Source organism: Syngnathus floridae, chromosome 10 (assembly GCF_059516105.1).
Source record: "Syngnathus floridae isolate MCC-2025c chromosome 10, RoL_Sflo_1.0, whole genome shotgun sequence".
Taxonomy (NCBI): Eukaryota; Metazoa; Chordata; class Actinopteri; order Syngnathiformes; family Syngnathidae; genus Syngnathus; species Syngnathus floridae.
Window position 1 is genome coordinate 13,265,463 of NC_142422.1, and position 122,908 is coordinate 13,388,370.

Sequence of the window (122,908 nt, forward strand, 5' to 3'; positions counted from 1 at the left end):
GGAGTGGGTGCTGGTTATGGGTGATTCGGTGTGTGTGGGGGCTGTTGTCTTCCATCCCGTCTTTCGGCCTTGCCGATCATCTTTGGCCGAGTCCCTGGCTGGCTCCCTCTGGCACCTGCTGGTTTTATCTCCACGTGACCTTCCTGTGAACATTCTTCTCCAATCTTGGACATACACTGTCGTACCTCGTTCTTTCAATTTTGTCATTTTGTACGAAATTATGTTAGCTTTTGGCTGTGACATCATTAATCTATTGCTGTTCTTTTGATACATCATGTCTTTGCTTATTCTTAGTTTAATCATGCTTCCAACCGTATCATTTCTTTGTTAGGCAAAATATTTCCCTCTGTGCAGAGAGCGTTCAGTAGTAATCAAAAACTGGCGTCTAGCATTAGTCAAAACATAAGATACAATCAAGTACTGAACGGTCAAGACGACTCTGGCCGTGTCCATGATTTAGAGAAAAAACATCAGGCATGCATTACACAGTTCCTTAAGGGTCATTAAGCTATTTAGGCAATATATCAAAAGTCATTTGTTATTTCAAAGTGCTCAGAAATATATATCAGATCATAAAGTTATAAAAACCTTTCTCATAACCACTTATCAAAAATGTCTAGTTATGTCTTCTTTATTGATTTGGTGTGTAGGTGTAATTATATGCTTAAAATGTTTCTTTTATTTATTGAATATGTGAATATACTTGCCTGCTTATGTGCTTTATTCAATGAGGTTTGAGCATATCTGTTTTTGTAGCTAGGCAGGACTTTTTGTATTTTGACCCCATCCCTTCAATATACGTATATATATATATATATATATATATATATATATATATATATATATATATATATATATATATATATATATAAGTAGCACAAAAGTGATTTTGAATCGTATTTCATTTTGTCACCGTATGTTTTCATCAAGTATAATAAGTATCAAGTATAATAATATAATAACTGCTAATATCCTCATTAAAAAAACTCATTACAAATCATTTTGTATCTCGAGACACCGCAGTATTTGAACATCTCCTGTGGTCAGATACCAGGGTTGCGGCTTGATTCAAATCCACAAACATGTCTTCTATGTACCACTTTGTGAGGAAGGCAACGACAGTTCAAAGGGTGAGTCAGCGGCAAACACACAAACACAACTTTGAAACACATTCTCTCGTGTTCCAGGGGAGGGAAACCAGATTTGTCTAGTGGCACTTCATCAGCGTCCCTCATTGGCACCAATCAAATACGCACACAGCCATCCTAGTTAAAGCGACAGCTGGCACACTGATGTCTGCTACCAGTGACACACTGAGGCCTGATTCTTAACAATTTGCACCTTTCCTTGGCTCCTTCCAGTACCGGTAAACACATCCGTGTTCAATTGCGCCTGTCCCGATTTGAGACTTTCATTTATATAAGAAATGAATTCATCTGACCCCATAAAGGTTCTACCGTTTTAAAGACTAAAGTTCTGTTAGATATTACGACGGCTAAGGGTGGCAGCCACACTGTGGTCGAGCTCCTCCACCGCGCCGAGGTGATGGTTTACATGCTGGAACAAAGCCACGGCTGATGGTGATTATGACACATAACTATGCCACCCACGGCGCCCGTGCCTGTGTGCGAAGGCAGCGCACATCAGACGCGGCGGTGTAACACATGCTCTGTGTCCGCCCGCCCGCCCCGGCCTCCGCTACACTGAATGCGTATGCGTGACGCATAGCTGAGACACCTACAGGCTGGCTGTCTTGAACTGCGATGATGATGGTGAGGAAAGAGGTTGCCGGCAAAGAACAACATTTGGATTATTACGACATTCAAGTGACCAGAAAAGTCTTGTTTATTCATGAAAAATGATTTAGAGGAGGGGTTAGGCTTGGCTTAGATTTGTGGGACTTAAAGTTGGGAGTTAACCGCAGAGTTGGGGTTCAGTATCAGGGCTTTCGATTAGAGGCTTCGGCGTTAGGATTCGCAGTTAGCGTTAGCAAGTAAGTTAAGGACGGGTAGTTTTGAGAGGTCAGGAAAGGAGTGCTCAGGAATTCAATTGAATGGTTCGAGCTGTTATGCTTGGGCCTTAGTGGGTTTGGGAGTTAGGCTCAAGGTTATGGTTGGTTGGTTGGTTGGTTGGTTGGTTGGTTGGTTGGTTGGTTGGTTGGTTGGTTGGTTGGTTGCGTTACATTCAAGGTTATGTGTATTACTGGGTTAAGAGATAGCCTTAACGTGTTTGGGTGTTTGGGTTATGTTGTCCGGTTTCAGGTAACAACGTTAGGGAGCTAAGGTTCGAAACGGGTGGCTTTCTGGTAGCTAGGGAATTGTAGCAACAAGTTCAACAACACCGAATTGTGTTGGGTTGGTTAGCGTTAGCATCGGACCGCTCGGTCGGCGCAAGCACGGCTGCACGCTTGCGGTTCAACGAGTGTACATCTGCTGCGTCCTCGTCATGCATGTGACTTCATGTTGGTCGCCGGTGTCATGCGGCAGCAGGGACATGTGTCACACACTTGGCGTCTGTTCGCATTCTCACACACGCTGTTGCAGCTTCGAGAGGGCTTGGATGTAACTCGCTCATATACTGACGGGTGCCTGTTACTTGATAGGGAGAGTCTGACCGCATACACAGGCTATGTATGTATATACTATATGGGAGTCTAAGCGAGAATTGGCTGTGACACACTGACACATATGGACAAGAAAACACTGCACTTAGCATGCTGCAAGAAAAGACAAGCAGCATTCATGGAACAGTTCTGCTTGTTACCAAGGAATTAGCATTACATAGCAGTCGATTATTGTTGAGGATATGTTACCATTCCATCCTCGATAGGTAAAAGTCCGCAAGATTATAATATATTCTAACATTTTACCCCAAATGATTTGCGTCAAAATGACCTGAAAATGAAAATAGAATTGTCTTCTAATGCTGATATACCACAGAGATGAGCGTGTTAAAAACAATGGCAAATTTGAAGCACATGAGTATAAGAAAAGAGATTATAAAAAAGAGCAATGGTACAAGCAATGGTACAAGTGGCGGGATGTATCGGAATTAGGGCCCGGAGACGATTGGAAGAGGAAGCCGCGCTCGGTGCCAGCAGGCGAGGAAGACTTTGTTCCTGGGTGCGATGCAGCAGATAGTGTCAACACTCACGCTGAGCTCAATATAGCAACTGTCACCCGGCCAGCATTCCGTTCTCCCCCTTTTCCATGCCGACACTTCCTGGTTCACCTTCCCCGACACATTTCCCCCATGAGCCGAGCCGTGTGAGTCTCTACGCCATGGTCCCGTCCATCAATGTCACGTCGCTCAGGGAGGGTTAAGAACTGATCCCCTCCCTGCCCCCCAACTTGTCAGCGGGCCAAGATGTTTAATATAACGTGTCCACCCGCTCTCACGTTACCCGCCACTTACTTTAGCCGCCGTTGCGAACGGCTTTTTTAGCCTCTGTGCCTTCTTGAATAGCTCCCTCATTGCCATGGTGATTGGAAAGAGAGAGAGTGCGGTTTGTCTGTCTGTCTGGAAATAGTAAGTCACGATGGGTTTTCTTTGAGTGGCCTCGAATCCGACAAAAGCAAGCACAGTTAATTTGCACTTGTCATCTCAGAAGCTGTAAAGTTTTGCTTGCTCTCCGTGCCGACCTCGGCGCTCTACTAGGTGGAACTTGTCCTTCAATGTCAACCACCCACGCCATGTGCCTCCATCCTCATGTTTGGGAGGGAGAGTAAAGGTTAGGGTTCGGCTGGTAGTATTACGGGGTCCTGGAGTTAGCGTTGGTCATCGATAGTGAGCTGCAGGTCAGTATCCAAATTTGGGAAGGAGTGGTTAGAGTTCGGTTCTCGAGGTAAGGTGTCAGACTGTGGTTCAGAAATTTAAAATTACAGCAAAACTAGGTTATTAAGATGCGTTAGGGTTAAGTTCTTAGGGTTCTAAATGACGAGATAGGTTCTGGGCTTTGGCAGTTATAGTGAGTTGGAACATTTTTTTGTGCCTCAGAGTTCTTGAACAACTTTCTCATCGCCATGGTGATCCGACAGAGAGAGAGGGAGTGCGGTTCATCTGTCAGACACGACGGCTTTTGAAGGGGACAAAAATCAACTGCCGCTAATTTGCACTGGCGGTGTAAGCAGCCGCAACGTTTAACAACACTTTCCCAACCGACGCCTGACTGCCCTCTACCAGGTGGACCTCCTCCTGCCGCCAACCTCGCTTGTCCTCCAGTGTCAGCCCCTCTGCCACCAGGCTCTCCACATCCACCACGGCCACAATGGCAGTCTCTGTGATAATCCCATTACTCATGTGTGAATACCAGCTGGGGAAGAGCAGGAGGCGGCCTCGGGGAGGAGCGGGGGCAGCAGGGAGAGCGCGGACAGAGGATGACTGTGTGTGTGGAGGCCTTTCGGGCTCAACTAGATGCTTGGACACTGAAATATAAACAAGATGGAAGAAGAACAGCGATGCTAATTACCTCTGCCAAGTAGATTCTTTTTTTGGGAGAGAATTAGGGAAATAACTCAAACTCTTTTTGACAAGGGTACACATTTTTGTGAAACATTTTTGGGGTCGCCGTTATGCCAGTTGGTGATTTTTTGGTACAGTTTCTGACTCTGTTTTGTTCTTCAGCCCATTTATTTTGGGTGCATTTTCACTATTGACCACTAGAGGGTATACTCATTTGTTTGATCTGAATTAAGACTTTAGCTGGGCCTACTGTTTGCTTATTGAATGACAAATCCGCTTTAATCCTGCTTTTTACACCTGAAGAAAGGTTGATTTTATAATGGACAACTTTGGCCATTGTTATTGATGTAGAAGTTAAGATTGTTAGTTTAAATGTGCTCGTATTACTTTAAAGGCGTGCTTAGTGTCGTAATAATATAAAAACATGGCAATTGGGTATTTTTGTATCGTGGCTTTGACTTGTTTGAATGTAAACCCCGCAATGGAGGTTGGATACACAAGTTAATTGGACCTTCTAACATCTAGCGGAACAGCCTATCATTGTTGTGCTTTTCAATATAGGTCACTGATATAGATTGATGCACAAATTACATTATTTGTATGAATAAATCATTTTCACTGCTTCTTGCTATTAGATGTCATACGTACATTTGTTCTTGCTTGTAGGTTTGTGCCATTCTTGTTGAATGTCTTCATCTATTGAATCTGGGGAGGAGTGTGAAAGAGAGAAAGGGAGGGTGAGGGTGAGGATGACATGAGGTCTTCTCTGTCTTCAGGCGATTGGACGTGAGCGAGCTTGAAAATAAACAAGTTCTCCGGTGACAGAGCCACCATTGACTCTCTCCTGCTCCTTCTTGTGCTCCCCCCCCCACTCCAGTCGTGGTTTCACCAAGGCTGAAGGGCGGGGGATCATTAACCGCCAACTCGCCACACTTGTTATCCCCTCAGCTGCTACCCAAACTCTCTGTCCCTCAACACTTTCTTTTCAGTACAAAACGTCTTTACTTGTATAATACATTTGCAAATTGAGGGAATTCTGGGTGTTTTTGTAAAGTTTCTAGGGGACTATTTTTTTTCTCAGTTCATTTTGTTTGGAGAGGCCAGTTTCAAAAGGGAAAGTATCTCAAGGCCCGAGTCGTCAGCATCAGTGCACGTTGCACTTGTGCTGTTTCCTGCCTCGGCTCTGCTAACACAAACACATTGTGATGGTGTGTGTGTGTGTGTGTGTTGCCTGCGGTGCGGCTGCATCGTGGAGTCTACTGCACCCAACGGCCACGCTAATTGCACCTACTCTGAGCCATCTGTGTTGTAAGGATGGTTCTGACCTTCTGTGTTGTTCTCTTGTAGGCAATAGGACGTCCTTCCTTCGGGGAGGGAGGCAAGATCTGAGTCGGACCCCCGTTTACGTGTGTCATCGGATGCCGGGACATGGTTGTGAAGTTTTGTGTAAAAGGCAAAGGTGAAAGTGAGTCAAAAATACAAAATTCTCATAAACTGACAGCTGATATTTTATGCAAGTATGTGAAATGTGCATCTGGTTTGAATCATACAAATGGGATCTTTTTTTAATTTATTTAAATACTTATAATCTTGTTCAAAACATATCTAAGATATGACGCAAATGTAATGAGAAAAACAATCTTGAGGAATGTGTCATTTTTGGTGACACCGATGATAATTCTGTTCCATTTGCACATTGGATTTGAACTTCTTTTTGGATTATTATTATTTTTTGGGCTGGCGGTGCGGGGGTGTCACGAGTCGGACCATTAAATCGCTCTGAGTCGGAGCGCTGAGTGAAGTGGATGACGCGCTTGGCAGGCAGATTGTATCACAAGGCGCACCCTTGTCCCGCCTGTGTCATCCCGTCTCGCTCTTTTCATGCAGTCGCCACCCGTTCCTAATCGGCATGACAGGCAGACGCTGGCTGCAGAAAGACGCAGCTAATGAAAAGGAGCCGAAAATACTTTGTCAGATAATCACACTTGAGGCGGGTGCCGATCAACCCTGAGTATCTTGGGATTCTACACCGCTGTTGCACAAACAGGCTTTTAAAAAAAAACGGATCCCAAGGAAATGACTCAATAAACATCATACGGTAAAGCCCCATTCATTGGAGTCGAGACTATCTTATTTACACGTGTTCAACACAGGTGTGTAACGACTAATATTAGTGACGTATTGTGAAGCCGGGAGAAGAGCTGAAACTCCAGTACAGTATGATCACACTTTTTAAGCACGTATTTTAAGTTAAACAACCTGGGAGTATTAAATGTATAGAATATACATGCATTGTAAAGTCTGTGTACTTTTAAGAAGCGGTGCCCGGTGGGGTGGAGTGGGACATATACCGTATTTTCCTGACTATAAGTCACAGTTTTTTTCATAGTTTGGTCGGGGTTTCGACCTATATTCAGGAGTGACTTATATGTGAAATGATTAACATTACTTGATCATTGACACATTACTTACTTCACACTAAATCACATGAGGGCACCCTAGGCCTAGTGACGATGAGTCTGATTCCATCCACTGACTTCTGGAGTTGTTTATGAGTGAGTGTTTATGAGTAGTTATATAGGCCTGTGGAATAATTGGAACTGCATCTGACGATGAGTCTGACATCAGCACTGCATGTACTTCTGGAATCAGCAGCGGCGTTGTTTATAAGTGACACAGAGGATGAAGATTTCGATGGATTTAATCATTTGGAGTGACACGGATGGTTTGATAAACTTGATATTTATGTTATAGTTATTTGAATAACTGTTAACATGTTACGTCAGGCACGTTCTCAGTTCCTTGTTTGTGTTTATGTAACATTAGCACACCGTATCATTTAGGTTGTTGTTGCCTATTCATATCTGTTCTTGGTGTTGTATTTTGTCAAATAAAGTTCCCCCAAAGATGCGACTCGTACTCTGGTGCGACTCATATGCTTTTTTTCTTCTTTATTATGCATTTTATGGCTGGTGCAACTTGTACTCCGGAGCGACTTATAGTCCGTAAAATACAGTATATACGGTAGCCGGCGCTACTATACCATTAGCTTCAATGTGACTTTTGTTGACTAGAAGAAAAAAAAAATCACCCATCATCACTTAACATCAATCCTAACAGGGTAACACACATCCGTGCGAGCGGGTTGAGAGCAAATGTGAGCGGCTAAAGGAGGATGTGGGGGAGGAGGTGGAAGAGCAGGGAGACAGCTTGTTTATCAGCGTTCAGAATGTTCTGTGCTTGAAATGTTACCTGAAAATGTCATCGACTTCCGCACACACGCACACAAATGCACTTAATAGTTCCATCACCGTGACTTACTTCCTCCTCAATTTTGCAGCATATCCTCGTGTTCTCTTTTTTTGTTTAATTTCCTCTCCCGGGTATAAACTCTTTAGAACATGTGAATACACAATATGGACAAAAGTATTGGGACACATGTCGCCGACCAGTGGTACGTTTGGTGCTCGGGCCTTCAGTGAGAGTCTCTCTGGATGACTCCAACGCTTCAGATGTAGCTGAAACTATCAATACTATATAAAAATGCGCAGTGTGGCGCAGAGCACGTTTCCAGCGCCAGTCAGAGACTAGACAAGCGAGCGGGGAAGAAGAAATCCTATTTGTAAATCTCACTGCAGGGGCGCTAGTTGATTTTACTAGCAGCATCATGCTGTCAACAGGGGCCACAGGGCAAGTGCTGCACTCCATGAGGAGGCCCGCACGCACTTCACCTCTTGCGCAGGATGCCCACCCTTCAGCGTTTAATACGTCATCATCAATACGGAAGATGAATTTCCTTTTTCTTTTTTTTTTTTTTTTTGCAGTGGCAGGATGGACCCAAGTGCTCCATGAAACATTTGCTTGACGTGACTCTCAAAGTGCGTCCTTCAAGGCCTAGGGGATTTACATATTATATATCATGTACTCTTTGGTGGTACACGTACCCTTAGGGGAACACGTGACATGAAAAAAAGAGCAATTAAGGTATTTATTGAATTAAATGCGGACAGTATAGTTAAGTTATATTTTCTTAATTATTTTTGAAAAATCATTATTTTAAAAGCATAATCACACCAGTCATTGTTTTAGATACAAACATATATTACTCATTTAAAAAGTAGCTTCTGAATTGATTAATTGAAATACACGATTTTTACCTTTAAACCTGTGTAAACAAATAATGTATTAAGTATATTGGTAAGTAAGTAATTGGATTATTTTAATTTAGTTATATTCCCAACTAATAATTCAACGCAAACATCCTGGTACGTTAGAGTCCACTCGCGCAGTCACAAACCGGAGGCATGATGACGTCAAGGCGAGGTCCAACATCCATGTGACGTCATTACGTTGGTGCGCTTGGCCTCGTGTCCATGGCAACGGCATCCGCGTGCTTGACGCCCATTGCGCCACCTAGGGAGAGAAAACGAGAGAGAGAGAGAGAGAGAGAGAGTGAGAGAGAGAGAGAGAGAGAGCGAGAGAAAGAGATTAGCCACGTTACGTAGCCCTCAGCCAGGTTACGTAGCCCTCCGCCCTCGGCATCCCCTCCCTCCCCGGCTCCCAGTCAGTGTAGGCGGGCTTCGCGCAGAAGGCGAAACACGACACCCAGAGGACAGAACGAGGCGAGAGGGTAGAAGAAAAAGACAAGAGGGGGCGGGACGGACGAGTAGGAAGAACAAGTAGAGTACCGCGAGTGGTGTGAGCGCCGGAGAAGCGGGCGGGCAACAGACGTGGGGGTGGGGGGGCGAGTCCGACTAGTGAGACGTCCTAGCACGGAGAAGTCACGTTAAAGCTCGGAAGAGACATGTCGAACGGCGACGAAGATGCGGCCGAGGTGGAGTAAGCACTCGCCGGAGAGTTCGCCAAACAGGTTCCTGGAAGAGTGAAAGCGCTTCTCAGCTCGCCCTGACCCCTTTTGTTGGCTTGTCGAGTCTGAGACGAACTTTAAGAAGCAGCGACGAGCACTACCGGACTTTAGGCACTTAGCTCACCGGACACCGAGACCCCTCGGTCGGGCTCGGAGGGAGAGGCCAAGTTCTCCCCCACATAGCGGGGTGAGGAAGTGGCCGAGAAAAGCGCACTCCAGTCGGCGGAGTTTGGTCAACTTTTACGGACAAAATGAAGACCCCCGGAGACAATGGCAAGTGCACTTTTTCCACTCTTACCGTTTGTTTATGTAAGTCGACTTCCCCTCCATGTTATATTGTGACCCTATACAATTCTAAAATGTTACAAAAATACACAAATTCCAGCAGATAAAACTTGTAACAATCTGCCATTTTCCTCTTTCTCGTCTACACTTTGCAACTTATTTTGTCTGTTTTGATCATTAAACATGCGGCATGACAAACAAACAATTTCCCAGCACGTGACAGCTTGCTTTTTGTCTAGAACGTTACTACACTTTTACTACAGTATTTACTGCTGTACCGTTTTGACAAGACGCGGAAGTGGATCGTGTTGTCTCCTGCTGGTGCTTGAATTGCTTCACGTATCGAGGCTAATATTGACCAAGTGAGCGCAATAGGGCTTGCCAATAGTCAGCTGAGCTTTCCAGTATGTTAGCTGTATGTTGGAGTGGACGTGTTGCTCTAATTCCTGAAATTCCCAAACAAATGCGACCTACCCCCTTCGCAAAGTCCACGAGCAGGCGTGAGCATTTGTGCCACTCGTTATTACGAGTTTATTACGCTCATCAATTTGGCCCCATCCCGCTAAATTGACAAAGTCCTTTCAGGTTGAGGCAGATCACTTACGACAAACATTTTCGGGGCGGCAGCGCGTGCATACTTAACACATTTTTCTCTGGAGTAGTGGGACCACCTTCTGCTCCCTTCCCCCCGCCACCATGTCCCCTTATGACTCCCCCTGCACCCATGATTTCCCCCCCCCAACCCTCCACATTCCTACCCACGCACCCACACACGCACGCACACACGCTGGAGCAAGACGAGGCTATCAGGGCATCCTCATGGTGAACTTGTAGACCTTTTATTACAAGGAACTCCTTTAGTGTGGCCTTCTGGGAAGCTATTAAATATTGATTGTGTTTAGAGGTCTGATGTGTACAGCGGACGTGTGTGTATGTGTGTGTTGTACCATACACTTACAGCAAAGAAAAAAAAGTCTTTTTAGATCAGGGAATCATCATGTGCATCAGGAAAACATCAGGAAGGTGTCTTTGCAGAATGATCGGCCTGTGTTTGTTGAGATTTTATGTGTCATAAGTACTAGTGGTATTGATACTTGGTGTATGACTTAAATTCAAAGTTTAAAAAAAAGTTAAACTTAATTCAAGATTCAATTAAAAAACTCTGATACAAAAAGCCTATTTGCAGATCAGAATAAAGATGCATTGCAACCCCGGAAGGCGTTATTCCTTTTTTGTTCCTCAAGAAATTGTTTGCACTGTGATATCTCGTGTCATCTCATGTCAATATTTCATATCTTTAGGTCGCTTAATTCAAGGGTCCCCAACCCCCGGTACCGGTCCGCGGATCAGCCACACAGTAAAAAAAAAAAAATTTTTTTTATTTTTAAATCGATGATCAATTCATTCTGGTCAAGACGCTCGTCTTGGTCACGTGACATGTTTTCCCAGTCGAGTCTGCAAAACTAGCAAAAATGAGTAAGAATTTATTTTGAAAAATATAATAAATTTGGCAATTCTCTCCCAATTACATACGTCGCTGTGTGTCTTGACACGCTCATCTCGGTCACATGACATGTCACCCCAGTCAAGCCCACGAGGCAAGCAAAAATGAGCAAGAAACAGAGAAGTTTGGAAAGCTTCTTCGGAAAGGGACAAAAGCCCAATGAGGAGACTGAAGAAGAAGAGGCTACCACTTCTAAGAAAAGGAACGCTGCATTTAAAAGAACATTTCTGGAGTCCTACTTAAAATATGGATTTATCACCACAGGTGACGCTGACGCGCCAAGCCCACTCTGCATAATATGTGGCGACAGGCTAGCTAACGAGGCAATGAAGCCTTCAAAACTGCTTCGGCACATGGAGACCAAGCATCCTGCATTAAAAGACAAACCTTAACCACTTCGGGTGTCATTGTTCCCGATCACGCCCAGATGGGACCGGCTCGTTTCTGAGAAACAAGCCCGGTGCTCCCAATAATTCAACGTAATGGTGAGTTTTATTTTTATGTGGTTTATATTTGTTTTTATGCCAGTCGTATCATTTTATTTCATCGTATTTATATATTCATTATAAATGTATTATTTATTTCTATAAAGTTATTATTTATTTCTATAAAGGCCGCTCCGCAAAAATATTTCTGACGCGTAACCGGTCCGTGGCGCAAAAGGTTGGGGACCACTGGCTTAATTGATGAATCTCGCGTGGGTGCGTCTTGGAGGCATTGGCAAACAACAAAGCCCTTTGTTGCGGCCTTTATTGAACGATTTCATCCAATCTGCTCCCGCTGATCTTCACCGTTGCCCGCGTTTGAATAAGAAGGCAAGTTTTAACCCATGACCTCGGCCTTCTCTCGTCGAAAATGATGACGGCGCTTCTTGCGTGAAGCATTGCAAATCCGACTTCATGCGTGAACACCTAACATATGAAACGACGGGGTTGCAAACTGCACATCATGAACTCCTCAAGGCAGTGGAAGTAAATAATCCATAAAGCATCCAAGTAATAAACGTGTTGCTTGACCCTGGCCGACAAAACGGACGTGGCTCCTGGTATCAAAGCGGTTCCCCACCTACATGCGTTTAAAAGCCGCCTACTGTATTTGTTGGGCCTCTTGCCTGTTTTCCTCCTCCTCCCCCATCTCTCCCACTCACGGGACCAGTGTTGGTCTTTCGGATGGCATGGTCACCGGACCCCGGCTCCGGAGTAACCATTGTGTGCCCGGGACAATGGCGGGAGCTGGGGTGGCCCCCGAGGCGATTGTGAGAGGACTCGCGGGGGCCGGGGACCTTTCATTGTCCTCGCCTGCATGGCGAGCGGAGTGCGTGGCCAAGAGGGCGCATCCTTGACTGATTCCCGTCGTTCAACGATTAACGGCACCTCAGGTGGAGCGTTAAGGCAAGGCTTGTTGATCATGTGTACGTATTGCTGACCACGACAAAAACAAAGAAACTCGACCAGCCATTATCCAGATATAGTTTTATTGCCCGATTTACGGGACGGGAAGCCCTGCTGCGATCCGACTCGGCAAACGCGGCTAAAATAGATGGAGTCTTGGGAAAAAAAACACTTATCTTGTGTTTGATCAGCAGCCGGCATCACGCAAAACCGCCTCGGGGGTCATCTTGTGTTTTTATCTCCTCTGATTGTACACAAAAGCATGTGTTTTATGGAATTGGAAGACAAACGCCTGCAAGCGCTACTTTCAATAACGGTTTTTCATCAAAGTTTGGTCTTGCGAGTCAGTTACGCTCGCCCAAGTACAAGGGCGCTTTATAAAACAACTTCACCGCTCACCGAAGAAAAGATAAAAAAAAAATCCCTGTTGCCTTCACGAGACATTTAGCAATTCAACGCAAAACCAGATGAACTCGATTGACACTCCAAACGATGGTCAATGGGAAACGTACTCTTGCAAGAATGTGACGAGTAGCGAGGTGACAAAGTCAAACAACGCAAAATGGAAACGCAAAGCAGTTGATCTTTTCATGCTTAGAAGCTTTGGCCGACATATTTTATCTGGAACATTTACGAATGATGACATGATGATGTTTGAAGGTGTCTAAAAATAGTTCACCAGTGAAAAAAAAAGTATGCGTGAGGCCCGAATACTTTTACAACCCCCCCCCCCCCAAAAAAAACAGCAAGGCCGGCAGTTTTTCCTTTTGCGGCGCGTGGGTCAAGTCAGCTGCGAGTCACTGACAGTGTTTTCTTTCCCCATGATTGTCCAGTTCAAGATGCCCATTTTGAAAAGCAACACTTTTCATTGGGCAAAAACGCACTTTACATGTAAAAAACATGTACAAAACCAAGTTTGAAACAAATTCTGTGTGTTCTAGCAATTCGACAAATGACTTCCGAAAGAGAGAATGGGGGCCCGTGGGGGTCAGCGTGGGGGGGTTGGGTGGTTGTGAAAATGTCTGTATTTAGCCAGGAATGTGGCCAAAGGGAACAATGTGCTCAGCCAGTCGACACTAATGGACCTCCCTGCTATTAGTTGCCCTTGACCATCGGGACCACTGTGGGGGGGAGGAGGGGTACACGCCCAATGACCAACAAGGTGGCGTCACCCTTGACAGAAACCACATTAAGATCCCATCTTGCTATTGAAGTCTTATCTTCTCATGCTTCTCGTGCCTCCAAAGCAAAACATTTTGCGCATCACAGCTGAAAGTGTCCTCGGGCCTGCGCCGCCATTGATTGCAAGCGCAGAGCGTCCTCTATATTGGCCGCTAATCGTCCGACAGCATGGGACGCTGCTGTTGACAGATAACTTTTGGCCAACACACACAGTAATAGCGCACACATGGCCACAGTCCCGTTTGCTTTGTTTTTTTGGTTGCAGTTCTCGGGCCTACCACATTCCCGCTTGGAAGGTTAATAGTTGCCGGTCTTGCATCACGCATGAGGGGAAACGCAACGGTCGGAATGTCCGCCGGCCGTTCCAGGACCCACTCGCAGTTGAATCACGGTAGGCGTGCGTTTGTGTTCCAGCTGCCTCCCAGAGACGAGAGCAACTCGCTCGACTGTGTTCTCCGAAACGGGCGACGTCCCTTCCGTGTGGCATCTCCACAATGCCAACGAGAATTGGGAGATGCCGTTGTCCGCAGTATCAACTTTCCACCAGCAGGTCGACGAATTTGACTGTTGTTTGCAAAATAAAAAATGTTGCATGCAGAAAGTTATTCTTCAGTCTGCAACATTTCTGGGCTACGTGCAGCAAGATGAACCCGCAGCCGCCTACCCGTGTGCGTTTGCGCGTTGGCGTGTAACATGACACGGGGGCTTTTACGTTGTCGCGGAGGTGACTTTGTGGCGGCTTGTTTTTGTAAACGTAGATGGGGTGTGGACACAAAGGAGGCCGTGCTTTTCTGGCTGGGCAGCTGGGACATGCACCAGGCAGTGCGTGTGAAAGCTAGCACAACGTGTGTGTGTGTGTGTGTGCGTGCGTGCATGCGTGTGTGTCACAGGTGAGCAAGGGGCCACTGAAAGCGATCTGGGCAATATCACACAGCTAGCACAGCGTAGCCCTGCGATGATGAGCGCTTTTATTGTGTATAGCAACAAGACAATACTCTGGCCCGAAGACTTCTTGACAATCAACAAAGATGGTGTTTGTCACACCATCCCCAATGACATCACAGCCCCCCGGGTGCTCCTAATCCTGCCCCAGTAGCCAGGGCCGCTGCGCCGCCGCTGCGCCGCCCCTGCGCCGCCCCTGCGTCGCCCCTGCGTCGCCGCTGTTGTAATGTATACTCCTAATCCTCTTGGATTAGGCCCAATAATGCCGGTCACGTCGAGGCCGCGGCTCGACGGCGAGGCCCGACGGCGAGGCCCGAACGATCACGTGCAATCCAAGCAGTCTGGCACCCTTGAGAAGATAAAAGAGAAGCTGCTTGCTGGGAAATGAGATTTAAAGGCCTCTATGATGGGACAGTTTGAAAAGCAGCCAAAAATAAAAGCAACAATTTTCTTTGGCTTTGTTTTGTTGACAGGCTTTTTATACGGCAATAATTGGACGGCTAAAAAAACTTTACTTAAGATGACGATCCAACCGAGCCACTGTTGGCCATCACGGTTGCGAGTGGCGCTCCTAACCCGTCTCTCACCCCTCAAGTGCACCCCCTGCAAAAGACAGCGCTGTTGGAATCGTTTCCCTGGCTATTTTTATCTGGGAATCTGCCTCTGTGCTGGCCCGCCAAAAAAGAAGAAAGGGAAAGGGGGGGGCATGTGTGTGCGTGCATGCGTGTAGGACAAATATCTCTCGATGTAATTTTGGCCGATGGGAAGTCACTAAAAGAACGCTCGCATAGTGGCAACACTTTGTGTGTATTTGTGTGCTTGGCTGTCGGGGTAACAAAATGCTGTCCGGCGCCAAGTTCAACTTTCTCTCCTGTCAGCCTCACTTTTCCTTGTCCGCCGACCCCCACCCTCCCCCTCCGCCGCGCGCAAGGAATGCGAGCTCACGTTTGTACTTTTCTCAGCTTTCCGTCTGAACCTCCGTGTTCAGACCCGTCCCCTCCCTCAGTTGGAGCTCGGGGCTCAACGTGCCGCATGTTCTCAAAGGCGCCACCGCTATGTCAAAGGTAACAACAAAAAGATTAAGAGCGAGCCAGCGGGCAGCTTTTGCAAATGAAAGCCGGGCCATTTGTGCGAGTTCAGGTGCAGATGCCATGCGTAAAAATGCCGTTGGGCCGGCCGGACTGCTCCTGTTCTAAAACTGTATTTATAGCCACATTTCCACACGTGTCAGGGTCCGCTGGATTGCACGTTGCCTTGGTATGATTTGGAACGCTAAACTCTGATCTGGCTTGATGAACCTGATCTGAGTTTCCACTGCGGGGAGGCGAAACGGCCACAACTGCGTCATCGGCGGCTCTAACTGAAAGCAGACGGTTCTTTTTCATGCGTCGCTCGATGTGGCCTACTAATTGATTTACGACGGTCGATTCCTCTCAACGAGTTTGCTGTCAGAACAACATCCGCAACCATTCCAGTTCGCAACGGTCAAATAATGGTGTGGAAATAGGAGTTCAGAGCCTTCCTGGTAAATTGGTCAGCCGGAATTTTTTATATTTGCACTATATTTGTTCAACTATTCAGAGCCACACATCTACTCTAAGACAATTTGTTGAATGTCAAAGCAAGTCTTGCTGGGAATGTGCCAACTAAGACTTAATCCGGCGACCCTCCGACTCGTCGTGGCTGACGGAGCCGACAGAGCCGTTGGGGCGCGCGAGCTGCAGTTCTGGAAGCCAGACTGCTGCATTTGTGCGTGCTAATCTTGAAATGGGAGTGAAACCTTTTTAAGCATCGATTGACCTTCCCGTCCCACCATCCTCCATAGCCACCCGCGTGTCACCAATCCGCGCGGGAATCCCCCAGTGGCGGCTCCTCTTGCATCAACCTCCTCCTCTTCCCGGTGCTCTCCCCTCCCTCTGGAGGGGGGAGCGCCCCCTCTTGTTGCATGTCTGGTCTCGTCCACAAGTGCTGATTTACACGCTCGTTGATGTCTGTTAGTGTTGGCCCATCACTCGCAACAAAGGATGCAGCCGTAGACCGACAAGTAGAGTTCCAAAACTCTTGTTTGGCCAGTACAGAGCGCCGCTATTTGATAATGCTGGCACGTCTCGCAATTGTGATCAATGTTTTATGTTTTGGGATAAAATATTGTTCAAAAACACTTTTTGGCCACACATTTGTTCCTTGGTTTTCCCTCAAATACAAAACTTTACAGTAGCAGTTTGTCATTACTGCCAATTAAACATGCAGCTATGTACTTGTTTTGTTCGTCCACTTTGACGTAAATATACAGAGCGCCGCTATTTGATAATGCTGGCACGTCTCGCAATTGTGATCAATGTTTTATGTTTTGGGATAAAATATTGTTCAAAAACACTTTTTGGCCACACGTTTGTTCCTTGGTTTTCCCTCAAATACAAAACTTTACAGTAGCAGTTTGTCATTACTGCCAATTAAACATGCAGCTCTGTACTTGTTTTGTTTGTCCACTTTGACGTAAATATAGCATAGAATGTGAGGTGTGAAATAGGCAGGACAACTGAAGTCCTATGTTATCGTACTATCGCTTAGGCTTAGGTTCGGAGCATTTTTATTTTTAATGGTTTTGAGTCCATAATGTACTGGCACCTATATCGGTATCGCCGCATGCCTAGCACGGCTAGCATGCCCAGCACTGCTAGCATGCCTTTGCCCTTCATATTCCTTGTCAGTGACGTTTATACACAACAGAGATTTGGGTTAAAGAGTTGAAAAAAATAAAATCCAGGCAGCGTCAAGGGGACGTTGGCAGCCTCTCGAACTCAAAGGTAAAGCCTGAGGCCACTCGATGTTGTGGACCTCCAGCTGGTAGCCGCTCCGCATGCCTCTGAATCTTTTTACAAGGCAGCCGTCCTCCTCCAAATGCTGGTTTTGTTTTTGCTCGACGCCTTGCTTTTCAGGTGTGCGTTAATGCGTTAGCATATTTGCGTGCGCGCCGGCCTAAGACAAGCTGAATAATGCATCAGATCATTGCAAAGGTCTTTATAGGAAAGCAGAGTGAATAAAGTTTAACGAGCGTGCTGGCCATCGGCGGCGAGCATCGTGTCGGCAAGCTAGCAGACACACAAATGTACGAGCCTTGTACAAACATCTCTGGGAGTCTGGACATAACTGCTAAGTCACTCGCTGCCACGGCCGTTGCGGAAATGTTGATTACAGCACATGGTTTGATGAGACCAACGATAACTAAGCATACAGAATTCATTCTCCATTTTTTTGCATTCCTTAAGTGTAAAAAAAAACTTGTCTAAAAATAATGAGCTTTCACTTTTGAATGTACACTTTGCTAGACGCATAGGGCAGGCGGGGCCAAACGGTATTCGTTTGCCACGCCACCTCTGTCCAGTAGCACTGACTTGCAACACAATTGTTTTGACCACTTCCAGTTTTAGCATCGAATGGGGCCTGATGAATTACGTAACTGCCCGACAGTCGCAGACGGCGCGCGCACACACAGTGCAGGCTAAGCGAACGCACGCGCAAAGTCACTTAGATGTCAGGTCGTCATTTTATCAAGCAAACAGAGCGAGTGTTTTATGCCCTGATCAGTCGCAAGGGAGGCAGCAGGAGTGCTGGAAAAAGACAAACTTCCACAACAGGTGTCTCACATTTAGCTTGCAACTAATGGAGTAGATGTGCCGTCTTTCATGTTTTTTGAGGCACCTATCATACTTTCATTTTCTCAAAAGCTGAATACAGTGGTTTGTAATGCTCCTTATGGATTTGCCACCCCTGGCATAGAGGAATACAAATTAAGATTAGATTAGATTTTTAGATATAGGAAGAACATTTTTGCGTCAACTTCAACAAATTCTTGTTATAGACCAGCAACACACACACAAAAAAAAGGGGAGAAAAATATTTTGCTGGCAGTGTGAAAGGCGAGAGGCACAGTGTCTAAGGACAAGGCACCAAATTGAGCATGATCAAGCATCATAAGAGACCGTTGACGTGTTGACAAACACTCCATTAGTAAAATCCGTGTCGGGCGCCGCTCATTAATAAAAAGGAGCAATCGCGGCGTAATTGACTAAATGCACAATTCCAAGGAAAAGCTTTCACGCTTTGACTACTCAGTGGGAGCGATAAACGGCACGACGCAGTTTGTGTACACGTCGTCGTGGAAACAAGTCCTAAACGGGGCGCGTTGTGTTCTTTCAGAGAACAAGGAAATGAATGAGCCCTCGCGTACAATTGAGTGAGTCACGCCGGCCGGCATGAAGATGTTTGGGATCTTTGCTTTTCACCATATTAGAAACACTGCCAATCAAGTTTATACTGGAAGCTAAAGCATGCACCACTAACAAAAGCTCCCGACGAAAAAAAAGAAAGAAAGTCTCGTGCCGCTTTTGCCCGAACGATGATGCCAGGAGAAGAAGCCTGCAAACGCTTTGGGACATCGCGTTACGTTGCACCAGCAACCTGTTGCCTGTTTCCGCCGGAGCGCTTGAAGATTAAAATGGCTCTCGCTTGCGTCATCATTTGATGAGCTGTGTTCAGACTACCGACAGGCTGCATCCAATAAAATCGGACACGTGTCGACTGCCGGAGCGACGCCGGTGTCACATTTTTTCCAAAGTCTGCACATTACACATCAAACACCCACAAGCGAGGTCGTGCCACATGTTGGTCGGGTAATTGCTCCGATCTGCTCTGTGTGTACACGCTGGACTATTACATAAGAGCCCCGACAGAGGGGTTGAAAGTTCATTTCTCGCTATCTCCTCTCCCTCCATTTTTGCCAGTCAAGCTTTTATCTCCGTCAACTTCCTTCCTCTCGTTCGCTTCCTGCCGAACCTCTTATCGGCTCACACCTGTTCTCTTTTTTTTTTAGAATACATATTGTAACCATTTTGTAGGGTTCCTCTACCTTGTTGTGATTCATGGCAAATGTTCCAAGGATTTTGCATTTTCTTGTCATCGTCGTCGCTCGCGATATGGCAGTTCGCGTTTTTGCTATTTCTCCCAACGTCACAGATACTACAGTACAAGTGGACAAAAGTATTATGTACCTCATGTGCAGATATGTTCATGTTAAATGCATGGAACCTTCGACTATATACTGTATGGAAGTATTAAACAAAATGTGCGGCCGTTGTTGATCTGGTATAGCAGGTCGATAAGAGCGTCGTGACGGGGCACAGTACCCGAAGGGACAGCCCTCACTTGTCTGCTCCCTCCATTGAGTGTCTTTTGCGCAACGGTTATGTCACGCTCAGCCTTTCTGTCGGGTTCTTTCTCTCGCTCACTTGCTTGCTCCGTTGAGCTCTTGCATAACACCCAGCTTTATTTTCCTCCATTGGACGATTTTAATCTTGCTCATGAGTCAGAGCGGTGCTGACCTGCCGCTGCTTATTGAGCTCGGGGTGGGACAACTGGTTGATAAAGATACTGAAGGTAATCAATGATTGAAAAGAAAGTATTTTCACAGTCAAGAGTCACAATTTGAGTCGTCTCAAGATTAAAATAAACACATTTATCTTGCGTGTTATCTTGCAATAATGTACTGAATTTGATGATCTTACTGAATATGATACAATCAGCTAAATTATGACTAAGATAAATATTTCATATCACATATGATGGTGCGCTAGCTTAAAAATATGATTTGACGAGTTATTAGTTTGGCATAAAATTGACACGGCGGCTTGTCACATGGCAGTCAGTCGAGTTGTGTTTTCCAATCTGTAGTGCACTTAAAACTATTGGGGCAAGTTACGGTGAGCGTGCCTTCTGTCATGTATAGAAAAATTGACATTGTTCTTCCTGGCACGACATGGCTTGAGTGTGGAAAGCTGAACAAAGAAATTATTTGCGGCAAATAAATAATTGAGCCAATTAAAAGTAATTGGGTCATTGGGCCGGCACACCTGATGGATGATTATGGTCTTTTGCGTTCTTTGACACGCTTCCAATTTGAATTCTCGTCTCAAATGGAAATCTCGGCCTGTTTCTGCCTCACCTTTGTGGTTTCAGTGAGGCTCTTCAGTTGGTCCTGGCAGAGAAGATCCGCTCTCAGACCGCATGTGCCGCACGCGACTGGACGAGAGAGTAATTCACCACATTTTGTTGTATTCAAAGGGATCTAAGCTGTGACAGCCATGGCAGTTCTTTGACAAAATCTGTCAGGGCATCCACGGCAATCAAGATCCTGTCGTGGCAGGCTTTTTGTCAACGGTAACTTGAAATGTGATGCCGTGGCGTTCGAGAACGGGATGTTAACCTAGCAATAAACTTGTGGAGTGAATCAACAGTCAGCTAGCGCACGTTCCAAACGCAGTTGCTTGGTGTGTGTGTGTGCGCCAAACACTGACGCCTTCATTCATGCCTCCGATTTCCTCTCAAAGGTTTCACACACAGACACACACACACACACACACACACAAGCGAGTGTTGTGGCTGACACGCTGGAGGGCTGGCAGCGATGTCTGTGCGAGGTGAGTATTGCGTAAGGCCGATCAACACTACTTAAGCTCGTCCCCCTAAAGCTGCTTAACGACGCGGCTGAGCAAGGGAACGCGGTGACAGGCGGTGACACCGAGTGTTTAAGACGGACGCATAAACACGCGGCACTCTGGCCCTTTGTGGCGCTTGGTGTGCACTCGGAAATGCGTCCACTTGAGTATTCTGCTGTATGGTAGCGACAGGTAAGCTGAAGATACTCGGCACTCATCAAGACAACCAATATGGTGCACATTTGTTTTTTAGCCATCATTTTGAGAACGTTTTGATAACAGTGCCCAGAGCTGTGATTGCAGTGTAAAGTCATGCAGATGCAAACCAAGAATAGAGCTCCTAGTGGCTCAGTAAGATGCAGTATTTTCTAAGACTAGACGCTTGCGTCTGTCTACGTGTGTTGCTCCGCAATTTGTGTTCAAATATCCATGGCTCAATTGTAAAGCCAGTCAATACTAACACATCGGTACTAGCACGTTAATGGCGACTTGCATTGTTTTTAGAATTGCCAAACATGATGCTAATTGTTAGCTCATCAATGTTATTTTAAATTTTATGTTTGCATTAAGCTCGCTATGCCCAGCTGGACAAAGTCAAGTCCAAAATTTCACTTTTCACTTGGATGAAACTTTGACAATTATCTGTGACGCAAGTCGACGTGCTGATAAGTTTCTCGCTTTTTCAGCGTGACCTTTTGTCACTTCTCTCCTTTCAGCTTCCACCCCGCACCACATGCTCACATAAAACGCACAGACACACACCTTTCCGAACAGATGTGGCCAGAGCCTTCTCCCTCTTCTAAAATTAGCTGCAATAAAAGAATGGCAGGAAAGTGCACTAACACTGGTGATGGACAGAAGCTTGAGAACTGGAGGAAGGAACAGGTTGATGGGACCGGTGGAAATAGCCCGTGTGTATTTTTGGCGCTGTTGACACATGCTGCTGACGCACAGGAAGCACGGCGGGCACAGACGCGACTCCCCATTTATTGCCTATTGTTTGTCAAAAAAAAAAAAAAACATCTCATTTGAGTGCCACCATGCCTGTGAATCGCTTCATCGGGTTCGATATCATCATTTGAGCCAACATACAAGTCAGAACTAGGCAGTTCGACAGGCGTCACAATCATACGTTCTCGTAGACATTTTTTTTTTAAACAATTTCCAAGCTTGTGGCTTGCTCTGACTTTTATTGGCCAACAGCCACGTGGCCTGTTTTCTTCCTCCACCACGGTGGTGACGTAAAGCTGCTGCCAGAAAGTCATTTTTCTAATTGTGTTTCCATTAGCGCCATTAATGCCGCACGCCCGTCGACGCCTCCTCTTCCCCCAAGCGTTGGGACAACAGTGCTGGTGGATGTCCCAAGGGTCCCGGAGTGCAAAGCCCCCGTTTTAACTTGGCCACATCTGTCCCCCTTGATGATGGCTGGGAGCATCGCGACAAGTCTTAAAGCCACCTTGTTTTCCATCATTGTTGGAAAGGCTCCCCAGGCCCCAACTGTTCTGCTCACAATAGTGCAAGGCTCATAACAAGAAGCACATGCAAAAGCCAAGCGTGTCATGCGTCCTACAGCTGTCCGGAATGTCGTCATCTGATTTTTGCAACGAGACGGAAAAAAGTGGGTGATTAGGCGGAAAGACGTATTCATTAATTTAAGACGGCACAGGTGTTGCTAGCACACCTCACGTGTGGGCAAGGAGAGCCACGCTCGCCGATGCACTTACTGACCGCAACAAACGCACAAATGGAAAACAAGGACACGCTCAAGGTGTCGCTGTCGGCCGCAAAGACGTTCACATTTAAGCCACTGGGCCATGCCCCTTCAAGGTACACATCCAACATAGATGTACGCTCAAGACTGCAGTCTGACATCCATACACTTCAAAGGTAAATGGCCATTTTGTGTCCACTTGCTCTGGTCTGAGAACAGCTCTAACTTGCTGAGAAAGCTTTCCCGTTGGCCCCGCTTCACGCTCCCGTACAAGAGCGCTTCGCTGCGAACTCCAAGGAAAAATGACAATTTTCACAGTCTTGTGGAAACTGACGCATTGGATCCATTAGTGAGTGAAGTTATTTCTGCAAATTTGCACTAATGTCTCGCCACTTAGTGGACGCCACAGGTCATGTGCAAAAGATGTGAAAAGAACACATGCTGCAAATAAATTAGACTTCCCGAGAGGCAATGCACGTGAATCACAGCTGGAGCGCTCAACCAAACGCTACATTTCGTTTATGATGCGGAAGGACCTTGTGGGCTTGATGCCAGAGAAAGCGGCGTGATAAACTTCTCAAGATGCTGCAGAGAAAAGCCCAGATGTCTGTTGGCAACGCTGGAAGTTAACAGCTGATCGGTTGGTAATGAACAAAAAATAAACAAGCGGGCCTTTCCGGGGGCTAGCTTCCCAAAATTAATCATGTAAATTGCTGAGTTGCATAAATGCAAGGGGGTGGGTCGACTTTCTTCCAAATAAGTGGGCAATTTGGCATAGAAATGATTGATGGAGAGCGAGACGCATGCACCTGTTGAAGCAGACGGTGTTTTTTTGGCGTGACAGCAGCAACCAACTTGAGTGTCAATGAGCTGGGGCAGAATGAAAAGAACGAGAACAAGAAAAACGAGTCGCTGGCTGGCAACGCTTACAAACAAAACGCTTTCAAACGTCAATTTGCGTCAGCACTGACTCAGGGCGCCAATGCGTTTGAAATTTCGCTCTTGACGACGCAAACACTCCCCCGTTCGCTCGGCTCGGCGCTCTCGACCGGCGCGGTCTGGTCTCCTAGCAACCGGACACTTAAGGCCTAAAAATAAAGCCCTCTCTTGCCAAAGAAACGCACTGAACAACAATAACAAAATAAACACTAAAGACCATTCGTACCCGTGGGAGCGGCATTTCACAAAGCGGATGGGAAAGGCAACAGGTTGTTGTCAGGAGACAGTTCTGCGCTACATACACGTACATACTACAGTGCGTGCGTTTGTGTGCGTGTATGTTCACTCCTCGATGCTGGCGCTGCTCAAGGCAAACAAGTCTGAGCGAGTGAGCGAGCGAGCGTGCAACAGGCTAGCAACAAGGTTGCTGTCTAGCAGTTTGAACGGAGGCGAGCTCGACAAGGCCTCTTGCTTTCTCTTTCAGCACGCTGGACTCTTTTTTTTTTTTTTTTTTTCTCCTCTGACCGACCCAATTTTTCAAAACGTAACATGATTAAACAAGACAACCGAATCACAGGCGCAGTCTGGCGCCTGAAGACGAGGCGGGTGAAATGCCGCTAGACCTTTGGAGGATGTTAGTGAAGTAACACAAAAAGGAGCAAGAGTGGACAGATCAAATCCTAGGGCCCAATGAATATGGAGGCAAAAATGCAAAAAAACATTGCCAGGATTTGTCTGAATCTAATTCGTTCCGTGGTTACGTTCGCTCAAAACATTCATATTTAAAACTTTTCCCTTAATATTTGAATAGGGAATCCATTAATCTGCTCCACCGCCCCCCCCATATTTGCAAAAAAATTGCATTTAATGAGGAAAAAGTCCATGATATAGTAAAGATAGTCCATAATACTGCACTTCATAAAAGCACACATTTAATACAATTAAAAATAATGAAACTGTCATTCAGTTAACTGATGAGAGCAAGTCATGTCAAGACAAGTACAATAAAATTAGCGACGAGGTCGGTGCTTTCACACAATCAACACAAGAAACACAATCAACGTGTGTTGTCCGGACTTGGTGATTGCGCTCGCTTTGTCATCACACTGATTTGAGCAAATGCGTTACGACTCGGGAAACGGATGTGCCGCTGTACTGCAGTGGCTCGCTTCCCGTCCATCTGGTAGCAGCGGCGCATTCCAGGAAGCCTCGGAGCCTCCCCCAAACTTGGTTTAGCCCGCACGTTAAACTTTGTCGGTACCTAACCTCCAGCATCATCTAATTGACATCTGCTGCTCACGGAAATGATTAAAATCATCTGTTCTGTCACCATACAAGCAATTTTCAGCTATGACTGAAAACTGAACTGCTATGAACGTAAAGATTTGTGTACTACAATTTAATAGTGATGAATCAACATTGAGATGTCACATATCAAATGTACAGCATGGCCACCATTTATAATTCAAATCGGGCAATTTTGATTTGATTTGAATAAGCTGCTGCTGTTATCACTTTTGTCAACGTGATGAGTCCAAATGGATCAAAATGACAGCAGTGCGGAGTGCTCAGCAGCGTCCTTACGTGCTCCTCCGCAGTCGGAGCACGGTGGCAAGTGTAGGCAGTGTGTTGTTGAACCAGAGGTGAAGTGTTAACGGGCAGCTCTCAAGCTGCTGGCTGGAGAAGTGCATTAACACCCGGACGCCAGCTCGGTAGAGCCACTCAAAGCGAGGGAGCCGGGGGGGAATTATGGCGCCTGTGTCTTGTAACGTGCTCCTGTTAGGCCTTAACAGCGTTGCCCTAAAACTGACTTGGAAGGAAATTAGAAGCCCGGCACAAAGAAAGAACTATTTCTTTTAGTAGGCACTCTTGAAATAGCTTCATTTTGCTTGATTCCTTCATTTTTGAAGACTTAGCTATGCATCAAGTCAAGTGGAGTGTTTGTGAAATCGTTTCTCATTTCTGTGGCCGTCAGTCACACTTGACTCAATATGAGAGAAAACCAAATTGTGCTTCCGAGGTTACAAGTCAGCTAAATGGGACGACACTGCAGCCGTTGTAGCTCGAGAGCAAAAAAGGCTCTTGTGCCAATGACACAATATTGTTCTGTTCTTCTTAACACACTCAGGGGAGCGCATTGGCACACAAACACGCACTCCCACCAGGCTTGTTTAGGAGCGTGATTATGGGCCTAAAAAAAGTAGTGGTCCGATGCACCTGAGTGCCGTCTCAGGTGCGATGCCGCGGGGACACAGAGCGTGTTTGCTCGCATATTTTTTTCTTCTGTCCGCTTGTGCTCTTTTTAGCTGTATTGTTCCCGTGAGAAAACACCAGCCCGTGTGTGTGCGTGTGTGCGTGCGGGTGTGTGTACTGTATGCGTGTGTACGTGTCGTGAGTTGTGCCTTTAGTCTTCCCAGGAGGTCGCGGCCACTGCGTCGCCACCCATTTTAATCTCACCGGTGAGATCGTGCATCAAAACAGCTGTTTAAATATTCACTCATTTTGACTGCACTCGTTAAGCGTTCATAATGGTTTTTCCTGGTCAAGTTTTAACATTTCAGACACATGAGAAGGGAAATCTTCACACTGTTCTTTCAGTGTGTGACCAACACAGCAAACGTGAGGAAAATAAATCACAACCCGCTTTAAATGATAGTCACGCAATGCAGGACAATCCAAAGTTTGGGCCTTTGAAAATGCTCAAAGTAGGTTTGACTGATTATCGGTACATGTGTAAAAAAAAAATCGATGTAATCAGCTCCATTGACAGGTAAAAATTCAGATCACCTAATTAATTGGCCACTTCATTAAAAAATATGTAGAATGAATCAAATAACTTATTTTTGGGTCCCTTGACGCTTACAAGATGGGTTACAGACGATATGATTGTCAATACAAGGTCATACAGGTCGAGCAATTGCCTCATTTCATTTCCAGAGGTTGTAAACGTTTGTCATTGTCTTTGTTTTATGTTGTAATGCATTTAAAAAACAGGAAAGTATCTTCCGATTTGTGCTGATTTTGAAATCGTCCAATTTAAAGGGCAGGAACGATTAATTGGTCAAGCTTGATTGTGTGAGAATCGAGCGTTTTCTGACTTTGATCACAAGGGAGAGAAAATGGCCAAATTTGTCCCAATTGTCGATTCCAAAGTGAACTTGGCAGGCTTTGAAACAAGTGTGTCAAACAACGGCTACTCCAAGTGCAGTTCCCAGTCAGACACAAGGGCTGAATATTCGGGAAGAGACGATCCTTTTTAGGCCTTTTTTCTCTGCCTTTTAATTCCCGCCGGCTGGAAGTGTCACTGTCCAGAGAGCGACCACATCTTACAGCGTTGCCGTCCTAAATCTTCCGTCCTTCTCCTCCCTTCCCTCTTTTGCTCGTCCTCCTCAGAACAAAAACGCCACTGTGTGTGCATGAAGCTATTTTTGTCCCTTCCCAGGCCACAAAGACTTGTGTTCTCTATGGGCTGCTGGCTCTTCTGCGGCAGCCAGTAAAAGCCTATAGATGTGGATGACCTCGAGGAACGGCTGAGCGGCTTCCATGTTTTTACTTCCTGATGTGCGTTGAACCGGACCCACTCCCCTTTTTTCTGAATTATTTAAAAATGGACATGCTATACGGTATATCATTCCAAGTTTTGTAGAATTTCAAAAAGTCCGATAGAAACTAGCATTGGTGAAAAAAAAAATCCCTTTGATTGGCTTTTTGGAAAAATGCACCTCTAAAGTTGCATGACAGTTGTGAGTTGTAACCAATGCTAATTCACTCGATGAGACCTCAGCAGATTTCTCCACAGTTGTTGTTACTTTACAGTCACAGCACTGTGTGAAATTGAAAAAGGTAGTTCTCCAAAAAATGACTTGAGTATTGAGTGAAAAGACAACTGCTGAGTAACTTTGGATGATTAATTAAAACCCCAAAAAGTATTGTATGTTGCGTCAAAGCGACTCTTCCAAGTCCAATGACTTGCGTCAATGCAGCGCACCTTTGCTTGGAATGCTCTCGGTGGGGTGGGTGGAGTCGGGGCGGCAAGTGCTGGCGAGCCCACCTTGGCTCGTCGCTGCCTTTTCATTGTGCCTTCATCTCTTGCCTCTCCACTTTCCCCTTGGGGAGCTTTCCCGCTCAGCCAAGAACGTCTCGACTGGTTTGAATGAAAACGAAGGCTACGGGCTACGAGCGCGTTTGGCACTTTTGAATGCTTTTTAGCGACTCGCTGAACCGGCGGTGACCTTCGGCGTCTTCACGCGCCGGAGTTAAGCAAGCACCCGTTGCGTAACAGCGCCGTGAATTTCTCAGTTGATTTGCCCCCGGGTTTCTCACGTCTGCTGGCCTATCGCTCTCTCTTCTTTTTCCCGACAGCATTTTGGCACTTTAGCATCTGTGTTCCGGACAGTCCCCCCCTCTTTGAATGACCTGCCGGGAGTCTTTATGTACATGGCGCCATTCTGTCACAAGGCCGTTCAAGGTGCCTAGCATTAAACAGGCCAAGTTGCAAATATTTTACCTGCAATCAAATAGCCGATTAAAACTTTTCTCAAGCGTCTCTCAAAACTATTTTGGCTTCACTGTTGGAACAGACAAAGCGTTCGAAAGGCCTTTATGGCCTTCGCAGAGGATTTAGCTACAGGCATGCCAAAATACGCAAAATCAATTCACTGTTTGGGAAGAATGTAATATTGTCGCACAGAATCTTCATGTTTGGATTTCAGAAAGCGGTTCAAAAGATGTTCATGTTTTTGACTTGCTCGCATGTATTTTTTCACATACTATATGGGACGCATATGAGCCAAGAGGACGAGGCGAGAGCTAGTGACCTAACCCCCCTCGTCTTGTCTTTGACCTCTTCTCTGCCTCTTTCAGCCGCCTCCTTTCCTCCCGGGGGGAGATACCAGATAGCCATTACACTATACGTGCACAATCTGCATCAATAATGCAGAAGCGAGCGTGTGCGCAGCCCTGACGAAAGGGCCGAGTCTAATCTCTGCCCTGGGACGGGCGGAGAGTGCAAGAGCATTACAAGGGGCAGGTGGTCGAAAGTGATGCAAAAGGGGGGTAAGGAGTGGGAGGGAGGGAGCAGTCCAAGGGAAGATGAGATGGGGTGAGCAGTGGAACAGGCAGAGAATAGAGAAAAAACTAGTGGGGTGGGCAACAGCGGGGGAGGGACATTTGGGAAAACAAGTGGGAAGAGTGTGGGACAATGGTGGAGGTGGGGGCGGCGAGTGAGGGGGATTAGGGAGTGATGAGATCATAGCTCGTCTGCTAGTCTGTTGTCATCCAGGTCAGATTGCCCCAGAACCCCCCCTCCCACCCCCACCACCAACCCCCACCCAAATCCTGCTCTCCCGGAGTGCGGATGCCTCTCTTCCTCAGTGGGGGGGGGGGGGCAGTTAGAACAGGAGAAACTTGGGAATTCAAATGTGAGCTGGCAATTGTCACCGCACAACTTCTGGCTCAGGATGCAAGAGCTCGCTCACGAAATGTGGACAGACATGCATGGGATCGAATGTTGCGGTCATAAAAGCTTTATTAAGCCGACAGCAGAAACCTGAAAGTCAGCATTCGAGAACGTTGCTCATTTCTCCCTCTCAACCTGATTGGAAATTGGAGCGGCAAGCCCTCCACTTGAGTGTCCGGCAACATCGGGCGAGAGACATCAGCGCTTTGAAACTGTCTGACTGTCTGAAGAAAGTACGCCAGCGACGCAAATTAAAAGACTCCGCACAAACGTGAGTAAAGAAGTGCTCCAAAGCGCCGCGCTTCTGTTTACATTGTGTAAACGCCCAAAAATGAGATTCACAAGAGCCACCAACATGATTGCGTTACGCAAGCCACCAAATGGTTCTGGGCGCAGATTATCCGAGCCATCCATCTCGCCTCGGGCTGCTAAATCCAGTGACATGTATAATCTGACGAATAGGGCCTGCTCGTCTCATCGTTTCCAACCCAACTTGCAAAACGGCCGTGTTTCTGCAGTCTGACTGTGCGCCTCTTGTCCGTCTGAGCAGCAGGTGGTTGGAGATGAGAGTTGAGCGGTTTGTTTTTTCTCCGCTCGTAGGAAAGGGTGAGTGGCAGGAACAAGACGCAGGAGGCCGAGTGCCCCGCAATGGCCGCTAACACAACTTTGAGCACAGTGCGCTCACTGTGCTTCCTGTGAGGAGCAGGCGGTGGCTGTTAACACAGAAATGGGCTTTGTACAAAGACCCAAGTTGGTCATCCCGAGACCAGGACCGCAGATGAAGCCATCAGGCTGCTTCCCCTTTATACTTCTGCATTTTTTGGGCTAAACGATATGAAGGCTTTCACCGTCATGGATGTCAAACTGGCCTCAGACGCTCATTTAGCAAGTCATCTTAAGATCACAAGTCAAGGGAAAGTGGCGGCGAGCGTCATGGGCCTCAGGTGCTCGAGCGCTTTGAGAGCTTTGAAGGTGCCAGGGCTGGAAGCAACTAAAAGATTCAGTTTGCTGATCTCCATAGTTTGAATAGCACAACGTGTGATGACTTTGCAATCCAAGAACAAGAAAATGCGTTAAAACGCAGACCTCTGTCAAGGTGGCGCTCTTGCGGGTTGCCTTGCAACAAAAGACTTCTGGCAGTAGACGGCTTAGGCTTTTTTTAGAATGCTAAAAAAAAACTTGTAAAGAAAAATGAAGTGACTGTAAGCTGACAAATTGGAAACCACAATTGACAGCAAATCGACAACGACAGGAAATCTTGGTGTGGCCCAGGAAGAACGCGCCACGATGTTTTGTGACGTCACGGCTGGCTCCATGTCGAGAATATTCTACTTGACCAAGGGGGGCGGGTGAATCGCTCAAACCAAACTGATCTTCTGATTCTCAATTTTGTCACTCCTGCTTTTGGCCACGACAGGTTTCGCTTTCCCGGACTGGGCCTACAAGCCTGAGTCGAGCCCGGGCTCGCGGCAGATCCAGCTGTGGCACTTCATCCTGGAGCTGCTGAGGAAGGAGGAGTACCACGACGTCATCGCCTGGCAGGGCGACTACGGCGAGTTTGTCATCAAGGACCCCGACGAGGTGGCCCGCCTCTGGGGGGCCAGGAAGTGCAAACCCCAAATGAACTACGACAAACTCAGTAGGGCACTCAGGTAAAATATTCTTGTCTTTGCCAGTTCCAACGACCAACCTATGAGGAGAATCAATAGCGTACACTTTGGCACTCTTTGGCGCCAGACATTCCGTCCGTCATGTCTGTTTCCATCCAAATAGCAACAAGCCAACCCTGGCCATGTGCCCTCACGCTCACTATCGACCCGTAGCGGGTCGGTGCCCCTTGTGCCAAGTAAAACATCACTGCCTTCTGTTTAGACTTTTAATTTGCCACCGCGGGGCCGAGATTGTTGGTGCCTTGTCCCGCGCATTTATAGCGCTAATGTGGTGGTTCCACGTTATTCGTCTTGTAAGATTGATATTTGTATTGATCGATTACTGAGGTGAGAGACGAGGTCTCAAGATGTTGATGATCAATGTTCAACTCTTGTTCAACTCTTCTTCCTGGGAATGACCTCGAGTCAACTCGTTGTTTGTATCCAAACTTAGACTAAATCCCTTTAAAAAAAGCTAGGTGTTCCAACACAAATAGAGGTTGGAGGCTTTACTTTGTTTGAAATAGAAGGGGCTTTCGATGACTTGCTATTTAGCTCTGAGATTACAAGCCACGCAAAGTCATGAGTCGTCATTTAGCATTAGACAGACAGAAAGAATGCGTACTCGGACCGTCATGCTGATTATTTTTAGCACATCCGCGTCCATCCTCTGGAGCTGTGAGAGATTGCAAGCTTAAGCGCAGCCAAGTGCTTAAATATAGCCAGTCTTAGCATCGGCCCGTCTCTTTTCTCCATTCTTGTTTGTTCCTCTGAGGATGGATGAATGGAGCTAAGTCACCTTTCAGCCACAATCAAGCGGGTGGGTGTGGCCACCTGACGTGACACCCGATCTGTTCTCGGAGCCTGGCCGGCCGACTGGATGCGCATCAGTAGGAATGTGGCGCCCCGAAAGATTAAAAGGCAACGTGTGCACACGTGTGCTTGTTAGCGCGGCGACGCGATGTCTGTCGGCGGCCCGGCCGGCCGTCGTATGGAAGAAAGCTGCCATCTGCTATTGGCATGTGGCAATTAGCGTCCTCACACCGTCGAGTATTTTCAAGGGTTCCTTTTCATCATTGCGCACCTTTTGCTTTTCATACTATGCCTGCCTGCTGAACACATGCCGGAATATCTTTTCCCACACTTTTGCTTTTGATTGGCTTTTATTGCTGTGTGGGCAGCTGATCATTTCAACTAAGGACGGCTGTAGTACCGCTATTAAGAATTTTTAGAATGGAACCAAGGTCTACCGTAAACGGTAAAGCACCTGCCCCTCATTTTCCTCCCTCCCGCTTTGTACAGTTGCCAGCCCCCTCGGTTCTCCCATCTAACGGTCAGTAGCGGCGCATGGGTTCTCTACACGCCGATCAGAGGTCAGAGGGGCCCACCCGCCTGCCGCACACCGCTGGAAAAGATTAACAAGGCAAGGCATGTGCACAAGCGCGCCATTGTGGCAGCCGGCTGGCTCACGTCTGCGTCATTGTCAAGTGGAATCGAGCGGCCGCCACTTGACAAAAAAACTAAACATGCAAAAGCGGAATCAAGTAAAATAGAAAATGGTGAGTGTAACCCCCAAGGTTGAGGACGAGATACATTTCCCTGTAAGAAATCGTGTCAAGTAGCATTGAAACGTTTTTGGGGAGGGAAAAAATTGATCCCTTATCTTCAGCAAGCCAATTTTTCAAGATGACTCACTCTGCTTTTGCAACTTTTTCGAAAAGACGTCGCAACAGAAGCGTGCGTCCACGTCAGCCCAGCGACTGCGTCCGCGCAATGGGCTACAGGAAACGCACCCACTCCAACTCATCCGGCCAGTTGCGGGTCACGAGGCCAATGTGGCAGCAAAGTTCAAGGCTGGCGGCCTTGCATGCACGTGCACGCGCGCATGTGAGCTCCCCATTGTGTGTGTGCGCTGCATTATCCTGACTGAATACGGCTTTTATGCGCTCCTCACTTACACACACGCCAGAGTACATGTTAGCATTTGCAGGACATGTGATCAGCATAACCTAACCATCACCAAGCTAAACAGAGAGACAGAGAGAGAGAGTAAAGGTCTGGGGTTCGAGGCCCAGCGCAGGCAGGTTTTGATCCTCAGTGTGGAGTTTGCAATGTTGTCCCCATGTGACATTGTATGTCTATCATGTTTTTATTTTTATTTTGGAGGAATCAAATACTGTTTAAATGAAGTATTAGTCTAACCAACAAATTGCATGTTCTGGCCAGGATTTGCACCTGGTATCCACCACCCCAAAGAATGAGTGTACTACTATTACACCACAATAGTTATATTTTTTTGTTGGGTTTATTTTATTTATTTTTTGAGCTTCAACAGCTACTATACTTAACGTTTCCCCCTTTAGTTTAGTTTAACTTAAAATAGTACAAATCACTTTTTAAATAGCATATATGTCATAAACAATTATAAATGATCAAATAATTTAAATAAACCCAGTAAACCTAACTTAAAAAAACATGAATAACTCTTTTGATGTAGTATATAAATAATGAATATTATACAGGGTCCGGCAAAACGATCTGACACATTTGTTGGGTTAAAATAATGCAAAAAGATTAAAGAAACAAAAAAGTTTTTTTATTTTTAAAATGTACATACGTATAATGCCGTTTTGTTTGTTTCGTTTCATCTCATTTTCGTTTCGTTTTCAAATAATGTTATTTTGGTCTTACCGCTGCCACATTTTCTGGAGTCAACCTGTTGATTTTTGTTTCACTGCTGATCCACTGGCTCTGAAGTTAGTAACCCATAACAAGATTGTGTTTCAAGCAGGTACAGGATCATGTCTACCAAGTCTGAAGCGCAAACGAAACACCCGTTGTGTCGCAGTTACAGATTCGTTCTTGATAAACGTTTCCACAATGAAAGCTCACTGGTCCAATTCATGTTAGCAACTGAAACGAAACATATTAACATTATTCGAAAACGAAACAAAAATGAAATGAAACGAAACGAAACAAAACAATATAGCATTATATGTACTTTTCGAAACTAAAAAAAACATTTTTGTTTCTTTAATTCATTTGCATTTTATTAAACCTACAAATGTGTCAGATCATTTTGCCGGACCCTGTATTAATATGAATAAACAAATAACTTAAAACAAGTATAGCACTGGCGGCTTGGTGGCGCACTGGGTAGCAGGTCCGCCTCACAGTCCAGTCCTCCCTGCGTGGAGTTTGCATGTTCTCCCCGGGCCTGCGTGGGTTTTCTCTGGGCACTCCGGTTTCCTCCCACATCCCAAAAACATGCTTGGTAGGCCGATTGAGCACTCCAAATTGTCCCTAGGTGTGAGTGTGAGTGCAAATGGTTGTTTGTCTCTGTGTGCCCTGCGATTGGCTGGCAAACGGTTCAGGGCCTACTGCCCGATGACGGCTGGGATAGGCTCCAGCACACGTGCGACCCCCGTGGGGACTAAGCGGTTCAGAAAATGGATGGATGAAGTATAGCACTTTGATAAACACAAATAATTACTTTTATAAAGCATCACAGACAGAAAAACTCAACAATCAGTAAATACAAATTCTATACTGAGTAGAAATCAACACAAGTATTGAACACAAACACTTGCAAAGAGCTTTTCTACTCCTCAAAGCTCTGTCCAGACGCAGTTGTGAATCTCTAGTTGCTTTGCTTTTTGGCTTCCCACTATAGCGGTACACCTCTTTCCTCTGTCGTTTCTTTTGTGGCTTACCTCTTCGATCTCGCTCTTGGTCCGCAAGGTTTTCTTTCCGTAGCCTCCATTGATGGAAACTGTTGAGGGGATCTGGTATTTCTAGACCTGCCTGGTGGGGAAGCCCTCTCTATGGTGAGGGTGGTAGAGGTGGTCTCTTCGAATAATGTGCTGGGGGTGCCTGGTGAGTGGAGAGGACCAGCCCTGGAATTGCAAGAAGGTGCCTCATGGTGGCAAACCAACCTGGGAGGGTCCATGAGGGCCGGAGGGGGACCAGGTCTGGGAGGATGCAGGGGGATGTCATAAGTTACCTCATGTTAGACGCATTTGGAGGGGATCTTTTCGCAGTTATGTCCAGGTTGCAGACACTTTGATCAGGAAGCGGTGTCAGAGGACATTGTTTAATGTTGTCCAGCGTTGATCTCCATCTTCTGGCTTCAGGCTTCTGTCCACATGGAAATTTGTATTTTCCCTGAGTAAACAGGGATGTTACAATAGCCCAGTAGGAATCCTGTTGCACAAATATGGTTATTAAACGCACTGAACAGTCGTGAAGAAGTGACCCCCCACACACTCCATGCACGCACGCACGCACGCACGCACGCACACACACACACACACACACACACACAAACACACAACACACGCGGAATACACGGAATACACGGGCACATAACTATTATGTGGCTTTTTACAGTCTAAAAGTTTCTAAAACAGGTTTGAAATGTGGTGATCTGCTGGTCCGGTTCGTATACACCTGCCTTAGAGTTTAGAGCGCACTACTTTCTCCATGTTAGCTAAGAGCTACGTTCGACGTTTGTGTCACGTTGCAGTTCTGCATGTAATCTATCGTTTGGACGACGTCGCGAGTATTCTAAAACATACAAACATACAATGTAAGTCCGCTTACTTTTAATACTTTTGTAGTTTGGACTGAAGAGGGAGCAACAGCAATGTGTAAATACTCTTATTAATTTATACAAACATAGTTGCTCCATCAGAGCACAGATACGGCACACAGCTTGGAAACTTTTCCATTACACATAAGGCACAGCTCGTTAACGTCATGACACATAGATACAAAACATTCAGTAGATAACAAGACATTCAGGTGATAACAGAACAAATGTCTGCCTTATGAGGATATGTTTTTCCTCCTTTTCCCCTCCCTTTTCTTCTCTTCCATATTCCTGCTTGCAGACAGTATAAAACCTTCTGAGCTGGAGTCTGACGTTGTTGTTTTCATCTGCTGAAGTGCATTGTGTACTGACTGCCGTAGAACAATCCAAGATCTTGCAAATAAAGAACCACCTATTACTCCACATCTTTGTTTTCCTTGCTCAACGACGGACATCTTGAACAAATGCAACAGCACTTATGGAGATGGCGACGAGCCGCTAATAAACGTAAGTGCTGCAACGAGATAAGCTATCTCGCTTGCCGTCATCCACAGTGCGTGGGTCCGGGCCATCTGATTAGTTTCTTTGCCCCCCAGTCTCCTTTGCCCCATCCTTGTTCTGTTAGGAAGTTGTTAGGAATTGTTAAGAACTGCTTAGGATATGGTCAGGACTTACTGAGGTTTGTTAGGACTTGGTTAGCACGTGTTAGGAATCGTTTTGGCAGTCCATTCAAGTGCAAGGAAACGCCCAAGGCTATGGCTACAAACACCCTTCACTCACACACAGCACGTGACACCACACACACAGCAAGCCAGCATCGCCCCTTATTTCAGGTGAAACACTCAATGTTCGTTGATGACAGGCTCACGCGTTCATCTTGCGCACGTACCTGAGTTTGGCGTGCGTGCGAAAGCAGCATAAAATGAGTTGGCCTGCTCTTGTAATCGGGACTTTCTGTTACAGTTGGAGCAACAATGGGCAAAGGCCGAGCCGGTGCATACCCTCGCTCACTGGCCGGTGGCTTCCACAAGGCCTTTTGTGTGTGTGCGTTTGTGGTGTGCTCAGGCGCGTGTTGCTGGAAAAGGGAACTTTGCTGAAGAGGTATGCTGGCATGTTTAAAAACCGGAGCAGAATTGAGAGGCAGCGATCGGCCCTCAGCGCAAGCCCAACCACTTTGAGGAAACAAGTAGTTGTGAGTCAGGCAGTTATTCCGGAATATCACTGAAGGTGCAACACCCTTCACCGGATTCCGATCAGCCTCTGATTTGTTTGGACTGACAAACTAAGTTCCCATTCAATAAATTTTGAAATCATTTCAACTCTTGATAACAGGACTGGAAGTTCATCATGAACTGTGGTTTGTTACATGTAAAAAATAACGAAAAAGGGAAAATGGCGCATCTGCCAGAGCTGACTTTAGGCCAAAATTTTGATGACAATCACAATCAAGACTTTTTCTCGGATGACGTTTGGGTCTGGGGCCAAGAACACCTGTGGATCCATCCCGATGGATCGGGGCGGCGACTCGAGTGGCAAGCACGCCAAGAATCTCTTTCTTCTCTTTTGAAGTGAGTTCAAATGCTCTTCAAAGAGCGTCTGCCCGCATGATGGCGCAGGGGGGGGGGGGGGGGGGGGGGCAGGAAGCCAGCGATTGACCACGTGCTCGCTACGCAGCCTCGGGCGCTGCAGCTTCAAATAAGTCGTCTCGCTCCGATGCAACCGAGATGGCGAAGACACTGCCTTTTGGCTTGTGTTCCCCCACCATAGCAGCGTTTTTGGGGGGTAGGGGTAAACTAGGAAAAAGCTCTCTTGCTACTAAACCTTGCATAATTCACAGATGGTGTTGTTATCGTACAATATAGCGTCATGCACCCATCATGTTCAAATCACTAATTCATGCAATTACAAAAATGCTCACTCATGACGCTATAAAATGATGAAAAGGGTTGGCCCGTTAGCCACATCAAAGTCTACATTGACGCCGGCACCTTTCGGACCGCACAAAACGCCTTTCAGACTTCACGACCGGTTTCATTGTCTTTCCAAACTGCAATAAATAAAACAATAAGAGGACTTACCACTTTGGTTGGTGACTGATGCACTTCCTTGTGCACCCAAGTACTGGCTGCGCTGATCTATTTTGAACAAAACAAGGGTCCCCGATTTCAAGATTTTCACTCATTCAAAAATCCAAACTTTAAATGTCGGGACAACTTAATGCCTCATGACTCCCACCAACCAGCAGAAGAGGCGGAGTTTTACCGCACACTCAAGTGTGGGCGAGCGAATCGATGGGTTGTAGCATGCGTTTGGTGGGGCTTGAAAAAGTGACAGACTGAAGATGGTGTCATGATAGATGCGACGCCGGGCTGTCATTAGCTCACCTGTGTCGCCCGAAGGCTGGACTGAACTGAGCCAGACGTGTTGCTCTGACACAGCAAAGGGGGCAGCGCTGCACGGAGGCTTCACTCAAAGCCGTCCCTGTCAGAAAGCTTACATAAAGCAGACGGAGTAAGCAAGCGGCGTTACATAAAGAGATGGAGCTGAACAAAGGTTAATAAAAATGCCCGCAGTGGCCACGGGAGAGGGAAAGCTCGCAGATCACAGGGGGAAAGAAAAACAACAACAGTGAATGGAGGTTACGTAAACAAAGAAAGATGGGCCAAATTATGAGTGGCTTTGCTTGGGCGTTACATAAAGAGCTGACTCCATGCCGCAACACGAAGAGCGGAATGTTTGCATCCCACGAGCAACACGCACACGCCTCAGAGGGCCTCAGGCTGCGTCCGTCCACTGCTTCTCATCAACCTGTTGCCATTGCACCCTGTTGTCAGCGCTGCCTTCCCTTTTGCGGGTGTCACGCAACACTCGCTCATATGCACGCTTATTAAAGCCTGCGTTTGATTGTGTGCTGTGCAAGACAAAGATTGTCTTTCACTGGCAGGTGGGGAGAGAGGAAATGCAAGCGGATGAAAATTCAACAAAAGCCACCACTACATGGTCAATAACAGCATCTGTACGGTCCATTTCCTGAATCAACAAACTCGCGCGTGTCCATGAAGACACTGCCCGATGAATTGTTGAACAACGCAAAGGACAACTCAAGTCTTATTCGTTGCGTACTGATTTCCTTGAAAATTCTTGACAGGCTGTAGTAAAATCATTTGGAGTAGAACAAGTTGGAATCACTTTACAACTTTGTTTTCCTAGCAGCTGCGTCTTTGGATTCACCAAAAGGTATGCTCAGGCCTCATTTCAGTTGAAGGCTGGCTAAGCTGTTCCCAAATATTCGGTGCCATGCTTTTCCAGTGCGTGCGCAGGTCAATGTGGTCCTTTTTGCGGCTCTTCCTGGGATATTTGGTTCCACTGGCTGTGTCTATATAATTGGAGAGTGTCCTGACGATTGTTCTTGATAAATTGTACGTTGGTATGTGGTGTGGAGGCTGCTTGATTGCAATTTAGGGCCAAGAAATAAACGAACCTGGTGCACACACTGTTGTGTTGTAATCTGGCCTTGAAGCACCACTTTGCATTGCTACCCTTGTTGTATTTCAACCAAAATGTTGCTTAACTGTCCTTGTAAAAATTGCTTTCTAATGAGTTTGAAATTCTTTTGTTCAACATGTATTGGTGTTCCTACTGCCCTATGTTGATACTTTGGTAGCTTTACTGCGGCTAATCTTGCACGTGCCGCCGTTTGACACCAGATACTACTACAACAAGCGAATCCTCCACAAGACCAAAGGCAAGCGATTCACCTACAAATTCAACTTCAACAAGCTGGTGTTGGTCAACTATCCCTTCATCGACATGGGCTCCACCGGTAAGCCTGGAAAGCCGAGCGCTGTGTGCACTTGTTTACGTGCCTCCTAATCCCACAATATGATGGCGTGATAATGACGGATTAGACGAGAAAGCTCTGTTGTTTTTTTAATATCTTCATCTCGGTTGTCTCCAGGAAATGGCGTCCCTCAGAGCGCCCCGCCTGTGCCCTCTGGCGCAGGGACCCACTTCCGATTCCCTCCCTCCACGCCCTCAGAGGTTCTTTCCCCGAACGAAGACCTGCGCAGCCCCGGAGGCTTGTACAGCTCGGTGGCCCGCCGGGTGGCCCGCGGCTCCGTCAGCGACTGCAGCGACGGAACCTCCGTCAATTCGGAGATAGAGGACAGCGGTCCGGGCGGCGGGGAGGACAGGCTGGAGCGGAGTTGTGGCCACAGGAGCATCATCCACCCCCGCATCTCTCACGAGTCTCTGTTCCGCATCTACGGAGGAGCTGGCAATCCTGGCGCTCACCCGGCCTCCCGTGGCCCCGCCGGGCACCGTATCCACCCGGAGTCTTTGTCCCCCTTCCCCGTATCGCCCCTGCCCGGGCCGGGAGCGGCGGGCCTCCTGGCCCCGCCCCTGTCCCCGGCTCTCAACATGACTCCCATATCGCACCTCCCTTACACTCCCTCGCCCACTCTCTCACCCATGCTGGGCTCCCACTTCTCCTTCAACCCCGAGGACATGAAACGCTACCTTCAGGCTCACACCCAGTCGGTGTACAACTACGGGCTGAGTCCCCGGGCTTTCCTGCAGTACCCCAACATCGTCATCCCACAGCCTCACCGGCCGTCCGCCGACAAGGTGGACCCGGGCAACGACCGAGGAGCAGCCGAGCGAGAACGGGGAGGTGAGCGGCACCACCACCACGCCTCACTGTCTCACTCGGCCCAGCACCACCCGCACCCACCTCACTCGGCCCACCCGCACCCCCATTCTCACCCCTTGCACCACACGCTCCACCTGGGCGAGGACGTGTCCCCTTTCAAGTTCAAGCTGCAGCCGCCGCCGCTGGGCCGCAAGCAGAGAGACGGCCAGGGACAAGGCAAAGCCCGGCAGAGCTCGCTGTCGTCCGGCTCAGGCTCCATGTCTTCCACGTCCGGCCTGGGCTCCTCGCTGTCCTTTGGCAGTGACTTGAGCTCAGCTAGCGGCTCGGGCCTCATCTCTGCCTCATCCTCAACGCAGTCCCTCAACAGTGCAGGCCTTCCTAAAATCAAGGTAAGAGGCCTTTGCTTGATTTAGTAGTACAACACACCACCAACCCATCCCCACACTTCAAAGACCTCGTACATACGTCTTCCATAAAATTAAATCCCTTTTGACAGAATGTCATCTTGTCACGCTGCAACTGATAGTTCATGATTACAATGTATTGTGTTCAGAGAACTTTAAATGTATGATGTGGCTAGGAACCTTGAATATTGTGTTGCCTCTTTTTACAGGTGGAGCCAATTTCAGACGTCGAATCAGAAGAGGAGGTGGAGGTTACTGACATTAGTGATGAAGACCTCGACGAGCGAAGCGAATACTTTGAGCTGTTTGCACAGCGCCTCTCCGGAGCCACAAACCACCGCCGCCACCTCCAACAGCAGCAGCTCATCTCTAATGGCTTGGCCACCCACCCGCCCCTTCCCGACGAAGATCTTGACGAAGACGTGTTCAAAGCACCCGCTCCTCCCCCGCCCGGCCTCATGCCCTTTTTGGCCTCGCAACGTGGGCCGCCCGCCCTCAAGATGGAGCCCGGCGAGCCGGTGGACGCCAGCCCTCCCCCGCACGCGCCGCCTCAGACCAAGTGTATCCCCCTCAAGCTGCGCTTCAAGAGGCGCTGGAGCGAAGACCAGCGCCTGGAGGCCTCACAGGAGGAGTCCGACGACAAGAAAGTCCGGCCTCAGGAGCAAAGGGACCGTCGAGGCAACGGCCAGATGGACACGGAGGAGGAAGGGCCCGGGCACGGGGACAGCCCCCCTCTGTCGACGTACCAGAGGTCCATAGCGCCGCCCTTACCAGTGCATGGGCGGGCCAGCGCCGAGCTGCATCGTGCCACGGCGCAGCTGTCCCTGGAAAACAAAGACTGCTGATGGGATTGGATGCCGGAGGTGTGCAAATGGTTCCTCTGTACGCCCCAAAGCCTCTGTGCCCGGCCACTCCAAACACTGCCTTACTCTGACAGAGGCCCCACCGACAAGTTCGCTATTAGGATTCTTCTGGGACATATTATTTGGGAGTAGGTACTTCCAAAAGCGCAGGAACACTGACTGTCAGGCCACGTTTCCACCCAGCGGTTTTGTTCCGTGGTATGCCTAATAAAAGCCGATAGGTGGGACGGCCAAACCGACACGCATGACATACCGGAAAAGCCTTTTTGTCCCTTTGTGTTAGGGATGAATACCTCTCACATTCAAACCGGTTCCGTTCCAATTCCCGTTATGCCAACGGTTGGCCGCCGTAAGGCTTTTCAGATTGCGCGGTGTCCTTGTGGTTAGCGCGTCACTTTTTGATTGCCCTGTGATTGACATGACGGGGGAGAACGCAGCAGAAAACCGACAAATAGGTGCTAATGCAGAGAAAAAGCGGACGTACGGAAAAGAAACGTCGGGTGGAAACGGGCCGTGCGTGGACTGCAGTCAGACACACTTGTGGAAGGTTACCAAGGCCAGTCACACTCCAAAGCGCAGCTCCCACCTCTTGTCACATGTTCCTCAGGGCTTTTTCCTCTCCCAACCTGCTCACTGTAAATAGGCGCCGATGACAAGTGCCTGCATTTACTGCCTCTCTTGGCAGGATAACGAGGAAAAGACAGGCAAAGGTTTTTTTTTCAGGAGCGCATGGTGTCGTGGTTCTTCAAAACGGCCCGCTCGCGTCAGGGAAGCTGGTCGCCAAAAACAGAACGGGCGTCCGTCCTCTCAGAAATCCCTCGTGTCCTGCCTGACCTTCCTTCTTCTGCTTACAGTCCACTCTCGTAGAATAGCTTAACACCTACCCCAGCCGGCCTACACGTTGACGACCAACGACAACTTTGCTCGACACACTTCACCAGCCTGAGCTCCTCTAAAAATCAAAAAACATACACAAATTATTAGCACGAGTGCTCAACTCAGCACGCGCGCACACACACAAACACTGACATGCTCTCACAGACTAGAGCAGTGGTTCTTAACCTGGGTTTGAACGAACCCTAGGGGTTCGGTGAGTCGGTCTCAGGGGTTCGGCAGAGCCTCCATTGCGGAGGTCTGAACACACCTGACGTATCATGACGACGCATTTCTGAACTGGTCTCGCAAAACAGCAGAAGTCACACTGATTTGCAGGTATGTAATTTGTTGTGAGTTCATGCATTGTGTTAGTTTTGTTTTTTGAACAAGGTACTATCCATGCTTGGCTCATTTTTGCTCCAGTCTTCAATTTAAAAAAAAGAAAATCTTATTTTTCACTAAAGAGGGGTTCGGTGAAACGCATATGAAACTGGTGCGAAAAAAACCCAAAAAGGTTAAGAACCACTGGACTAGAGAGAGAATTAGATTAGGGCAATTCATGAAACTGTTTATCTTGTTTTCTTCAATTTTCAGTAATTTTTTCAACACTTCAAGGTGAGCTCAAGATCATTTGGTGTTGGATTATTAGTGAAACACTTGATCTTGTTGCTACTTGCAGTCAATCCCTTTCAACTTTGTGTTCTTCAGCATCGCCTCTACTGTCCTGTTCCCATGACTGCGCTGGTGTGTGGGACTAAACCAAGTTTACGTTGAATTACTTAATCATGTTTCGACTTTTACTTTATTTTTCGGTCACACCTGTCATTGGGTTCTGCATCACCTTTGCAGCTAAGTGTGTGGTACCGCTCAGGGCGAAAAGACAGCAAGTAAAGTGTTGAGGAGGTTAATTATTAGCATCTGACGCATGTCCTCAAATGCCCTCTCTGCTCAATCAAGATGCATGCGCGCGGGATCAGACGGATCCATAAGAGCTCCAGGCAGCGCTGTGATTGAATTCCTCTGGCGTACTCTGTGTCTGCACGAGAGCATGTTACACGCACACATACAGTACATGCACACACAAGTTGCAAGTAACCGCTGCCGCCTTACGCTTAACTTTTCCTAATCCAAAGCATCTTTTCCTTGCTTTTAAACAAAATAAATAACGCAGCACAAAGATTCTCAATCAAGAGGATTAAAGTTTATTTTTCTGATGTTAATATTGTTCCTAAAGTCCCCTCCACTTGTAATTATTATTATTATTATTCCATAGCTTTTTTGCCCTGTACATCAGAAGCTTCTTTTACAGTTATGAGATTTAACTGGTGTATTATAACTCAAATGAGTCCAATCGTACCTATTTTATCTCTTTGTTTCACCCCATCCCCTAAAGTCATTTGTATTTTATAGTTTTTACCTCGGGGGAGGTTGCGTTGAGGACACAAAAAAAAACCGTTTGGACTATTGTTTGTGTAAATGTTACCAACTTATTACGTAACACTTCTGACATGGAGAGAAGATGAGCTGAGTTGATCCCGTGATGTAATGTCATCGTCCTCACTAACCCTCCCCCCCTTCCCTGTGGTTTTTTTTTCCCTGCCTCCCCAAAAAATTGTAATTAAGATGTAATCAGGGTTAATTAAAACCATTTAAAAGACCAAAAAAAAGCTCGTGTGTGAGTTTGTTTGTCTTACTTGAATGCAAATAGTGGTCTTCACATGCCAGGCAGACTGAGTTTTAATTACCAGCTTGTTTGTCAATAACAAAGTTTAATTTTTGAGCAACCCACTTTTCAATTTGATAGATTTGTAAACTGAAGTTAACACATAATTTACTGTACTGTACTTACTTTCCTGAGTACGGGTCCCTCTGTATATTGATAAGTGTTACGGAACATTTGTGGAGTTAATACAACCGTGAAAATAAGATTTATCTCACTATACTTTTGCTGAGGTGTCTTAAATACAATTAAATCAAAAATGCCAAATATCTATCTTAGATTCAATTTGATTAATTCAGCTTTGCCATAAATGTTAAGTAATTCATAAAACTAATGAAAGAACTTTAATATTTTTAAATTAGATTTGCAGAATTAAAAAAAAAAAAACCTAAATCTACCTATTTTAAGTCTTCTAGCGCTCTCCGGTGGTCCAATTGTGGCCCTACAGCTTTTGGTACGGTCTGAAGAAGCAGAAGGCAAGAGTCGGCGGGCAGCAGGGGTCATCTGTACAGTTTTTGTTTCCTGTTTTTATTTGCATGAATTAAACACGTTCAGTTACAAAAATGACTTAAAATGAACAACACTGTACAATGAACAAGCAGAGTTACTCTTTTTTTGTTGTTGTTTTTCTTTTCAAGATAAACACTCAAATTCGCTACTACAAGGGTTTGGGCTGACATGATGGAAGACACAATAGGATGTTGCGGGGGCGATGTCATCCACCCATCCATCTACACACATCAATTGACAGGGGCAATTAAAGCTACATGAACGAGGAAGTTGGCAAATGACCACTCCCAGAGAAACCCCTCGCAAACACTCACACGGAAATCGGGGTCAAAGGGGGCGGAGGATGGGGTGTGGCTAACTTTGGCAGAAAAAAGACGAGAACTCAAGAATCAGAACAGCTACAAAGATACCAAGAGAAACTTCATTATCATCGTCATCAAGAGCATCATAATTCAGATGATGTCAAATAGTCAAAAATATACATTTCATCATTATCTTCATTAGCATCATTATTATTTCCCTTTGGATAGCAGAGGTTGTAAATGAGTGGTAGGTCGCCAGGTGAGACGTTTTGAGAGAAAAATCAATAAAGTCGGAGCTCTTTGGTTTGATACTGGGACTCGTTTAGGGATGTGCGTTTGTGAAAAAGCTGTGGACAAAAGCTGCACTGGGAGAAGACAGAAAAAGAAAATCCATGATAGAAGTCAGAGAGAAACCGCAACGTGCAAGTCAGCTAATCTCGCTTTCACCCAGCACTTTCATTCCTTTTCATTGCCTGAAACACTTTTAATCATGTTAAGCATCTACTTTTTCAAGGAAGGGTCCAAGATTTTACAGGATTAAAATTTAAAGAAACCATTATTTTAACATAAGAGCAGTAGCAATAGGCTGAAGCTAGCCTGAAACAAAAGAAATTCAGCAACAGTCTAAATTGTAAAAATAAAAATAAAATGGGGGTGGAGGGGAAAGTATTTAATCTGGGACTGAAACTGCCGGAGTCCGGGGGAGGTGAAGCGGCGTCAGATAGACGTCTGAAAGCGGAAGCGCCGCGTAGACTTTGGTATCATTCACTAAGGGGGTTATCCTCACCCCGAGGTGGCCCGAAATCCACCTCCACGCCCGACGGTGATTCTGCGGAGGACGCGTCACCTGGCGACCGTTCGGCTGTCCTTCCCCGGTTCCCCGGGTCGCTTTCTGATTCGGAAAGCTACGGAAGCTGTGATTATTTTTGGGCTAGATTGGCAAGCGAATCGCAGCCGTGTCTAAAAGGATGGAAGCGTCCCGGTTAAGAGAAGAAGGCGGCCTTCAAAACTCAAGGCGGACACCAATGGTGCAAAGGGATTTTTCAAGGGAGGAGGTGCCCGGGCTCTCACGAGTTGCTGACGAAAGCCTGGATCAGTCCAAGCCCCTCTCACACCGAGCAGAAATTAACAAAACTTGAAAATACATCTTTGGCGACAGAACACTTTTTGATTGGGGGGACGCAAGTGCTGGTAGGTAGTATCAGAGCAAGGAGCGAAAAAGGATCGGATACAGGATTACAGGCGCTTTGGGCAATGCCGAAACAAAGGCTAACGCTGACCATGCACGTATCCCAGCAATTGCGTCTGTCAAGTATCGCATACGACACTGGCGTCCTAATCTGATTGGGAGATGCTTGAGAGCATTCGGATCGTGTCTTTGCTGGCTGCGGAGTAAAACGCAATTTGCAGTACTACCACCTCCGAGACTGGAGTACGACTTCACTCATTTCAGCAAACGTCCGATTTTAAGAAAGGGGAATGCCCTACTACCAACACTCACTCTTATGCTAAAAACAATTTGCAATTGTCCAAATTTTTTTTTTTTTTTTAAATATCGGAGCCTCCAATGCGCCGGTTTTTCAGGATCTCAGTGTGAAAGAGGCACGTGATCACGTCGGACTCTTAAACTCACCAGCGCAACATGCTGCTCGCCTGGCCAGACTCACCTCCCACCACTGATCCCTGTGCACGTTTTGTTTAAAGCATTCATCTATTTGGTTTATCATCGGAGAATATGAGGTATATGATGAACTATCTCTCTTTGAGATCCAACACTGGATGAAGGAAAACAACAAAAGTTCAAGAAAGCAAAAGAAAAGGTTGAAGGACGAAACTGAGTAACAAACATTATTTTAAAAAAGCTTCCTTTCTCGTGTTTTGCTTCTTTTTGGTCACGTAGCAGTAAAGCTTTCAAACTTTCTCCCTGTGGAGAAAAATGTTTAACGCGTCTAAGTCAACTTTTTGCTCAGCTGTAGAAAAAGATTCATCATTTACAGTGGGGGTGGGGTCCTTGGTTTACGACTGACCAAAAGCTTTACGCTGTGGTCAATCACAAAAATTTAATGCTAACACCGTAATGGCAAACGACAGAGAAGATTTCAATGAAAAACACTTGGAGGCCATCACTATAAAACAAACGTAAAACACAAAGCACGGGGGTGACTGCGCAAATTCTTGTGCCGCGTGACCTCGTTCAGTACGTGGAAAGCTTGTGCGCCGGAACCGTCGTAAACCGAGGACCACCAGCGATGGGAACATCAAGGGAAAGCAAGCGTGTCCTCGTAACCTCGGTGGGGTTATTTGGTTTCGAGACGAACGTTGAGGGGAGGGGCACAACATTACATCCACCCCAGAATATTCAAACAAAATAAATTAAATAAATAGCAACTTAAACCTACCCTGAATAAATAGTACAATCAAAAGTCTAACTTTAAAATTAAAAAAAAGAGAGATAGTTTAAATTTTTGGTCTAAAATCAAGTCAATGTTTTAAGGATCTCTTTTTTTCAATACATTGGCAATAAGTATGCAGTAGTAGAACATAGATATCTTTTTTGGTACTACAAAAATCTATAGAAGCACTAACAGATACATTCCGTCTAAAGAGTCCATGTGGACTAAAGGTTTCACCTTTGAGGCGTCAACCTCCACGTCGAAGCCCAGTCGTCTTTGGGTAAACGCCCGCTTACCACTTTGGGGGCGAAAGCGAGCCTGCAAAGTGATGACAAAGACCATCTTCAATTGGGTGCCCACCAACAGCCCAAACACAAAATTGCTCCATTTTGCCAGACTGTCACTTGATGTCAATATGGTTTGTTCGCTTTTTGGAAAAATCTGGAAGCAAAATATTCAGGGTTTTTTTCCCCCACCCATCCACTTGATAAAAATTTCTAGCACATCTAAAAAAACAAAATGAAAAGAAGGAGCTTTTTGTGGTAAGCGAGTGGGGAGAGCACTAAAAGGTACAGAACAATAAAAGGGCATGGCAGCGACCCAACAAACGACGGATTTCTTTGAGAAGATTCACTTCAATGAGGTTGTTTGCGTTTGCTTCCGTGCACTGGGCTGGAGAGGGAGCCCGAGGTGGGGGGGGGGGGGGGGGGACCCTGCCTCGCCACCAGACTTTGGGCGCTCCACCTGGCTGTGCTATACACTTTGAGGGCAGCGGTCCAAAGACCCCCCCCCACCACCACCACCTCCCTCCAGACACATTTTGGTTAGTGATTTTTGGTTTGCTTCGCTCAGTCCTCGGGTCGTTTGTCTCTTTTTGGTTTGGGTTTATTTTTGGTATCCTTTTCGAAAAGGTGTGATGTCACAGATGTGTGTCCCACCCTTTGCCTGCTTAGCGGTCCATTGGGCTAAACGGACCCAACTTCCCCCACAGACAATTCAACAAACCTGACTCATCTCGTTTGTTATTTGACGGGGAAACTTTCCTCGTGGGGATTTCAAGTTGCGCCGATGACCCCAGTAGTCTACGGTTTGTGGCAGGCGGGGGATGAATGTCTGGTCTCACTTTGAACCCGCCGCCGACCCGTCAGGGTGTCAAGTGTCTTGGACGAGGCTCTTCAAGAAGACCTCCTTGAGGCCTTGGTAAAAATGCTTTGGTTTCCATTTTGAGTGTTTAATGGCAGTGGGACGTGGACGGATGGCGGTGGCAGACGACGACATGGACAAAACACGCAAAATTGATTGATGAAAGAGCGGCAGCAGCATCCGATTGCGGCTCTCCATCTGAGAGGTGCCTTGGTTCTTACGTTTGGAGCGTGCCACTGGTGGTGGTAGTGAAGATGATGGTGGTGGTGGTGGGCTACATGTAAATGCGCAACAAGGTAACTGCAGTATCTTCATGAAATGGATGACATGGAATGCAAGTGTTGCAGTGGAGTCCTGGTCCTGGATAGCTTGACAATTTATTTACATGTCCGTGGAATAAAGCTTTTCTCTCCGTACTTTTTGGTATTTGAGATTTTGGTATGGTTGTCACTTTTTGTGTGTTCCTCTTCCTCCTCCTCCTCCTCCTCCTCCTCCTCCTCCTCCTCCTCCTCCTCGGGTATATTTTTGGTTTCAAACACTCCTGTTTCGCTTTCCTCGTTAGACACACAAAATAAATACTTTTGAAAGTCCTCCTTCGTCTTCTTTTGTCATTTTTAGTTTAGACACCGGTTGGCAGGCCTCGTCGCTCATCTTCTCTTGCTCAGAGTCTCGAGGTGCCATGCTGATGCTGACGAAACAAACAAACAAACAAACAAACAAACAAAAAAAAACATTTTTGGTTTTGGTCTTCCCCTTCCTGCACCCTCCCTTCCCTCCTCTTCCATTCTGTGGGGTTTTTTGGCATTGGAAAGCGCGGGAGGGAAGGACAAAGAGGGCCAGGAGAAGAAGAAGAGTGCAAGAGAGAGGAAGAGCTAGCTTTGGTGTGAAAGGCTAGAGTTGCCCGCTTCCTTGCTTCTTTCTGATTGCCCGCCCACCCGCCGCTGTCACTCCATCTTGGGGCTGTGTGCCATTTCGCTGGATGAGCAGGAGGAGGCGGGGCTGGAGCAGGGCGAGGGCGAGCAGAGGGTCGGGCTGATGCTGCTGGCCGAGGGGGCAAAGGGAGAAGTGCGCGAGGCCGCGTTCAGCAGGCCGGCGCCCAGGCTCTGGCCCATGTGGAGGAGCGCCGGGTGGTTGAGGAAGAGCGAAGCAGCCAGGCCGCTGCCCTGGCCGCCCGACGCCCCCAACATCATCTTGCTACCGCCCTCAAGACTGGAAAGGGGCAGCTGGCAACCACTGGCTGCCAGGGCTGAGGGGCACACACACAGCAGAACATGTTTAGCAAAATACATGCCCTTGCGTGGAGAAAATGTATTCCGCTTTGAAGCAGAGCACACTCCCCTCTCAATAATTTGCAAACGCGGCTCGTGCTCAAAATCAAACAGCAAGCTCGTGCTCGGACTGTTTGATGATGATGATGATGATGCAGGGGGGAAAGGAATCACATGAGCAAGATAAACACGCACGCACGCAAACATACGTTCACACGACAACAACTCGATGGATTTTGATTGGAAATGCTACAAAGGAGCATTAGGGCCACACTGAAAACAAAATCAGGACCCATCATCTTACCAGGCAAGCCAGCAATAAAATTCAACATTTAAATTTCAGAAAAAATTATACATCGGAGAAAAAGCTGTATAATTTCGACAAATCTTGAACACATTGATGTGAAAAGAATTGCATACATAACATACCTTTTAAAAATATTTTTTAAGAAGATGTAGGGGATAATCGATGGAATAATTGATGGGCTGATGGATTGTAAAAATATTCCTTTGTGACAGGCCTAATAGTTTGGATGATGAAAGCTGTGCTGCGTCGCTAAACGTTTTTGTTTTTTGCAGCCATATAACGATTTCTTTTCATGGCCGTAAAACACGTCAGTAAAACAGAGCAAGTGTGCTGAGGTCTGAAAGGAACCCGAATTCTATTCTGGCAAGCACACACCTTGAATAGTGGCCAGGGGATTGTTAGCGAGGAGGGCTTGGTTCATCCCAGTGTTAACACCCATCACAGTATTCCTGTTGTGATGCACGCAGGCGTGAAGCACACATCAAGACAGGCATCCAGGCAGAAGAGAAAAGATGAAGAGGCAAGGTTAGCAGAAAAGCATAATGTAAAGAGGAAACTTTCTTGTTGGCTTGTGTGTGTGTGTATACTGTACACTCTACATCTATCCCTCACGCTCAAAGGCCAGACCAAGCAGTGAACTTATCGACATGAATAGCATCAATTTCCAATGTCGCTTAGGGTGTATTCAGACCAGAAAAGTCCTTTAGTCCGCTTGTTTGGTCCGGACTAAAAGCGGACTTAATTTTCTTCGTTTGATGCGGTTCCTAGTCAGACTGTACATTTTACAAGTGAAGTATATTTTGCAATTACCAGGGCGACACACGGAGGAAAACATGTGAGTCCTACATGCTGCATTTCTCCTCTACATATGTGTGCTGTTGGATCAGATCTACGCTGTTTGTATTCACACCCGAAGCAAACGGCACCAGAGTTCGTTTGGAAGCGAAAAAGTGGGCCTTGGTCCGTTCTTTAATCCGCACCAGGATTCACACCTGCACAAACGGTCCGGACCAGCATTCCAATCGAACCGTGGTCCGTTTAAAGCAGACCAAACATTCAGGTCTGAATACACCCTTAGAATTGCGAATCAATGGGAAAAAAAGGTCTCAGCTTTGCATGGGAAGGTTCGCTGTACATGCACGTTCACAAAGACTTGTAGACATTTGCTCATGTGTGAAAATGAAACCAAAAGGAACAAAGGGCTTTTTGTTTGGTTCAGCGCAGAACAAGTTCAACAAGCGCCAGACACTCAAGCTGCAGTGCCGTGTATCAAGAGCAAAGCGAAAGCTGCCTCCTCAATTCTTGCGAGAACAGCCTCTTCGCGCAACTCACCTCAAGTTGGTGGCAAAGTCGCTGATGTAGCTCGACACCTCGCCGTTCTTCTTGCCCACACGCCACAAGCTGTGAACGCACACGCAGAGTGAGAATGCACAGCTTGGACCAACAAGTTGCGTTTGTTGGCTTACCTGGCATTGAGATTGATGGCGCTATGGCTGGGGGTGGCTGGGCTGGCCGTGCTGCGCGGAGGAGCCGGAGGAGGCGTGACCGGGGAGGGGGTGGAGCTAGAGGTGAGGCTGGAGGTCAGGGGGCAGACAGGGGACACGGCGGTGGCCGTCGCACTTCCGAGACCGCTCGTGGCCTGGGAAAGCTGGTTGCGCAAGACATATTTTGATCTCTTATTCATTGCCGAGGAAAATAGGTGGGGACACATCATGAATCCATGCTTTAAAGCAGGGGTGAGCAATTCCGGTCCTCGAGGGCCGGTGTCCTGCCTGTTTTCTATGTCACCATGTTGCAACACACCTGATTCAAATGGTCAGATAATTTGCACAATCCTGATCATTTGAATCAGGTGTGTTGCAGCAGGGAGACCTATAAAACATGCAGGACACCGGCCCTCGAGGACCCGAATTGCCCACCCCTGCTTTAACGCTTTGTAAATTAATCTGAAAGCCCACACTTAAGTGCAAATGGATGTCCAGCCGTCCTACAAGGTGCCTCTAGAGGGCAGTAATGCCTGTCGCAGATCGTACCATGTGGGGGCTGTAGCAGGCAGGCTTGTGGGCGGATGGGGCGCTAGCAGGCTGGCTGGGCAGGGGTGGGGTGGAGCTGCTGGGGTTGATGCGCTTCTCCTTCTGCCGGCGGTTGCAGAACCACACACGGATCACCTCCTTCTCCATGTTGAGCTGCTCGGCGATCAGCAGGATCTCCTCTGAGGTAGGCTTCTGGTTCTGCAACGGCAGTTCAGCTCGCTCAGACCAAATTGCAATCTTACTTCACAAATTCAAACTGAAAAAGTTCAGGATGAATAGGCCGCAGAGTTTCAGAGCCCGGATTTTTCCCTCTCTCCAGGTATCCACGAAACATGACGGAATTGAAATGCGAGTCCATTTCTGCAAAAGGCGTCATTGGGCGTCTTACCGTCAAGAAGGCGCGCTCCAGGGCAACGCGTACGTTGGTCTCGATACTGGTTCTCTTCTTCCTGCGGCGGCCGGGCATGCCGTCAAAGCCCAGCGAGGGCGATGACAGCGAGCTGGGGCTGGGAAGGGTGCTGTCAATGGACATGGTCTCTGGAGGGGGGGGGGGGACACAGTCACAATCCCGTCGCTCACCATCATCTTCATCATGCAGGCACTATGAAAGAGGAACCTGCGTCGTTGAGCCACTTCTCCAGCAGCGGCTTCAGCTTGCACATGTTCTTGAAGCTCAGGTTGAGGGCCTCGAAGCGGGAGATGGTGGTCTGGCTGAAATCATTGCCATACAACTTCCCCATGGCCAGGCCCACATCGCCCTGTGCGGATGGCCGCCACGTTGAGAACACACGACGGACATGCTGTGGTGACAACGTCAAGACTCCTTACCTGCGTGAAGCCCAGCTTGATGCGTCTCTGTTTGAAGGTGCGAGCAAACTGCTCCAGCTCCTCCAGGTCACTGGGCTCCTCGGGGTGAGAGGGCACGGCGGCCGCCGAGCTCAAGCCGCCACTCGCATCCAGGCTCTTGTCTCGCTGAAAGAGGACACAAGATTTCAAATCTTCTTTTCATATCCTCGTCCTCATTTGGGTCAAAGGCGTGCTGAAGCCCAAGTGCTCTTCCATGGCGCCACCCAATGCGAGGTCTCTAAATGATTTCCTGTCCCCTACCTGTGCTTGCAGTCCCATTCGACTCTGAGCAGACAGCAGGCTCCCTTGGTTGGCTTGAGGTAGCGGAATAAGATTTGGTGTCGACAGGAGTCCTGAAATAAATAAACATCAAAGTAAAGCTTTTGGAAAACCTTTGAGAAGGGAACGTTTTGCCGCCGCTTGCGCTACCTTGCTGGCTCTGCTGTGCTTGCGGGAGGAGAAACGAGCCAGGCGACGGCAGCGAGTGGCCCGGCACCAACACCAGTTGCTGGAGCTGCAGCAACTGCTGGATGTCCTGAGGAAGGCCAGAGCACAAGGTGCGATAAGAAGTCAGCGGCAGGAGTTAAGAGAAAGGGCATCCCGGGTGGAACAAGGAATTGTCATGCAGGGGATCTCGAACTTTGGACAGGAAACATTCTACAATTCCTCACATCAATTCAACAGAAGTACCCCTAAAAGACATTATAGCCAGTTAGTACCTGGGCGGTGAGCTGGATTGGCTGAGAGAGGGCAAGCTGGGGCGGAGGAGGTAGGGCAGGGACATTTTGGGTAGTGTGTTCCTGTGTGCTCTGTCCCTGCGCCTGCTGGCCTGTTTGTCCCGCCTCATGCTGCAGGTGCTGCTGCTGCTGCTGCTGCTGCTTGTGGGCCTGCTGATTGGCTGCAGCGGCCTGAGCTTGCTGTGTGGCCTGAGCAGCAGCGTGAGCAGCATGGGCAGCGTGAGCGGCATTGGACTGCTGCACGGCGGCGGCCAGCAGCTGAGCCTGGGCCTGCTGCAACAGGAGCTGCTGCTGTGCCGGCAACAGAGCTGTGAGCTGCGAGCGGCGCCATATTGGGAGAGCAAGCGTTATATAAGTTGCAAGCCAAAGCAAAAGCAAAGAGTGAGCACAAGAGAGGCGCTGCGAGTCGACCGATGCATTGTAGGCACTGTATCCTGCCTGATATGGTGAGCTTGACATTTTGTTCAAATATATAGGACTGTCTCAGAAAATTTGAATATTGTGATAAAGTTCTTCATTTTCTGTAATGCAATTCAAAAAACAAAAATGTCATACATTCTGGATTCATTACATATCAACTGATATCTTGCAAGCCTTTTATTATTTTAATATTGCTGACTATGGCTTACAGCTTAAGAAAATTCAAAAATCCTATCTCAAAAAATTAGAATATTTCCTCAGACCAAGTAAAAAAAAAGTATCTGTAACAGCTCCCAAAAAAAATCTAATATTTGAAAATGTCCATTAATGCACTCAGTACTTGGTTGGGAATCCTTTTGCACGGATTATTGCATCAATGCGGTGTGGCATGGAGGCAATCAGCCTGTGGCATTGCTGAGGTTTTATGGATGGCCAGTGTTGTAAATTGTATATATATGTTATCATGCGTTCCCTAATGCGTACGTATTAATAAAGTTATTGCGCAGAATGCTTGCTGTTTTTTCTTTCAGACATCACCCAGTCCACAACAAGTCAAACGATGCTGTCTGGAGTTTCCTGACCTTCTACACATCTGGGAATCCAAGAAAGTTGTTGATGTCTAATACATGTCATTTTGTCTATGCACTCTTTTCACATGACTACTTTGTTTCCCATAACATTCACTTTTCGTTTCTCGTGGGATCCTGTCCGCGACTTCTAGTTTCACATAGAATCTCGTTTCTTCACTCCTGAGACAAAGCCCACGCTTTCCCCCCCCACCTATCAGGGGCTAGTCTCACAATGTGGTTTTTGTTGATGGGTCTTCTAAGAAAAATGAATCTGGTGTGACCCTTACTGGGTGTGCCATTGTTACTGCCGACATGGTTTTGGAGGCTGCTAAACTGCCATCCACTATGTCTGCGCAGGCCGCTGAGCTCATTGCTTTGACTGGGGCCTGCAAATTGTTTGCAAACAAATCCGTCACTATCTGGACTGATAGTCAGTATGCTTTTGCTGCAGTGCACGTGTTTGCTCGGCAGTGGAGCAACCGTGGCATGATAACTTCTGCAGGGAAGCCCGTCAACCCATTCCACATTACTGACTCGACTTTTGGGCACTGTCCAGCTGCCTTTAACGATGGCGGTTTGCAAGTGTGCTGCTCACACTGCGTGCTCTGATCCTGTTTCTCTCGGTAATGCTTTTGCTGACAATTCCGCTAAGGCCGCTGCGGAGGGCCTGCTCCATGTCTTGCCTCGTAACTTGTTTAAATGGGCTGCTATTTCGAGTCATGGGGTCACCCATGTCTCGACGGGGGGTATGGTGAAACAAGTTGAGGCTATTTATGCAACATACGGCTTTGCAGCTTTTTCACAACAATTTTGATCTGTGCTAAACATAACCCACAAGGCAATTTAGGACCTCAGAGAGGGAAATTCCTGACTCCGTTGTATCCGTTTCAGACAATACATATGGATTAAATCCAATTACATAAATGTGAAGGAAAAGAATATTGTTAGGTCATAATAGACCACATTTTGTAAATCAAATAGTGCATAACATTGGGAGAATGTTCCACATAAATCTAAAGAACCGTTGTTCCTATCGTCCGCAATCAGTTGTTGAGGGATCTAACGCGACTATAAAAAACAGATTAAAGAGATGTATGGACGAAACCAAACGACCATGGACTCAGTGCTTAGACCTGGTCAAAATGTACATAAATATTACAAGTACAACAGGGCTAACTCCCTATGAAACAATGTTTGGAAGGAGGCCTTACAGGCTTCCTCAGTTCAAGAACACATGGGAGATCCCCGAGGAAGCCACGTTAGCTGATTACATGAGAAAAATGTTGGAACCTCAAAAGAATCTAACCAATAACACTGATGATGAACCCATTTCTCCGCAGGAAGACCCCAAAGTGGTACCGGGAGACTGGGTCTTGATCAGGAGTATCAAGAGGAAGAATTGGCATTCACCCAAGTGGGAAGGTCCTTTTTTGGTACTACTCACGACACCTAATGCTTTGAAAATAGCCGAACGCAACACGTGGATTCATTTATCTCATTGTAAAAAGGTGATCTCTGCAGACCCAACCTAAAGTACGGAAGGTGAGCAAAGTCTGGTAATAGTGCCTGATCCTGGTGCCAAGATCCAGGGTTGACACGAAAGCTAGCAGAAGCCAATTTCCAAGACACCAACCCGAAGCTCAGGGTGTTGACTCTGAGGAGATCCAAAAAACATGAGCATTAGAGAGTCAGTTGATGAGAGCTTTAATCAGGCTGTGGCCTGCGCTAAGTCTGTCATGTGTTTTTGGTTGCTTTTGCTGGGTTGTGTTACCATTGTGTTTTTTTCGGGGGTTACTTTATTTGGAGGGATAGAGTACCATGAGCCTCGAACATTATTCTCTCAGGCGACTGCTAACGCTAATTCTAGTCGATGTGGCTCATGGGGAGAACTTGCTAGACATAAGCGCGACGCTAAATCCCCTTTTGATCATGTTGTTTGTGTTCCAGGAGCCGTCCGTGTTCCTACCTGTGTACCATGGCTTTTGTCTTGGGCTTATAATAACTCATTAATGTTTACTGTGGCTCCTAACACATCTTCTTCTATTATTTTGCCTTTGAAAAGTTTGAAAGGGTTTCGTAATGGTCGCCCCACTACTGGAGATAGATGGCTCGGGTATTGGTGGTATTTAACTGGCCACCCGGTTAACACCGGCTGGGGCACCCTTGTCACCACACAAATGCGAGGGTATTGGCCCTCTGGTTCCAGTGACGAGGCTGTGTTCTTTGCTAAACGGGTGACTTTGATAAATCGGGGCACAAGCCTCCTTTTGACTCTTACACTCCCTGATGGTCATATTCGTCCTCCCAATGCCACCTTGTTTAACACTTCTTGTTGGGGTTTTCAACTGTGGGCTTGGTCCTCTGGAATCGATCCTCGCTTTCCTATTGCTATTTGCCTTAATAGAACAATGTCGGTCGCAGACCGTCCCGTTACAAATAAATACACCCTGTCGGCAGGAGCGAAAATCACGAGTACGCTCCTCACTGATGTAGACAGCTATTTTGTGGCCTCCACAGGGATAAGCGGTCATACTAACAACTGGCTTCTTATGGCTGAGCAGGCCGCAAAGATGGCTGGCGCCAGTTGCGTTGCATGCATGGGTCCAAGACCTCTTTTGAAAATCATACCTGCGAATATAGGTCCTAAGTGTGCTGTTACTTTAATGTTAAGCCTGTCCATTTCACCCACTCATGATTGTTTTAAATGGGATAGGGTTTACCCTGTTGCCTCTATGACAAAATATAAACCCCTTTTTTCGTCCGATGTAGCTAAGGGTAATTTTACATGTATTAGATTGCCTGGTACCGGTGAGAAGCTCGGCGCCCTGCCTCCTCTATGGTGTGCGTCCATGACCAATGTCGCTGCCCCTTTTTTGCCCATTGCTCGTAGTGATGTTTGGTTTTGGTGTAATAGTAACAAGCTTTATGATAGGTTGCCTTTCGACAGCTCCGGAATTTGTGCTTTGGTGACCCTATTGCTACCTGTTCATTTGTTACCTATGTCCTCTTATGATCTAACATCTTTTGCTAAGTCCGTGGTTCCCGTTTTCTGGCCGAGAACGAAACGAAGCGCCGAGTGGCGGGGCGCGGCTAATCCAACTTACATTGACGCCATTGGTGTTCCTAGAGGAGTACCGGATGAGTATAAGCTGGTGAATCAGATAGCAGCTGGTTTTGAATCCGCCCTGTGTTGGTGGTGTACTATTAACAAAAATGTTGACAGGATTAACTACGTCCATTACAACGTGCAGAGGCTTGGAAACTGGTCCGAGGCGGGTTTCAGGGCGGTCCACTCCCAACTGGCCGCTACTTCCCTCATGGCTTTCCAGAATCGAATGGCCCTTGACATGCTACTCTCAAAGGAGGGCGGTGTCTGCGCCATGTTCGGTGAGCAATGTTGCACGTTTATTCCGAATAATACTGCAGCCGGCGGAAGCCTGTCCCAGGCCCTTGAGGGCCTGCGGACCTTGAACGGGGAGATGAAGGAGCACAGTGGGGTGAACACAGACGTTTGGACCGACTGGTTGAACGTGTTCGGAAAGTACCGCACCCTGGTTTCCTCTGCCCTGGTCTCCATAGCCGTTTTCTCTGCCATTTTGACCTTGTGTGGATGTTGTTGCATCCCTTGTCTCCGATCCCTAATTAACAGACTAATTACAACTGCTATCTCTCCACCAGCTGAGACTTTCCCGTTGCTCCAAAGGGTTGACCTTTCGATCGACGCGGGTTCCTTCTCTAGTGACGACCCGGTCGGCGACTCTTTTGTGGTAAACCTGTCCGGTTTGTTTCTTGACCCTAGCTTTGCCGGTTATGACTCAGTTTCCTCCTGTGTGTAAGTTAGTTCTTGCGAAATGTGATCCCTCGGCCATAAATCTTTTTGAAGTGGCCATGTGGGTGATGTGTTGTTCTCCGGGAACTTATGATAAAACAGGGGGGAATTGTTAGATAAATTGTATATATATGTTATCATGCGTTCCCTAATGCGTACGTATTAATAAAGTTATTGCGCAGAATGCTTGCTGTTTTTTCTTTCAGACATCACCCAGTCCACAACAAGTCAAACGATGCTGTCTGGAGTTTCCTGACCTTCTACACATCTGGGAATCCAAGAAAGTTGTTGATGTCTAATACATGTCATTTTGTCTATGCACTCTTTTCACATGACTACTTTGTTTCCCATAACATTCACTTTTCGTTTCTCGTGGGATCCTGTCCGCGACTTCTAGTTTCACATAGAATCTCGTTTCTTCACTCCTGAGACAAAGCCCACGCTTTCCCCCCCCACCTATCAGGGGCTAGTCTCACATTGTAGGTAGGGCATTCCTAAATAAAAAGAGAGGAGTGTAAACAAGACCTTTAGTGTATTTTGGATTGATGTAAGTCTGTTTGCACTCCTCGCGAGAAAAGACTCAACATTCTGTCTCACTGGTTTTGTCTGCTGATCCTTTTGCTGAATCTGAACCTAACAGCCAGGATGCTTCAATAGCAGCCTTTAGCTCATTTGCATATTTGGGTCTGGTGTCTTTCAGCTTCTTCACAATACCCCACAAATTCTCTATGGGGTTCAGGTCAGGGGAATTGGCAGGCCAATCAAGGACAGTAATGCCATGGTCAGTACACCATTTACTGGTGGTTTTGGCACTGTGGGCAGGTGCCAGATCATGCTGGAAAATGAAATCATCATCTCCATAGAGCTTGTCAGCAGATGGAAGTAGGTAGTGCTCTAAAATCAGAATTTACTCTGGACTTGATGAAACACAGTGGACCAACACCAGCAGCTGACATGGCTCCCCAAACCATCGCTGACTGTGGGAACTTCACACTGGATTTCAAGCAACTTGGATTTTGTTCCTGTCCAGCCTTTCTCCAGACTCTGGCACCTTGACTTCCAAATGAAATACAAAACTTGCTTTCGTCTGAAAAGAGGACTTTGGACCACTCTGCAACTGTCTAGTGCTTCTTTTCCATAGCCCAAGTTAGACTCTTCAGAAGTGGCTTGACCATGGGAATACGGCATTGTAGCCCATTTCCCGGACACGTCTGTGAACAGTGGCTTTTGATGCCTGGACTCCAGCTTCAGTCCACTGTCTTTGAAGCTCCCCCAAATTCTTCTTCACAATGCTGTTAAGGCTGCGGTCATCTCTCTTGGTTGTGCAGCGTTTCCTGCCACATTTCCCCCTTCCAATAGACTTTTTGTGGATGTGCTTTGAAACTGCACTTTGTGAACAGCTTGCTCTTTGAGAAATTTGTTTTTGTGTCTTACCCTCCTAATGGAGGGTGTCTATGATGGTCCTCTGGACAGCAGTCAGATCAGCAGTCTTTCCCATACTTGCCATTTAGTTAACTGAACCAAGTGTTTTTCAAGGCTCAGGAAACCCTTGTAGGTGTTTCGCATTAATTAGACTATTCAAGTGATTAGTTGAATACCCTACAAGTATACTTTTTCATGATATTCTAATATTTTGAGATAGCATGCTTGAGTTTTCTTAAGCTGTATGCCATAATCAGCAATATTAAAATAATAAAAGCCTTGCAATATTTCAGTTGATTTGTAATGAATCCAGAATGTATGACATTTATGTTTTTTTAATTGTATTACAGAAAATAAAGAACTTTATCACAATATTAAATTTTCTGAGACAGTCCTGTATGTAGCGAGTGGCGCACCAATTGGCCTATATTTGCTCTTTTCAAACTAATGATATTATAGCTTTGCTTGTTTTTATAAACAAATTAGCACAATAAGAAAAACAAAGTGCGTGCGTGCGTGTGTGTGTATGTGTGTGTGCGCATGCGTGCGTGTCTCACCCCTGCCAGCTGGGAGCCAGTAAGCATGAGTTGTGTATGTTGCAGTGTTGTCTGGGAGGGGGAGGGGGTGGGCCCGTGAGGGGGAGGCAGTGCCGGAGACATCTGACCACACTCTTCCATCTTATTCTAGAAGAAACAAGAGGACGACAGGAAGGAGAAAAGTGAGCAGGTGACCCCGCTGGTGGGGAGAACACTGCATTGCGAGGTCCGCACGAGAGCAAGCGTCATGCCAACAACTACAGTGGAGCCTCGGTTTTCGAACGTCCCGATTCTCGAACAAATCGGTATTCGAACAAAAAAATCGAGATTTTTTTGCTTCGGATGTCGGACGAAATTCGGTTGTCGAACCTCGCGAGATGAGCCGAGAGGACCCGCATGCCAACTGACTCCGTTCGTTATTACGTTCTCGTTACTCTGAGGATTGCATCAACTCTAATCATGCCTCCAAAGGAAGCAAGTGGGTGCCGTAAAGCCATCCTAAAACACAAAGACTCTGCTAAAGCAATGCGACACTGAGCGCCCGGCGCGCTGCGGTTGCGCGATCGGACTAAATTAAGCTCCCTGCGCACTGAGGTCCACTTAAATTTTGGAAAGTACATTAGGACTTTAAAAATATTTTCAAAATTTTAGCGACCTCTCTGTCACAATAATGCGACCAGCGCAGTGCAGTTGCGCGGTCGGCGGCGCGCAACGGTTGCGCGTTCGGCGGTACGCTGCAGTTGCGTGATCAGACAAAATTAAGCTCACTGCGCACTGATGTCCACTTTAATTTTGGAAAGTACATCAAGACTTTAAAAATATTTTCTAAGTTTCAGCGACGGCTCGGCTCTGTCACAATACTGCGACCAGCGTGGTGCAGTTGCGCGGTCGGCGACGCACTACGGTTGCGCGTTCGGCGGTGTGCTGCTGTTGCGCGATTGGACAAAAATGCGCGTTCTTTTTTTGGCTTGGAACGGATCAATTTTTATTCCATTATTTGTAATTGGAAAATATGATTGGGAATTCGAACGATTAACTTCTCGAACAGCCTTCTGGAACGGATTGTGTTCAAAAACCGAGGCTCCACTGTACTTTCATTGTATTTTAATTCAAGAAACAACATTTACCAAGTGCTTTTTACTTTTGAAGCTACTTTGTGACGATATTTAGTGGCACAATGTATGAATTCTTAAATCATATTTTCCTGCTAAAATGAATGGAAATGTTAACCACTACAACATTTAATATACTATTTTGGCAATTCAACGGGATTTTTCCTGCTCACTTCGGTGTACGCATTATGGCCACAAGGAGGCAGTAGATTACATACAGACAAAGATTTAATAATGACACGCAGGACAAGACAGTCTCAACTGAGACGCAATAAAAAATAAAAAAAAATCTGAGACGCAAACATATTTTACAGTGGACTTAGTTTGGCACTTGAGACCTCTTCTATTCTTGTTTTTCTTTTTGCTGCATGATTTGGGGGGCATTTTATGCGACAAAACGATGGCGGCTTTGTTAGCGATCCTTCCAGGATGGAGCATGTCCCAACTGGGAAAGACAAGACTGTGCTCGGCCACTCGTTGGCATCTCTTCACCGGCATATGCAAATATGGGTGATTTGAAACACTCCAACTTTATTTAGACATTAGTCTTAGTGGCTTGCTTGTGTACTTGGGCAGGGACACAAAAGGAGCAAGTCAGAAATCACCCACTTGCTGTCAAGCAATTTTCTGTGCGACGCTAAGACACAAAAGGTAAGTAAACATGAAGACGTGGGCATGCACACAGGCAGGTAGAATAGTGACTTACCTTGCTGCTGCTCAGGCTGGGTGAAAGGGAAAAGGGATTGACCTTTATTGACTGAGCCTTGATGGAGAGAAAAAGGACAGAATTTGAGGATTGGCTGAAGAAGTGATTTTTCATATCCAAGGAGAACAAACATAAATGTGACAATGGTTCCGTTTTTCTGCTGACGTGTTCTGGAATATCATGCTCACTGCAGAGGGGATTCGAACCCAGCTACCAATCGCCCATTCACTTGTCCTCAACAGGGACGGGTTGTGTGCTGGAGCTGCTTCCGTCTGACTTTGGGCAAGTATGTGTGTGTGGGGGGGGAACTGGACCCAAAAGTGCCTTTTTGGATTTGGAAGCAGAGACTCATCATCGAAGCGACCGGGATGTTGCCGTGATGCAAATAAATCAACTTGAGGTCGGCCTCATACGGTTAGCTTGGGCTAGCCTGATCGGCACGAGCCTCATCATACTGACGTTGGCGGGACCATGGAATAGCGCTGGAGGAACACGGAGTGCAGGTTGGCCCCAAAAGTCTGCCAGATTAACTTGGACGTACCTGGTGATTGGAGTCAGAGCCGTTGCGCTCGGAATCTGCACGGAAAGAAAGAGGGCTAAGACACGGCTACAACACACCGAGTGAAGTTTTCAAAGTGGGCGATGATTAAAAGGAAACAAGAAGCTAACGCAGGTGCATTTTAGACGACTGACAAAATTGCAAAGAATTTAAATTGTGCTAATTCAAATACAGATTGGAAAATATGCATTTGAGAAAATGCATAACAAAATAAAGACATAATGTGTTCTACTCATGCCTGTGTGTGTGTACGTGTGCGATTGTCACCTGTGCTGTCCAGCGGTGAGTCAGCTCCAAGTTTGTCAAGCTCAGCCAACCTTGGCATCCTGTTATCTGCAAGACACAAAGACACGTGTTGACGAGAAAGAGAGGAGCCTTGAGGTGAAGGTTGGGAGTGCCGTCAGACCACAGTGCACCCCCCCCCCCACACACACACACAGACACTGTACAGGCAGCGTAGGTGAGTCGCTTGCTTGCTTGTATCCATTCATACTTTCCAATTAAAGCGAGTAGGCCGGGCTCAGGCTAAATTTAAGTCGAGATGTTTTGACCGTGGGCGCCATTGGAAGCTCTAAAGGTCTCTCGCGTGTCATTAATCGCCAGTCCTGGTGCAACGCTTCACATTTTTCTGCTCTTTTTTTGACTCATTTTTTTCCTGGCCAATGAACCGCGAGATGAAGTCGGCTTGCGGTTATTTGTGAGGCCTTCTTGCGAGCCACTTCCCTTTTGTGAAAATATGCAAATCTGCCCCAACCACCGACTAATTGTGTCATGCCACCTGCAGAATCGACTCACTAACCCACACTCTGCTCGTTTTTTTGAAGCAATAGCGTGCAAGATGATGTTTGACACAATGGATTGGTGGAAAGACGAATGCTAGAAAACCGCCATCATGTGGACAGACAGTGGACAGAAGTCCCGTCCGATATTGATAAATAGATGACAAACGTGCAGTACATCAAGATGCACTGGCGTTCTCTCACTTCCCCACGTTACTTCCCCATTATAAGATTAGCGGTGTGTGTTACTTACCGGTAACATTAGCATGTTCAAACATTCCACGCACACATGACAAAGAAGAGTGCTGCCTTTTGATGTGAAAACCTTTTCAAATATGGGCTTCTTTGCCCTGTGACACACTCCAATCTCGCAACATTTGGCGCTGTGTAATCCAACATGATGTAGAATCAGGAACAATCAATAAGAAGACTGTTATAATAAAATTTTTCAAGATAAAATTCAAAGATTGTACAATGTAGCTGCACAAATGAAAAATGAAACTCTACTGGATTTTGATTGGACAAAATTCTGCAGTTAAAGTGGGGCCACTTGAAGTCTGGTGAATTTCGACTTGGTTGTGTTACTTTGATTCGCATCACCATCGGGGGTCAATTTATCCAGCTCACACGGAATTGTTAATAACATGAAAAGACAGCACTGAGGGAGGGACAACAGAGACATTTTGGAGATAATTGGCCGGGCGGACTAACGAGCGCGCTCGACCTCCGGCTGACCCACACAAGGTTAAGCCTCGTATTTTAAACAAGAATTATCGGACAAAATTTAACCGGGACATGATGCGGTGTTGCCGAGACGCCAAATGATTGGCTAACTTTTGCTCTGTCAGCTGAGCATGAAGACAAAATAGATAATATTTAAAAAACATTAAAAAAAAAAGGCAAGATGTGATCCACTCAAAACAAGCGCTGACCTTTCCTGTCCACCTTAACTCCGCCGCCTATTGGCAGACAGGCAGGCAAGCAGGCAGGCCAGCCCTTGCTCTCCAATTAGACTCGCGCACACACACACATTGCCATTGTGCACGCGCATCATTGGTTGCCCGGTCAAGTAGCGCACACTCACCTGGCAACCACATAGTTGCGACGAACGAGTCCTTGCAATCTTAAGCAATTGCTGGCACCTCACTCAAAAAGTCAGCAAAGAATAAGTCACTGCAACACGCACGTACACGCGCACGCAGGACAGCCTCTCTCTGTTTTTCTTTCACTCACTCATTCTCACTGAGCCACGCCTCCTTCATTTGCAGGATGTGGTCTGCAACGCGACAGGAAGTGAGGTTCAAAAGAGTGGGAAGTGGGCCCAAAGGTAAGGCAGGAAGATGGCAGTAAAAGAAGAGAAAGCGAGAAAAAGGAGGGAGGGAGCGTTAGGTGAGTATGTGACAGAGTGGAAGGGGCAGAAGTGAGCTGGCTGGCTGGCTGACTTACTGACTGACTGCGGTGGAAAGTGACAGTGCAGCTGGAAAGAGCCGCTCACACGCTGACACACGTGCAATTGTACAACACACACATGCACACACACACACAACGTGGAGGAAATTTTCAACGACACCCACTGCTTCTAAAAACAGAATTAGGCTGGAGGTGGATGTTTTTTTTCTTCCCCTAGCAGAAATAATTATGACAAGATCGACACACTTACAACCGGGAACCAATTGAGTGGTGCAGAGGACCAACTGCAACAGGATAAACTCCCACATAGAGAATAGGAGAGCACACAATTGTTTGTTTTCACTTTGCTCCACTGTGACGGGAGGTTCAAGCGGCCACAAGGTTGCACTATTGAGCCGCAAATGGATGCGGCCAACCTCTTGGTCACTCAAAATGGCCACTAGCCAAGAAATGATGTTTAATCCAGTTTCATTTTATTTTTCAAAAGATACTTTTGACTTTGACACACGAAGTGTGACGAGATGACAAAAAACATATTGGTTGGCATAATGGTGGCACTGCTGTTTTGGTTAGCAAAATCTATAACAGAAGGGGGGCATTATTTGAGAAAATAGCATATTAACAACACTGAAATTTGCTGCAAAAATCACATTTTGTTCAGTTTTGCATCCACCAGTCTAATAAGTCGGCACCATCATGTGAGAAAATACAGCTCATCAATTTCCATCAGTTTTGTCAACACGAATGACGTCAAGTGAGATTTCCATGCCAGCGATGTTGGGCGCCAGATGCGTTTGTGTGATCGTACGTGACAAACGGCGGGTGTTTTTGTATGTAACGTGTGCGGACGCTCACTGACAGACAGGGAGGGGGGAGTATGTAGGGAGTGTGTAGGTGCGCGCGCACGCGTGTGCCAGTGCGCGCGTACTGGCACCGTTGGTTAAGAAAAAGAGAAGAACTATAGCAAATGGCCATTTGTGCTACAGTTGACAGCACCCTGGGGGGAGGTCTCAGCCTTGGTTACCATGGAGACCAGTCCTCGCAACACTACATCCAGCCAGGCCACTTAGATGGCTCAGGTCTCAATTGACGCATGGTCAGACATTGACCGACCCCCCAGCCCCCCCCCCCCCCCCCCCCTGCTAAAAACGTTCATGCAAATGTTTGGAATTCTTAAGTTGAAACGCCATCAATTAGCTGAGAATTGGTCGGTTTGGCAAATGTTAATTTATTAGGACAAATGTGGTATTTGAAAAAGTACAACTTAAGTTAGAATGGTTTGAATGCTTGACCCTTATTTTTACATTTTGATTTTTTTTTTTTACTTTGATAATATTTTAATTTGTCGCTGTCGTGGTTTGAATAAGTTGAGGTATGTGCAAGGATTCGAAAATTAATTTGCTGATTTTAGCAGTTTGACGCCGGCGTGTTTAGATTGCTCGAGAAAAATTGAAACCCATTTTATTTAGTCTGCTGCAGAAAGTGCAACTTCTGGGAATGTGAGAAAATGTTGGTACAATGTGGGAATTCTTTGAACATTGACAATCCTTCCTGATTTGAATGCGCATGCTCTGCCCTTCGAATTTGGAACGCTAAGGACAAAGATGGATAAAGAAAAACACATTTCACTTACAGCCCTCGCTTGGAGAGCTTCAATTTGGACCAGCCTAATTGTGATTCAAACACACACTATTAAGATGTGATCTCGTGATTACTTTAAGTTGTGTTGATACGACACACTCGCACGCACACACACGATGCAATAGTGTGACCCCCAGGGAGGAAGATGGGGGAGGCTGAGGCCTCTCGAGCGCCATCAATCACCAGACTGTCACAAGGAGGAGCAGGGGTGCGCGTGTGTGTGTGTGTGTGTGTGTGTGTGTGTGGGGGGGGGGGGGGGGGGGGGGGGGGGGGGGGTTGAACACACGATGGAAGCCAAGGTGGCGATAGACAGAAGAAGAAAAGGGAGGTGCGTACGCAATGGCTCATTGTCGGGCCTACTGCGAGCTCTTAAGAGGAGTCTACCGGCCTTCTCTCGCTCTGGCGCACCCTTCCCATTTCCACACGCACAAACGCGCGCGCGGCCGTTAATTCATCTAATCCATCACATTGGTGCTCTTGGATGGAGCCGCCAAGTCCTCTACATCATCCGAGTCGCAAGACTGCAAGGTTAGAGATTAAAAATCCAGTTCGGTGTTTTGGTGGCGTGCGGGTGGGCAAGGGTGTCGTGGTAGGTTTAGAAACAAGCTGAGCGACAAGCTTGTTGTGGCGGAAAACACAAACATCTCACCTACATGCCGGATGTGGCCGGCCGGCGAGGAGCCGGATCCCAGCGACCCTCGTCCCATCTCCCCGTAGCGCGATACACCGAGGTCGGGGAGGGAAATAAAATCAAATCGCACCAGTGAGGGACAAGCGACTTCGAGGTTCACTTTCACTCTCGGCCATTAGCTTCCGTCACCACAACGGTGGACAACCCCAGGTGGACCTGTGGGAAAATGTCAAGTCGGCTGAAGTTTAAAAAGGAGAAGAAACATAGGAGGTTGGTTCCAAACATATAGTCATGGCAGCATAATATCAGTTGCAGTAATCTAAATGATTTTTGATTCCAGACGGATGTTCTCCTCTCTCATTACTCTGAAGCGATTTACAACAGAGGCAAGATATAAGAATATGGACAACCCCAGGTGGACCTGTGGGAAAATGTCAAGTCGGATGAAGTTTAAAAAGAAGAAGAAACATAGGAGGTTGGTTCCAAACATATAGTCATGGCAGCATAATATCAGTTGCAGTAATCTAAATGATTTTTGATTCCAGACGGATGTTCTCCTCTCTCATTACTCTGAAGCGATTTACAACAGAAGCAAGATATAAGAATCCCGATCTGCCGAAAGAGGCCTGAACTAAAAAGTCTGAAGATGGGGCTTCTGGGAGTTTGCTGTGCTTTGTGGCCAAGCGTCCCATCTTTCTTTTGTGGCGACCTTGCCCTTTTCTTCTTCTCATTCAAACTTTTTCTTCTCCTCGCTCTGTCTTCCTCTCTCGACCATGTTGGTCAGCAGCAGCAGCTGTGACATCAGCGGCCACTCTCCTCGCCTCCAATTGGACATTCGGCCATGTTGCCAGGCAACAGCAGTGAAAGGTCTCAGTGTGAGCGTGCACGCCTCTGCTGTGTGTGTGTGTGTGTGTGTGTGTGTGTGCGCGTGCATGCGTGCGTGCGTCCGTTCGTGTGTCTGTTTATAGCAAGTGAAAGGTGCACGAGCCATTTTCCACGCCTTGCCCTTTATCTGTGCATGAGCAATGATCAGCGGGAATCCCAAGCTTTAGCTCCGTTCAAAGCATGCAGATGATTGGCCGGCTGCTTGCAAGACGGATAAGAGCGCGTCTTGTTCATAAAAAAAATAAAAAAAGAATCAAACCAGTCTGTCTGCAACGTCTCCACAAATAAAAGTGTTCTCATTGTGTGTGTGTGCGTAAGCCCCCGGGAGTGGGTGGTTATTGTATCTGACACAGCGGCTCTTTCTCGCGCCTCATATTTCTGGGCCGATCGATTCCTCTGACTCCCGACAAGACAATAATCGCACCTCCCTCTCTCACTCCATCACTACCATTATTACTGACCTCCCCGGGGAGCCGGCAGGGTGGGGGCGAGGGGAGGCAGGGAGGAAGGGTGAGGGATGGGAGGGAGACACCGAGTTGACAAAATGAGCCTATGATGATGAAAAAGCAAGAGGGGACAATGTCGAAAGGGAGACGGGACGAACAAAAGGGGACGCAAGAGACGAATGGAGAGAGGCGAGGCAAGGCTAAAGTGCGAAGGACGGAAAGCAAGGTGGGAAAGATGCACTTTGCAACAAGGAACTATACGGGACAATCGTCCATCCGTCTGTCCACCCGTGTCTTTGGGAGGGATCCCAGGCCAACTGGGAGACATGGGGGGATGGGAAACAAAGCCAGGCTCCAATACTGCGCTGTGCTTCTCGGCCAGGAAGTGTCGGATGCTCAGAGTATCATGTCACAGGGGCGTGTTAGAGGTTGTCATATAATGTTGCCAATCTGTGTTGCGCATGCGTTAGAGCAATACGGTAATTTGATGTCGCATAGATCTCACTAAGTCCCGCAGAGTTTATGCACGGAGCAGATAAACCGCTCCTGAGTGAATGTGAGAGAACGCCATTAAAAAGAGATGCAAACATCGAGAGCCCCCTTTGTCATCATTTACATCAGACAAAATACAGCCCGTGAGCCATATCCTAAATTACATGATTACATTACAATCATAAATTACATTTGATTACAACTTAATAAAAAAAAAAAATCTGTCGTACATGCAATACAACTGTGCTGCTTTTATTTTGAAAGGCGTCGCACTTCCGTGTAGCGTGCGTGCATGTGAGCTGTGCGTGTAGGTGAACAGCGCGAAGTAATGCTGCCCTCAAAATGTATGCTGACGCGAAGAAAAGAAAAGTTGACAAGGAGTGCCGTGTTTTTAACAAGACATGGACTGCCAAGTATTTCTTTACAGAACTGAAAGGTAAAGCCGTGTGCCTGGTTTGTGACACACAGGTCGCTGTGTTTGAAGAATATAATTTGAGTCGCCACTACACGACCAAGCATGAGGAAAAATACAGAAATCTGTCTAATAAAGAGCGCGCAACAGAGGCTGATGCATTGCTAGCAAATGTGCAAGCCCAACAAGGACTTTCTATCAAACTTCACACCCACAGAGATGCAGCAGTCAGGACAAGTTTTGTCATTTCCCGCAAAATTGCCAGAAAAAGTCAGCCGTTTACTGACGCAGAGTTTATTAAGGAGTGCTTATTGGACTCTGTTGCACTGATATGCCCGGAGAAAAAGAGCGTATTTGAGAATGTGTCACTCTCCCGACGTACCGTAACAAGGCGGGTTGAGGACACATTGATATGTTTCTATAAATGTGTTGTAATTCACAGTTTGAGGAAAAGTTAAAGTTGAGAATAAATTGTACTGATTAATGATTTTTGTATTTGACATACACCACAATTTCACATAGTCTAATATAATTATTAACAGAATAATTGTATTCTTCTAATTACCAGCACCAGCTATTGAAAATAAATAATTTAGTGCATATTACGATGGAATAAAGTTGAGCAGGTTTAAGTTTAAATTGGTGTGGCCCTCTGACATAACTCAAGTTTTTCATGTGGCCCCTTGTAAAAATTAATTGCCCACCCCTGATTTACATGGTGTCAGAAGTAAACTTGGGCTGATGGCAAAGTTTAACCCTCCAACGAGCTTTCCCTTTGATAAGCCTGCTGAGTGGCCTGACTGGAAGCAGCGCTTTGTGAGGTTTAGGACCGCAACGACGCTCAACAGGGAGGACAGCGCGGTGCAAGTGAGCAGCTTGATGTACGCCATGGGCAATGAGTTCGAGAACATTAACCGGTCGTTTACCTTCGCCGAGGATGGGCACAGGAATGACTTTGATCGAGTGCTTGGCAAGTTCGACGAGTATTTTGTGCCGCGAAGGAATGTTATACACGAACGTGCATGCTTCCACCAGCGTACACAACAGCCGGGTGAGAAGGCGGAAACATTCATTAGGGTTCTATACGAACTGTCTGAACATTGTGACTTGGGTGCGTCCCGTGAGGAGAACATTTGCCAGACTTGCCACGAAATGAAGAGAACAAAACAAAAGGGGCCACACCGCTTCTGGAGCGACCCTGGAAGAGGTTAGCTATGGACCTTTGTGAATTTAACCGACAACACGACCTGGTCGTTTCGGATTACTACTCGAGATTCATCGAGATATTGCACCTGCTATCTACAACAAGTGCGCAAGTGGTGGAAAAGCTGAAATCAGTTTTTGCTAGGTTTGCCATCCCAAGTGAGGTGGAGAGTGACAATGGTCCTCAGTTTGCAAGTGCTGAACTCCAAGAGTTCGCTAGGCAACTTGATTTCCAACACTTCACATCCAGTCCTCAAGGCAATGGACATGCAGAAAGGGCAGTGCAGACGGCTAAAAGGATCCTAAAACAGGAGGGCCCCGTCATGGCGCTGATGTGTTACAGAGCGTAGCTCTGTTCCACCACAGCCTATAGCCTAGCGGAGCTGCTGATAGGGAGGAGAATCAGAACTCCACTGCCAACTCTGGAGGCGAACCACAAACCAAAGTGGCCCAGCAGGACGGCTGTGGAGGAAACGGACGAGAAAGAAAAGGCTAAACAGGCACACTATTTCAACCATCGCCATGGAGCCAGGACCTTGCCCGTTCAGCAACCGGGAGATCGAGTCCTTTCCAAGCTGGATCACGAGGACTCATGGTGTCTACAGGCCGTGGTTTCACATGAGAGTGCTTCGCCCAGATCTTTCATTATCCGGACGCTGATGCGACTGAGCTTAGGCGGAACCTACAGCCGGGACCAGCTTCCCAGTCCGTTCCGGCAGAACAGAAAGAGTGCGCAACGACAGGCGCACTCTTTCTCTTCCTCTTTCTGCTCCACTCTACCAACACTGACACGGGCGACACTGCTGCTTTGTGTCAGAGTGAGCCTTCCCAACCCACTCAAACGGTGACCCGTTTTGGACGAGTGTGCAAACCAGTCGACAGGCTGGACCTGTGACGGTTAAAGGATACATGGCCTTTGGGGGGGGGAAACGAAAGTGAAGAAAGGGGTATGTCGCGGTTCGCACAAGATTTTTTACTGTTGACATACATATGTTGTTTCATGTGCAGCCGGAATTCATGCTGTTGATATTTTGCGAGGTGACTCAATTTCATTGATATAGTACTTTTGTAGAAGAGTGATGCTGTTTTCTGTGCATAATGGTCTTTGTTTTGTTATGACTGACATAACATAAAAAAGGGGGAGATGCCATATAATGTTGCCAATCTGTGTTGCGCATGCATTAAAGCAGGGGTCTCAAAGTCCAGTCCTCGGGGGCCGCATTCCTACATGTTTTCCAGGTTTCCCTCGTTAAACACACCTGATTCAATTATCAGGCTGCTGCAGAACGTGAGGATGAACTGATCATTTGAATCAGGTGTGTTTAACAAGGAAAACTTGGAAAACATGTAGGAATACGGCCCCCGAGGACTGGACTTCGAGACCCCTGCATTAGAGCAATACGGTAATTTGATGCCGTGTTGATCTCGCTAAGTCCCGTGGGGTTTATGCACGGAGCAGATAGACCGCTCCTTAGTGAACGCCATTAAAAATCATTTACAGAGGTGAGAGATGGAAAGTCTGAGATATAGAACACATGCGCACATTACATACATGAAGCTGGCCCTCAGATATATTAAATTGACAATTACTGATTGGCAGGCTGGCAGACTCCCGCACTGCTATTCAAGTGCAGAAGAATGAAAGGCGCAAATTTACGAACATGTCGGGGGGCGCGCATGCACGCGCACAACACACGCAGCGGCGGCCTTTAGCGAGCCGCATTGCATTGCATACGGATTGCAATTACGCTAATTGGCTCTCAATTCCCAGCCAGGACTCGTGTTTGACCCTCTTGCCTCGTCCTCGCCAATATTCTGCGTCGTGTGCATCTTCCTACGCTTCCTTTTCATACTTTCCTATCACAGGCTACTTTTGCTCTCACATAGTTGGGGCACAGGGGAATCTACGCATACTTTATTCATGCTGCATTTACTATGGCAAGATACAAGTCATGCAGGAATACAGTGCAGGTTTTTTTTTGGGGGGGGCGCAAGAAGGAGGTGAGAAAGTGGGTGATGGAGGTGCTGCCGGTGATTGTGGTGGAGGAAGAGGAGGACGAGGAGGAGGGTTAGGAAATTGGTCTGGCTAGCGGAACAGCTTTTCACCTCTCTCGCTCTCTCTCTCTCCCTCCTTTTCGCTCCCCCTCCATTCTGCTTTGTATTCTGCAGAGATGACAGGGGGAAAGCTTTATTGCTCCGAGTTTGTATCGATCGGGGCCCCTCGGAGGGGGGAGGCCGCGGGACGAGCTGAACGGGGCCTTTCTCAACGACGGCGAGCTTCGCAACAAAAGCCAGCCCAGCCCAGCCCACCCCCCCTACACACACACGCCTGCGCGTGCACTCGTCCCCCCCGATTCCTCCTCTCACTTGCTCGTTCGCTCAGAAATTCTAATTCATTGCTCTTATTCTCAAAGGTTAGCAGAAAAAAAGAGAGCGAGAGAGAGAGGAAGATGACTGGATTCTCGCTCCGAGTGAGGAGCTGGGATCTGATAAGCCACATCACACAAACATGAGGAATAAAGGGGGGGGGGGCCATTAAGCGCCTCCCAGTTGAACCTGGAGGGGTGAATAAACTCCTCTTGCTCGCTCAAGGTTACAAATGTGCGCAATGAAAGCACAATCTCAGCATGGAAACGTCACTTGTGACGAGTAAAGCCGTTCAAACGGCGGTGGCCCTTCCTTCTCGCATTCCTGAGGAGGAGAGCTTCGGTGAAAACCTACATTCAAACAAAATGGCAGACAACCTGATGTCTGCTCTCTCTGATTTGCCTCATGACATGCCAGGATTTTGTTTCAGCTATTTCGAGAGATTTGGTTTCCATTTGATGATCGTTTGATGAACAGGAGGCGGGGCCATGACCCCACGCCAAAGCCAACTGACCAAACACTTGACTCATGTGTCGCTCGCACACACGCACGCACGCACGCGCACATGCGCGCGCGCACACACACACGCGCGCGCGCACACACACACACACACACACACCGCGCGCGCGCGTGCGCACACACACACACACACACACACACACACACACACACACACACACACACACACACACACACACACACACACACACACACACACACACACACACACACACACACACACACACACACAAAGCGATGGTGTTTATCCGTTAATGGCATGCACAGCACTGCAGCCAAGGAGGAGAACAGATTGTCCATCAGGGGGCGAGAGGGTGGGGGCCGATGACAGGGTTCAAGTCCACGACCAGAGGGCAAGAGTAAGGTTAGGGGGTTGACGGTTCAACTCCCAAGAGGGATGGAGGGGGGGAACGGGAGAGGAGCCCTTCTGTCTTCCGGCGGAGGAGAACGCCAATAATACACGCAGAGCCCTCACCCCCACCCATCACTGCCCCAACTGTCAGCCCCCTTCGAGTGCTTGGGTAAACCTTTGTTCCTTAAACAAACACGCATGTGCAACGCGGGCAATCACACAGATAACGACACTCTATCGCCGACAAACATGAGAAGGGCTGGCTGGGTGAGACGGAATTTTCCGCCTTACTTCCAATTTTCTGCCTTCTGTAGTAATATCGGAGTAAAAAAGGCATGCCCCAAAGGGTCAGCAGTGGGCGGTCACAAATTCTGTGCTGGCCTAAAACACTATCGGAAGTACCGACCGACATTTACAGGCTAAATTGAATGTGTGTGTTTGATGAAATTGTATTCATTCACAGTTTTGTTTCTTTTAAGGCTGAATCTAACTTTATTGCACTTTTCTACCCTTTTGCATAAGAGAAGAAAAACAGTGGAGAAATGTTGTCGTTGGCTGGCTAAAAGGGGATAATGTTTGTTATCTGCGGTCTATCCTGCTTTGCTGGATAAAAGGCAAAGGCGGATGAATACGGCGATATCATCCGTGAGTGCAATTCTGCAGGATTTCGCTTTGAAAAAGTCTCCAGATAACAACGGTCTGTCACCCAGCTAGCAGAATCCCATCAATGCCATCATTTCGTCCACACCGCGTAGAAGATGGTATAAGTTTGGCCTCCGGTTTAGATTTTGACTCCTTGATTGACCAATACCGATAAGGCCTGTTGATGACATCATTGCACGGCTTTGGGTGTGAAAATGGCTTCAACCAAGTCTGACATTTCTTCAACCAGGTCAAGGTCACCAGCCATTCTTCCTGCTTTCCTCGCTATCTGAGGACAACTGGGGAAACGCGAGACGCTGATCTAACTTGCTCCTCCATCTTCATAGCAACGAATATGACGCACTTGTGACAAAGATCGTTATTACTGAGTGAAGATGAGGAGTTGGCATGCGATGAAAACCGAGAGCCATGCTAATTGCTCAGCTAATATGAAAGGCAGAAAAGCCAAACACAAAAGAAAAGTGCTTACATGAAACATCACACACAACGGGAGTCTGGCTGAAACTGCATAACGGAGGCCAGGATTCAAATACTCATGGAATAGATGGTAAGAATGTCTCAAAAGAAAACAATACGCCTCCGCGGCAACCACACGTATCCGAAATCAGGTTACGGCTCTGATATCACTTCTGGAGGTGGGAAATTGCCAGGTCCACGTTGTCTCTTTCTCTAACCTGTACGCCAGCAATGTCTAGAAAATTTGCTTGGTCTGTCTTTGAAAAGCGCTGTGGTAAAAAAATAAATCAACTAAGCAAAGACAACGCGGTACTTTTAGTTAGAGCAATTTTGCAGATTATCTGCGTGCATTAGGCAACAGATGACACACTTGCACCTTTTCCCCTCCAACCACGTCGGCACCGACGAGGAATGTGGGGGACAAAGTCGACCAGGCAATTTTCCACATTCGGCGAGATGTTTGAAACTGAAACTATATAAATTTTTTTTTTAAAAAAGCCCAAGCTGATAACGCCAGGTCTTCTATTACCAATTGGCAATTTTGCGAGGTCTCGGCATGAAAGAGGCTACTGTGACCCAAAAAGAAGCCCTCAGCCTAGCGCCGAGTTGAACCGCAAATGATTGGCAGTCGCCCTCCGTCAAATTTGATCACATTACCCCAATATTAGCCAACTTACATTGGCTCCCGGTCCATTTAAGATGTGACTTCAAGTTCTTCTACTAACCTATAAATCACTGCATGGCTTAGCGCCTTCATATCTCGTCGACCTAGTCGTTCCTTATGTTCCGTCTCGTAACCTTCGTTCGCAAAACGCCAGTCTTTTAGTTACACCGAGGGCCAAGAAAATGTCTGCAGGTTCTAGAGCATTCTCTATTCGGGCTCCAGAGCTTTGGAATGCCCTACCAATGGATATTAGAACTACTACCTCAGTAGAAAAATTTAAGACACGTTTAAAGGCACATTTCTATGAGATGGCCTTTAACTAACTTGTAGTGGCCGATTCGGCCGGAGCTTGTTTTGTTCCCTCTGCCCACCCCCTCCCTGGCTGGGGAGGGGGTTAGGTGGCGCAAAAGCTGACAGCGGCTATCTGGATTCTCGGGGACCAATTCAAGATGAAGAAACTGCAGTTCAACCTCCCTGAAGACACTGCCAGGACAATCGAGGGCACCTCCGACATCCATTTTTTCATTGATTTTCATATTATGTATTACTTGTGTCCTCTCTGCATCCATTACAACCTGGTGATCCTGAAAGGGGGATCCTTCCATGTGTGGTCCCTTCTCAAGGTTTCTCATTTTCCCCTGGCAGGGGTTTTTGGAGTTTTTCCTTGCCCTTTTGGGAGCTTAAGATCAGGGGATGCTTTGAGAATAATTGTCAATTTTTGGATATGTGAAGCCCTTTGAGACTGTTTGTGATTTAGGGCTATACAAATAAACTTGACTTGACTTGACATACAAGAGCAAATCATTCCATTGTGAGTGACATCGCGGCTGATAAGTACTTGGTTGGCTCTTTCCATCTCACTTTACTCCCCTTGTGGAAAAGACCAAACATCACTTGCAGCACGTGTGAATACGGGATACGAGATATTTGTGTAAACACACCACACGCGCGCACACGGGCTCTTTTTTCTTCATATAGTATATCAGCATTGATATTGCTTGGGCGGTTTAACTCGTAGCTCCAGATTGGCTTGAGTGATAGCGTATACATCAGAGACTAACAAAAACACATGCGCACACGCAATACCTGGAGGCCCTTGTGGGCCCGATGCATTATTAAACACACAGGATTACACGTGTACACACGCAATCCGACTTTACAGTGCAATCAGGCGTGGGGTTTACTCGAGTCGCTTCTTGAAACGCTTTCATTCACTGCTGCTCACAATTTGGTCTTTTACAGGAATTAGGCAAATTTGTCATCTCCTCCAACCTCAACCAGAACTTTCTAACAGTTTAGGATCGCACGATTGCTTTTTGTTTTCTAAAGCGTTTGATCATGTGACCTAAGAGTAATGCAGCGTTAGGACGTCTGCCTCAGTTTCCTAACCAAGCCCCGCAGCATGAACTGATGCGGCCCAATCACACCAGAGGCCAAACGTCTTCTAAGTCAGCCACAACCGTGCGGCTAGAGGTGGGGGGAATTTCCAATTCTTAGATTAATCGCGATTCGGCCGTGGGAGAATCGAGAACGATTCGCAAACATCCAAATTCCGATTATCGTATTTTTCGGACTAAAAGTCGCTCCGTAGTATAAGTCGCACCAGCCATAAAATGCAAGTGAAAGTGAAAGTGAAAAAAAAACATATATAAATCACACTGAATTATATATCGCACTTTTGGGTCAAATTTGTCAAAATCCAATACCAAGAACAGACATGAACCAGCAACAACAGGCTAAACGATACGGTATGCTAACGTGACATATACACAAACGAGGAGCTGAGAAGGGGCCTGACGTAACATTCAGAGTTATTCAAATAACTATTACATAAATAACACATTTACCAAACCATCTGATCGTCCTTTATGTAAACGATGCTGCGTATGCGCCACGCCGCTGACGTTGGACTCGTCGTGAGTTGCAGTTCTAAATATTCCACAGACCCATATAACGATATATAAAGTATATATCAAATAACTATCATATAAACAACAATATTATCAAACCATCTGTGTCACTCCGAATCATTAAATCCATCGATCAAATTCCTCGTCCTTTGTCAACAACGGCGCGCGTGCGCGGGTGACGTCAGTCTCCTTGTTTATTCCACAGATCTAGTATATAACTATACTGTAGCGTTAACAAAGTACCAGGAAAGACGTGGGTTTGGTAAACGGCTCTCTATTTAACAAAACGAGTTCAACGAGCCAACAACTACTGAACTGTAACGATAAAAACATATACAAGTTGCTACACGAAATAAAATATATCAAATAACTATAACATAAATAGTTCACCGCCACACGGCAACAAGCACCGGCGTCGACTTCCAGGCGTGTGGCGGCGTGGACTTCCATCCCCGGAGGTGGCACTTCCAGCCACGGAAGTAGAGTAGAGTAGGACCTGGCGTGCGTAGGAGCAGTGTCCGACCCCCATCCACCGTCCCCGGACAGCCAGCTGCCGAGCGCCGGCCCCCGACTTCCAGCCACGAAGGTGGAAGAGAGCTCCGTAGAATAGGACCGGGCGTGCGTAAAAGCCATGTCCGAGCCTCATCCACCGTTCCCGGACAGCCACCCGGCCGAACACCGGCCCCCGACTTCCATCCATGGAGGTGAAAGAGAGCTCCGTAGAGTAGGACCGGGCGTGCGTAAAAGCCATAATAGTTTTTCAAACCTTCTGTGTCACTCCAAATCATTAAATCCTTCAAACTCTTCATCCTCCGTGTCACTTGCAAAAATAGCCGCTAATGACGCCAGTAGTACGTGGGGCCCTTCGTCATCTTCGTCATCCCGTGATCGAATCCTTTGTCCTTTATGTAAACAACCGCCGCGCCGCTGACGTCACTTGCAGTTCAAATTACAGTAATCCCTTGCTACATTGCGGTTCGTTTATCGCGGTTTCACTTTTTTTATATATTTTTATTTTGTAAATTTGTGAAATAATTCACATATACGTCGCTCCTCAGTATAAGTTGCCCCCCACCCAAACTATGGAAAAAAAAAACGCGACTTATAGTCCGAAAAATATGGTATTTAAATATGCCAAGTAAAGCGGAACTAAAATACAGTAAGCGCATTCTCCGAGACGCTATGCGGAACAGACCGAGAGCACAGTGACACACAGCACACTTCCGCAGTACACTCCTCCAGAAAAAAAACAACAAACATGGCTGAGCCTGAGATATTCAACCCACTTCGCCGAGAGATCCGACCTGCTCCTAAAAATTTAAAAGCAGACGTGTGGAATCATTTTGGATTCTACAATGTTGATGGAGGAAATGAATTGCACAAAAGCTACGTTGTATGCAAGATTTGTCACGCTAAAATAAAATACTTTGGTCACACAACACCATTCCACCCTACAGAGGAGGTGGGAAAGCTGGCTGCTGCTGTTGCTGCTAGCAGCCAGAGAACAATTGAGGACACTCTGAGTAAGCTGCCAACCACATCGCAAAAGGCCAAGCGAATTACGAAAGGCATTGCGAAATTCATCGCAATGGGTTTGCAACCGTACTGGGTTGTAGAGAATCGGGGATTTTGGAGAATGATGGAAGCAACGGAGCCGAGGTACGTCATCCCATCCCGACACTATTTCACCGACACAGCCGTCCCGGCACTCTGCAAGCAGACTAAAGCAGAAATAACATCATCGCTGGGAATGCAGACCGAGTCGCCGTTACATGTGATGCGTGGACGTCTGTAGCCACAGAGTCATTTATTACTCTAACTGCGCCTTTCAAAACCGATGAGTGGGAGTTGAAAGCACACGTGCTTCAAACAAGAGCAATGCATGAAAGCCACACGGGTGCTAATATGGCTGAGCTCATGCATTTCGACTTGTATTCCGGAGCGACTTTTAGTCCGAAAAATACGGTACATAAATTAAAAATGCATCAATAATTGTTTTATAATCGAATCGTAGCTTCTGAATCATAATCGTAATCGAATCGTGAAGTGCCTCAAGATTCCCACCCCCCTACGTCCAGTTTCGATTGATTCAGAGAATGAGAGGATCAATGAGAATATTCATCATATTTGAGGCGAGGTGTTTGTTCGTCTTTGGCGGACAGTGACAGCTGCCATGTGGGCGGCGGGGATAGGCCAAACCGCAACTAAACCGCAACACGAGCAGTGAGCATGTTTACATGTGTAGGGCAGTCGGGCCAGTCCTAGACTCTCACGCTAATCGATCAACGAGGGAGGAAAGGGAGATGTGTGTGGGGGGGGGGCTTTCTGTAAAGAAAGCAGGTTATCTCCCGTCATTAGCGGAGGGGGAATTCCCATCTGCGAGGGCGGGGCAGAGGAGGAAAAGACCGGCGTTCATTGATAAAAAGGGAGGGCTAGGGGAGAAGGGGAGAGACGCTGTTTGGCATGGGCAGAGAGCAGACAATTATCTGTATTGATTAGAGCAGCCCTGCGCTGTGAAGACTGAGAAAACTATGACTGGATCAATAGCGGGGCAGGGGAGGGTTGGGGGGGCGGAGTTAGAGGAGAGACAGACCAATAGGAAGAAAGCGGTGACAAAGACGAAATACGCGTATTACAAGAACGAAAGAAACAGAAACGGGCCACGTGGTGCTGAACGCAATATTGAGGAAGGTGCCAACGAAACGTTCGCGAAAGCTAGTTCAAAATGACGTCAGTCTTCATCATTCAGTTGTCTGTGACATTGAAAAGGACCGCCGAGCGCCGTACTATATGATGACTATCTGCACAGTTCAACTGATCCACGCTATGCGTTTGTGCTGTTTCGGGTCTAGCTGGGCTCTGGATGGATGGAACAACAACAACAAAAAACTAAGCGAGTGTGTCTCTCTTTATCCATACGGAATCCATCTCAATTTTTCATTGCCACTTCCACACAGAAAGAGAACAAACATGCATTATTAGCAAAGTCTGACTACAATGAGTGTGCGCGCTCTCCCAGTTGAAAGTGACATTTCTGGAAATTGGCTACCCGGGCAACCTCATGGCAGGCAGACAAAGGCACAACGCGCCCGGTGCACGTGTCATATTGTGTGCATGTTGTGTGTTGGATATTACACAACAATCGAATCGAGCCAACGACATTTCTCCCTATATGTTGTGGCACCGACGCGAGATTGATACAAAAGCCAAACAAACAGATGAGAAACAGAATTTCGGGGAGATGCGGGATGTTGAGGAAACCTTTGGTAAGGGCAGAAAATGTCACAACTGACAAATGACCTTTTAAACATGGAACAGATGTAGAGTGTCATGTACACTGTGGACACGGGGAGCTTACGCTGCGGAGAAGGGAGAAGATAAGCGTCGCTCCTCCGTGACGAGGAGGGCCGGGGGGGGGGCCTCTAAAACAAACTAAATTTGAAACTAAGATCAAAACTGAAGTGAATCTGTAGGACGACTTGGTCTTTGTGGCACAGTACACCTGGAAATGGCCAATGTGACCCTAAAACAGTCGCTTCGGACGAAAACGGCAGACCTTCTGTGCCTGCTTTCCTATGGTTTTGTCAACGTTTTTTTTATTTTCTATTCAAAAACGTCTCAAGTTAGTTTGGTAGCCAAACTCTCTCAGGCAAGTTTACTTTTGTAGGACCCCCGGCAGGAAAAGGCCCAAATTATTCTAAAATGGCCGCTTTCAAGCAAAACACACAAGATCTTTCGGGAATTACTTTTTGGTGGAGCTGCTCAATGCTGACACGCCTACCAAATTTCATGCAGCGAAGTGAAACAGGCTTTGGGGGCTCCATTTTCAAAAAGGGCTTGAGGGTTTTGGGGGACAGAGGAGGGGGGAAAGGATGAATTACAGGTGTAGAGTTATGCACGAGTGACATCGCCGGACCCTTGCGGCCTTGGGAATGGGCACCTTGGAAACGGTCGCTAGGGGAACAGCTCCAGAGGGAGATGGCTGGACAAGACAGCTGCACAGGAGCGGGGGGGAATCTGAGACTTAAGACTGCTGATGAAGGGCTGATCAAAACCAAAATTGGAAGGGAAAGTCCTTTTCTTCCCTTATAGGTGTCCCATTGGGGAAAGATGGGATGAAAAAAGGCGTTCCTTCACAGCCACATTGCATGCAGTCCTCCCTCACACGGATGCTGCGACCTCTCAAGGACTCCAGGAGATTTAGCACATCGGCTCCAGTTAACAACAATGCCAACAAAAAAAGGGAGCCATAAGCGGAGTCGTCGGCTTTCAGTTAACACAGTGAAAAATATTGACAGCTGAAAACATGTCGATGGCCAAGAAAAGCTCTTAAAGTGAAGCATCAGCTCTTAACAGGCAGAGGCAGGAGGATGTCATCTATGGACAAGATGCTCGAAGATCAATTTGGGGGGGCTTGACCTCAGTAAGGGTCCTTTCACAACGCAGGAGCTTGCATATGCACGCACACAATGTTTTTTTGTTTTTTTTGAATGATCACAATCAATTTTGGACAAATTGCCTAGGCCCAGGTGAAATGTCACAGTTGGCAATTGAAGCGCCACTGGTTGCTTCGTCACACAATTAGCACACAATTCTGAACATCACGTTTCAGAACTCTTTAGTACATATGGAAATATTTTGACATCAAGATGCTTCCTAAAGCAGCTCAGCCGCGGTTACGTGAGTGGCACGATTAGCATATCAAAGGTTCGGCTCGGGGTTTGCACTATGGAGTTGTACGTATGCATAACATGATCAATATCAGCCGCTGAATAAAACATGCTGTCGGCTTTTGACGGGCCGATGTGAAATGGAGATGCTATGCTAATAAAAGGGCCGCAGCCCAGATTGGCTCTGCTACCTCGGCACGTAGCGGCCGCTCGCTCTCGCTCACCTGCGGTCTCCATAATGCATGAGATGCTCGCTCGCATATGTAGCTTACCACGCGCAAGGACAAGGCCTGAGCCTGTTTGCCCGCATATGAGCGTTACAAACATGGAGCTCAACAATGAGTGTGTGACGGCAGGAGAGCCAAACTACTCACGGTTACTTGGGTGGTGAACACAATACAGAGGCCAGGGGAGGGGCGGTCTGCACACATTCCGCATGTAACCGAGTGTGAAATCTAAAAAGCGCGTTATATTGTACGTGCGCGTGGCGTTTGTTATTTTCAAAATAGGGCCACGTCTCTCGTGAGGGGCGGAAAGTTGGGCTATTAACGGTGCGGGTAATTACGAGGCGGGTTGGATATTCCGTTGTGATGATAGGCCAATGGCGTGATATGCATTTACAGGGGCACTATGTCTGTTTTATAAGACAGCTGAATTTACTTAGTGCGTCTCTTGTTCTGTCTCACTGGCCCAGCTGGTCTTTAACCTTGGCCTCTGGTGCTTCTGCCCGTTGCAATAAAGTCACCCATCCTCCTCCTGCTGCTGCTGCATCTCCTCTTCTTCCGACTGTCTCTCTGTCCCCTGGCACCGCTGTTGTCCACTCTTGCACTCATTCATAGTAAACACTATTGATTTTCAGCAGGGAAAAATAAAAAAATAAAAAGTCAGGGAGGGAGGGGGGAAAGCATGAATTTTAATGCAGCTATCTGTCCCCTTCTTCGTCTCTTCCTATCCCACCGCCACCCCTTCTTTCCTGAGGGGAGGATAAAGAGATGGGGATCGTGTGTGTGTGTGTGTGTGTGTGTGTGTGTGTGTGTGTGTGTGTGTGTGTGTGTGTGTGTGTGTGTGTGAGGTGCAGGGATGGATAGAAGGATGGATGGTGAGGTGGGGGGTGTGGAGGTTTGCATTTCTCATTTCCCAGCTGTGCTTCTCTCATACAACCAACCCCCTACCTCAACTACTCGACTCCTTCTCCGTGTCCCCCCTTCTGCTGCCAGTCATCTTGGCACCACTTTACACTCTTAAACTGGTGTTTCTCCATTATTGAGTACACACGCATTTCTAAAGACCCTGGAAAAGTGAAACGTGTAAATGTGGCATGGCTTTTTTCCAGGTCGTAGTTGATTGAGAGTTCAGTAGCAACGGCCGCAGCATCAGAGAGCAAATTTGGCTTTGAGTTGTCGTCGCGAACAACACTCGTCTCTGTAGTGTGTCAAATTTACACGACAGCCTGAGCGATACATTATTTTAAAGCCAATGCCAATTCTAATATTTGGCATAATGAAATTCTGATTCTCGATTTTTTTACGCACGCACGCACGCACAGTCTTCTTCTCGTCTTGGCCTTTTCCTGGCTGGCTCACTCTTCGACTTGCGCGTATTGAATTTGCTATAAGCACTGTCCCGGTTGCAACAGGTTAGCGCAGACGGAAAAAAGTGGACTTCATCAAGCGGCGTTAAACACGGGAGCCACGTCCTCAATTATCACTCCATCACGCAAAAGATGGCGCAAGACAGAGAACGAGGTAACGAAGGTAATGACACAAAAGTGGAAAAACACAGGTTTAACAAAAATACGCTTTTTTTTCTCAAAAATAATCAACAAAATAGAAAAAAATCCTGGTTAGGCACAGCTCTCCAGTAGTAATTTTTGGTTTTTACCCATCATTCAGGCTTGAAAAATAATTATTAATAATAATAATAATAATAATAATAATGATAATAATAATAATAATAATAACATACTTTCTAAACACACTCAACATTTATTTTGTACACTTACAAACCGCAAGCACAAAATGTCTGCAAAATCTGCGTTGATGTGTGTGCCTTTAAGAGGCAGGGCTTGACTGGCTGCGCTTGGTCGTCATGAGGTGAACAGCTTTACTCTCCTAAAAAATGAATTGGAAATTGCAATTTCTCGAAACATCATACTCCATGTAACACGCTCATTAGGAGGTTTTTTTTGTTTTTTCAAAGCTATGGTTAAACTTTTACAAACATTATTATAGTGGTGAGAGCATTTGTACTTTACCTTCTTCAGCTGTGTGTGTGTGTGTGTGTGTGTGTGTGTGTGTGTGTGTGTGTGTGTGTGTGTGTGTGTGTGTGTGTGTGTGCGTTTTTTCATCTGGGCTTAATCTCCCGCTCCCGATTCAGAGTGTACACTGAGCCGCCTAATGGGATGTGACTGGGGCTGCGGCTAGCGCGCCGCTAATGAGCGCGCCGCCACAGCCGGGGAATCAAAGCACTTCTTCATCAACGCTCCTAATTACTGTAAACCTCGTTAGCACGCCAGCAAGCTATAGCGTCTGCTCTCGTTAACAATGTGTGTCCACATAGAAACAGCGCAGAAGCTATTTTAAGTACGGAGATATTTTCACTGAAATTTTTGCAGACAATTAGGCAATCTGCATTTTTGGCAAAAGTAAAAAGAGAGTGGCATCGTAGCAACAATTCAGCCGAAATTGGCCAATTTGACCAATCTTAGCAATGAACCAAAGAAGGCAAGTCGAGTGACAAAAAAGTTTGATCTTAATATAGAACCGTTTTTATCCAGGATATAATAAAGAACTCCACCAAATTTTGTCAAGTGATTCTATGTGCAGGGCGGCTCGGTGGCGCACTGGATAGCACGTCCGCCTCACAGTAAGGAGGGTGCGGGTTTGAGTCCACCTCCGGCCCTCCCTGTGTGGAGTTTGCATGTTCTCCCCGTCCGCATGAGTTTTCTCCGGGCACTCTGGTTTCCTCCCACATCCCCAAAAACATGCTTTGAGCACTCCAAATTGCCCCTAGGTGTGAGTGCGAGTGCGGATGGTTGTTCTTCTCTGTGTGCCCTGCGATTGGCTGGCAACCAGTTCAGGGTGTCCTCCGCCTACTGCCCGATGACGGCTGGGATAGGTTCCAGCACGCCCGCGACCCCCGTGGGGACAAAGCGGTAAAGAAAATGGATGGATGGATGGATCTATGTGCAATATTCTATTTGCACCGGTGGGCCGCCTTGCGAAAGGGTTGGAGCCAAGCAACTTCAATGCCATTTCCATGAGAAAAGCAATTGATGGACTTTGCGCCATTAGCAGGGAGCACGGTGCCAGCGACGTGCCACTAATGTTGCAGCAGGTGTGTGGACAGCGGGTTTCCATGTAGCTCCATCCATTTGTTTGGATTCCCACTCCTCCATCTTTAGCTTTGATCAAAGCACTTCCTTTCAGACACCACCTTCTGCTGCCTCCCCCACCCGCCCCCTTATAATTTGACTGATGATTACACATGTCACTCAAGGCAGCATGTGGCCAATTAGGCAGAGGGGTGACAGCGAGGGGAGGGCGGCGGGCGTCGCAGTAAATTTAGGTTTGCAACTTTTGCGTCACCACTGCCTGCACTCAAGTCGGCTTTTTAGCTCTTAGGGAGAGACAAACAAATATTAGTTCTTGGACCATTTTCCTTGAAGAGACTGGCGAAAAGAAGCCGCCGTGGCCTTGTCTCACACTCTCCGGGCCACTTGGTCGTCTGTCTGCCATGTTCCCGGATAATCACCGGCTCATTTAAAGTCACTTTTGTACACTACCTCTGACTGGTGCCACGGCAAACTAGGCTTTTATGGGCCTTAATGCGTCTTACAGACACTTTGGCAAGCAGACGGCTACTGCGGAAGACGCGAGGAGGCTACGGAGGAGGGTGGGAGGGAGGGGGCAGGACATGCGAGGCCAACAGCCACGGCGACTTAACCACCCTGAAAAAAGGGCCAACCGAATAGGATGAAAGAGGGAGGAAGAGGGGGAGGCGCTACGGTGAAATGGACAGAACATGCGCGCGTCAAAAGTGGGGAGAGAGAGGTCACAAAGTCACTCCATCAACTGCCCCCCCCCTCTCTTGTCCCTGTTTACAAGCACACAAAGGGACAGAGGGGTGCAGCCCTTGTACAAAAAAGGAGGGTTGTCCACCCCCCCTATTATTTGTACATAAATGTAACGTGTCAATATGGTGTTGTTGGGTTGGGTGAAACGGTGAAAGAAAAGTTGTGAAGCACCGAAAACAATTGTCAACAACATAGTTGCACTCCTACAATAGGTAACGATTTTGATGTATACAATTTCATTTTTGCCAATGACAAAGTCCTTTCATGGTTCAAGATGGCGGCGCGTGCACACGCAGCGGCCACTCTCTGTCCCGTTCTGTGTTTTGTGAGTGTTTACTGAGTGTTTGTCCGGCAGTTTTGTGTGTGTTCGTTTCGTGTGATACGTCGTGCTACTAGTGCGGCGGGCATGTTCTGCTCAACATCGGCGGAAGTGGGTTTTATGGCGTTCTGGACTTTGGTGCGGAGAGATTAAGGGCGCTCGGACTGCTTCGTCATGGAGCGACGCCGGACTGGCCTGCTCTTCCTCCCCCGGTTGGACTGCGTCGTGAGCTCGGACTGCTCCGTCCTGGAGCATTGTTGGGATGCGTCGGCAGCGGGTCTGCGAGGCAGCGGAAGAGGGGCCAGCGCGAACACGTCGGGCCAGGCTTGCGGCCAACCCAGCTCGCCCAGCCGTGCCTTCCATTCTCCTGGCGTACGTTCGTTCGCGGGACGACAAGATGGGTTGCGTTCGCCTGATAGGATCCACGAACCGGACAGTGCGTGCCTGCTGTGTGCTCGTGTTCGCAGTGGCCTGGTTGACTGTCATCTTTCCGGACTCTGCTGTGCATCGGGAGCGGCTAGCGTGCTATCACTCTTATATGTTCATCTTCTTGTTTTATTTTTCCTGTGTTGTTTACTTGTATGTGCGTTGTGAACTCTGTCTTGTCACCCTGGGATAGTGAGAAACGTAATTTCGATCTCTTTGTGTGTCTTGACATGCGGAGGAATTGACAATAAAGGAGACTTTGACTTTGACTTCTGTCTAACACAGATGAGTTTCTAAAGAGTCAATCTGTCACAGTATAGCGCCAACTACTGCTGATGACGACTTCCTGTCACATGTTTTCTTTTTGCCTCAATTATCCATGTCTAGTATGGGCAGGCTCCGCAAGTACGAGATACCTTCAAATATGGTCCAATACCTGCTATGGGCAGAATTTGTTTTCAGCATTCAAACTAAATTGGCAACATTTGCTTTTTTACAAAGTTCTGAAAAAATCAACCGTCGCGTAAATGTAAAGGAAAACTAATGGCTCGGCTTTTTTTTAAAATTTCTCGTCAAACTGGGTGCCACTGCTGCGTCTCACAGATCAGCGCGGGTACTAGGCCAAATCGTGCCTTCTCAATTTTGGGTACAAAAACGTGCGCAGTCATGTCTGAGGCTATTGAGGACACACACTCGGTTATCCTATGCAGAGTCAGTTAAGATCTTCAAAATGTTTCGGGACGCACCCAGCTGAAGCCGCATCTTTTTTCTAAGTCAGGGCGGTGACGGCCGACAAAAGGCCGTGACGGAGACCGAACAAGAGAATTAGCAGGCGAGAAGGTGGTCAAATACAGCAGATTAATTTCAGAACAGAGGCCTCCTGCCGCAAAGGAGGATGGAGAGCAGGAAGGATCGAGGGGATAAAGAAACGGACTGAATGACCAGCGCAAGGAGATTAAACATGTATTCAACCCTCTCAAAAGGCCTGAGCTGCTTTTGGCAGTTATTTGTGTGTGTGTGTGTGTGTGTGTGCGTGCGTGCGCGCGTGCGTGCGTGCGTCTCAAGAGAGGACATGTTAGCTGGCTTCACTACGATGGCCAAGCATGACTCTCATCCACCAGTGACGTGAAGGACAGCGGTGGAAAGCAGAGGTTAATAGAACGCCTTCATTACCATAAATCTTATCAGCTAAATGAAATGGGGTTGGGGGGCTGCTGGCAAAGGACCCTTGATTTAGCCGTCCGCTCTGCCGGGCTAAGGGGAGACACCCAATCAAACCTCTGCGTTTTATTGGTCTTTTTTATTAGCTAAATGTACTTGCACATGAGCAAGATGCCAGAGGTGACAGCCTGCTGCAATCAACAACTTAAAAAAAATAAAAAAAAAAGAATGAGGCCAGTAAAACTGATTGTTGGCACGTTTATGAGCGCACTGTCGGCAAATCCGGCATCCGAGACCTTCAGCTTTTGTTAGCAACCACCGAATCAAGTCCCACAGACGGGAAGAATGTGGATGCTGCTGAAACTCGTATACAGCAAGACAATCACTAGATGGGAAAAAATGGACATGCTCGTTTGTGTGCAGATGATCAAATTTCCTCCTCAATTTATTTAGCTAAGTAAGAATCTGGGCCAAACTCAAATTCTGGACCTTGGAGCTCGAAACAAAACCATCCAAAACCTACCCCGCTGCGATTAGGTCGAGAAGAAAGAAACATAAGTTTGTCATATGTCAAAAATGTTGGGAAAGGCAAGACCGTGGACAAGCAAAATGCTACAAGGAAATATTGTACCATGAAAAAAAACTTCCTCGCTGCTCGTCCATAAAAGTAGTGTCAAGCATTTATTGTGGCGTGATCATGGTAACCAGCAAGCAAAGCCTTCCCGCGGTGGCGGAAAGAAGCGGCAAAATCAACTACGGGACTGGTCAATAAGCAGCAGGAGCTCACAACCTGTTTTTGCAGCCGCTGATTGCTAGGGGTGAAGACCACTCAAGATCCTGATCGGGCCGGTGCGTCCACGCACACACGCACGCACAATATGACGTGCCCCCGGCAGAGGTCAAGGACGCTCCAGTTCTCTGTACGTCCACGTCATCTGGACGAGTGAAGACGAGAGACGGCGAGGGAAAGAAACGCTATCAATCAATATGTGCAATGGAGACGGCCGGGCGCTTTGAATGTGTTGACTCCCGTTGATGTGTTGATTAACTGCCTGCAACTACACACGCGCACACACGCACGCAGAGTCCATTTGGGGCCCTGTGTGTGCGCTCTACAGGTGAGAGGTCTGATGAAGTGGGCTATGATTAGGACTAATGGCGGCCCGTATTTCAAGGAATGAAGCTAACAAAACCGTTGCAATGTTTGCCCAATTGGGATGCTGCGCGGCTCTCTTTGCCACTGTCAAGTATTTGTACAAAAGGTCAGCGCTTGCTAATGGTTATTCAAAAGCGCGTGGTTGATGTGGTTGAAGAAACTCGATAATGGTGTCTGGGGCTAATGAGCCGCGGGACCTCATCACCATGAATACTACATTAGCCACACACTGTGGCGCAATCATTCCACTTCCACATACCTATGTCCCACCATGCGTACACACACCCAAGTGAACGCAAACAGTGCGGCAGCAAGAGCGAGTAACTGTCCCCTGACACAGCACCACACGTAAATCAATTCAATCAAAGGGCTGTCAATTACATATCAACACACAGGCGCCATATTGTGCGGGCAGAGGCGGATCTTATTTTTTTGGGACTAATCGGCTGATCAATTGGTTATTGGCATTTGATTCTGCCAAATCTCCTAATCAATATGGGCCTCAAACAAATAAAAATAATATCCAATCAATCCAGCCAGGCCTTAGGAATAATTATACATGCATCAAAGAAAGAAAGAAAGAAAGAAAGAAAGAAAGAAAGAAAGAAAGAAAGAAAGAAAGAAAGAAAGAAAGAAAGAAAGAAAGAAAGAAAGAAAGAAAGAAAGAAAGAAAGAAAGAAAGAAAGAAAGAAAGAAAGAAAGAAAGAAAGAAAATCGTCATATAAGCCGTTGAAAATGAAATAAATCCCAGCCACCAAGAATGTACTAAGACCATACAAGAGTCAAATGATGTGAACGCAAACAGTGGCACAAATCATTTCCAAATCTCTCTGCCGCCAATGACAGAGCCACTTTCAAGCAAGGGGCAAATTCCAGACACCAGACTACATATTTGATGCCGAGGGTATTTTCCTAAATGTTAATTTGACCCCACCCCCTTCCCCCAAAATGTTTCAATCTTAATGTGTGTCCAAATGTATGCTCGAGCACATCTTCCAAACGGAAGATGGATGCTGGGCAGGCAGAAGCTCAAGTCCACATCAGCAAGTCTGGCCTCAAGCAGTGCATCGATATCGCATCCTAATGTACACAAAGAGCAGAACCAAAAGCTCGTTAGCCACCAGAGCGATCCACCGTCGCTCCGCTCCCATAGTCATATTCCACAATCTAATTCTACCAGGGAGAGAATCGTATTGTTACAGCGAGCGAGTCTGGGGTGAGCGAGGGCAGAGGGGTGGGGGGGCCTACGCAGAAGGAGAGAGGTAGCTTAATGCAATAAAGCATGTAGTATTGACATCTTTCTCGCGTCTATTGATTCGCCATTATGTCGCTAACAAACCCAGGTTGACATTTTGTCATTTACAATCATGTTAACACTGCAACTGGCATGAACCCCCCACCCACCCTGACGGAGTTCATTGGCCACGTGGGCCGTCCGTCGTACACAAATAGCTGCTAAAGTGGGCACAGGTGCATCACAGAGAAATGGAATTGATCCTCTGTACAAAAGTGGGGAAGGGACGCAAAGTCCTCCGAGGGCCGGACTACATTTCGGAAGGACAAGGCTGCCACAAATGGACATGCTGAGCATTTGTGGGTAGCATGTTTTTGGACGGGTGAGACTGAATTGCAAAGCCTTTTCGCCAAAGCAGGACCTCACTCTAAACATCTCTGTCCATCCTTAAAACGTTTCTTAAGAGACCTTTCTCTTGTTTCTTTGTTGGCAGCTATGGCTGCGTTTAAACCAAATTCAGCTGAGGGAAGACGGCAACAAACGGGAGGAGCCACTTTTGGCCTGCGAACGAGTCACTTGGTGTGCGTTCCCAAATCGGCATAGCTCACATGCCACCGTTATCCCGCCGTCGACGCGTCACTTGGCCCGCTTGTTCCAATGGCGGGCCAGACGCAACGCTTCACCCTGCAATTCCCTCTCCAGCTCAAAGCGAGTTTTCCGCTCTTCCTCGTTTTTCGCCTTGTCACACGCTCGTACTTTCTCCCGCTCCTCTCCTCTCTTGGCCCGCATACTTTTTATCTGCTTCTGACATTCGCAATTTTTCAGCAGCAAAACTCCTCCTCCTCGGCTGGTTATTTCTCCTTTTGCCTGATGCCCCCCCCTCTTCGTATGGCCCCAGCCATGCAGCCACGAGGCCCCGGCGGGCGATCTCATCACTGTCACGTGCGGGAACGGCAGTGATGCCCGCTGCGCTGCCGATCAAATATGCTTGAAGTGATTTGGAAATGAGAGGCGGGGTTCGGCGCCGGAGGCAGGGTTCGGCTGGGTGCCCTTTAAGAGCCCAGCATCTCTGGCTAACATTTATTTGACACCACATGACTATAAAAGTGTATGTTACACGTGGGCATGTTAACGCAGTTAGTAAAGTTCAAATTATGGTAATATGGTATGGTAAATCTAGGGCATGCAAATGTAAAGATAAAATTGGATATTAAGCAGACGAGCCTCCTTGTGGCACTTAATGACCCGCTCTTACACCAATGTTGAAAAATAGTTCTTCCTTGAAATGTCATAAATATACAACAACCCGTGGCCATAAATACAAAGAAGCAAATGAAAAACCGCGAGGAGACCGCTTAGTGAGCTTTTCTTGCGCCTCATCACAGCATGTTCTTATGCTCCTGCTACTGGGCCGGACAGATACCACGAAACAATCAAACAAAAATGCAGCAAGTACAGCTGTGACTGAGCTTGTCTACACAGTATTCTTAGCCTGTTGCACAAACTACAGTAAATTGTCAGAACTACTGAAAATATTGGTGTAAAATTCAGTTATGGGACAAATGTACAAAAACACAAAGTACGGCAGTAACTGAGCGTGCCTTCTGCCACGTGAGCACGTATTATGACTGCATCCTTCATCACCTCAAAATATCCTGATTATGGTAAAAAACTTTATATCTCATCAATATAAAACAATCACTGGAGAGTAGCAAGTACGGCAGTAACCGTGTGTGCCTTCTTGTGCCGCATGATGACATATTCTAGCACCCTTTGGAACCTCGGAATGTTTGATGTCTGGACCATCGTAAACCGAGGACGACCAGTTACGCTAACACTAAGGTGAGGGATGCGCAACCTTCAGCGTGCGGGCCAAAGACGGCCATCGGAGCATTAGGTCCGGCCCAACCATCAATTCTTTACCATCGACAGCTTCCCTTTTCCAACATCCTCGTTCGGGGTCACAGGTAAGCCGGAGGCACATAATGGGAGGAGGCGTGGTGCACTCGAGGCGAGCCGCATACTGACATGGAACTCTCAGAAACGCACCATTGGATCATTTACAGACCATTTATCAGTCAAAAATGCTCAGAATGCATTCAAACGTTTTTGGCATACATTGAAAAAAAAGAAAGAAAGAAAGAAAGAAAGAAAGAAAGAAAGAAAGAAAGAAAGAAAGAAAGAAAGAAAGAAAGAAACTTTAGCATCCCGAGTTGAGGGACACGCTCTGTGACTTCTTCCCCCAAGTGTGCCTTTCATGGAGCTCCAGCCTACAAACACCAGCATACCACCATCCTGACTCCAGCCCTCCAGCTCTCATCCCCGGCGCGGCATCCGGGTAGGTGAGCAATGATGCCGTCAGCCATCGAGCCGAAAAGTCGACTACAGCTTGCACACAACGTTACCAGAGTTACATGAAACACATCAGAAGAGGCAAAGAAGACATTTGCTCCTCTGCCTTACTCCTCCGCGTTCCCCTTTCCTATCTCCCCCTCGCGCTCGCTTCCAGCGGCCTGAGGAATCGATCTCCGCGAGGATCGATAAGTTGGCATGAATATTCCCTGCCTGCCGAGTCTAGACGGGGAGAGACGCGGAGGCTGAGGCAGTGGAGGAGAGGGAAAGGACGGAAACGCTTCTCCGGGAGAGGCGAACGGAAGCAAAGCGACGCCCGGACAAGGAAGGGAAAGAGGGAAGGAAGGAAACAAGAAAGGAAGGAAGGAAGAGCCACCGAGGCGGGGCGCAGGTCTCTCAACCGCGGGGAGGGCTGGGCTGGCTCGCCGTTGAGGCAAACAAGTGAACACGTCTTACCGGAGTTGGAGCGGAGAGCCAGGGGGGACTTGAGACGCCAGGCGCTGAGGTCAGGAGCAGCTCTCTGAAAGACGAACGGCACCGGCAAGGGAACAAACATGATCTTCCCCCGGCTTCTTTCTTTGGCTTTGGGTGCGAATGAGGAGGAGCCGGGGCGAGCTCGGTCCCCGCCGGAGTCTCGGCGCTTGTTCTTCGGGAGGCGGTTCGGCGTGGACTGCTCGCCGCTTGGTGCGTACACATGTAGCACCCGCCCCCGGTTCGGCACTTTTATTGAGTTTACCCGGCGTGAATGTGCATAGAAACTGTTACGACCCCACACAGACCGATTGACGAGTGGAAAAGTTAGGTCGAGACGACGAGGACTGCTCTTTCTGGGGGACGAAATAAGCCAACATGGAGGCCCCTGGAGGTGAATACCGTCACGCTAATATTACCCCCAAAAAAAGCGTGAACAGTCGCTAGCGTGCTTAAGGGGTCGGCTTTGGCTATTAGCTTGAATACAGACGAAAGACGGCATTAAAACAGCATTCGAGAGTGAAATAATTACAACTGGGGGGAAATGTCTTATTGTGTGGTTATATTTGGTTTGGAGCTATTTTTGGAGTGTATACATTTGCATCAAAAATACATTCGGTAATTGCTAGCTTGCTTTAAAAAAAGACGAACGTCGACAAACGCACGAGTTGGTTAATTAAAAGGCGCGCACGCACTCGAGAGCGCGCACGTACGCGCGCGCGCACACACACAGCCGCGCGATCGTACCCGAATCTCCGCCCCACTTCTGTAATTAAAACGCAATCAATCGATAGATAAACAAACAACGGGCAGATCGACCCGAGGGAAAAACAACTTACACTTCGTCCATCCGCCTGTGTGTATGTCTCTTTCGAGTCTTATTTGTTTAGTTTTTTTCTCTTTTTGTTTCTTTTTTGGGAAGCCCCCCCCCCCCGGTATGCAGCAGCCAGCTCACCCGTCCCGCCTCCCTTGCACGATTGTAGCGATCTGCCACACCAGGCTGCCTGCAACATTGAGGCAGCTCAGGAGCCGCTACTACTCACACATCACCAACCACCACCACCACCACCACCACCACCCCCTTACCCTCCTCCACACCCCCACCCACCATCGCCCCTCCCCTCCATCTCCCTCGTTTTCACTAGCGCTGCAAAAGGTATCCTGTATCGATTTTTGCCCCCCCCCCCCCCCCCCACACACACACACACACACCCTCTACGACTCTTAATAATACAGGCTATAATGATGCCAGCCCTGATCAGTGCATTTGGAAAGGGGAAAAAAGAGGATAGGCTAGCCCGGATCAGGGAATTCATGGTGATGTTTAAGGGCTAAAACCACAGCATGCGGCGCAATTAATTCATCTCATCGCCGCCGCTGTATATAATAAGCCACCAGAGAGGCAGGCTGGGAGACATTGTGTCAGTGGATGCAACATTGATGATGATGATGATGATTGTTATTTGTTTGGCGCATTTGTGAGTTAAGGTGGAAAGGTACATGGATGGGCCACAGGCCGAAGGTTTGCCAACCTTTATTTAATGTATGAAATGGCATATTTTTTTTAATAGTACATGTAATGAGGACTGAAATCTGCTTGCCAATTAACAATTTTTTTTCATGCAAATGTATCATTATTTGTAATAAAGAGATGTAGGTTAAACCAATTTGAATCACCATAAAAGTGCGTTAGATAATGAATGCATTAAAAAAAAGATTCATATATACACGACATCTGTTTGCGTTGACTGTATGTATAGATTTTATAAATTATTTTTTATTTGAATTTTTAAGTTGAAATAAAAGACATTCCTCCAATCATGTCAGATTCTTTTTATAAATAATATAAGTTCTGACCTGTATTTTATTGATAAATTGATTATATATTTAACATATCCACAAAATTGGATTTTATTATTTTTTATTATATATTTTACCCTTATAAAATCTTTGACTGGTAATATTTTAAAATAAACAAAAATCGGCTAATTTTAGATATTTCATTCATTATTTATTTTGAAATTAATTGGCTGATTAATCGGTAATCATAATTTCATCCCGCCAAACCACCTCCAAAAAATCTGTGTCGGTCAAACGCCCCAAAAATGCTGTTCCCCGATGGTGGTTACCACCCGAATCGTCTTCCCTTGCATCGGCAGCCTCCTCGTTCTCTCCTTCTGCCCTCGCCTGCCACCTTACACGCCGTCAATTACTGGCCAGCATCAGTCAACGCCAGGCGCTTACACGGCAGATTATTGTCCGTATAGATTTTTAAATAGAAAAATCTATACTTTAAACATGGCAGTCAATACGGGGAGAATCAATAGGAATGAGGCAGCATGCTGCGACCCGAACCCCGCGAGTGCCTATCCGGTCCAACGGCGTCCTTCCCGCAGGCATCCGATTTCTACCTTCAACGACACTGCGGGGTGATAATGGCACACTTTTCACAAAAATATCGTGGAGGAGGACGCCACGAAAAGAAGAGCGAGCGAGCCCGCACTCGCCGCATTTCCTCATCAGGGCCGCTGCGGATGCGCTGCGAGCTAAAGCGGCCTTAATGAAGAAAAATGTCCTGCAGTGGACAAGCGGGCTTGATGGCGGCTCTGCCCGAGCGTCATGTATGACAGATGACATCCAATGAGGACGGGGGGGTTGGAAGTGACCAGTTGTCCTTCAAAGACCCCCTTTTTCATCCACAGAGGGAGTGTGAGCACCCCCTTTCCATCCCTCCCTCCTTCGTGCACTCCTTCCAGACAAAAGCAATTATTTCTAGGAGAATGTAGTGGCTTGTGTGTGAGGAAGGGAGGGCAAGATTGGGGGAAGGGGGCACGCAAGCGGTTCGGGAGGTGGTGCGGTCTACACCTTTACAGCATCCACCCACACCATGAGAACATTTTGCTACGTTTGACTTTGGGTGAATGTAAATAAACAGCGGCGGGGGTGACAGGTGGCTGCTGCCTTGCTCCCCGTTGGAATAAAAAGGCCCTATTTTCCCGCAGAAAATATTCTTACATTTTCGAGATTCTGTTCAGGATAATTGGCGCTCCAGACACAGCAGATAGGGAATAGGGAGCAGGCCACCTGCCTTGTTCTTCCATATGTGAATCAGACACATATATGAGCTGCCGATTTCTTTTTCCGGGGGTTGTCAAACTAAAACGAGGACCTTCACATGTCTTGGCAACACATCCAAACTTGGAAAAGAAAGCCTCCACGTGCCTTGATGTTGTCCAGCAAAATTGCTGCCAAAAGGGCCCCCACAGCGTTTTATGCCCCAACAGAGGTTTCTGCTCCCTGAGGAACGTGCAAGACCCAAGGGCCCATGCACAGACCAACTGACAGTCAGACCCAGCAAGTGAGCGAGCAACAACGGCTGCCGTCACCGGGGACCGAAGCAACGGCCAAAGCCTCAATACGGTGCAAGCGAGGCCTGCCGCAAATAGACCAGCGCACTTTTGCTAGCGCTAATGGACGAAATGGTGGCTCGCCGGTGATTACAGATGATTACGGTAAAATGAGCCGGAAGCGCCCGTCCACAAAGCATAACGAGCGGCACCGTGGGTTCCAGAGCACCGTCTCATCCATACTTCACACAAAATAAACAATTTCAGTCAGCGGAAAGGATCGTGCTTGTCTTCTCTCAATACATTGGGCATGCTAAACTCTGTGCCGCTGATTGATTTGGATTGGAGTCACAATCGCCGTCAGGTAGCTTTTCAGACCTTTCGCCCCCCCCCCCACACACACAGAAACTTGAGTCATTGTAGTAAATGTAGATTTAATTCATTATTATTCAACCATGAAAGCTCACTGCAAATGATGACTTATCCTTTTAGCTATTTTGTTTTAGCAACCTAAGTTTGCTAACATGTATGGTTCCTAGTGAGAATATGGAAGCTCATATAAAAGTTAAATGCAAGTTCGCCACACGCCATTTTGTCCTCAGCCAGTGAACGGTGGCTCTTTAAGTGCTTTTCTTACGTTATAGGACCACAAAATAAAACAACGCTATTCACGGAGGGCAATTTGTCGAGCGCCTCTGCGTGTTTATGCTGCATGTGCAGCAGGTCAGAGTGTGGCATGAAATATTTATCCAATCAGAAGGAGGTTGAAGTGTCCTCAGGCCACCCATTAGTTATAAACAAGGCCTTGTACCAAAGTCACGTGCGCTCGCCTGCCCCGCTTGCATTTGACTACGCGCGAAACCTAGCGCTCAAGTCGACACCATTGCCGTCACCGCATGTCAGTGGCGCGCTCGCTCGTTAAACGGTCGCGTCACACTGACAAATGAGGCAGCGGAATTAAATTGTCGATCATCAATAACACCACCGGTCGTCAATCGATAGCTGGGGAGGCCTAACCCCATTACAATGGACCTCCCCCACTGTCATATTCTGGTTGCATGCACGACAAGAACGCAGTACGGTGCAATTCTCACACAAAGACACGTGGCGACATGATGTATACGTTTGTCAAGACGATACAGTTATGAAGCATGACCTCTTATCAACTTTGTCAGCGGTTGATCGTCTCACTGCTCTGTATGCAGCGGGTCCCCGTAAGTGTTACCAAGCCTAGGACAAACCAGTCATCGACTCAGGAGTGGAACTACCGTATTTGCCGGTGTATTATTCGAACTTTTTCGATCCAAAATCGACCGAAAAAAATCGACCTTGACTTATACACCGAGTCATAAAATTTAACTTTGTATTCATCGCTTCAAATGTTGTAAACAAGGCCGTTTCTCATGCATCTCATTGTGCGTGGGTGTGCGTCCGTCAGGCTCATCAAACAGCGAGAAACTGAATCATTATAAAGCGTTCGTCGCATAAACACGCATCCTCAGCAACAATTTCAAATATTCTCACCTCAATAACGGACATCGAAAGCCAGGCAGCGACGATGACTGCTAGGGGGAAGTACTGGGTATTGAGCGAATGTGCGAGTCATCGCGCGTCAAGCAACAACAATAACTACCGGTACGTAAACATTCAATCGCCATGTCTAAATGAATGTCGTTGGCACTTAGAAAATATTCGCCAAACTTGGCCAGACTTCCAGGGGAAGAGGCCGAATTTTCACTTGTTCTGGCCGACTGGAGGAACCAGCCGAGGCGGACACTTTACGGCGGTTGAGTCGTTAGCACTTAGAAAATATTCGCCAAACTTGGCCAGACTTCCAGGGGAAGAGGCCGAATTTTCACTTGTGGTGGCCGACACGGGGATCCAGCCGAGGCGGACACGTTACGGCGGTTGAGTCGTTGGCACTTAGAAAATATTCGCCAAACTTGGCCGGACTTCCAGGGGAAGAGGCCGAATTTTCACTTGTTCTGGCCGACATGGGGAACCAGCCGAGGCGGACTCTTTATGGCGCAAGAGCCGTTGGCACTTAGAAAATATTCGCCAAACGCTCTCAGGATAGAGAAGACCAAGAAGATGCCCTTTATGATGACAAATTAAACGAAAACGAATGGAACGAGCTTTTCGGAAATAGCGACGATGAAGACGAATTTTGAACTCTATGTACCGGCAACCACTTTATAATTATAATTTGTTGTTTCTTAACTAAAAATAAACCAGTTTCTAAGAGTGTTCATTGTTGTTAGTCTCTTTCGGCGCGTAATATCACAGGGTCATGAAGTAAATAATATTTAAAATGGCGTATAGATCACTCGCTACAAACTCGCGAATTTGAACAAATTTCGTCAATAAAGTTCCCATATTTCTGATTGAATTTTGAAGTTTAATATAATGCAACAATTGAGCTCGACTTATACAAAGGATATATCATAAAATCGTAAATTTCCGTCGAATTTTAGGGGGTCGACTTATACACCGAGTCGACTTATACACCGGCAAATACGGTAGGTGGTGGCCAGGGGAGGTGGCACTCTCAGGCCACCTTACATGAAGGAGAAAACTTGGAGTCCTGTGACTTTCCCTTCCATTTTCACATGGAATTCAAGACACCCTGTATTCAGGTATGCCAACCTTGGCCACCTGGGGACACTATAGAGGCCAATTCATGCTTCACACTTGCTTTCCAAGTTGGATGCAGCAACCAATCATGATGTAGTGGGGTGTTTCCCAACAAGAGCTTTAGTGGGGTTCATTTCATCTTTCTTCTGACAGAATAAAAAAGTAAGAGTACTCATATTGTCCATCTACATGTGTCACTGTACCCTTTTTGTTCAAATATTTTTCTTCTGGACACTGTCGCCAAACAGCAATCGTATCTCAAATTAGTGCCGTCAAGATGAAGTAAAACGAAATATTCAGCTGACGGTGCCGCGTCCTGAAGCGTAGAAAGCGGTTCGTGAGATCAAATCTGGTTTTGCTCGATCGCGACCGTGACGTCTTGAACGGCCAATCACATCGCCTCCCTAACAAATCATGGTGAGACATCATATGTATGTACGCACGCTTTGTCGCTCCTTTACAAACATTTGATCCCGCTAAATGGGAGGCAGTCTTCTATCTGTTTTTCTGTTCTTTTATTAACTTATTATATTATTTTTATTAACTTTGCCTCTCTTCTGTCAGCACTCTCAATAATCAATGCTGATATATTGCCAATATCCACCTAAGTCCCCTGTGCCATCTTTCACAACAGTTGCCTTATTGGGGATGGGGGTAGCGTTTGTCCCAATAATGATATTTATTATAGATATTTATTATCAGGCTCGGTGGCAGATGCACATAAACACACACACATCCGCACAGGCACAGTCTCACCGGAGCTCTTTAATTTACACTGGTAATATCTGGCCATTATTCGCCCGTCCAGATAGTCTAAGGTTATCAGCGCACAGCGGCCATAAGCGTCCACACATTCACTCCATTTGTGCCTGGTAACGTGTGTTTACGCCTGTGTGTATGTGAGCTGAGGGGGGGGGGGTGGTCAAGATTCAAGTCAGGGGTGCGTGTGTGGAGGGAGGGTGGGGACGAGAGTGGACAATGCGCTTGGCCTCTACACAGACACACTAGTGCACGGCAACCCCCCAGGCCTCATCTACAGCCCCCCCTATCTCCCTCCAGACGGTAATCCACCCCAGTGCTCCTCATCCTTTCACGTATTGATTTCCTCTCCTGCGCCGCGGTTACATGTCGCACCCACGTCTGCTCACGACCCCTCCCACCATGCCTCACCCTTTAACCCCCCCCCCCCACACACACACACACACACACTCCACCCTCCAACAAGCAAGCGTACTACACAACAACTAAAAAAAAAAGAGAGGGGGAAGGTGGCTTGTCCAGGAGAAGGGGCTAAAAAAGTGAGCTGATAAAGCACTGCAGTATTTCAGCAAAGCAAGCAGCATTTTGCAAGGATGGAAACAAACAGGGCGGAGAGACGAAGAGACAGATGTGGAGGAAAGGGGGGTGCTGGGAGTATAGGAGATAAAATAAATAAATAAAAAATATCTGCCCTCGAGGGGTTGCAGAGGATATTGTGGAAATTATCAGAGTGCGACACGCGCTGGATGTCCGAGGCAAAAGATTTATTTCGAATTTGTCTTTGACAGAGAAATTCATCACACGGCCGCCGCCGCTGCCACCACTGCTGCCGCTGCCACCACCGCTGCTGCCGCTACCATGACTACCGTCACCTGCATTCGCTCCACATTGCACCTGCCCAACAAGCCATTCTTTAATTGGGGATTGGTGTGGTGGGCTTTTAATTAATGATGATGAGGAATTAAGGATGAATGAGGCTGAGAGAAGGTGAGCGGGTCGAGGCAAAGCCGGACGCCTCAGATCCATCCCAAGGACAAGCTACGTCGTTGTTCGTAACACTGTTTGCGTGCACTGACTCCCTTTCAAAATTGTTCAAGCACGAAGTGCAATAACAGGACCGAACATTAGCAGGTTAGAAGCCTGCTGTTCAGTCAGGAAAAGCCAGATTGGGTGATTTCTGCGCGAGGTGCTCCTGGGCTGCCCATAAAACAGTCAATACGTCGTAAAAGTGGGCGACACACATGACAGAAAAACAAAGAGAGAGAGATTAAAAATCCAAATGAGGATTAATTCACTTCAAAACTGATTATTTAACACCTTCAAACTTCACATCAATTCGATGGAGTCCCAAATGACCTTGTGACCGTGAATTGAACTTGAAGCCTCTTGCGTCTTTGCTCTACTGCCTCCATCGCATTCTGCTGCATTGCATTGCTGTCACAATCAGGCGCACTTGGACTAAGACCACTTTTGTGACAGGAGTGTTTCTTTAAGCGGTCAAATTTTAAATTCATCCTCACAGGGCCGGATGACTGGCCCTTGACATCCTCCGCTTGGTTCATCACAGCAAAACTTGCTACGGCCAACCTTGGCGAGCGCCTCACGTCTGTAGCGAACCATACACATTCCTGAACAGAGTGACATTTGATTGGATTATTTTATGCTTTTGTCATGTTAATCCATAAATAGTGATCATAAAGCGCCGCAGATGATGTGCGGTGTGCGGCGCGCCCTTTTATTTCGTTATTTGTGGCATCGATGGCTTCTATAGCGAGGAGGCGTTTGAAGCGCCATTGAGAGGTGAATTAAAAGCGAGGCAAGGCAAGGCCACTTTACATGGCGCCTTTCATACGCAAGATAACTCGATACGCGTTAACGTGTGCAACGTTTCAACGGATTTACAGACAAGAGAGTACATTCACTTTCCCTTTTCTTTGCTGGATGAACAAATTTTTGTGTAACGTTTTTTTGGAGAGAAATCAAGGGCAACAGGATGGAACGGGAAGGCGTATTGTTTTTTTTCATCTGGCTTTCCGAGTCTTTACACTTGGGGCTGACTTCACTTCTGTTGGCAGCTTCTCCCATTTGCCTGCAGCATAACAGCTAAATGCTGCTTCCCCGTCTCTGGACTCAACTAACTCATCAAGCCGAACCAGTGGACATATATATTGTCTTAGATTCCATTGAAATTGCTTTCATGTATTAAGGACCTAAACGGGGTCAATTCCAACTCCAACACGTTTGCCACCCCTGTGAGGACAAGCTGAATGAATGTTAAAAATCTCCACTTAAAAGTCTCTACTCATAGATAATGGCTTGCATCAGAGTCACTTTCCTTGCATCTCAAGGCACCATTGTATTTGTAACCCATGATTTAGGAGCCAATTGGGATTTTCATATCGAGGCATTTGTAATCATTTTGGTCAATTATTCCTAGAGGTTTACCATTTGCTGTCGTGCTCAGTTGCTATCCCCTGGTGAATAGCGTATTTGATATGGCCTCCATGCTGCAGCCAGCACAGACAGGAGCCAAGAGCAGCTTGTGCGTCTCAGCAAGTGAAAAAGGCAACCGATGGGTTTGTCGTTCGTGTTCCCTTCTCCTCGCTCTCATCTGCGGGGCCATTTAAAAGCACTCATCTTAAGTGGCTGTTCGCAGAAGAGTGTATATTGTAATGGCGGCGTGGGGCCACCCGACGCACGATCCATTTGGGGGCGGGGCGGGGGCAGCGGCGCTCCACTGCACAATAGTCAAACAATAGCGGGCAGCAAACGACTTGGGGAAAAGGTTAGGGCAATTTGGTCAGCGCAGGAACAATAATAGGAATACACGCCTTGACACTTAAAGAAAGGTCTCGCCAACACCTCAGCACGCTTGTACGACAGGTCGAGAGACGTTGTCACATTTGCGCAAAAACTTATTGGACAAAACATTAGGCACACCTGCGCAAGCCAATGACAGTTGGCTAGTACAGAGGACAGCACCGTCGCTCACAGTGAAGCCCCGTTTGTGATAAAGAATGAAGATGAATAAGTTGCTTAAGATTTTATACTTGCGACCTGCCCACATGCTTGTAAACACATTAAAACACTTGCAAAAACTGTGAAACGTTTTTCCAACACTAAAACAAACAAACCGTAAGCTGAAACTCGAGTTAGTGCGTTGATGTGCCCTTTGCCATGACAACCCCCCCCCCCCCCCACACACACACACACACACATTTTTTTAAACAAATATAACACTGAATATACTAAAAAAACACGAAAGCCTTAAGATGCCCTGGTATGGTAACGTAGACAAATAACGCAAAATGCCACATAAATGCTAACGGTTAGCATCGACAGACGCAGTTTTTCGAAGCGACGGATAGCTGAGCACAAATGTTGGACTAACATCAAGAAACAACATGTCGCCACTCTCACAGCTTTATGCTCGCTGAGAATAACAACGATGAGAGCATCTTGATCGTGATAAAACAAGTACTGTTCTTCACCATTTGTATGTGGGTGACTAGTAGTGCCTCCCGGTGGCCATGGCAGGCACACCACCAGAAGAGAAGCACAATGAATTGGGTTGCAGCATTAAATCATGATGCACAAACTGTTCAATTCTTGAAATTTGCCTTTGTTTTGTTGTTACTTTATTTTTTTAACATACAATATTGTAGAGTGCTGGTTTTCCTCATTATAACACAAATATTTTAGGGGGGGTGAACTAATGGCATTTCCATTCATTTCAACTGGGAAAGATGAGTGGATTGGATTCTAAATTGGATTATTTCCTTCGGCACACCTGACCATCTCTTGGAACAGCAAGTGGGAATCGTTGTGTTATTATTGTCATTTCCAGTTCACATGTAAGTGTGATTTTAACAAGAATAGCAAAAATACAGTCAAACCTTGGTTTTTGACCACAATCCGTTCCAGAAGGCGGTTCGAGAAGTGAATTGGTCAAATTCCGAATCTATTTTTCCCATTACAAATAATAGAATTTTTTTTATCCGTTTCAAGACAAAAAAAACCCCGCCTTTTTAAAACATTTTTTCATTTGCGCATATTTGTCCGATCGCACCGCCGAACGCGCAACCGTCGTTGAAATTTAGAAAATATTTTTAAAGTCCTGATGTACCAGGGAGCTTAATTTTGCCCAATCGCGCAACTGCAGCGCACCGCCGAACGCGCAACAGTAGCGCGTCGCCACCGCGCAACTGCACCGCGCTGGTCGCGTTATTGTGACAGAGCCGTCGCTAAAATTTAGAAAATATTTTTAAAGTCCTGATGTACTTTCCAAATTTTTAGTGGACCTCAGTGCGCAGGGAGCTTAATTTGGTCCGATCGCGCAACCGCAGCGCGCCGGGCGCGCACTGTCGCATTGCTTTAAGAGCGTCTTTGTGTTTTAAGATGGCTTTACTGCTCCCACTTGCTTTCTTTGGAGGCATGATTGGGGGTTAATGCAATCCTCAAAGTAACGAAAATACAATAACAACGGAGTCAGTCGGGTTTTTTCGGGTCCTCCCGGCTCATCATCAGGTTCGACCTCCAAATTTTGTTCGACAACCGAAGCAAAAAATCTCGAATTTTTTGCTCGAATTCCAATTTGTTCGAGAACTGGGACGTTCGAAAAGGGAGGTTTGACTGTAAAATAGATAGATGCAACTCACTGACAAGTGCCGCTATTTGAGCTAATTTTAGAACAGTACTGCGGGCGACTCATGCGGTCCTCACGGGCGACCTAGTGCCCGCGGACAGCGTGTTGGTGACCCCTGTTTTAGAGGGAGGACACTATTTCAAGAAATACATCATTCACACTAACGTCATATTGGATATATCAGAGCAAAGTTATGGTTTCATGCACAGTTCTGCTCACACAGAAGCACTTTATTGTGGTGTTCATGCATGCATGAAAACAGGCACACGCGCATACGCGCCCACACACACGCACAGACACGCCCACACACTCACACACACACACGCACACACACACACACACACACACACACGCACGCACGCACGCACGCACGCACACGCACGCACGCACCCACGCACACACACACACACACACACACACACACACACACACACACACACACACACACACACAGGAGGCTATAGCCAATTAGGCCCATGCACAACCTTCAGCGAAACACCAGTGGGCATGTAAGACTTAGAGTCCAGCGGGTCTCCAATACCTAACAGTCATGAGGCAGAAACAACACACGCACACGTGCACACACGCACACAGCATGCGATATAATAAGGCAAAGACAAAACAGCGCATTCCATCGCTGACATTTCCAATATCTGTCCATCCCTGATAAAGTCGACTTCAGCCATCAAGTGACTGACACATAAACACGCGCTCCATCATCATAGCTGCGTCACGCTGCCCACCATCCCCCCCCCCCCCCCCCCCCCCCGATCCGGCTCATAATTACTCAATTATTGATCCGCCCCCGCAATCCTCCCAAATCAGCAGCAGACATTTTGAAAATTGGGCCTGACGGATTCCTGGAAGTAACGCCAGGACATTATTATTATACTGTGTACAATTTGTTACAGTACATGTTTTGTATGTTATCCAGAGATGTGTGCAAGTAAAAGTGTTTTCTCCAGTACACAGTTTTGCATTTTTCTCACCATGGTGACAAGCCATGTCTCCCTGGCAATAGGATTTAGATTTACCAATACACTGTGGCGATCCCACAGCAAAATGTGTCACTAAATTGGTCCAATTGACTCCATAGTATGTTTTGTCAGCTTTTTTGTTTTTGCACTCATATTCAAGAAAGCATTTCAAAGTAAATAAGCTTAGCAATATTTTTTTTCTTGGTTCTTTAATTGCCAAAGAGGCGTCTTGCGTCCCTTTCTCATAGTATTTATTTTAAAAACCTCCAAAATCAGGTTGATTGGTACTTCCACTTGCGTGCTGAGCATGTAATTGTACTTTGTATGACGCAATCAAGTGGGACATGCTCCAAACATGTTTGTATGGCCATAGTTTGATTTCCCTGCCGCCACCTGCCTCCCCTGTTCGCCGCGGTCTTCCCTCAGCCCTTTTTCACGCCGCGGCAAAACAGTCACACTGTGAGTGAGAGTGCAGGTGATTTAGAGCGAGGAATCAATAAGAAATTTAAAAATCAATGCACTTAGCGCCAGGAAATCAATGGGCCTAATCGGGATGCCAATCGGACCAGTCAAAACAATTAAGAGGCAAGAAAAATGTTTAACAACCTCGCAGACGCACCAAAGAGAGCAAAGAGGAGGGGGGTTGGCTGAACCTGAAGGAGCTATACAGAGAGTGGGAGAGGGATGAGATGGAGTGATGTATGGGAAGGAAAGGGCTCAGTGGAGGAAAGCTCCCCGGCTTAGACCGAGCCAAGAGGAATTGGCGGGAGGGAGGGAGATGAAGGAGCAATGGTGGGACGGTCACGGGGAAAAGGGAAAGCTGTTCCATCCTGCATGGGAGAATGTCATCACCAACAAAAATCATTCCGACAAGGCCACCCTCGGCAGCACACATTTGCCTCAACAAATTCGCCTATTAGCCAGTCATCGAGGCCAAAACGTAGAACGAAAGCAAACACACAAAATTGCCACAAATTTGATAAATGCCTTTTATCAGGTCAGGTCTTTTTTTGAAAGAAAAATGAGAAAAAGATCATAACGAAATTTCTAAAAAGGTTTCTGATGTTGTGATTTATTGCTTAGTGACTAACCGCTCATTTCAAAGCCATCCAGAAATTCCATCAAATCAACACGTTTCGCCTTTGCAATTATACGTGACGTTCGTCAGCAGCCAATGAGAACTCTCCAACTGAGGGCTGGAAGGAAACGACATCATTGATTGGATGCTCGGTGGGTGGTGTGTGTGTGTGTGTGTGTGTGTGTGTGTGTGTGTGTGTGTGTGTGTGTGTGTGTGTAGAGGCGAGTGGGGGGGGGCTAATTTGGGGTCAATCAATAGATCTCCCCTCTCTCTATCTTCTTGCTGCTCACAAGGCTAAAAATCAATGACAAAGCCAATAGTTCCCTGCCCCAGTGTGGATTAGTGAACACACAACTAATCAGCCAGTCAGTGAAACTGACATCTGGGCTATTAACCTATTGATACGTGGGACACGTGTTGAACACGCATTCTGATACAAACATCGGAGGGATGCTCCAGACAGCTCACAAAAAAAGGGAGGAAGCCAAAAAGGACGGCAGTCTTGGTGTATGCCTTTGAGGGGCGTGGCCTAGTGAGCCAGAGCGGGGCTTGCTCGATTTGGAAATAGGTCCGACTGTTGGCTTCATTTAACAGCAAACTGCATCCATGGCAGTGCACAAATGTGTCGATGTGCGCGACATCGAGCCATGAAGCGGCACAGGATCATCTTTCAGAGACGGCCACTCATCGGGCTTTTGCTGACTCCAAATTTGACCTGCTTGTCCACATGCGTGCGGCCCGCTGAAATCTGCCTTGTCAAGAAGCTAAAATACGTAATTCTTGGGAGGTGTCTGACTGCAGCTTTCATCCTGCACTTTTGAAAGCCGCCTTGTTTTGCTACCTCCTCTGTTTCCACTCCCTCTCTCCGCTGGCTCTCTCATGTTTGACTTTTCATATGTTGGTTTCGTTCTTCCTCATTTCCTCCCTTTGTGTAACGAAAAAATGAAAGGCCTGGAAACATGAGTCTTTCTGTTTGACAGTTACTCCGGGCAGCATTGCAGTCATGTAAAGCTGCAACGGACAAACAGCTTTGAAATTCCCTCGGCTTGTGCAAAACGCCCAAGGCTTCTTCCGTGGGACTGTGATGCACAGATAAAAAGCCTACAAACACGGCAGCCGCAGAAGATGGCACCAGACACACCGCCACACAAACAGCTGGTTCAGCGGACAAGTTGGAGCTTACTCTGGCGGATACAAAAACACTCCACAAAGACAGCGTCATGCAGCAGCGTCCACAAAGATGGTGGACAACACACGTCGCAATTACGCTGCTAAGACATCCACGGAATACACTCCACCAACACGCGAGCCACAATGTAATACATTCCGCCAAGATGGTGGCAACACTCCACAAAGATGGCAGCAATAGCGCAATGTACTCTGCAAAGATGTTTGAGCGACTGTAGAAAAGCCTTCAAATCCTGTCAGACCGCGGAAAAGCGCATGCATGTGTTTTGTTTCCATGCGCATCATAGTGTGTCCGATCCCCGAAATGGGAAAAAAGGGCAGCTGAGTGGATTTGTGGCCATCTTCCCTCGGTCATGCGACATGCACTTCATTTCCACGCAATGAGTCACACTTCGACTCTACATGTGGGCCCATAATTGGCACCTCACGCTGTAAAAGTTGAGCAATGGGCTTTGCGGCCTAGGCCGGGCCGGGCCGCTCGGGTTCCGGATAACCTTCCTATTGGAGGGGCGCGTCCCGATTTCTCGCCTCTCCAAAGTCAATATGTGCGCAAATGGGTAGGATATGGACGGCGGCAGTGTGATACGGCCTCAGAATACGGCTCTTTTCCCTCTTATCCTGCTCAGCCATATTGATGCGCCATCCCCTGCCCACCCCCAAGCTCCTTCTTTTTTGAGCCTTTCACAGCTCATCCGAAATGAAGTCTTTCAAGGCCACGCGACTATTGGCAGATTAGGAAAACATATCATATTTTGCAGCTTTCTTGATACGAGGAATAATAGGAGCCGCCGAGGAGGCGCCGTTTGTCACCAAGCATGCCTGAAATTAGAGCCCTGATCTGCCACAACCAACAAAGTTTCCTACCACCACCACCACCACTATAATGAACAAGAGAATTGATTTAAAAGAAAAAGAAAGGTTTGAGAGTGTGTGTGTGTGTGTGTAGGGGGGGGGGGTCAACATCATATTCCTCCTTAAGCCACACATAAAAATAATCGAGGAGCAATGTGGCATCAGTGGCACCTCACAATGACGGGTGGAAAATCAAAGAAAATTGATCGCATCCCACAAAATGGCTGCGGTGACAAAAGAAGGAGAAAAAAACAAACGGTGAGCTTACTTTAGACACAAGACGACAAAAAATGATGAAAAATGTAATATCTGTAATAGAATAAATAAAACATAATCTGCCTTCATTTTGCATTGATCTGTGTAAAGCATCTGTGTGAAAACAAACAAAAATATTAAATTATAACTAAAAACATAAATGAATAGATAGATAAATAAAGAACCCCCCAAAATCTAAAGCTATTTTGAGAAATTTAAAGAACCCTGATAAAATAACATAATAATTGTGAATTCATGACCAAGAGTGGAAATTAACATTTAAATTACTATTTAAATGTATTTTATTTTATTTTAAATGTAATTTAAATTTAAATTACTATTCATCACATTTGCATTTATTTTAATCTTTTGAAAGAATTCACCAACGCACAGCCCTGTAAACTATTATAAAAATTACAAATCAATAAATAAAATTCATATATAGATAGTATATATATATATATATATATATATATATATATATATATATATATATATACTATCTATATATGAATATATATATATATATATATATATATGCAATATGTGGTGTGTGTGTATTTTGGATTTTGAATGATTTCCTTGAGTCCTTGTCGTAGCAACAGATTGCCACACTGCTGTTTTTTTTTAAACAGTACGAATAACATTAAACAAAATTAGCATTGGAGACAGCCATCAAAAATGAGATGATGGCGTAGAAAATTAAGTGTAAAAGAGTTACACGTAGAGGTGGCCTGTTCAGAAGCGATAGAGGAAGAAAGCGTCGGAGGGAAAGAACCAGGTGCACCTAAAAAAATCGAGGAAGAGATTTGGGATTAAGCAATGAGTGTGGGCCAAAAAAGTACCAGAGCAGGATTAGAGGTGCTGCTGCTGCTCCTGCCGCCGCCGCTGCTATGCTGTGAAAGGTAGGAACCGTCCATGACACAAAACTCAACTGAGTTTTGTTTTGTCCACACTCCTCAATGTGGCAAAACTAGATGTGTCCCCTCATGAACAAGAGCGTCCATTGCTCTCTTCTGCCCCCCGCAGGTGGACAGCAAATCACTGCACGCAGGCCAATCCATCCAGGGGGGGTGATGGTGGTGGGGGGCTAAAATGGTCCTGCAATTGTCTTGTTCGTCGCACGATAACAGCAGGCAGAATTAAGAGTTGACGCGCTGCCGGGCATTTCAGAGGGAAAAAAAATGTAAAGGAGAGAAGCAGGTTGTCTTGAGCAATAACTTTGAGCGGCGCCATGTTGCTGACTCACTCCCATAAGAACAGCCAACCGGTATTTCTGGAAAAAAAGGACGCTCCAATAATTATAATATGCAATGACATTATTAAAAAAACATAAGTGGCCATTAATATTTTAAAGGAATTATTTGTTAACGTGAGGTTTATATTATAAAACGGGTGGGGAGGGAGTTAAATAATATTTATGTATAATATTTTGTAAATATTTAAATTGTACTTAATTTTAGTGATAATTCATTATTATCACGACTACAAAGTGGTAGTTGTATCTATTAAAAAATATAATAGAATTAAAAAGTTGTTCAAATAAAACAGAATACAGTCAAACCTCGGTTTTCGACCACAATCCGTTCCAGAAGGCGGTTCGAGAAATGAATTGGTCAAATTACGAATCTATTTTTCCCATTAAAAATAATATAATTTTTTTTATCCGTTTCAAGAAAAAAAACCCCGCCTTTTTTAAACATTTTTTCATTTGCGCATTTTTGTTCGATCGCGCAACTGCAGCGCACCGCCGAATGCGCAACAGTAGCGAGCCGCCGACCGCACAACTGCACCGCGCTGGTCGCATTATGGTGACAGAGCCGTCGCTGAAATTTAGAAAATATTTTTAAAGTCCTGATGTACTATCCAAAATTTAAGGGGACTTCAGTGCGCAGAGAGCTTAATTTGGTCCGATCGCGCAACCGCAGCGCGCCGGGCGCTCACTGTCGCATTGCTTTAAGAGCGTCTTTGTGTTTTAGGATGGCTTTACTGCTCCCACTTGCTTTCTTTGGAGGCATGATACAGGGATTAATACAATCCTCAAAGTAACGAAAATACAATAACAACGGAATCAGTTGGCATCCGGGGTGCGCGGTCGGGTTTTCTCGGGTCCTCTCGGCTCATCTCACGAGGTTCGACCTCCAAAATTTTTTCGACAACCGAAGCAAAAAAATCTCGAATTTTTCGTTCAATTTCCGATTTGTTCGAGAACCGGGACGTTCGAAAACGGAGGTTTGACTGTATTTCATACTTGTGATATTAGGCTAGTCTAGTCAGTGTTACAGTTACACACACACACACACACACACACACACACACACACACACACACACACACACACACACACACACACATACACACGCACGCACACGAACACACACACACACACACTTGGCACAGGTCATGCGATAGGTTGCATGCATGTGAGTGCAAGATAGATAGCATGATTCCTAATCTGGCGAGTGTGGGTGCAGCGTGAGGGTCTGGACTGTGAAGAAGGTGAGGGGGAGGTTAGTAGTTGTATTGGTTGGCCAATTACAGTGTCGTAACAGCGGTGCCTTAAAAAACAAGCAAACATTAGGGAAAGGCCGCTTAGCTCAATGCTAACAATCATGCTAGAGGTAGGCATTGACAATTGTGTTCTTTAGAATGCTTTGAGCAACAGATTTTGATCACAATCGGTGATCAGCAACAGCAATTTAACAATACCACAGCTCACTTCACATGCTAATTGCTCAGAATAATCTCTCAGATGGGATCAACAAATCCCACAATCGGGCCTCGGGAAATGTCCTTCCGTCCATACCGATGTTGACCTCAAACTCCCCGTTACGTATCTTTTATTTCTTTCTGATCAAGCCTACATCACCATCCCTCTTTTCTTGTCTTCCCTCCCCCTTTTCACACCACGGCGGCTCGCGGACACCAAAAAGGTCGTCCCGTCTGCGGGGTCATCAGCCTGGGATGAAGCCCGACCTTTGACACCCCCCATGCCTCAATGTATTCCAAGCACACTCTTCCATAATGGCCGCGCACCGCCGCCGTTTGTGATCAATTCATCACCTCGTCGGTGTAGCTCGGCGAAAGTGCTGACCGCCGCCGCAGGCTTGACCGCCGCCATTTTGCCTTGCAGTCGCACTCGGCCATCTTGGCCCGGCACTGATTCAAGTGCCATTTATCAGCTAATCAATACAGCTATGATCGGAAATTGACTGTTGACTCTCTTCAATAGCCACTATGTGGCACAAAGCTGCAACCAGCGCACTTTCTCAAATAGTGGCTGCAGAGGAGAGCAGGTGTCTTGGTTCAGGAGGCGAGGCCTTTAATTGATGCGTTTTCATAGGTTTTCTCATTCAGTAAGAAGGTGTTTATTAGAAAACTACAGGAAGTTACTAAGCATCAATTAGTCATTTGTTGTGTTTATTAGGAGGGAGGGTTGTAAATGTTGTAAATGAATTATGTTGAATGACATCCTTATATGGTAGCCAGAAGGCAATTATTGACTTAATCAAAGCGAGTCTGCTAATCTTTAAGTTTTGCAAATATTTTTTCAATAAAATGGAATGGGGGAAGTATCTGTGTCATTAAGGAGGAAGTGTTTATTTATTTCATCAGTCATTTACTCATTTGCATATATGGTACCAGGGGTGAGTCTAAAAATGTTGAAGGAGTTGGGGTGTGCTTTGAGTTTTGTGAATATTTTTCTTTTTAGTCATATCAACTAATATATTGTTTGCGCATACAGCATGGCCAGGAGGCTACAACAGCAGAAGTAGTTCAAATGTTTATTGAGAGGGAGAAATGTATTTTGATAATAACCACTGTACCTTAATCATCAAAGAGTGTGTGTGTGTGTGTGTGTGTGTGTGTGTGTGTGTGTGTGTGTGTGTGTGTGTGTGTGTGTGTGTGTGTGTGTGTGTGTGTGTGTGTGTGTGTGTGTGTGCGTGCGCGCGTGTGCGTCCGCGTGTTGTGCAAGTGAACCTAATATTGCGACTGGTTTGTTTTTGCCATACAGCAGGTTGGTGGCCACTGCTGGCTCTCCCGCACGCGTAACCTCTCGCATTAATTGAGAAGCTGGCCGAGCGAACTTTGAACCCCGCAGGTCATTACCGCATTGTGCAGCGGGCCAGAAAGGGCGAGGGGACATTTGGAAAGTGGGGGTCGTCGTGCACACAAGATTCATTTCATTCCTTGTTGTTGTACTATTTGGAAAAATAAAAGTATGTGAAAGGACTTATGGAGTAAGTGTTCTGTTTTTTTCTGTATTAATGCCATGTAGAAAAACGTTTAAGAATCTCTAAAACATTGCAATGTGTGTACGTGCGATAAGGTCCAACATCTGCAGTCTGCTTACGTTGTTTTTTGCTATTGTTTTTTTTTTTGTTCTTATAAAAACTTTTGAATCTTGAATAATCCGTGCAACGATTGCTAAAGTGGAGCATAAATAGCATCACCTCACAGAGCCTATCGATGTTTCAAGTATTGGTTACGGGAAGGGTCAACGTGCAAAGCTTCACGTCACAAAATCTGTTTTGGATGAGTCTCCCGACAACATTTAACGACGTAATTGGCAAACGTGTTTTTTTTTTTTAAATTGTCATTCATTTTGCACATTTCCATTTTTAAACCGTACGAGCGCAGCAACTTTCGGTTCGCCACAATTGCAAGTGAACGTTAATTTCTAAACGCTCCGTGCATTTTAATGGGTTTGAATCCACAAATTAAGTTTTAAATGTTTGCTACATGGTGGTGCACCAAAATTTCAACAACAACGAAATGTTGAATTAATGCAATTGAATGAACCTAATATTAATGCGAACTGAATTCTACATATTTAATAGTTGCGAGCTTGACATTTTAAATGAATGGTCACGTCCAAATATGATTGTTTGATTGGGATAATAAGCAATTATAAAAACACGACAAAAATTGGTGAAATAGATTTTCATCTATTTAAATCTTTTATGCAAATTTGGAAAAGCATGCAACACTTGAACACGGGGGAAAATTATATTAAAATATATATATTAAAACATGGAAGATTATTATTTACTCTCGAGTTGTATGACAAAATATCTAAGTATTAATTGAGCCTTCATTTGCGGGTCCTTTTAAATATTATGCGTATTGCCCTTTAAAAGATCTGTTGCACATAAAACAACTAAGGCTCAATGTTGATAATATTCTCACCCTAAATAATACTAAATAATTATTATAAATGCGATTTTGTTTTTTTAGGAATTGAAAATTGAAGATCCAGGTTGAACAGTAAAGTACGATACCCAGCCACTTTATTAGGTACACCTGCAAATTGTCGAATTGGGTCCAATCTATAAACTGAGCCTTAAAACGTAATAAAGCTCAATTGTGTGTCATTTAATTACCAAGTATATGTTACTATGCACTCCATTCAGATGAGCGTTTGTAAAGTCACATTTGTTGACGGTGGGATGACGCAGCTGAAGGCTCCAATGAGTGGATTCTTTATAGTTCTCTTTTTTGCAGCAAACGAGCAAAAATGTCGTTGTTAATAATGCTAATGAAAACGTGCACACACACGCACGCACGCACGCACGCGTTTATTAACGCTTTATAATTGGAATCCACTATGAGCACCATTCACAACTTTAGTGAGACAAATGCACAACTGCTCCCCCCCCTCCCCAAAAAAATCTCATTTGTCAATTAAGTAGTTGTACTTAATGAGTATTCGTAACAAGGCAGAACTCGTATTGGAAGGTGCGGATGTACGTAAAGAGTGTCTAATGACTGTATATTTTTCTACTTCTCTTTTTGTTGTTGAACGCACGTTGTTTACATGAATACGCCCCCCCCCCCACCCAGAAAACACACAAAGACCGAGTTACACTACAAAATTGAATAAAAATGACACTACACTGAGAGTCCCATGCACTCACACTTCAATCAATAAATAAATGAACAGCTTTTAAGGCTTAACATACAACCAGACACAACCATTGCATTTTGCCAGTCAACCTGGAGCGAGGCCGCAGCCCCAGCGGATAGAGGTCTCCACGACCACCAGCAGCACCAGCAGTACCAGCAGCCTGGCCGCACTCCTCCTCTCCTCTGCCCGGAAGAGAGAGCCGCCTGGCCGGCCTGTTTGTATGGTACGGGTCTGCCTCCTCCTTTTAATTGATTTTCCCATAATTAACTCACTGTGTCCATTGATTTCCCCTCCACGCGCGCAGTGTTATTGTAGACACCAGCAGCACTGCTACTACAACTCGCAGGCAATATCGACCACGCATGCCGCCCTCATCACGCGAGAAGAGGATGCGCAGCGTGCAAAATCGCGCACCTGCACAATCACGTGCATGGCAGGTAATATGCAGGGGCTTGGTTGGGGGGAGGGGGGGGGGGGGGGTACACAGGTGCACGCGGGGAGCGCATATGGAAAAGTGGGATTTTCAACGATTATCGAGTCAATGTTACACATACGCATAAAAACACGCACGGGCTCCCCGCGGGTCCCGCGTGGAAGAGGAGCACTGCAACGGTGCATTGACATAAGAGGAGACATTCCATGCACGCCCCCATGCGCCCATTTTTGGCACTTTTTAAATGATAATAATGATAAAAGAACACTACCTGTGCTTCAATCAGCGTACGTCTACATCCACGCCTTGCGAGCCAGCTTTTCTGGACAACAGTGGGGATGGAGAGGATGATGGGGTACATGGGGAGGCAACAGAGATGTGTGAGTGTGTGTATGTGTGTGTGTGTGTGGGGGGGGGGGTGATGCAGCTTGGATAGGGGGCTCAGCAATAAAGCGACGGGGTGTAGTCAGAGAGGGGGGGAAAGTGGTAACTCCCCATCCTTTTATAACCCCCCTCCCTCTTCTTCTTTCTCCATCCCTCATCCTCAACGTGGATGGCGCCCAGCGGTTGCTATGGCGACCCAATGGCTGTGGTGCTTAGGAGGCCAAAGAGAAAGGAAAGAAAAAAGGTAGGTGGACGGTGGGATGGAGGGGTTGGGGGGACTTTGTACACATGACAAAACTTATTTAACTTTCACCTGTTTGTGACATCACACACTCAGCGTGGATCTTCCTGCTTCCTGCCACGTGAGTTCCAGGCACGTGCACTCATAGGAGGCAGGTGAGGCAGTGCCTCACCTTGCCACCAGGGGCGGTAAAGGGCTCAACATGGTTTCCTCAGCTGTCACCATAAGTTGTTAAAAAATGAATAATATAATAAAACATAATATATCTGTCCTGTGGTCTTAATTTTAATGCAATTTTGGTGTGTTTCCTATACATTTGGATCATTTTCATAGTCAAAATAGCTGTATTTCTTGTTCAAATAACAACGGGAGATGAGAATCATGGAGGCTGAGGCAGTGACAGGTAGTGCCTCTCAGGGCGTGTGTGTGAGAGTGTGCACCACTCCCACACTGTACTGAGCGTGTGCTAACGGCGCGTGCTTGCAGTCAGCGGGAAAATACGGGCCTTGAGGCAGCCAGTACTTTTGCCTCAAAGATGGGGCGATAGTGAGCCTCCGGAGTAAATGCGAGAGTAAATTAAGAAGAAAAAAAAAAAAAGAAAAACAATCAACAACATTCGGTGCTAACGCGTTGCTCTTTGGCTTTATTTTCCCTGAAAATGGAGGATATAATCTCGAAGATAAGAAATTTTTCAAAACTTGACTTTCAGTCAAAGCAAGAAATCTTAAGTAAGGGAATACCAACGCCAGATTTGCGAGGATTAATTCAAACTACGGCCTCCCGGGACGGACTACAACATGTTTGTTTAAAAAGGATTGGTATTCTAAAAAAGACTTCATTTACAAGTAAAGATAAGAATACTGTAGTGGTGTGTTTAAATGTACAATGGTGTGTTTAAAATGTTATTAAATTTAATCAAGAATGGGATAACAACCATGTATGCTTGTAAATCTGATTTGTGAGTCAGTGCCTTAGCGTCATACAGCACGTTTGTAAATCTGACTTAGAGTCAGTGCCTCACCAACCCCAACCATCACCGCACGTCACTGGTGAGTTCCAGTTTTGAATAGCAGGCCTTCCGTTGTAGCCGATATGGGTGGTTGCCCTGGTGGCGCCCCCTGTAGCAGACAAGTGGAATTACTCACGAAAGAGACCAGAATATAAAGGAAGAGGTGGGAAGTGGGCGCCCACCATATAACAAATATCGTTTTTTAACAGTTGTTTGCCCACCACAGTATATCTTAATGTTTCATACAGAATCGATTAAGCATCTACAAAAAACGGGTTCAGGTTAGTTAGTTTGTTTTTTTGCGGGAAAAAAAAACACCCGCCATCTTGCATTGTTAAAAAAAGGCACTCCAAATCTCCAAATCCATCCAAAACCTAAAGCGGTTTTCTTACCAACATCTGTTTTTGACAAGCATCCTCAGGGAAGTGGAATAATGAAATCGTTTGAGGTTGTCCTACTGCACGCTCTTCCACTAAATTACCTAGTTCCGTACAAGGTGACATTTTTCAATGGAGCGCGTCAATAAGCAGCAGCGGCGGTACGGACGCCATCGACGAGAAGCACCAAACCCGACCCGCGGGTTGTACAGGGTCCGGCAAAATGATCTGACACATTTGTAGGTTTAATAAAATGCAAATAAACGCATTTTTTCCCCCCCAAAAAGTACATATGATGCCGTTTTGTTTTGTTTCGTTTCATTTCATTTTCGAATAATGTTATTTTGTTTCGTTTCAGTTGCTATCATGAATTGGACCGTTGAGCATCGTGCCTTCATTGTGGAAACGTTTATCAAGAACGAATCTGTAACTGCAACACAACGAGCGTATCGTTTGCGCTTCTGACATGGTAGACATGATCCCGTACCTGCTTGAAACACGATATTGTTATATTGTTGTTTTCGTGTTTCGTGCTCTGAAGTTGGTAACCCAGAGCCAGTGGATCAGCATTGAAACAAAAATCAACCGGCCAACCTCGCACCGCCAGAACTCCAGAAAATGTGGCAGCGTTAAGACGAAAATAACTTTATTCGAAAACGAAACGAAAATGACATGAAACGAAACAAAACAAAATGGCATTATTTGTACTTTTCGAAAATAAAGAATACACATTTTTGTTTCTTTAATTTAATTGCATTTTATTATACCTACAAATGTGTCCAGATCATTTTGCCGGACCCTGTACAAACAATAACGCCGCTCCCGGTGGGTCCTATGGTGTCTATCGGCTTTAGATGACACATTTCAATAGCGCGCTGATTTGGGCGCCCGAGACGCCGCAGAATGGCCACGTCTCCATCCAATCAAAGAGGTGAGAGGAACACCTGCGGACGGCGGAATCAAGTGGAAGGCGGGTCCGCGTGTCATTTACACACAGCAGAACACCTCTGATGGTGTTTGGGGACAATGAAGCCAAGTGTGCGTATATGTTTCACGTAATGCACTGTTATTCCCTGTACGATTTGACAATTGCGCCAGCTCCTTGATCGGGCTAGTCGAGCGGCTATACAGCCAGCCAGAGTGGCTCAGCTGCTTTCAAGCGCATTGACATACATGTACAATATCACTTAATTGAAAGAGAAGCGGCATGTAAAACAGGCAAAAATGCAGACATCACAGAGAGGCAGAGCAAGACACTAGTCATGTATTCGATAAATTAGTTTTTCTTTTTCAAAGCAATCACAAAATAGTCTTCATAGTCTAACCGTTCAGTGGTTCTTGTCACAGTTGATTCCGCTGCAGGAACAGCTTGCTTCACTTGTTGCCACCAAACAGGCTTTTGTGCAGGAGGGGTGGAAAGGGGAAGGGGCAATTAAAAAAAAAAAAAAACAGTAGTCAAAGAACAGACCTCAGAGGTAGTCCGCGTCCATGTAAATCTCTTCAGGGCCTAACATCCTCTCAAGATTGTGGAGACAAGTTACGAGTTTCATGTTTCACGTTGAATAATCACACTTTACCGCGACATTCGTCTACTTGATGAAAACTCACAATCTAATTCCTGAAGAGTGTTTCTGGCACCTTCAAACCAAAATGGCTGACTGCCTGCGTTTTCACGTGACTGGTTTTCATTCTCCTCAAGATAGTGCGGACAAGTTATGAGTTTCATGTTTCACGTTGATTAGTCACACTTTACCACCCACATTCGTCTACTTGATTAAAACTCACCTACTCATTCATGAAGTGTTTCTGGCACCTTCAAACCAAAATGGCCAACTGCCTGCGCTTTAGCGCTACTGGTTTTCATTCAGCTTGTCGCTTAAGAATCAGAGGCCCGAGTGGCAGTGCTAATACTTTCTTTGTCTTGACAGACCTCCAGTGCTCCAGCCCCAAGATTGTTGAGTATGATAGAGGTGATACATTTTAGGTTTTCCGCCCCCATTAACCTATTGATTAGTTTATGTACTGAAATAGCTTATTGACAACACATGCTTTTGAGTGTTGACCCTATAGCAGAGCTTCTCAAATGGGGGGGGGGGGGGGGGGGGTGTAACGGCGCGATACCAAGGGGGTCGTGTGTGACACCAGGGAACATGCTTTTCTTTTGGCTGTACTAGATTAAAGGGTAATTAGACAACCACTGCAGTAGGTGGGAGTGGCGGTATCACTGGAAGAGTGTGCGCAAGGAGTAATTGCTCTACAGTGTAGCGCGCACAGAACATATGCACACACAGCACATATGCACACACAGCACAGAGCAGGCCATAAAAAGTGCAGTGGGACACCATGAAAAAATATTGAACAGGGTTGAAAAGAACGACGGAGAGAGACGGAGATAAGAGAATTGAGAGTCACACGAAAGCTAAGACAAGGAAACATGACGAAGCGTACGTAGCGCTCCACTTCAGTGTGACTACAATGGGAGACGAGGAAAGACCTGTGTGTTTACTGTGCCTTACAATGTTGGCAGCGGACAATATGAAGCCAAATAAATTAAGGCGGCACTTATGAAGTCATTGCACCCCAATCACGCTGATAAGATGCTTGAGGGCTTTTCAGCGATAACGGGCTGAATATTGCCAACAATCATCCCACTTTGTGAATGCTACTTCAGTCAATCAGCAAGCACTGTAAGCATCACATAAAGCAGCATACCATATTGCTCAGTGCAAAAAATAACAACAACACACCATTGCAGAAGAGCTGATACTACCTGCAGCCGTGGATATGGTCTCCATCATGCTGCCACATTTTGATTAAAAAAACAGCACAAATTGTTTTATCAACATTTGTTTTGTAGGTTAAAATGTTTTATATATTGTGCTCCTGAGTTAATGTTGCTGATTACTTTGAATTGAATATTATTATTGCTGTTATTTAATTTAATATTATGTATGTTTGTTATTATTTTATTATTATATATATAAATATATATATATATATATATATTTCAGCATAAAATGGCAGTTGGTCAAGAAGGTTTACAGTTTGAATACCGTATTTTCCGCACTATTAGGCACACTTAAAAACTTAAAATTTACTCACAAAACCACAATGCGCCTTATAATGCAGAGCGCCTTATACATGGATCAATTGATGAATTTATTGATCCGTACTGGTTGTACACAGCGCTCTGCCAAAACGTTTCGGTACGTTTTAGTACGACTAGTAAATTACAAGGTCACATCGCTTCCAAGCATTACATTAACCATGGTCAGGGGGTATCACTGAATAGCTGTTGTACCTGCGAGGCTATTTCATTTCAAAATAGGCTGTTCCGTTAATGTTTTCGAGTACGTTTACGAATCCATATCCAACAGAATCATAAATAAGCAGCACCAATGTGTTAAATCAGTCTTTAGTTGGTTCCGATCACTTTTATTGGAGAGTCTTTGAGAAACGTGATTGTTTACAGGGGGCTGCCACGACACTTTGCTGAGCCTCATGGGAGTGTGCGAGCTGAGGCTCATGGGAGTTTGCGGGTGGCTAATGCTATAATGATAGCTGCTATACGCATGAAGCTATTTCATTTCTAAATAGGCTGCTCCGTTAATGTTTCGAATAAATTTACGGATCGATATGGAAGGGAAACATAAGTAAGCAGTACCAATGTGTTGGATCGAAATTTTGTCAGTTCTAATCATTTTATAGGAGATAGTTTGAGAAACGCGATTGTTTACTGAGGCTCATGGGAGTTTGTGGGTGGCTAATGCTAGAATGATAGCTGCTATACGCACGAGGCTATTTCATTTCAAAATAGGCTGCTCCATTAATGTTTCGAGTAAATTTGCGGATCGATATTAAAGGGAAACATAAGTAAGCAGTACCAATGCGTTAGATCAAACTTTAGTCAGTTCCAATCATTTTATAGGAGATAGTTTGAGAAACGCGATTGTTTACAGAGAGCTCATTGGTTATTGGCTAGTGGATGCATACTGCAACCCTAGTCAACCTCAGTTTATTACAGTATAGCTTCTATTTTATGCGCGTTTTGATCCGGTGCGCCCCATATATGAAATGATTTATCCCAAAAAAAATTCAATGAGGGTGCGCTTAATCTCCCTCCTGGGAGTTTAAGATCAGGGGATGTTTGAGAATACCGTATTTGCCGGTGTATTAGTCGACCTTTATCGATCCAAAATCGACCGAAAAAAATCGACCTCGACTTATACACCGAGTCATAAAATTTAACTTCGTATTCATCGCTTCAAATGTGATGGTAACCAAGGCCGTTTCTCATGCATCTCATTGTGTGTGGGTGTGCGTCCGTCAGGCTCATCAAACAGCGAGAAACTGAATCATTACAAAGCGTTCGTCGCATTAACACGCATCCTCAGCAACAATTTCAAATATTCTCACCTCAATAACGGACATTGAAAGCCAGGCAGCGACGATGACTGCTAGGGGGAAGTACTGGGTATTGAGCGAATGTGCGAGTCATCGTGCGTCAAGCAACAACAATAACTACCGGTACGTAAACATTCAATCGCCATGTCTAAATGAATGTCGTTGGCACTTAGAAAATATTCGCCAAAGTTGGCCGGACTTCCAGGGGAAGAGGCCGAATTTTCGCTCGTTCGGGCCGACCGGGGGAACCAGCCGCGTCGGACACTTTACGGCGGAACAGCCGTTGGCACTTAGAAATTATTCGCCAAAGTTCGCCGGACCTCCTGGGGAAGAGGCCGAATTTTCGCTCGTTCGGGCCGCTCGGAGGAACCAGCCGAGTCGGACACTTTACGGCGGAACAGCCGTTGGCACTTAGAAAATATTCGCCAAAGTCGGACGGACTTCCAGGGGAAGAGGCCGAATTTTCACTTGTGGTGGCCGACATGGGGAACCAGCCGAGGCGGACACTTTACGGCGGTTGAGTCGTTGGCACTTAGAAAATATTCGCCAAACTTGGCCGGACTTCCAGGGGAAGAGGCCGAATTTTCACTTGTGGTAGCCGACACGGGGAACCAGCCGAGGCGGACACTTTACGGCGGTTGAGTCGTTCGCACTTTCAAAATATCTGCCAAACTTGGCCAGACTTCCAGGGGAAGAGACCGAATTTTCACTTGTGGTGGCCGACATGGGGAACCAGCCGAGGCGGACACTTTACGGCGGTTGAGTCGTTGGCACTTAGAAAATATTCGCCAAACTTGGCCGGACTTCCAGGGGAAGAGGCCGAATTTTCACTTGTTCTGGCCGACATGGGGAACCACCCGAGGCGGACTCTTTATGGCGCAAGAGCCATTGGCACTTAGAAAATATTCGCCAAACGCTCTCGATGGGACAGATGACGACCTTATCTGGGAAGAGGAGGAGGAAACTGAGGATAGAGAAGACCAAGAAGATGCCCTTTATGACGACAAACTAAACAAAAACGAATGGAACGAGCTTTTCGGAAA

The 122,908-nt window shown here is 46.6% G+C and overlaps 3 protein-coding genes and 1 long non-coding RNA gene across 13 annotated transcripts; 3 read left to right on the top strand and 1 right to left on the bottom strand.

Annotated features, from left to right (window-relative positions):
* Positions 1 to 8,975: 8,975 nt before the first annotated feature.
* On the top strand, positions 8,976 to 43,953 carry erfl3 (Ets2 repressor factor like 3). Of its 2 annotated transcripts, XM_088387239.1 has the most exons (6): positions 8,976 to 9,601; positions 11,382 to 11,602; positions 30,652 to 30,886; positions 39,182 to 39,297; positions 39,433 to 40,514; positions 40,739 to 43,953. In XM_088387239.1, the coding sequence occupies exons 3-6, from the start codon at positions 30,855 to 30,857 to the stop codon at positions 41,372 to 41,374; spliced, it is 1,866 nt and encodes a 621-aa protein (XP_088243365.1). In that variant the 5' UTR covers positions 8,976 to 9,601; positions 11,382 to 11,602; positions 30,652 to 30,854; the 3' UTR covers positions 41,375 to 43,953. The 2 variants fall into 2 exon arrangements, with proteins under 2 accessions (XP_088243365.1, XP_088243364.1); XM_088387238.1 differs by lacking the exon at positions 11,382 to 11,602.
* Positions 43,954 to 44,488: 535 nt separating this feature from the next.
* On the bottom strand, positions 44,489 to 94,294 carry pou2f2b (POU class 2 homeobox 2b). 9 transcript variants are annotated; one of them, XR_015860829.1, is made up of 17 exons: positions 93,360 to 94,294; positions 62,948 to 63,013; positions 62,663 to 62,697; positions 62,122 to 62,178; positions 60,325 to 60,450; positions 53,510 to 53,842; positions 53,220 to 53,325; positions 53,052 to 53,143; positions 52,773 to 52,916; positions 52,561 to 52,702; positions 52,333 to 52,481; positions 51,945 to 52,142; positions 51,378 to 51,559; positions 51,244 to 51,312; positions 50,287 to 50,360; positions 47,431 to 47,511; positions 44,489 to 46,724 (listed from the first exon to the last, which is right to left on the bottom strand). XR_015860829.1 is itself a non-coding variant. In XM_088386941.1 (16 exons), the coding sequence occupies exons 1-16, from the start codon at positions 93,457 to 93,459 to the stop codon at positions 47,486 to 47,488; spliced, it is 1,899 nt and encodes a 632-aa protein (XP_088243067.1). In that variant the 5' UTR covers positions 93,460 to 94,294; the 3' UTR covers positions 44,489 to 47,485. The 9 variants fall into 9 exon arrangements, 7 of the variants coding, with proteins under 7 accessions (XP_088243067.1, XP_088243070.1, XP_088243064.1 ...); XR_015860827.1 differs by having other exon boundaries at positions 47,431 to 49,582; positions 93,360 to 94,290; XM_088386941.1 differs by having other exon boundaries at positions 44,489 to 47,511.
* On the top strand, positions 51,794 to 54,359 carry LOC148392604 (uncharacterized). Its single transcript, XR_015860830.1, has 3 exons — positions 51,794 to 52,128; positions 52,264 to 52,477; positions 52,543 to 54,359. It is a non-coding gene; the product is annotated as an uncharacterized LOC148392604 (long non-coding RNA).
* LOC148392605 (uncharacterized) lies at positions 54,755 to 58,929 on the top strand. The gene has a single exon (XM_088387904.1). The coding sequence runs from the start codon at positions 56,190 to 56,192 to the stop codon at positions 58,350 to 58,352; it is 2,163 nt and encodes a 720-aa protein (XP_088244030.1). The 5' UTR covers positions 54,755 to 56,189; the 3' UTR covers positions 58,353 to 58,929.
* Positions 94,295 to 122,908: the final 28,614 nt, after the last annotated feature.

What these genes read in the sequence shown, in the direction of transcription:
- LOC148392605 (XM_088387904.1), top strand. Translation starts at nt 56,190, where the DNA reads ATGAGCATTAGAGAGTCAGTTGATGAGAGCTTTAATCAGGCTGTGGCC.
- pou2f2b (XM_088386944.1), bottom strand. Translation starts at nt 93,459, where the DNA reads ATGTTTGTTCCCTTGCCGGTGCCGTTCGTCTTTCAGAGAGCTGCTCCT. An exon ending in TGGAGCGCGCCTTCTTGACG is followed by an intron (nt 52,143 to 52,332) that starts GTAAGACGCCCA and finishes CTGCCGTTGCAG; the next exon opens with AACCAGAAGCCTACCTCAGA. An exon ending in GCCATCAATCTCAATGCCAG is followed by an intron (nt 51,313 to 51,377) that starts GTAAGCCAACAA and finishes GTGCGTTCACAG; the next exon opens with CTTGTGGCGTGTGGGCAAGA.
- erfl3 (XM_088387238.1), top strand. Translation starts at nt 9,580, where the DNA reads ATGAAGACCCCCGGAGACAATG. An exon ending in AAACTCAGTAGGGCACTCAG is followed by an intron (nt 30,887 to 39,181) that starts GTAAAATATTCT and finishes GTTTGACACCAG; the next exon opens with ATACTACTACAACAAGCGAA. An exon ending in CATCGACATGGGCTCCACCG is followed by an intron (nt 39,298 to 39,432) that starts GTAAGCCTGGAA and finishes GGTTGTCTCCAG; the next exon opens with GAAATGGCGTCCCTCAGAGC.